General features: G+C 41.0%; 2 protein-coding genes across 4 annotated transcripts in view; both read left to right on the top strand.

Moving 5' to 3' along the window:
• SULT4A1 (sulfotransferase family 4A member 1) overlaps nucleotides 1-3,392 on the top strand; it is a 23,155-nt gene extending 19,763 nt beyond the window's left edge. Inside the window, exon 7 of one of the 2 annotated variants that reach the window (XM_063445050.1) lies at nucleotides 2,718-3,392. In XM_063445050.1, coding sequence (XP_063301120.1) covers nucleotides 2,718-2,830 — 113 coding nt within the window. In that variant the 3' untranslated portion in view covers nucleotides 2,831-3,392. The remainder of the gene's footprint in view (nucleotides 1-2,717) is intronic. The other variant, XM_063445051.1, reaches the window with a different exon arrangement.
• A 23,500-nt stretch (nucleotides 3,393-26,892) lies between these two features.
• Nucleotides 26,893-137,801, top strand: EFCAB6 (EF-hand calcium binding domain 6). 2 transcript variants are annotated; one of them, XM_063446717.1, is made up of 31 exons: nucleotides 26,893-26,957; nucleotides 34,274-34,426; nucleotides 37,911-38,131; nucleotides 38,668-38,762; nucleotides 41,540-41,600; nucleotides 61,452-61,588; nucleotides 65,073-65,191; nucleotides 67,996-68,114; nucleotides 73,139-73,287; nucleotides 76,777-76,887; nucleotides 77,930-78,050; nucleotides 81,260-81,430; nucleotides 82,622-82,693; nucleotides 83,981-84,141; nucleotides 85,671-85,841; nucleotides 86,016-86,187; nucleotides 90,928-91,042; nucleotides 95,601-95,731; nucleotides 97,796-98,031; nucleotides 98,244-98,340; nucleotides 99,053-99,171; nucleotides 101,171-101,398; nucleotides 102,550-102,705; nucleotides 109,046-109,241; nucleotides 111,716-111,907; nucleotides 113,564-113,791; nucleotides 115,237-115,464; nucleotides 117,171-117,345; nucleotides 130,559-130,743; nucleotides 131,884-132,033; nucleotides 137,259-137,801. In XM_063446717.1, the coding sequence occupies exons 2-31, from the start codon at nucleotides 34,282-34,284 to the stop codon at nucleotides 137,379-137,381; spliced, it is 4,584 nt and encodes a 1,527-aa protein (XP_063302787.1). In that variant the 5' UTR covers nucleotides 26,893-26,957; nucleotides 34,274-34,281; the 3' UTR covers nucleotides 137,382-137,801. The 2 variants fall into 2 exon arrangements, with proteins under 2 accessions (XP_063302787.1, XP_063302786.1); XM_063446716.1 differs by having other exon boundaries at nucleotides 41,534-41,600.
• Nucleotides 137,802-144,179: the final 6,378 nt, after the last annotated feature.

Genomic DNA, 144,179 nt, shown 5'->3' with positions numbered 1-144,179 from the left:
GATGGCAGTCTATCCATAGTGGAGATATTATGGAAGTTCTAGGTGATGGGTGAGGGGTGGATGGCAGTTTATCCATAGTGGAGATATTATGGAAGTTCTAGGTAATGGGTGAGGGGTGGATGGCAGTTTATCCATAGTGGAGATATTATGGAAGTTCTAGGTAATGGGTGAGGGGTGGATGGCAGTTTATCCATAGTGGAGATATTATGGAAGTTCTAGGTAATGGGTGAGGGGTGGATGGCAGTTTATCCGTAGTGGAGATATTATGGAAGTTCTAGGTAATGGGTGAGGGGTGGATGGCAGTATCCATATTGGAGATATTATGGAAGTTCTGGTTGATGGATGAGTAGGGGTGGATAGCAGTCTATCCAGAGTGGAGGTATTATGGAAGTTCGAGGTAATGGATGAGGAGGATAGCAGTCTATCCATACTGGAGATATTATGGAAGTTCTAGGTAATGGATGAGGATGGGTGGATGGCAGTCTATCCATACTGGAGATATTATGGAAGTTCTAGTTGATGGATGAGGATGGGTGGATTGCAGTCTATCCATATTGGAGATATTATGGAAGTTCTAGGTAATGGATGAGGAGGGGTGGATGACAGTTTATCCCTACTGGAGATATTATGGAAGTTCTAGGTAGTGGATGAGGAGGGGTGGATTGCAGTCTATCCATATTGGAGATATTATGGAAGTTCTAGGTAGTGGATGAGAAGGGGTGGAAGGCAGCCTATGCATACTGGAGATATTATGGAAGTTCTAGGTAGTGGATGAGGAGGGGTGGATGGCAGTTTATCCCTACTGGAGATATTATGGAAGTTCTAGGTAATGGATGAGGAGGGGTGGATGACAGTTTATCCCTACTGGAGATATTATGGAAGTTCTAGGTAATGGATGAGGAGGGGTGGATTGCAGTCTATCCATATTGGAGATATTATGGAAGTTCTAGGTAATGGATGAGGAGGGGTGGATGACAGTTTATCCATACTGGAGATATTATGGAAGTTCTAGGTAATGGATGAGGAGGGGTGGATGACAGTTTATCCATACTGGAGATATTATGGAAGTTCTAGGTAGTGGATGAGGAGAGGTGGATTGCAGTCTATCCATATTGGAGATATTATGGAAGTTCTAGGTAATGGAAATTTTACAGAAGTTGTAGCTGGGGTGTGAAAGGAGACTGGGCAGCATTATACATATTCCAGATATTATGGATGTTTTGCCAGCACTCTCACTGTGTTTGAGATATGGGAGTATAGTGAGGGTTGGGTGGCACTTTATGCCTATTACAGATATTCCAAGTTGTGGTTGGTGTGAGCAGATGGTCAAGGCAGCATTCTATCCTTATTTGGATTATTTCTATAGAAACGGAATTTAGTAGTGTATTTTCATGCGATAAAGTAGACTTTATTAGAAAAGCAATTGATGCTGCATTAAGGTAGGTCCCATAGTTTGTGCTCGAGCTTGCCCGATAGAATTTTTCAACTAAACATTACTATTTGTGTATCCCCATCATCCTCTCTCCATTCCATAGCGATCTGTGAGATTTGATACGTTTTTGCAATACAAAGTATCTTGTCCCTGTTTCGCACGTTGTTGGTTTTTCTAATCTGGGATTCGTTAGTAACTCTGTATGACACTCAAACCCCCTTCCCAGGTTCTGGCTTTCTGGGCACTGTAAGTACAAATTATGGGATTGCATTTTTCCCTTGTTTATATTTGTTATTCTCTTTACTTTGTTATTTATTTTTCTTGTATTCATTTGTTTTGAGTTGGAAATTATTTTGACTTAGTTTGACAGTTTTATATTTTTACTGCATGTTTTCTTTTTAACTTCAACCTGAATAACCAATAAGTAAAATATCAAGCAATAAAAAAAATTCAAGTATTACAAAACAATACTATATAAAAGTTGAGGCCTCGTTAGTTTTATAATACAGGCAGAGAGAGTTATTGTTATCATTGTCGGCTTACTCAAACCTTTAGCAAATCTATATGTTCCTCTAATGGAAAATGCCATACAGGTCATTACTGTTAGGTCCCTCCTTAAAATCAAGAAAAAGATTTTTACTTACCTGACGTCCAGTGCCAGGCTATGCTCCCGGCTCTGTTCTTCCACGCCCTTTCTCAATGTCATCTGGCAATTGTGCGGTCCAATCATAGGCTTCTCATAGAAAAAACTGTGATTGGACCGTTTCGCCGGATCAGAGTGCAAGTTATTTCCAGTATATTTAAAAATGCCTATTTAGGTAACATAGGAAGACAGGCGGGAGCGCTCACAGGTTGGTAGAGAGAGCTAGTTTCTCCTGGCATTCTCTCTGCCTCCAAGGAGAAGATAATTCCGTCTGCTGGCACTGTAATAGACTCTGTGTGTACTGAAGACAGACGCAAAATATGCACGGAATTCACATTAGGCAGCCCGGAACAGATTTTTGAGCTGTCTAAGTCATGTGTACTGGGGGTGCAACTTGCCCCCCAACACACAATCAAAAATGAGCCTGGATGTGCAAGCTGAAACACAGCACATAAATACTCCTATCACCATGACCACACTAAAGTGGTCATGGTAGTTGGAGTAACAATTTAAACTGAGAAATATGAATGATTTTGTCATTTTAAAATGATTTCTTGTTTAGTTAATGTCATTTGGTAGAAAAACATCCTTTACTTCTCAGCAATTGATCTTGTATTTTTATTATTCTGTATTTTTGTGCAGGAAGAGTTGGACTGTGGAAGGATATATTTACTGTCACGATGAATGAAAAATTCGACCTGGTGTACAAGCAGAGAATGGGAAAATCTGACCTCACTTTTGACTTCAGCTTATAAAGTGAAAATGCATGCAGAGAATTGGCCACATACCACTTGGTAGAGGATATCGCCTCTGTTCATACCTTGCTGCACAATATACTGTAATTATCCTGTGTAATATTCTCGCCCCGGGAACCATCTCGGGCAAACGCTTGTTTATCAGTATTTCATTTTTATTTGCAAATTACCCCGGCAGTGCTGCAGCAATTAAGGCACTGCTGGGCCCCCGTTTGGTGTAGACGGAATTCAGACCCATCAGCGCTGGCTAACTCTGGCCACAGTTAATGAAGGCACACAGATGTTTGGCGGATCTGTTGGAGAAAGGGTTAGCAATCCTAATGTATATGGTATGTGTGACGCAGTTTGTACACGCTGTCTTGGCGTAACGTTCGGTGTGTTTTATAGCGCTTCTAAACAGAGATTGAAAAAACTTTGATATATACTTAGTGACGGCATGGGAGGTCTGTGACCAGCCCGTGCGGAGTTCTACGTGTTAGATGAATCTCAGGGCTTTATTTTAATGTTGGTTGTATTGTTTGTGTCATAAATCAATGCAAATAAAATCCTAATGTTCTATATCCACTCTGGGCCATTATTAAAACAGTTACACCGTTTCTTAGTCATTTAGGTCGTACAAAAGACTCCTCGGTAAAATCTTTCACACATCTCTGTTGCTGCTGTTTATCCAAAACAAGATGAACACAATCAGATTCCAGTGTCACAAAAATAAGAAAAAAATCCTTTTTGAACCCAAAATGCACATTTTATTTCTTCTTGGACCAACAATTTGTCAACAGGAACCAAAACAACTTTGGCTTAATGAAGCAGTTTTGGTGTATAGATAATGTCCTTGCAGTCTCACTGCTCAATTATCTGCTATTTAGAAGTTAAATCACTATTTTATTTTTGTTAATGCAGCCCTAGCCACACCTCCCCTGACTGTTATTCGAACAGTCTGCATGAAACAAAATGGTTTCATTTTCATCATTATGTTTACATTAGAAGTGTTTACCCCCTGCTCTGTTAATTTAACTTTAATCACACAAAGGGCTCCTGTCGGCTCCAGCAAGCTATTAACAGTGCAGGAGATGATAAATTCTAAATTAAACACTTTGTGCAATAAAGGAAGTTTAAACTTAGATCTCTCTTTACAGGTAGTGTTTAGGAAGTCTGTGTGAGTCACATGCAGGGAGGTGTGCCTAGGACTGTATAAAAAAAAAGTGATTTAACTCCTAAACCTAAATGGCAGAGAATTGAGCAGTTAACTGTAGTGGCATGATCTATACACCAAAACCACTTAATTCAGCCAAAGTTGTTTTGGTGCTTAGAGTGTCCCTTTTATGTAATAGATCCCTGAATATAGCCTGCTTTGCAAAAAACATTCTGTGCTGTCCTGCAATTGCAAACATTGGAATCTCTCGAAAACAAGGGATAAAGGGTTCAGGTTTATTATGTTCGGTTCGAAGTAGCATCCAATAAATATTACATGTTTGGGTGTCATTGCTTTTCGTAAGTCAGTGCCAGAAGTTCTAAGATTATATTTTCTTCCATCTGGGATAAATTATAATTCACTTGTATAAACTCTATTCTAGACTGCCCTAATGTAATTTCTGTGCACTAGCATTACTGGGAGTATTATTACCGTGGAGTTCTGTTATACACTCGGACACATTACTGGGAGTATTATTACCGTGGAGTTCTGTTATACACTCAGACACATTACTGGGAGTATTATTGCTGTGGAGCTCTGTTATACACTCAGACACATTACTGGGATTATTATTGCTGTGGAGCTCTGTTATACACTCAGACACATTACTGGGAGTATTATTACTGTGGTGCTCTGTGATACACTCAGACACATTACTGGGAGTATTATTGCTGTGGGGCTCTGTTATACACTCAGACACATTACTGGGAGTATTATTGCTGTGGAGCTCTGTTATACACTCAGACAGGGCCGGCGCGTCCATAAGGCGGCACAGGCGGCCTAGGGCGCACCGGCTCCGGGGGCGCAAGATTTCAGTGACCGGCAGGAGGGAAGCTCTCCCTCCTGCCGGCCACCATCTCCGCCCCCGGCGCGGCAGTCCTGCGATCAGGCGCTGCGAGGGAGCTCTAACCTCTCTGCTCTGCTCCCTCGCGCGCTGTCTAGTGATGCCGCGGGAGCCGGAATATGACGTCATATTCCGGCTCCCGCGGTATCAGCAGACAGGCAGCGCGCGAGGGAGCGGAGCAGAGAGGTTAGAGCTCCCTCGCAGCGCCTGATCGCAGGACTGCCGCGCCGGGGGCGGAGATGGTGGCCGGCAGGAGGGAGAGCTTCCCTCCTGCCGGTCACTGAAATCTTGCGCCGCCCAGCAGCCCCACTGGACCCCAGGGAATGATCCACACCAGCTCTCCAGGTAGGGAGGCTGGGTGGATATTATTTATTTATTAAAATAATTTGTGAATGTATGTGATGTGTCTGTGTGTGAGAGTGTCTCTGTGTGTGTGAGTGTCTGTGTTAGAGTGTGTGTGTGTGAGTGTCTGTGTTAGAGTGTGTGTGTGTGTGTGTGTGAGTGTCTGTGTGTCTGTGAGTGAGTGTGTGAGTGTCTGTGTGAGTGTGTGTGAGTGAGTGTCTGTGTGTATGTGTCTGTGAGTGAGTATGTGTCTCTGTGTGAGAGTGTCTGTGTGTCTGTGAGTGAGTGTGTCTGTGTGTCTGTGAGTGTGTGTGTGTGTGTCTGTGTGTGTGAGTGTCTGTGTGTGTGAGTGTCTGTGTGTGAGTGTCTGTGTGTGTGAGTGTCTGTGTGTGAGTGAGTGTGTGAGTGAGTGTCTGTGTGTCTGTGAGTGTGTATGTGTCTCTGTGTGAGTGAGTGTCTGTGTGTCTGTCTGTGTGTGAGTGTCTGTGTGAGTGAGTGTGTGAGTGTATGTGTGTCTGTGAGTGTGTATGTGTCTGTGAGTATGTGTCTCTGTGTGAGTGAGTGTGTGCGTGAGTGAGTGTATGTGTGTCTGTGAGTGACTGTGTGTCTGTGAGTGACTGTGTGAGTGAGTGTATGTGTGTCTGTGAGTGACTGTGAGTGTGTGCGTGAGTGAGTGTATGTGTGTCTGTGAGTGACTGTGAGTGTGTGCGTGAGTGAGTGTATGTGTGTCTGTGAGTGATTGTATGAGTGTTGCATGTGAGTTTGTCAGTGTATGTGTGTGTCTGTCAGTGTGTGTTTGTGAGTGTCTGTCAAATCAGTGAGAGTATCTTTGTCATTGAGTCTGTGTGTGACTATCAGTGTGTCTGTCAATCAGTGTGTGTGTGTGTGTCAGATCAGTGAGTCTCTGTGTTTGTCATTGAGTGTGTGTGACTGTCAGAAGAACACTAAGGGACAAGGGAGGGGACCAATAATGGACGGGGAGAAGGGCTGGTTAAGAGGCACATAGGTGAAGATGTTATTTTTGAATGGGGGGGGGGGGGGGCGGAAAAATACATCTTCGCCTATGTACCCAAAAATCGTTGCACCGGCCCTGCACTCAGACACATTACTGGGAGTATTATTACTGTGGGGCTCTGTTATACACTCACACACATTACTGGGAGTATTATTGCTGTGGGGCTCTGTTATACACTCAGACACATTACTGGGAGTATTATTACTGTGCAGCTCTGTTATACACTCAGACACATTACTGGGAGTAGTATTGCTGTGGAGCTCTGTTATACACTCAGACACATTACTGGGAGTATTATTGCTGTGGAGCACTGTTATACACTCAGACACATTACTGGGAGTATTATTGCTGTGGAGCTCTGTTATACACGCAGACACATTACTGGGAGTATTATTGCTGTGGAGCTCTGTTATACACTCAGACACATTACTGGGAGTATTAATGCTGTGGAGCTCCAGCGTCGCAGATGCGCCTCTAGTGGCTGTCCGGAAGACAGCCACTAGCGGCTGGCTTAACCCTGCAATCAGGGCCGGACTGGCCCACCGGGATACCGGGAAATTTCCCGGTGGGCCGTCGGCACCTGGGGCCGGGCAGGCAGCTGGCTGACCTGCGGCCGCTGGCTGGAGGAGCTCTTTTGGCGGCCGCAGGGGGAGCAGGCTGTTCTGTCTCTGCTCCCCCGCCCCAGCGCGCCGCTTAATGAGACCGCGGCCGGAATATGACGTCATATTCCGGCCGCGGTCTCATTAAGCTGCGCGCGAGGGCGGGGGAGCAGAGACAGAACAGCCTGCTCCCCCTGCGGCCGCCAAAAGAGCTCCCCCAGCCAGCGGCCGCCAGAACGGCTCCCTCTGCGGCCGCCAAAAGAGCTCCCCCAGCCAGCGGCCGCCAGAACAGCTCCCCCAGCCAGCGGCCGCCAGAACGGCTCCCTCTGCGGCCGCCAAAAGAGCTCCCCCAGCCAGCGGCCGCCAGAACGGCTCCCTCTGCGGCCGCCAGAAGAGCCAGCTGAGCTCCCCCATGCAGCCACCATCAAACTGAGCTCCCCATGCAGCCGCCAGCACAAAGGTAAAAATTATGTGTGTCAGTGTGAGTGTATGTGTGTGTGTCATGGTGTGTGTGTGTGTGTCTGCCTGTGTCATTGTGTGTGTGTGTCTCTGTCTGTCATGGTGTGTGTGTCTGTCTGTGTCATGGTATGTGTGTGTCTGTCTGTGTCATTGTGTGTGTCTGTCTGTGTCATTGTGTGTGTCTGTCTCTGTCTGTCATGGTGTGTCTGTCGTGTGTGTGTGTCTCTCTGTGTCATGGGGTGTGTGTGTGTGTCTCTGTGTCATGGTGTGTGTGTCTGTCTGTGTCATGCAATGTGTGTCTGTGTCATTGTGTGTGTGTCTGTCATGTAATGTGTGTGTGTGTGTGTGTGTGTTTTAAGGTGTGTGTCTGTCATGGTATGTGTGTGTCTCTGTCATGTTGTGTGTGTCTGTGTCATAGTGTGTCTGTCTGTCATGGTGTGTGTGTGTGTTTCTGTCTGTCACGGTGTGTGTGTGTTTGTCATGGAATGTGTGTGTGTCTGTCTGTGTCATGTAATGTGTGTGTGTCTGTCTGTGCCGTGTATGTGTGTGTGTGTCTGTGTCACGGTCTCTCTGTGTCGTGGTGTGTGTGTGTGTGTCTGCATGTGTCATGTAATGTGTGTCTGTCATAGTGTGTGTGTGTTTGTGTCATGGTCTGTCTGTGTTATGGTGTGTGTGTGTGTCTTTTTTAAGGTGTGTGTCTGTCATGGTATGTGTGTATCTCTGTCATGGTGTGTGTGTCTGTGTCATGGTGTGTGTGTTTCTGTCTGTGTCACGGTGTGTGTGTGTCTGTGTCACGGTCTGTCTGTGTCATGGTGTGTGTGTATATGTGTGTTTTTACTCACCTTTTTTTCCCTCCACGTCGTGCTGGTCTCCCCTCAACTGGCCCTGCCCTGGAAAAAAATCTATGCCAGCCCCATAAGTCATTGCGCCATATATTGTTGCATGTAATATGTAAGGCTATGTCTTGCCACCTTAGATGATTGTATATATATATATATATATATATATATATAGCTTATTCCAATATAAAATATTGGTCCTTCTTGTGTCAGTGCGGATTGGCTGAGATCATCAAGCTTGATGATCTCAGCCAATCCGCACTGACACAGGAAGGACCAATATTTTATATTGGAATAAGCAAAATATATATATATATATATATATATATATAATCAATCATCTAAGGTGGCAAGACCTAGCCTTACATATTACATGCAACAATATATGGCGCAATGACTTATGGGGCTGGCATAGCTTTTTTTTCCAGGGCTGCTTTGGAATCCCCAGTCCGGCCCTGCCTGCAATGTAAACATAGCAGTTTCTCTGAAACTGCTATGTTTGCATCTGCAGGGTTAAAACCTGAGGGACCTGGCACCCAGACCACTTCATTGAACTGAAGTGGGCTGGCTGACTATAGTGTCCCTTTAAATAACTGGAGGTTTTTAGTGTCACTCCAATGGCCATTAGATTGCAAGCTCACATGCCACATCATGGCAAACCTCTTAGGGGAGTCCTACAACTAACAACTCTGAGACAGAGAGGGGCATTTTTTAAAACCTCTACATACCTATTAACCCGTTATAGGGAACACATGGGGTAGGCGGCAGCATTGTAACATGGCTGTGTGAAACAAAAGGTAAATAGAAATGCACAGGACTCCCACTACTGCTAGGCAGCAGCAATAAAGAAAGGTTAGTGTAGGACTCCCCTAAGAGGTTTGCCTTGACATGGCAGGTGAGCTTGCAATCTAATGGATATTGAAGTGATACTAAAAAGTAAAAACCTCCAGTTTATTACATATACATAGGGATTTGGGAGAGTGCACAAGTAATTCTGACTGATGTGTACTATGGTCATTGCTGCCGCCCAGGAGTAGTGGGAGTCTGTGTGGAGGACCTATTTTTGTGTAAGATTTTATTATTGACATTTATATAGCACCAATTTATTTCGCAGGGCTGTACAACATTATAAAGCTGGAAATGTAACAACAACAAAGATTTTGACAGGAACGAAATGTTGATGAGGACCTTGCTTAATAATCTTACAATCTATAGGAGGACAATGCAAAGGGACTCTGGCATGCCAGGAGTTAGAAAGATTTAATACAATGGTTTACGAGGAGCGTCCATTTAAAAAAATCCTAAAAAAGAGTGTAAACAATCAAACACTTGCTTTGTTTGTGAAATAACACGCAATCTCTATTGTATAATGTTTTTTGTTGTTGTTGCTAGCAATCACTACAGTCCACTCTCTTCTTAAAGGTATTAGTCTCCATCCCAAAAAAAAAAGAGAGAAAGACAATGCAAGAATTCAAAAGGAACAAGTGATCCACGTCAATATATTACAACATGAGATGAAAGTCCAATACAGCAAATAGTACAAAGAGGTTATCACAAGGGACAGCGTCAGCCCAGCGTTACAGAATATTCTTACTGACACTTGGAGTGGGACACTAAGAATGTAGTGGTCCTGGTGTAAGAAGCCTGTCTCTGCAGCTTGAGATGAGGCAGCGTTTACATTTGTCCCTAAGGACACCTCTAGTGACTGTCATAGAGAGCTCCCCATAGAGATGTATTGAACTAAATGCATCTCTCGAAAGAGATTCTGATTGTCGCAGTATGGCAATTCCCGCCCATCATTAAAGTTCTCCGTTACAATCCGCATATTCATATATTATTTATTTATTTATGAAATATTTTACCAGGAAGGATACATTGAAATTTTAGGCTTGGGGAAGATTTGAAAGTGTGCGGGAGGTTGTTCCATAATTGCGGTAGGAAAAGGAGGATCGGGCCACTTTCTTTTTGTATTAAGGTAGACTAAATAAAGTGCTGGTACTGGAACGGAGGTTATAGGAGGTGGGAACCACCGGGAGAGCATTCTGCTCAGGTGGGGTGGGAGCTTCCCAGAAATGTTCTTAAACACAAGGCTGGAAAGACAAAGAGTGCGTTTGGATTTAGAGGGGGGAAGGGCCTGGAGGGGGGGAGCGGGGGGGAACTACAATTAGATGGAAAACATTTATTATAGAAAATTAGGGAAAATGTATTCATACTTACCGTAATTTTCTTTTACTGGCTATTAATCATGGCAGCATTTAACATATGGGTTTAGCTCCTCCCTCTAACCCTCAGGACAGGAAACACAAACAATTAAACAATTAAGCATACCTTCCCCTGGTATAATAGGAACCCCATGAGCCATCACACCTCAGTCCAGTAACAAGAAGTAAATGCAAGAGAGGGTGGGAAACCAAATGCTGCCATGAATAATAGCCAGGAAAAGAAAATTACTGTAAGTATGAATACATTTTCCCTATTCCTGGCTAATCATGGCAGCATTTAACATATGGGATTCCCCCAGCAATAATAACACAGGGAGGGAAATGCATGTTACAAAAAATAGTTTAATATAGAAATCAGCTATGCAGATTAACCCCTTAAGGACCAAACTTCTGGAATAAAAGGGAATCATGACATGTCACACATGTCATGTGTCCTTAAGGGGTTAAAGGAGTCAGGACCGACAGGCCAAACTCCGAATCCGAACGAGAAGCAATATCCACTTTGTAGTGTTTCACAAAGGTCTTTAAAAATGACCAATTGGCAGCCTTACAGATGCTCTCTGCAGGAACTCCTGACTCTGCAGCCCATGAAGTAGCAATGGACCTTGTGGAATGAGCTCTGATGTCTTTGGGGACAGGAACATTTCTCGCTCTATAAGCCCTGGAAATAGCAGAAACTGTCCAGGAACGACTTCACCTTTGTGAGAACACCAAGGTATAATGAATAATTGTGAGTATTTCCTCCAAGCAGCAGAGCTCTCTATTTACATCAGTAAACATCTACGAAGATCCAGCATATGACACCTTGACTCTTCAGGGGTAGAAGGATGCTGAAAATAGGCAGGCAAGACAATTTCTTGATTGAGATGGAAAGATGTAACTACCTTGGGAAGAAAATCAGGTCTCGGGCGGAGAACGACCCTATCATCGAACAATGAAGTGTAAGGTTCCTCGGCTGATAAAGCCCTGATGTCAGACATTCTTCTGGCAGAGACTAGAGCCAGCAATAATAGTGTCTTCTGAGAAAGGATCTGCATATGTATGTCCCCAATAGGTTCGAAAAGAGGATCCGTTAGAGCCTGCAGCACCAGAGGCAAATTCCAAGGAGACGCCAGTTGTCTGATAGGAGGTCTAATACGTAAAATGGCTTTGAAAAAACGAACCACCATAGGATGAAGTGCCCATCGAATGCCAGAAAGAGCAGAGATAGCTGAGCAGTGAACTTTCAGGGTGTTAAGCCTAAGACCCTTCTCCAGGCCCGCTTGTAGGAAACCTAAGACTTGAGTGACAGTAGGAGGACTCATGTTCTGCACAGATGAGTTCAACCATACCGCAAAGGCTTCCCATATTCTGTGGTAATCTTCCTGGAATACAAAAGGGTAGAGACCACCTGGTCCGATAAGCCTTGTTTTATTAGGGATTGCCTTTCAGAAGCCATGCATGAAGCCTGAGCTTGTAAGGTTCTGGATGAACCACCGGGCCTTGTGTCAGTAGATCTTCCGAGACCGGAATCTCCCAAGGTTCATCCATCGCCAACCTCTTCATAAGAGGAAACCAAGGACGTCTTGGCCAGAAGGGGATTACTGCAATCACTTTGCAACGTTCTATGGAAATCTTACTCAGAACAGCCTGAATGAGAGGAACGGGGGGAAAGACATACGCAAGATGAAAGTGCCATTTCATTGACAGAGCATCTTGATCCAGTGCCTTTCGATGGAATCTCCTTGATACAAAACAAGGAACTTGAGCGTTCTGAGCCGCAGCCATGAGATCCACTTGGGGAAGACCCCACCTCTGGACCAATTGCTGAAAAAAACAGGTCTTGAAAGGTGCAATTCTGTGGCTTCCACCTGGTGTCTGCTGAGGATGTCTGCCAAGACATTCTCCTTTCCTGGAAGATAGACAGCACGTAGGCCTTCCACATGTATTTGTGCCCAGGTGCGACACTCCTGGTGCCCCCTTGATGGTTGTTATAGGCGGCAGCCGCCCTGTTGTCCACTCTCAATTTCACCCAGGCCCCTTTGATCAGGTGCTGAAAATGGAGAAGAGACAGAAACATTGCTCTCAACTCCCTTATATTCGAAGGCAGGTACTGAGCACTCTGAGTCCATTCTCCTTGGACGAAGGAATTTCCCAGATGTGCTCCCCATCCGAACTGACTGGCATCTGTCGTGATGACTACCCAGTCGACTTCCTTCAAAGGAAAACCTCAGGAAATGTTTTCCTCTTTCAGCCACCAACAAAACTTCCTTTTCAGGGCGAGAGGAATGTGGATCTGTCTTTCCCAGTCCTCTGAGCTGGTTCTGAAGTTTACTCCTAAGAACACCAGCTCCCTTGATGGTTGTAGATGACTCTTCTCGTGGTTGATGAGCCACCCAAACTGAGAGAGAGTCTCGAGGACCAGATGTCTGTGTTGGAGTATGATCTCGAAGTCTGAGGCCACTACCAGGATGTCATCGAGGTAGTGGTAAATGGCTACATCCATCTTCCTCAGGAAATCAATCACCGTGACCAGTATCTTCGAGAAGGTCCTTGGGGCTGTACTTATCCCGTAGGGAAGAGCCTGAAACTGGAAGTTGCTCCTTTTTTACACAGAATCGGATAAACTTCTGATGTCTGTCTGTGACAGGAACATGGAAGTAGGCATCTTTTAGATCTATTGAGATTAACCAGTCTCTGTGGTGTATCACTGGGATGATGGAATGGATGGATTCCATGCGAAACCTTCTTATCCTTAAGAAGAGATTGAGCTGGTGTAAGTCTATAATAGGCCTCCACTTTCCTCCTGGTTTCTTTACCAAGAACAGGGGAGAATATAACCCTTGGGACCTCTCTCTCACAGGTACAGGAACAATGACCCTTTCTAGTAATAGATTGGTAACATAAAGAGTCAAGGCGTCTCTCTTTTGTCTGTCGACAGGGAGGCTTGTTCTGATGAATCTTGGTGGAGGGGAAAAATCTTCGAACTCCAGAGAGTATCCTGCGGTGATTACGGAATTCACCCAAGCATCTGGAATTACACTCCAGGTCCTCCAGAAGAACGAAAGGCGTGCTCCTACATGAGGGACCTGGCGTAAGCCACCTTCAGAACTGTTTGGTGGGGCGAAAGGAGGAATTTTGAGCCTTTGGTCTGGAAGATTTTCCTGTTTGACCACTCTTTCAATTGGAGAGCCGAGTATATTCTCTGCCAGGTTGATAGGTTTTACTATCTCTATAGCCTCCCTGCACCCTGTAAGGACGATGGTCCTGTTGTGGTCTCTTCGGACGCCTGTCTTGTGGAAGCATGATTTGCTTGACCTCAGCTGCTTTTTTAATAGCTTCCTCAAGTGGTCTGCCAAAAAGCACCTCTCCCAGAAATGGTAGGGTACATAAGTTATTCTTGGAAGAGAGGTCAGCTCCCCAGGATCTCAACCATAGAGCCCTTCTGGCAGTAACAGAGTGTGCCATGACTTTAGAAAAAATCCTGATGAGGTCTGTGGAGGATTCCAACAGCCAATCACTGGCAAGTTTGATCTCCTTCAAGGAGTCCGTAATGCGACGTCTACTCACGCCTCTCTCTATATCCTCCTCCAAATCAAGGATCCATGAATGTAATGCTCTGGACAAAGCAGAGATAGAGACTGCTGGATGACAACCCAAGCCTGCTGTCATGAAAACTTTAGAAAGATCTGCATCAATTATTGTATCCATGGGTTCCTTGAGAGAAGCATTACTATCAATAGGCAGAGTTGAACTTTTTGCCACTTTAATAATCGGAGCATCAATCTTTGGGACCGCCAGAGTATTCCACTCTGAGCGAATCAGTTCCTTAATGGATCTGTGCACTGGAAAGGAAGGTTTCCTCTTATGGAGATCTCCGAAATGTATGTCAGAAGTTGAAACTTCCTTGACTTCTTCTGGCAAATCCAAAGTCTTTCTGACTGCCCTGATCAGATGCTCAATAGCCTTAGTGTCTAATGAGCGCGGTTGTTCCGTGAACTCTTCCACACTAGAAGAGATAAGCTCCAATTCCAAGGAACCAGCAGCGTGTCTGAAGTCTTCTTCAGATAGGTCGGATTCTTGGCCAAAGCTCTCACACCTGGGTCTTTTACCTCTATTGGATTCTGAAATCCCTTCCGCCACAGCTTGCTTAATCCAATAAGCTATGTCCTGAGCTGAGGACGTAGAGGCTTGAGGAGACCTGCGATGTTCCGACTCTCCTGCGATCATAGATAAACACTTGCTGCATAGCCTGCAGTTATCCAAAGGCCTTGCGCCACATCCAGGGCAGGCCGCCAGTTTATCCCTCCTCTTAGATGGAGATCTAGGGCCAGACCCGTCTTGAGTGCTATAAAATACAGAAGTCATATGACTGTACCCTCCATGCACTCTTTTTAAACGTAATAAATAGTAAAAAACATTAATGCTCACCTATGACCTATTGTAGATCTTGCCGACTTAGCAGATGGAGATGCTGGATCCATCATAGTAGAAGGGCTATATAACAAAGGTGTCACAATAAACTTCATGCAGCCAAACTGAACAGCCTTATGTATTATAGATGAAAACATAATACATACCTGCAGAGAATGAATGTGGCACTAGAGAGCACTGTATGACAGAGGGAAATGAAAACACTAGCTTATTTTGCAGAAATACCGCCATTTTCAAAATTCCCGCTCTGTGCCTTTAAGAAGGCGCGCATGCGCCGATTGGCCGCAAGTCTGCGGCTCCGCCATCTTGGATCAGGGCAAATATGCTGAAAATCCGGCCGTAGCCATTGCGCATGCGCGGGCGTCTTACCGGATGGATGATCGTCTGATCGAGGTCGGGAGGCTTAATCCTGGCGAACTCAGGCTCCAGATGCCAGGGGGACTACCCACCATGGCTCCCAGGGGTTCCTAACTCATACATAGAAAGGGCTACATGTGCCTGGGCTTCCTGTGGAGGGAGGCTGACCTCCACAGGGTGAAGATCATAGCAGCATGATCAGGTGAGCATAAAGAAAAACTTTAACCCTTAGAAAATCAGGGAGAAAAAAAAAAACTGTCCTAGGGCTATCAGGACAGGAAAAAAAGACTGAGGTGTGATGGCTGATGGGGTTCCTATTATACCAGGGGAAGGTAGGCTTAATTGTGTAATTGTTTGTGTTTCCTGTCCTGAGGGTTAGAGGGAGGAGCTAAACCCATATGTTAAATGCTGCCATGATTAGCCAGGAAAAATACAAATGTACTGATAAGAAAAAATGTGATTTGACAAACTGATTCTTGTTTATTTTAGCTTATTACGTTCCTATATCACCAACCAGTAAACACCAACAGTAATAATAGATTTTATAACATATTAATATTATTAATAATTACAAGCTACAAGTGAGATTTTATACATAAAACATAAAATGACCCTCAGGACAAGCTTGATACTTATAAAAGCAAAATATACAGTTATCCTCCTCGTTAAATTATTTGATGTCATATTATCAGGACTATTACATAGCGTGCATTGCTGGGAATTTAGAGGGAATTTAATATTTTAGACACAAAATAGACACACTGACAATTTGGTTACATTTTAAAAATAATTTCACTTTTGGCTATTGTGCTTCAAATTAGAAATGTATTTGGAATTCCTGAACATTTACATCTGACATGGTTTTTTACTTAAAGGGACTTTTATTTCATTACATTTTATTTTCCTTGTTTGGTAGATAAAACTACCCTGTAGTCACAGGGTAGACAGCCACTAGAGGGACTTCCGGGTTCTTAAAACCCAAAAAGTGTTTTAAACGACGCTGGATGTCCTCACGCTATACATGAGGACCTCCAGCGTCGCCGGAATCCACATAGGAAAGCATTGAATAAAATGTTATTCCATTTTGATAAAACCCTTGAGGTGAAACGCGTTAATGGATTTTATTGTATACTTTTAATAATAAATTACGTTTGGCTTTATCTCTGTGCCATTCATATTTTTATTATATACATTTTTATCACTCCAATTTTATATTATCTTTTCCTGGCATTTTATATATCCTAAGGTGGGGATTATACCACCCACGCCATATCTCAAGTGCAGTGTCATCTGCGCTGTATACTGTGAGTATATTTATTTTGTTTTGTATATACCACATCTTATCTTCAGAGAGCACTATCTGTTATATATTTTTCTCCCTTCTCCTGAGAATTGGACAGCACCAGTGGATCAGAATTTCCTGATATCCTACTAGCAGGGATTATACTGCAGAACGCCCATTCCACCTGAGCTGGTTATAGCTCATACAAATGTGAGTTTATTACATCTTTATTCTTCATTTTCCACGTACCCCACAATCTGCACCATTGGTCCTTTTCCCTTTTATATTTTACATATCACGGGAGGATCCAAAGCATCATAAGAAGAGAGAACACTAGCGCAACATAGACATTTATCCTCTTTTGATTTTTAGACTGTTTTTTATATTGACTTTTATATTTATATATATCCTTTTTATATTTTTATTGGGACTTATTTTATTGTATCTCTTGGCGCAGCCTTTTCTCCCCTTTTTTCCTTTTATTGAATAAAATGAGCTGAAATGTCTGGGTGCATACAGTGTCCCTTCAATCGAGAATTGACAGTAATTTAAACCGAATTCAAAATTAATTTAGCCCAAAATAGCTGAACTAGACTGGACTTTTCCCATTCAGCTACTTTGGTCTTTTAAATTCACTTTGTATTTCAGACAACTATATTAGACAGGACACGAGACAGTTCATGTCTATGAGCTACCACTAGGTGGGGTCATAATCCTATTTATACATCATATCGGCTCAGCTATAACCAAGTCTAGATTGCTAATTATGTCCCTGTTATTCGTTTATTTTAAAAGCACTAACATCCAGCATGTTCTCTAGCGCTGTACAAAAATCAGCAAACACCCATTGTACTACGGAATTCACTGACGCTATATAAATAATAAAATAATAATAATAACACAGTTACCTGTAAAATGAACATTATAGTGTTAGGAATACAAAGCTGTGCCAGTCTTGGCCTTGGGACGGGATCATAGATAAGTTTATTGTTTAAGTTTATAAGTTTATTTGGGGGGGGGGCATAGCGAGTGAGGTAATGCCTAAATCCCACAATCCTCAGTCATGATGGCTGCTGGGATTGGACAGAAGGCAGAGCCACGTCGTTTGCCAACCTCAGGCTTTACCATGAGATAACTATAGCGTGTGTTGATCATTCTTATAACCGTACAGTTAGTTTATAAAAAACGACTAATTCATTTGCAGCTAGCCTTGGCCATGTTGGGCACAGAGAATTAAAGAATGACTCCTTGCTTGCCTGTTGACTGGAATGCTGGGAGTTTTTCTGCAAATCGCAGACTCTGATTGGTTGCTGACATCACCTGATCTCTGCGTCCCCGTTTTTATTTTTATCAGTAATGGTCACCGAGGGACGGGAAGCGTAATAAAACACTACGTCCCCAAACTAACAGGCAGAGTTATCCCAGAGCTAGGTTTATTACAGCTTCCTTACTTACATAACATTAATCTATTTCCATAATGACTTTAAACTTTCCAGATGAGAGCAGCGCTTTCATTGCGTTACTTTATTAAAGGATCCCCCATCTTACATGGGTTGGTAAATCACAGGCATCTATAGTCCCCACACACGTTCAATTAAACATGAACTTTACAGGTACCATCAAGGGGGCACTCTAAGCACCATAACCACTGCAGTGCGCTGCATTTTAACAGCCCAACAGTTGCAGTTGTAGTTTCTGCATATTGCAGCTGCTGACGAGGTGGGATTTAGATTCCAGGGAAAGTATGGTTTTATGTTAAAGGACCACTCAGGGCACTATAACCACTTCATCTCAATGATGTGACCTGGGTGCTGCGGCCCTGTAAAACATTCCAGAAATGTTTCCATTACATAACATGCCTCGAGTGATCGTCTTCCTGACAGCCACTACAGGCAATTTCATTTTGAGAACGGAATCAAACTGAGTTCTTCATCAAATGCTGTTCATGGAGCAGTATTTGATTAGTGCAGCACAGCATTTTGCCGCGCATGCACATAAGCCTCTTAATATATTCTATGGGGAAACATTGGATTGGCTGAGATCTTTAGTCTCGCTGATCTCAGCCAAGAAGGTGGAGTAGCAGGACGCAGACCAGCGCGGAAAGGACCAAAAGGAAAGTAAGACTCACCTTTCAAGCCCTCACAAGTGCAGAGGGACCTAAATAGATAGATTAAACATGTTTGTATTCCTAACGACATAGAGCTCCTTTAAACAGCTCCAAAACAGTTAGACCAAAAACCAGGGACAGTCATAGCACCATAAACAGTACAATTAGCTGTAGACAGGATGGTGCCTTGAGTGTTTTTATTTTTAAAATAAAGAAAAAAGGGAATTTTCTCCTCCGTGAAATTCCTCTTGGGTACTAATAAGATAGGCTGATAAAAGACAAGTGCTACATATAACATTTAATGATGAAGTTAACACTTAATAGTGGAGTATAGGTGTATAAATTATCCAATTGGTAAACCAGCAGGCGTTATTTGTGTTGCCTAGAATGTATTACCCATAAATGATCCTATCCATTTAATATTAAAATATTGTAGTATTTTGGTCGGTAGCTTAGAGTCTTTCAATTGTCCAATGTAAACGAGTACATCAGTTTGAAAAGGTAGATTCCCAAGGTCTAATTAGACCTGAAGATAATAGTCCAATTTCAAACCGTGGTACTCCAGGGTTAATAGGGGAGAGTACAACTAAGCTGTTTACTGGTTTAAAACCACATCAGGGGGTGTACCGTTAGAATCCTGAAAAATTGGGTCAGCATTTGGAAATGGAGCAGCATAAAAAACGTAAATACTTGGGGCAAACAAATGAAAAAGTATCTGTGTATTTGGTGATCCATATATATCGGACTAAATATAGCAGTGGTATAGGATACATCAACTTATCCAGATTCCAGGGTTCATGCCCAGAGTGGGTGGGTACCACTCATACTGACCACCTCTGTTGGGAATATTTATCATACAGGAAATATTAGTCATTTATTCTATTGTGTTTTTAAAATACCTCTGGTGATAACGTAATGACCACATAAGACGATTGATGTCTGCCTCCTGAGGCTTTTGTGTCGTTCCCCCTTTCTTCTGCCGTACCCCATTGCCCCGTTCCAGCTGAATTATTGCCAAACAAAACAAAGTCTGGTTTAAAGAAGGCAAATTTCTTCTCCCAAACAGAATTTATTCCTCTCACTGCTGTCTAATTGCACTTGCCTTTCTTGAACAAAGTAAGATTTTATGACATTTATCATATTAAATTACAGTCCTCTCTATAGCTAGCGTCGGTGCTATTGTGACATCTGTTTCTTGTAAAGATTGAGAAGTTTAATTTGCCCGATCACCAGGACATCTGCGAGTCCTTGCCTGGTCCTCCTGTATTTTGCAGGCGATAATTTATGGAAATAGCTTTGCTACAGGGAGAAAGGGATTCTATAGAGGGAGGCGAGAACGAGGCAGTATAATGCAAACAGATTTCTTAAATTAACAAAAAAAAAATGAATATGAACACGTCTCATCCATAGATCTACTGTGAAGGCTTTACATGCAGTATTGGTGACATTTTACGATATAAAATCTTCATCTGTTGTTCTGCTCTTTGCAGGAAGCATATTCAATTTTTCGTGGGCAACAGAATTAGTCCTTTTACATTTAAAGAGAACTCTTCTGAAAAAGTTTTGTTTGTGTATTTCGAATGCTATCTATCTGATGGCAACTCAGTATTTTTTGGGAGGATAGAGGGGAGGGTGTTAGGGGGTTTGCATGAGGACAGCTATATAAATAATAACATAATAATAATAATAATAATATTAATCCAATGTCACTGAAATCCCCATAGGAAAGCAATTAAGGCAATGTTTTGCTTCGGGGAGGGCCTAATGTGCCTGTGGCTCTCGCTTGCCCTGCGCATTAGGCGCCCTCCTCCCCCCCCCCCCCTCCCCCCCTCCCCACTCCGTTGGATGATGTCGAGTAGCGCCAAATCAGTGCCGAAATAGGTAAGTGACTAAAGAGTTTAACCCTTTACATGCTGGGTTGGGGGGGCTGCAAAGGAGTGGGGGTAGGGCGTGCTAGCGATATAACTTTATATTATTAACACTATAGAATCACTTTAAATTGAAAGTGAATTTAACATTTATTTATTTGTCAATATTTTTTTTTAAGGCACATTTATAACATACACTGTTTATGCCATAGTGACATTGCAAAACATGTAGAAGCACTATGGTATAACATGCGCAGTGACATGTCTGAGCATGACTGAGCTAAGCCTAACACCATAGAACTAATGGGTAGGGCAATATGAAATTGTCCATATAGTGATGTACAGAGTATTCTGTGATAGAACCACAGTCTATTTAAGTCTGACTTTGAGGAGCTCTAAGAAACCTGTCTGCTCAGCAAAGCAGTCCGGCACCGTCCCTGAATTTCACATTTGAGTCCACAAACTGAATATATTCTCCAAACCAGCTAAACTTTCAGTTTGTTCTGATATCTGCTCCTCCCGTTCTTTGGAAGATTGTCCTCGATTTACCAGTATTTTCGATTGCATTCGTGTCTATTCGCTGTACCCGAAGGCTATCTCTGTTCGGCTGTTCTTGTCATGGTGTTTACTGTATTCTCTCATTATAAACGTTCAATACAAATTTAAACATTGAAATAAAAATCTTTCAGTTTGAATTCCTGATAATTCACAAGGAATTATTCAATAAACAGTGTATTCGCCAAACTACAAACTGCAGTAAATTGAAATCCAAATGTCAAAATTCAGGTTAAAAGAGCCGATCTGTGATTATATCCGAGATTGAGAATCAGTTAATTTACCTTTCAGATTTTAATTCGTTGCAGTTCAGAGTTTAGCTAATAAACCTTTGGATTTGGGAATTGAAAATTCAATAGCAAAATTTGGAGAGAAAAAAACATGGATTTTGAAGATGATTTTAGCCCCCATTTTCCAGTTTAGTTTTCATTTCACTACAATTCGGATATTAGTAAGTAACTGCTAATTACACAAAATGATTTAACAAGACACTACCAGTGCAGGACTCCCACCTTCACCCTGGGCAGATATGAGAGGTAAAGGGGGCAAACCAGCACTGGCTAAAGGGGCAGGATTTTATTATTTAAGGAAACAGGATTTTACTATTTAGGGGGGCAAGATTTTATTATTTAAAGGGGCAGCATTTTATTATTTAAAGGGACAGGATCTTATTATCACGCAGTTCTTCTGTAGCTTAGATACCCTCTGATATAGTTACCTGTTGTGAACATGTAGACAATAAAAGCATTAATCTCTGCTCCCTAAATATATATATACACACACTGATCAGCCACAACATTAAATCCAGAAGCCTATCCAGTAGCCAATATCACTGCCAAGACAACAGCAAAGCGTCTACTCGCAGATATTGTATGTAGATTTGGACTTCCAGAAGTTATTGAGAGTGACCAGGGCCCAGCTTTTACAGCAACAGTAACTAAAGAAATTTGGACTGCTCTGGGGGTGACCCTAGCTTTTCCCTTACCACCCACAAAGTAGTGGCAAAGTGGAATGCATGAATGGCACCCTAAAAGCTAGAATGTTAAAAATGTCACAAGAAACAAAGATGCCCTGGCCAGAAAGCTTGTCAATAGCTCTATTCAGCGTCAGACACACACCTAGAGGGAAGCACTCACTATCCCCATATGAGATTCTATTTGGGACTGCACCCAGACTAGGTTGTTATTACCCCCAACAGCTACAGCTACAACAAAATACATGCCCAAGTTTTCTCTTCAATTCCAGATCCCGATTTTGATACGGGTACCCACAGCCTGCTTCCCGGAGATTGGGTTCTGGTCAAGAGATTTCTGCGGAAACACACCCTGGAACCAAGATTTGATGGACCATTCCAAGTTCTCCTGATCACTTCAACCTCCGTCAAGTTGGCTGGCAGGCCACATTGGATCCACGCTTCCCATTGCAAGAAGACTCCTGCCCCAGAGGAAGCAAATACCGCAATACCATGTACCTCTGGTACATCATCTCCTTAATTAGCCTAATTAAGGCCCAACAAGTAGCCATTACTAAAGATGCCAGTGGGTATACCTTCTGGTACAATTCCTCATGTACCCGTGTGGCTACATACACTTTTGACTATTGTGACATTGTAGACTGCCCATTCCCTACGTCACAAATTCAAACCATCTATAGAGATATACCTCATGTAAAAGACCCCTATGTTTGTGTAGTTGACAAACAATGGGGGCATAACTGTAACCATTGGGGGGCTGCAGGGTGGAATGCTGGGCCTGCCTGGGGTTACAAACCCAAGAGTGCCTTATCTAAGGTAGATGACCATGGTAGATCCCTCCTCCAAAGAATGACTTTAAGGAAGCCTGGAGGAGGTACGCCCATAAAATTAATCCTAAACATAGAGCATCCCAGTCCAACGGATGCAGACCAGTATGTAATGGGAATGTATTGGAAGAAAGGTTCCTATAACAAATTGGGGCACTTCTACCTTAAAGATATGTGCCACTCCCCAGAGTGGCAAGGGGCCACCCATATGGTCTCAAATCCATTAAAACCACACATCCAGTCCTTTAAAGACATGATGGCCATTGCTAACCCCACTTTTGAAGATACTATGGCCGCTGAAACAGGTTTTAATGATGTTAATTTATGGTTGGAATGGATGAAGTATAATGCCAACAAACATAACAGAACTGCATGCTATGTGTGTGGTGGTGCCCGACCTCATCTCGGCACCGTACCTTTGACTTTGCCATTAGATATAGAAGAATGCATCTTAAGTCTATTTGCCTACCACTACAACTTTAATAGGTCCCTCTGCAAAGCATGGACAGTAGAATACCCTCTCCTAACCAAGGATGTCAAACCCCCAGATGGTGTTACGATTTATAAGGGAAACTACACCTGTTATGCCAATTATGATGGAATTGGTAAGTTCTTGGGTAACTTCTCCAAAGGATATTGTGCCACCAACAGAACTGTCCCTATGTACCTATTACAATTCCATACTAGGTCATTAGGAGATATTTACTGGTTGTGTGGGGATTTACAGCTAAGATCCAGAATGGACAAGGAATGGTGGGGGGAGTGAACTCTGGCTAAAGCCATCATTCCCATACATATTATCTCTGACACACACCCTGACATACATGAGTCCATACACACACCAGCCAAGGTTAAGCGTGAAGCCCCAGTAAGAGGCAGTTTTGACCCCCACATTTACATTGATGCCATTGGGGTGCCTAGGGGGGTGCCTAATGAATTTAAAGCAAGAGACGAAGTTGCTGCGGGGTTTGAATCACTTTTTACCATAGTTACTGCAAACAAGAATTTAAATTGGATAAATTACATTTATTATAACCAACAACGCTTTGTCAACTACACCAGAGATGCCCTCCAGGGTTTAGCTGAACAATTGCAGGCCACATCCCAGATGTCCTTTCAGAACAGAATGGCCTTAGACATGATTCTAGCTGAGAAGGGGGGCGTATGTAAAATACTGCCCGACACCATGACCTGTTGTACCTACATCCCAGAAAACACAGGTCCTAATGGTAAAGTCACCATGGCCATAGAGAAGTTAAATAAGCTCTCTGAAGAGTTAAAGAGGAATTCTGGGGTGAAAGATCCCTGGGAAAGGTGGTTTGGTTGGATGACAGGGTGGCAAAAAGCTTTAATTCACATTGGTATGGCATTACTAATTTTTCTTTTTATTCTCGCTCTTCTCGTTTGTTGTGTCCTCCCCTGTCTGAGAAAATTCCTACAGAAGACTGCAGACCAAGCGGCACCAACTTTTGCACATCTGACAGTTGATAACCAAGATTTCCAAGATTTCAACTCACCCTGTATACCGCTGCAAACTATCCCTTTTACTGATAAAGTGCAAGAGTTTTAGGTAGGGACCCAGCTTAGGGACAGCGTCCGTCTCTATGGATTGACTGCCGTGCGGAGATGTGGTGGGCAAGCCACCGCGGGATACCAGCGGAGTGAAGAAAGTTCCTGACCGTATTGACGGATGAGCTGCAGCCTATTAGGGACAGGAAGGGACAGAATTGCACTTTGCAATAACACCTAGCTAGCGGTCATGGGGTTTTTGTGCCTTTGGGCTAACACGTCTTCTGGTATTAACAAATAAAGTTTATCTTTTTAGTGCCTAACATTTCATAGGGGGGACTGATATAGAATTATTAAAACCTATATTACATTTCTCATTAACTCCATTAACTTCATTATATGACAGATTTTCCTAACAGCATTTAGAATATTAGAAAGAGAATGTATTTTCTAGAAGGATATGACTAACACCGGAATTGTCAAGTTCCTGTAATATGAAACAAAGTATACCATAGTTAGATCATGAGAAACTGCACTAATGAAATGTCCATTCACTAAAAAGCCTTGAACCTGACCTCGAATCTAACATCACTAACTACTCAAAATGGCGCCTAAAGCCCCCCTCCCATCGAGTAAAACCTCGTGCTAGCAAGATGGCGCCTGAACCATCGTGTCCACACCCGTGTCCAAGATGACGCCACCTCTCGGTGGGAGGATGCTTAGCCAGCCACTTAGTACTTAAGCCAATTAATAATATTGATGGGTGGATATTGACATAGCCACTTAACATCTAACCCAATTAATGATGTTTATTTGTTGTTATCTTGATACTCAATGATGATGTAATATTGCTCTTATAAGGGTCTGCGAGCCCGCTTTTTAACCAGATGCCATTAAATTTTCTCGAAGTTCTTTTAACCTGAACTCCATGTGTCAGTGTGAATTTACTTCTGCGTATACGCAATTTAATCATCTCAGATTTGGACAGGAACAGATAGTCCTTCAAACATATTTGTTTGCTTAAAATAATCTATATCAATAATGTTTATTACAGTATAAAGTGTAATAATATTATATATAGTATAAGGTGTAATAATAATATGTATTATAGTATAAGGTGTAATAATAATGTTTATTACAGTATAAGGTGTAATAATAATATAATAGTATAATAAGGTGTAATAATAATGTTCATTACAGTATAAGGTGCAATAATATTTATTATAGTATAAGGTGTAATAATAATATTTATTATAGTATAAGGTGTAATAATAATGTTTATTACAGTATAAGGTGTAATAATAATATTATATATAGTATAATGTGTAATAATATTTATTATAGTATAAGGTGTAATAATAATAGTTATTATAGTATAAGGGGTAATAACAATATTATATATAGTGTAAGGGGTAATAATGATGTTTATTATAGTATAAGGTGTAATAATGTTTAATATGGAATAAGGTGTAATAATAATAGTTATTATAGTATAAGGGGTAATAACAATATTATATATAGTGTAAGGGGTAATAATGATGTTTATTATAGTATAAGGTGTAATAACGTTTATTATAGTATAGGGTGTAATAATAATAGTTATTATAGTATAAGGTGTAATATTGTTTATTATAGTATAAGGGGTAATAATAATATTATATATAGCATATGGGGTAATAATGTTTATTATAGTATAAGGTGTAATATTGTTTATTATAGTATAAGGGGTAATAATAATATTATATATAGTATATGGGGTAATAATGTTTATTATGGTATAAGGTGTAATAATAATAGTTATTATAGTACAAGGTGTAATAATAATAGTTATGATATTATAAGGTGTAATAATGATGTTTATTATAGTATAAGGTGTAATAATGTTTATTATAGTATAGGGTGTAATAATAATAGTTATTATAGTATAAGGGGTAATATTGTTTATTATAGTATAAGGGGTAATAATAATATATATATTATAAGGTGTAATAATGATGTTTATTATAGTATAAGGTGTAATAATGTTTAATATAGTATAGGGTGTAATAATAATAGTTATTATAGTATAAGGGGTAATATTGTTTATTATAGTATAAGGGGTAATAATAATATATATATTATAAGGTGTAATAATGATGTTTATTATAGTATAAGGTGTAATAATGTTTATTATAGTATAGGGTGTAATAATAATAGTTATTATAGTATAAGGGGTAATATTGTTTATTATAGTATAAGGGGTAATAATAATATATATATTATAAGGTGTAATAATGATGTTTATTATAGTATAAGGTGTAATAATGTTTATTATAGTATAGGGTGTAATAATAATAGTTATTATAGTATAAGGTGTAATAATGTTTATTATAGTATAGGGTGTAATAATAATAGTTATTATAGTATAAGGGGTAATATTGTTTATTATAGTATAAGGGGTAATAATAATAGTTATTATATTATAAGGTGTAATAATGATGTTTATTATAGTATGAGGTGTAATATATTAGGATAGCACGTGGCTGTGGGCTCTAGCTGAGCTCAGACTCCTCCCCCAATGGGCGTGGTTGTTATTAGTCAGTGTAGCCGCTCGGCCAATCAGACGCGGAGCTGGTTGCTGTGGTTACAGCGTAATTGAAACAAAGTTTCCCCGGAAAGAACGCGCAGCCGGTGATCGAGGCCGCCCGGACCCTATATACCCCGAGCGGGGCAACTACCGGACAGGTAACCATGGCAACTACCCCTGACTGACAGGTAACCCTATATACCCCGAGCGGGCAACTACCGGACAGGTAACCATGGCAACTACCCCTGACTGACAGGTAACCATGGCAACTACCCCTGACTGACAGACAACCCTGGGCTCATTATATTCCCCCTCACCTCACAGGTAACCATGGATACTGCCCTGGGCTCATTATATACCCCCTCACCTCACAGGTAACCATGGATACTGCCCTGGGCTCAATATATACCCCTCACCTCACAGGTAGCCATGGATACTGCCCTGGGCTCATTATATTCCCCCTCACCTTACAGGTAACCATGGATACTGCCCTGGGCTCATTATATACCCCCTCACCTTACAGGTAACCATGGATACTGCCCTGGGCTCATTATATTCCTCCCTCACCTTACAGGTAACCATGGATACTGCCCTGGGATCATTATATACCCCTCATCTCACAGGTAACCATGGATACTGCCCTGGGCTCATTATATACCCCCTCACCTCACAGGTAACCATGGATACTGCCCTGGGCTCATTATATACCCCCTCACCTCACAGGTAACCATGGATACTGCCCTGGGCTCATTATATAACCCCTCACCTCACAGTTATTCATTGATACTGCCCTGTGCTCATTATATACCCCTCACCTCAAAGGTAACCATGGATACTGCCCTGGGCTCGTTACGTACCCCCTCACCTCACAGGTAACCATGGATACTGCCCTGGGATCATTATATACCCTCTCACCTCACAGGTAGCCATGGATACTGCCCTGTGCTCATTATATACCCCTCACCTCAAAGGTAACCATGGATACTGCCCTGGGCTCGTTACGTACCCCCTCACCTCACAGGTAACCATGGATACTGCCCTGGGATCATTATATACCCCTAAGCTCCCAGATAACCATGGATACTGCCCTGGGCTCATTATATACCCTCTCATCTCACAGGTAACCATGGATACTGCCCTGGGCTCCTTACATACCCCTCACAGGTAACCATAGATACTGCCCTGGGATCATTATATACCCCTAAGCTCACATTTAACCATGGATACTGCCCTGGGCTCCTTACATACCCCTCACCTCACAGGTAACCATGGATACTTCCCTGGGCTCATTATATACCCCCTCACCTCACAGGTAACCATGGATATTGCCCTGGGCTCATTATATACCCCTCACCTCACAGGTAAGCATGGATACTGCCCTGGGATCATTATATACCCCCTCACCTCACAGGTAAGCATGGATACTGCCCTGGGCTCATTATATTCCCCCTCACCTTACAGGTAATCATGGATACTGCCCTGGGCTCATTATATTCCCCCTCACCTTACAGGTAACCATGGATACTGCCCTGGGATCATTATATACCCCTCATCTCACAGGTAACCATGGATACTGCCCTGGGCTCATTATATACCCCCTCACCTCACAGGTAACCATGGATACTGCCCTGGGCTCATTATACCCCCCCTCACCTTACAGGTAACCATGGATACTGCCCTGGGCTCATTATATTCCCCCTCACCTTACAGGTAACCATTGATACTGCCCTGGGATCATTATATACCCCCTCACCTCACAGGTAACCATGGATATTGCCCTGGGCTCATTATATACCCCCTCACCTCACAGGTAACCATGGATATTGCCCTGGGCTCATTATATACCCTCTCACCTCACAGGTAGCCATGGATATTGCCCTGGGCTCATTATATAACCCCTCACCTCACAGGTAACCATGGATATTGCCCTGGGCTCATTATATACCCTCTCACCTCACAGGTAACCATGGATACTGCCTTGGGCTCATTATATACCCTCTCACCTCACAGGAAACCATGGATACTGCCCTGGGATCATTATATACCCCCTCACCTCACAGGTAACCATGGATACTGGCCATGGCTCATTATATACCCTCTCACCTCACAGGTAACCATGGATATTGCCCTGGGCTCATTATATACCCCTCACCTCACAGGTAACCATGGATACTGCCCTGGGCTCCTTACATACCCCTCACCTCACAGGTAACCCTGGATACTGCCCTGGGATCATTATATACCCCTAAGCTCACAGGTAACCATGGATACTGCCCTGGGCTCCTTACATACACCTCACAGGTAACCATGGATACTGCCCTGGGCTCATTATATACCCTCTCACCTTACAGGTAACCATGAATACTGCCTTGGGCTCATTATATACCCCCTCACCTCACAGGAAACCATGGATACTGCTCTGGGCTCATTATATTCCCCCTCACCTTACAGGTAGCCATGGATACTGCCCTGGGATCATTATATACCCCCTCACCTCACAGGTAACCATGGATACTGGCCATGGCTCATTATATACCCTCTCACCTCACAGGTAACCATGGATATTGCCCTGGGCTCATTATATACCCCTCACCTCACATGTAACCATGGATACTGCCCTGGGCTCCTTACATACCCCTCACCTCACAGGTAACCATGGATACTGCCCTGGGATCATTATATACCCCTAAGCTCACAGGTAACCATGGATACTGCCCTGGGCTCCTTACATACACCTCACAGGTAACCATGGATACTGCCCTGGGCTCATTATATACCCCCTCACCTCACAGGTAACCATGGATATTGCCCTGGGCTCATTAAATACCCCTCACATCACAGGTAAGCATGGATACTGCCTTGGGATCATTATATACCCCCTCACCTCACAGGTAACCATGGATACTGGCCATGGCTCATTATATACCCCCTCACCTTACAGGTAACCATGGATACTGCCCTGGGCTCATTATATACCCCCTCACCTCACAGGTAAACATGGATACTGCCCTGGGATCATTTTATACCCCTCACCTCACAGGTAACCATGGATACTGCCCTGGGCTCCTTATATACCCCCTCACCTCACAGGTAACCATGGATACGGCCCTTGGCTCATTATATTCCCCCTCACCTCACAGGTAACCATGGATACTGCCCTGGGCTCATTATATACCCCTCACCTCACAGGTAACCATGGATACTGCCCTGGGCTCATTATATACCCCTCACCTCACAGGTAACCATGGATACTGCCCTGGGCTTATTATATACCCCTCACCTCACAGGTAACCATGGATACTGCCCTGGGCTCGTTACATACCCCCTTTACAGGTAACCATTGATACTGCCCTGGGCTCATTATATACCCCTAATATCACAGGTAACCATGGATACTACCCTGGGCTCGTTACATACCCCCTCACAGTTATTCATTGATACTGCCCTGTGCTCATTATATACCCCTCACCTCAAAGGTAACCATGGATACTGCCCTGGGCTCGTTACATACCCCCTCACCTCACAGGTAACCATGGATACTGCCCTGGGATCATTATATACCCCTAAGTTCACAGGTAACCATGGATACTGCCCTGGGCTCATGATATACCCTCTCACCTCACAGGTAACCATGGATATTGCCCTGGGCTCATTATATACCCCTCACCTCACAGGTAACCATGGATACTGCCCTGGGCTCCTTACATACCCCTCACCTCACAGGTAACCATGGATACTGCCCTGGGATCATTATATACCCCCTCACCTCACAGGTAACCATGGATATTGCCCTGGGCTCATTATATACCCCTCACCTCACAGGTAAGCATGGATACTGCCCTGGGATCATTATATACCCCCTCACCTCACAGGTAACCATGGATACTGGCCATGGCTCATTATATACCCCCTCACCTTACAGGTAACCATGGATACTGCCCTGGGCTCATTATATACCCCCTCACCTCACAGGTAACCATGGATACTGCCCTGGGCTCCTTATATACCCCCTCACCTCACAGGTAACCATGGATACTGCCCTGGGCTCATTATATTCCCCCTCACCTCACAGGTAACCATGGATACTGCCCTGGGCTCATTATATACCCCTCACCTCACAGGTAACCATGGATACTGCCCTGGGCTCAATATATACCCCTCACCTCACAGGTAACCATGGATACTGCCCTGGGCTTATTATATACCCCTCACCTCACAGGTAACCATGGATACTGCCCTGGGCTCGTTACATACCCCCTTTACAGGTAACCATTGATACTGCCCTGGGCTCATTATATACCCCTAATATCACAAGTAACCATGGATACTGCCCTGGGCTCGTTACATACCCCCTCACAGTTATTCGTTGATACTGCCCTGGGCTCATTATATACCCCTCACCTCAAAGGTAACCATGGATACTGCCCTGGGCTTGTTACATACCCCCTCACCTCACAGGTAACCATGGATACTGCCCTGGGCTCGTTACATACCCCCTCACAGTTTTTCATTGATACTGCCCTGGGCTCATTATATACCCCTCACCTCAAAGGTAACCATGGATACTGCCCTGGGCTCGTTACATACCCCCTCACCTCACAGGTAACCATGGATACTGCCCTGGGCACGTTACATACCCCCTTTACAGGTAACCATTGATACTGCCCTGGGCTCATTATATACCCCTAATCTCACAGGTAACCATGGATACTGCCCTGGGCTCGTTACATACCCCCTCACAGTTATTCATTGATACTGCCCTGGGCTCATTATAAACCCCTCACCTCAAAGGTAACCATGGCTACTGCCCTGGGTTCGTTACATACCCCCTTACCTCACAGGTAACCATGGATACTGCCCTGGGCTCACTATATAAAGATGATGGGAGTGGGCATGTTGTTACAAATCAACATGGTGCAATAGTTCGTATTTTGATTTCATAAACTGTTTCACAGTTAATGTGTGTAACTAGAAAACACTCTCTAAAATTATCGTGGAGAGATAGAAACAAAATATCCAAATACGGTAATATTGGACTAGAATAGGCAGTGTTTTAAAAAGAAATGTTAATAAATCAATTCAGTCCGTATGGATCTTACTATAATGCATTACTCTGAGTAAAATCTGAAACTCCTGCATTTGTATTACTGGAACCTGAGTTCTTCATGGCGCCATGTGATAGTTTGCCAGGTTTATCTTATTTCATTATTGCAAACTAGGAAACATTTTCCTTTAGATTTATAAAACCAGTGGTTAAATACAATGCCAACACTTATTCAGTGTTAAATCATAATTCTGTAGAGAAGTGACTACACTGCAGAATATTCAATTATTTTTTCCTATTAAACATTACTCGTTCAGTGCTAAATGAGGGGTTTACTAAACAGTGCTTTGAAAGTAGAGGTGCGCAGCGATTGCCCGAGTAGCCTTCTTCGATTCTATACATTTTCTAATCGCCATCATATGTTAACTCTGTTCATTTCACTGTCTAGTAAACCCTATAATAGGAAAACATGTGAACTATTTATTATATGACAGCATCCTTCCACCATATCCACGCACCTTGGGTCGGGCAGTGTTTGAAAACCGACAGTTAGTCTCTATGGTCTTCCCAGCTTCACTCCCAGCACAGATACAGGAAAAACCATAGAGACTAACTGTCGGTTTTCAAACAATGTCTGAGCCAAGGTGTATAAATATGGCGGAAGCATCCCTTCATATACTAAAGGTAGGGATCAGTTTTCTCATTATTTTACATACACTTCATTTAAAATAATCTATTTCCTTTCAAAACTTGATGAAATGATTATACTAACGACCACACGACAGTGTCTATGCTGTCATGTAGAAAAGGTATCAGCAGGAGTTAAATCCCCGTTGGTACCAAGGAGCCCCAGGTACCTTTCGATATCTTAGGGTTCCCTCTGTCAGCTTGGGCCACAATTAGAGCTCCCAGTGTGACAAGTGAGCGGCTCACAAAGTGGGCACTGCACATAGCCCTTTAAATCCTTTTTAAAAATTCCTTTATATATCGCTCAGCCTTGCTATTTCTGACTTTGCCGCTCAGCCGCAGTAATTTTAAAAATGTCAAAAGACCCTAGTGAGGACTCTGTGTTTGCCCCCTACTCCTGCCCCTCTGCCATTTTGCCAGTTGTCCAGCGCCAATCTCTGTGTGATGAGCTGCAGCATGAGAGTTAGCTCTCGCTTCCACCCTGCAATCACACTACATAGACAAAGCCCTGTGCACTGTGTGAGCTGGGAAATCCCTCAGAGGTGGGATTAGGGTATGATTTTAGAGGCAGCATTAGGAGAAGGATTATGGGTTGGATAATGAGTAGGAAAGGGGGAAATTGTGGTAGAATGAACGCTTGGCAAAAGTCACAAACGCCCTGGTCTATAAGGGGTTAAAAATAGTTTGGAGATTACAGTTGTCCATTAAATGATATTTTGCATCAATATGTGCTGACTCTCACCATGTACAAATATGCCCTACTCTGTATATTTGTTATATATTTCACCTCTTTACTAGCACATGGTTCATTTCCATTAAAGGACCACTATGGGCACCCAGACCACTTCAGCTCAATTAAGTGGTCTGGGTGCCAGGAACCCAGGTTTTAACCCTGCAGCTAAAAACATAACAGTTTCAGAGAAATTACTCTGTTTACACTACAGGGTTAATCCAGCCTCTATTGGCTATCTACCTGAGTAATGCTTTCCTATGGGCGGGATTGAATGCTCGCGCACCTCTGGCCGCGCATTTGGCTCCACTCGGAAGCTGACGTCAATTGAAAAGGAGAGGTCACCAGCGCCGAGGGAGCCCGGCGCTGGATTAAGGTTAGCAAATAAATGGTTAATTAACCATTTATTCGCCGCGGATGACTAAATGGTGACTAGGGCTAGGGCTCGATAGCGATAGTGTTCCTTTAATGCTGTATTTGGTAACCAAGTGTTAGACATTAGGAGGTGAGTCCAATGTAATCCAATCTATATGCCAGTCTGCTGGCCTTAGCTATAAAGACAATGAAACCGTTTCTTTTCAAACAGCAGTAACTGTGACTGACTTAAATATGAGCAACTTGGTATGTGCTCAAAGCTACCAGGACATAAACACAAGCTTACTGTGACTTTAAACAGCAATTCTTATACCGAGAGGGACAGACACATTGCTAACACACGGCAAACATTGTAACTGAAAAATGCATATTGCTACCATTATCAGGTGTTTATAAACAGTTCTTTGTTATTGTAATGTTAACATACTGCTAGTTACGCCAGCTCTCACCTCAGGTTCAGCAGTTTATTCTAAAACGGAGGCCTGTACATAAATGAATGTTCTCTGCCTGTGTAGCCATTAATGTCACAGAGTCAGAGAGCCAGATAAGGACTGACAATCTGTTGCTGTATTTCCGTACTTTTCAGCTGTTGTTTTAAATTTAAGTACATTTGTATTTTTCTTTCATTCTTTGTCCAGGGCATATAATGAATTCCCAGATAATGAATTCTGGAAACTTTACTGGATTGCGCCCCCAAACACGGGGAATCAGCATTTCTGGCCGTCCACACTCATTTCCAAACAAATATCTATCACGGACTAGTAGCGCATCCTCCTTGAAGTCTTCCCTAGGTATGTTTATTTTGTATTATGGGATGTGGACACTCTTCTCTCTTTAATGAATGATTCTCCATGGCCTTTGATTCAACAAAAGAAAATGAACATCCACATAGATTTGTCCAGACAGGGTGTAAGGTCTAAGTATGGGGTTACATCCACAGCCAGGGCAAAGCACAAGGTCTGGGCTCCCCACCCCTCCCCCTCCCTCCCGGGCCCGCCCACGCCCTACCTAGTCCGCTGACAATGATGCGGGACTGAATGTGGTGTGTATAGTGGAAGTGAATTAGAATGTGTGTAATGGATGTAGTGTTTGTGTGCATTAGATACTGTTTGTGCAGTGAATGCAGAGTGTGTTAGTGTAGCGGATGCAGTGTGTATAGTGAACGCAGAGTGTGTTTGAGTAGTGGATGTAGTGTGTGTACAGTGATGTAGTGTGTGTTTGTGTAGTGGATGTAGTGTTTGTATGTACTAGATGAAATGTGTTTAGTGGATGCAGTGTCTGTAGTTGATGTAGTGTGTGTATTAGACGCAGTGTCTGTGTATAGTGAATGCAGAGTGTTTCAATTTGTGGTGGATGTAGTGTGTGTACTGTGAATACAGGATGTTTGTGTCGTGGATGCTGTGTGTACAGTTAATGCAGAGTGTGTGTCAGTATAGTGAATCCAGAGTGTGTGCATAGTTTAGTGAATGCAGAGTGTGTGTTAGTGTGTAATGAATGCATAGTGTGTGTTAATGTGTAATGAATGCAGAGTGTGTTAGTGTGTAGTGAATGCAGAGTTTGTCAGTGTAATGAATGTAGTGTGTGTGTTAGTGCAGTGAATGCAGAGTGTTTGTAAATGTGTAGTGAATGCAGAGTGTGTGTTAATGTGTAGTGAATGCAGAGGGTGTTTTAGTGTGTAGCGGATGCAGAGTGTGTGTTAGTGTAGTGAATGCAGAGTGTTTGAGTAGTGGATGTAGTGTGTGTACAGTGATGTAGTGTGTGTTTGTGTAGTGGATGTAGTGTTTGTATGTACTAGATGAAATGTGTTTAGTGGATGCAGTGTCTGTAGTGGATGAAGTGTGTGTATTAGACACTGTCTGTGTATAGTGAATGCAGAATGTTTCAATTTGTGGTGGATGTAGTGTGTGTACTGTGAATACAGGATGTTTGTGTAGTGGATGCTGTGTGTACAGTTTATGCAGAGTGTTTGTTAGTGTAGTGAATGCAGAGTGTGTGTCAGTATAGTGAATCCAGAGTGTGTGCATAGTTTAGTGAATGCAGAGTGTGTGTTAGTGTGTAATAAATGCAGAGTGTGTGTTAGGGTGTAGTGAATGCAGAGTGTGTCAGTGTAATGAATGTAGTGTGTGTGTGAATTTGTAGTGAATGCAGAGAGTGTGTTAGTGTAGTGAATGCAGAGAGTGTGTTAGTGTAGTGAATGCAGAGAGTGTGTTAGTGTAGTGAATGCAGAGTGTTAATGTGTAGTGAATGCAGAGAGTGTGTTAGTGTGTAGCGGATGCAGAGTGTGTGTTAGTGTAGTGAATGCAGAGTGTGTTAGTGTGTAGTGGATGCAGAGTGTGTGTTAGTGTAGTGAATGCAGAGTGTGGTAATTTGTAGCGAATGCAGAGTGTGTGTCAGTATAGGGGATGCAGTGAGTGTGTTAGTGTGTAGTGTATGCAGAGTGCATGTTGTATTAGTGAATGCAGTGTGTGTATTGTATTAGTGTATGCAGTGTGTGTTGTATTAGTGTATGCAGTGTGTGTGTTTGTGTATGCGGTGTGTGTTGTATTAGTGTATGCAGTGTGTTGTGTCAGTGTATGCAGTGTGTGCTGTGTTAGTCTATGCAGTGTGTGTGTGTTGTGTTAGTGTATGCAGTGTGTGTGTGTTGTGTTAGTGTATGTAGTGTGTGTGTTGTGTCAGTGTATGTAGTGTGTGTGTGTGTGTTAGTGTATGTAGTGTGTGTGTGTGTTAGTGTGTGTGTGTGTGTTAGTGTATGTAGTGTGTGTGTGTTAGTGTATGTAGTGTGTGTGTGTGTTGTGTCAGTGTATGTAGTGTGTGTGTGTGTTTGTTCTGTCAGTGTATGTAGTGTGTGTTGTGTCAGTGTATGTAGTGTGTGTGTGTGTTGTGTCAGTGTATGTAGTGTGTGTTGTGTCAGTGTATGTAGTGTGTGTGTGTGTGTGTGTGTGTGTCAGTGTGTGTGTGTGTGTGTGTGTTGTGTCAGTGTATGTAGTGTGTGTGTTGTGTCAGTGTATGTAGTGTGTGTGTGTGTGTGTTGTGTCAGTGTATGGTGTGTGTGTGTGTGTTGTGTCAGTGTATGTAGTGTGTGTGTGTGTGTGTGTGTGTGTGTGTGTGTTGTGTCAGTGTATGTAGTGTGTGTGTGTGTGTGTGTGTTGTGTCAGTGTATGTAGTGTGTGTGTGTGTATGTAGTGTGTGTGTGTGTGTGTTGTGTCAGTGTATGTAGTGTGTGTGTGTAAATGTCCAATGAGGAGGGGGAGGGGGGGCATTTTAACATTATTTAAAAAAAAAAAAAAATTATTAATTAATTAAATTGTTTCTCCCCCCTCCCTGCTTACCTGTGTCTAGGGAGGGGGGAGATTCCATCCCCGGTGGTCCGGTGGCATGGTGGGGCCCCCCGGCGTCCTGTTACCGCAGAGGGGGCCCAGGCAGCACACAGCTTCTCCTCTTCTCTCCTCCAATAACTCTCGCGAGACCCGCGGAGCGTTGCCATGGCAACCGGGTCTCGCGAGAGTTATTAGCAAAGAGGAGAAGAGAAGCTGTGTGCTGCCTGGGCCCCCTCTGCGGTAACAGGGAGCCGGGGGCCCGCGGCTGCACACATAGATAGCGATATTCGCTATCTATGTGTGCAGAGAAAGAAAGTGGGGCCCGAGCAGTCCGGGCCCCCCAGGGCCGCCGGGCCCATGACAACTGTCACGGTTGTCACCCCCTGATGGCGGCCCTGTCCACAGCTGCTCTTTTATCGCACTGACCATTAACCATAAGTACTGTTAAAGCCTCTTAATGAGTTGTGTGCATCATGGAATGGCCTAGCCACCAATAGCAGCATTCGTAGGAGCAATGGAATGGCTTGCCGGATAGCTGTGGAGAGCAAGTGCCCTCTTTTGTTACTTCACTGAAGGCAAGGGACTTGTAGTGTCTCCTGTTTATAGCAATATGTCTTGCTGAAATGTAGATATCATCATTCGGGATTGGCCTTAATTGGGACCTAAACAAAAATCAAAGGAGCCCTTTTTGAATGTATTTTTTCCCTGCCCCAGTCGGTGTCTGGTGACACTGATCTTCATGATCCATTGTTGGGTTTTAGATAGCTTCACGTGCCTTGCTCCCTGTAAGAATGAATGAAAGAGCTATGAATAAGACCATTTGTAACATTACCTTACAGATAGTGACTGCTGAGGGACCCGGAGGGACTTATCAAACACTTTGTGGACTCAATTCACAAAAAAAGTCCTTGTTATTCTTGTTAAGTGCTCATTCATTGTTTATCACGTTCTCTTCCAGGTTCCACGGTGATCTCTGTCCCAAATCCCCATCTGTCCTCAGCTGACATTGAACAGATAATATACCAAAGAGTTAATGAGCTTGGGGAAGATTTGAGAAATGCTTTTACTGCATTGGATGCTGATCAGAATTTCACTGTGACCAAAGGAGAGTTCTACAGGGTTCTTCAACATTTAATTTTACCCCTAACTCCACCCCAATTTGATGGTCTACTAGCAAGGGTAAGCTTCATCAGTGTTTGCATTGTAAGGGGGTAAATTAATTGTATCTCTAAATTGTGTCATTATTTTAGAATTTTCACTGGAGCATGTGTTATCAGCAGCAATCAGTCAATTTAAATAACTTTATTTGATATTTCAGTAGGCTGATCCTGTGGATTTAGACCCACAAGTTCAGTTGGAATGTTGGGCGATCACTGCATTCAGACTAACCTCGGCATCCCCTTTATATCACACAGTGCTTTGCACTGGGAGATAATTTGGTTTCAATAATGTGTTTTTTGAAGCAGTTTTAGTGGCATCTAACACTGGAATGGTTTCTATATTCTTGGTGAGTCCATAACTTCTGTCAAAGATTACAGTCATTATTTTTTAGATTTAACTTTCACTTTCAATGTATTCACTGTAAGGGATTTCACTTTTATATATTAAACTTACGTGTCATTTGTTGCCATAAATTGTTGTCAGGCAGACTCCATTTTGTTCATTCAGATTTGACAGCAAAATATCCTTTCTTTGATGTACACATCTTGAAATAGATTCCGATGTACGACAATGGAGCGATTCCATATCTTGCATTCCTAGAAAAATTCCACCGTGTTGGCACCAGCCACGGAAAGAACGTGAAGAGGAGGTAGGAATTAATGTGATGTTCATTTCAATGCAGCGTTGAAAAACGTGCGACGTCCCAATTTTACACATTTTTTGATGCTAAAGGTTTGCAATACATTTGAATTTCACCTTTTTATCCCAGAGCAAAATTTGGAGGGATCCCCAGAAAGCATAAAATAAACTTTTACAAGTACTTGTCGATGCCACGCCTGGTGTGATGTAATTGATGTTACTATTTAGAACCTGCATATAAATCAGGCATTTTATTTGCTTAAATCTTTATTTGCATTAATTACACCAGGGGTTTTTAACTTATAGGGATGACACCAAAATGTCTGCTAGCATCAACCCGTCACAATTCCAATTATTTATAGTACACTAACATATTCTGTAGTGCTGTACAATACATGAACCAAGACAAACAATTAATCTGACAGAACATGTTTGACATACAGGAACAGTAGGTAAGGAGAGTCCTCCCAAAACAAGCTTATAATCGAAAAGAATGAGGGGCATCATGTGACCCCAGCCACGTGCATTAGGTCCAGAAGAGAACACACTGAATTATTCAGGATAAAAAAGCAAGGAAACTCATTATATAGCGTGCAGATGCAAAAAATGCACTATATCAGGTAGGTTGTATTATATAGTCACCCTGAGTATTCCAATCTGTCATGCATTCAGCTGGCATCGCCGCTGCATTCGGCCAACACTGATTGCTAGTACATTTGTTCCCAGCTTTCAGCTGACACCACAAGCATGCGCACTGGTTCCCAGCATTCTGCCGACACGGAAAGCTTGCGTGCCGCTCCTCATTACATGCACACTCAGAGGCATGCACACTGACGTTGAACATTTCTATAACGCCAGTACTGATGCGGAACGCTGCCATTCTAATAAATTTATAGTGAAGCTTAAATATTAGTGATTAGTAATATAACACCTATCCCCCATTATGACACACATAGTACATAACTGTTCCCCAGCCAAGCCACTCAGTGTTTACCTGAGGCTATATTAGGTCGTCTCTGACCTCACATCCTTGCCCTCTCGTGGTCTTAGTTGCCTGAGTTTGCGTTCTAGTGTGTATTGTGTTTTTTGGCTTTGACTTGGCCCTGTAATATCATCTATTCTTTCCTCTGGAATCTTTCACCCCGGCTCAGTATACTCAGTTAATCTACTCTGTCTAATCCTTGACCCCTAGCTCAGTATACTCAATTATTCTACTCTGTCCAATCCTTAACCCCGGCTCAGTATACTCAATTATTCTACTCTGTCCAATTCTTGACCTTGGCTCAGTATACTTAATTACTCTGCTCTGTCCAATTCTTGACCTTGGCTCAGTATACTTAATTACTCTGCTCTGTCCAATTCTTGACCTTGGCTCAGTATATTTAATTACTCTGCTCTGTCCAATTCTTGACCTTGGCTCGGTATACTCAATTATTCTACTCTGTCCAATTCTTGACCTTGGCTCAGTATACTTAATTATTCTACTCTATCCAATTCTTGACCTTGGCCTGTTTCTCGTTATCCTTGTGTTCTTTCTGGACTGTATCTTATACTCTTTACGTTGGTCAGATAAGAGCAGAATCTGACCCAACATGGCTGCAGAGCGAGATAAAAAAATCAACATATATCATTTTAAAAATATATAATGAAGTTCCTTTAAATGTAATAAACGTTTAACAAATGAAAAGTGAATATTTGATGACAGTTGCCCTTTAAGGTGGCACGATGTTTGGCATGGTAGGGGGTGCTTATGGAAACAGTATGTAAGTATTACTGGTTGAATGAATAACTGATGTTTAACACTTCTAGTGTCAATTCAATGCCAAGTAAACACAAATTGTCTGCAATGTTTATTTGTGTGTATTATGTCAGGGTTACAGTGTATATTAGCACACACGCTGTGAAAGGCAAACAATATACTCCTGTGGATGAGGATTGGGAGCTTAGCAACTGAGACATTTCTGTCTGTTTAAAGTAACCTTTTATGTAGAGACCGTTTTATGCTTTGCACAACAAAAGCCTTCTGTTAATAAAGCCAAGAGAGAAGTAATACCTGTTTAATGAAACGTTTTACTCCTTTATTTAAACATGACCATTGAGCACTTACCGGTTATGTTTGGTTTCTAATTAAGAACAAAGTGTCATATACTGCACTCTCTCCCCATTATCAGCTGTCATGTCTCTCTTAGCGTTATTTAATGGAGACATTAGAAAGAAGTTAGGTGTCACCTACCTGCCTGCTGGCACAGCCCAGTAAATCTACCGGTATGCCGTGACTAAGGGATTTCACCAGGGCTGAAACGTTGTAGGTTGTGCCGGCTCTTAGTTTGTCATGTACTCTCTGTTTATATGTCATTGCTGATTCAATATACTTACCATGTACCCTCCTCACGTATGGCTGCAATCACAGAAAAACGACATGTAGATAACCCAAGACCTGTTTCTGGTGTACCATATATTACTCGTATCTGGTGCAATGTTCAAATAAATATGGAGTCAATCATACCCCCCTGGACACAGTTAATCTGGCATTAGATATTTCAGAGATATCACCCATATTTTATAAAATGATTGCAGGAAGTCCCATTTGTCGGTGATTATTACTGTGGACGATTGAGGGGGGGAATCAGACATTTTATGCAAAAATTGCAGAGATTTGACAATCTGGGAATGCAGTTACTTTTCCCTAAAATGTACAATTCCTTCAGCTATTCCCCACCGGTCCCAGGCTGGGGGGTATGCCATTAATTGGAACAAATATATGTTTTTGGTTTATTTCAGGTACAGCGCTTCACAAGTGACCCAGGCAATGACCCTGAGTGAATTGGAGACACAGCTGAAAACTGCGGTATGTTATCATCTTTTATATCCGTGCATGATGTCAAAGCTGAGATCATCTCATTGTAATTTCACACTACCGTGCTTTGTTGAATGTAAAAAGTCAGGTTTCTTAACCGAAGTGAGAATTGAACGTGAATTTCAAATTTAAAAGGACACTATAATCACCAAAACAACTTTAACTGTGTAGATCATGACCCTTAAGTTCCACTGCTCAATTGTCTGCCATTTAGGAGTTAAATCATGTTTCTGTTCATGCAGCCCTATCCACACCTCCCCTGGCTGTGACCCACACAGCCTGCATGAAATTTTTTTTTTTTTTTTTTCAAGCAATTGTAACTTACTTTAAAAGTTTTTATCTCCTGCTCTGTAAATTGAGCTTTATATTTAATTTCTTTTTTTTATTGAAATGATTTTACATTCATATATACATGAAATTACTTTAGTTGACATTAATATAAAAAAGCATTTATTTAACACCTAAACTTACTTAACATACATAACAAACATTTATCAATTATTAGTTGGTATCTTTGTATATAGAGAAAGGGAAAAAAAAAAAAAGTTTGAGAGAAACTTGTTTTATCTAGTAATTCAAGGAGAATACATGTTTATTAAGCTATATCTTTAATCTTTTCTAGCCAATTATCCAGATGATATATGTATTTACAATTATTATTTGAGTATGCAACTCCTCTCTCCATTTCAAGCTGAAATAACAGTTGAACTATAAACTGTTTCATATCTGGCGTTGTTAATTGTTTCCAATTTTTTGCAATTAATATTTTCCCCGCTATAAAGGAGTGAATAGTCAGAATTAATTGATCCCTTGAATGTTTGCCCCAATTAATATGGAGCAGACCTGCTTCTGGACATTTTTTAACATTGATTTTTAAACATGACAAAAAAAGTAAGTTGATTCCCATAAAGGACATATCCTTGAACAACCCCACCAGATATGCAACATATAAAATCTCCAACACAGGGGGGAATTAGACGGAGATATTTTGGTCATCCTTGTTGGAACTAGGTACCATCTGTGCAAAACTTTAAACATTTTTTGGTAAATTGAGCTTTATAAGCTATTAACAGAGCAAGAGATAAGAAATTATAAATTAAACAGACTGTGCAATAAAGGAAGTGTTAACATAAGATCTCTCTTTACAGGAAGTGTTAAGGAAGGCTGTGCTAGTCACATGCAGGGAGGTGTGGCTATGGCTTTATAAATAAAGTGGTTTAACTCTTAAATGGCAGAGAATTGAACAGAGAGACTGCAGGGGCATGATTTATACAACAACACTGCTTCATAAAACTAAAGTTGTTTTGGTGACTATAGTGCCCCTTTAAGGTCAAAATAACCAAACTGGACATTTTCTTAAAGTCAGCTATGCTTCAGTATGTCTACTGTGGCCTTATTTTAAATACTTTAAATTCTCACTATGTAAATAATTTTTTTAATTCCTTAAGGACACAGCTTCAGAAGCTTGTCTTACGCTTAATGAGACAAGCAATTTTTGCATTTTCTTGCTGTTTGCGTTCAACTGCAATTTGCATCTACAAAATATTGCACCGACAAAAATTATATACTGTCTTTTTTTTTTTTTTTTTTAATTCTTTATTTTTGTTGTGCAGTTAGGTACATTGTAAAGACACGTGCCACAACAGCGTACAATTACATAGAAACAAAGATAAACTCAACATTGGCATGTAGAACTCGCACTGTTATAGGCATAATAAAAGAGGCAGGTAGATCTGAGCTATAGACTAATAGTGAACTTACAGGTTGTCATCAGCCTGACTTCATTACGCCTCTGAGTTGCCCGTGCAATTTAAACACACAGACGAAAGGAAATTGAAAATAAAAAAAAAAGGAAAACAGAAAGAAATAATACCAAAACAGAGCAGCAGAATGTTGTCAACATTTGTGTTCCTCAATAAGGTTGTGTCATATGAATTAATGTGTTAGGTTGTGGGTATTTATTGTGAGACTATGCCCTGTGTTGCCCCTGATAGATAATGCTATCTCAAATGATGCTCGTCGGTGGTTATAGTGGTAACTGTGGGTTCATCTATCTGGGTTGCTCGTCAGGATGTTGATATTTCCTCTGGCTAATGTCAGGTGTGGCAGACTGCTATTTATAGATTGAAAACGCTTAATTGGTAAAAGGTACGACTACTAAGATTAAGTTTTACGCCCCTCTGGATCAGGTCATGTCGAGCTTATAAGATGTGGCTGTGTGTTGTAATGAGAGGCGGGGGGTTAGCGTTGGCCTTGTAGTCTATGCGCCTGGGTGAATGTAGGCCGCCTTAGGTTAGGTAAGTATGTTATAAGCTTTGTAGTGACTATCATTGCCTCAGAGACAGGTATCGGTTTACAATAACAAATTAAACAATAACAAATTAAACATGGGTAAGGAGTGGATCAAACAAACTGTGCAAGGATTTGCTGGGTTTGGCTGGTAAGAGTCCTGTTATACTTCGGATCAAGGGAAAGTCTTAAGTGACTGATGCCGCGCCGGCACTAGCTGTCGCACCCTGTGGGACAAATGGGGTGATTTTGGTGGGGTCCCATCTGCGCGTTACTGCTGGGGCCTTCTCCGGTTCAGGAGGGCGCAGACCATCTCGTGTGAGGCCGAGTGCCCCCAGCAGGGGATCCGCCTCAGACAGTTCTCGTATGGAGTAGGTAGTTTCATCATGCGTGACCAGGAGGGTTTGGGGTGTCCGCCAGGTGTATCGGATGTTGCGGTTCCTGAGGAGGGCGGTTAAGGGCTGGAGCGTTCTCCTCCACTCCATCGTGCTCCCAGATATATCAGCATAAAATGTAAGTCCCATGTTCTCAAAGGAGTATTGGTTGGTGCCCTGAAGGGCCGCCATCACTGCCGCTTTGTCTTTCCCTTGAGGCCTCCGCTGGGGCCTTCCTCGGCTTCGGTATGCGGAACACACCATCCAGGGTGACGGTCCTGGCGTGCTTGGGAGTCAACAGCGCTGCCAGCAGTCGCCTCACCACATGAGGTAGTTCAGCCTCCGGGGTTTCCTCTGGTATTCCCCGTACTTTAAGGTTTTTACGCCGTCTTCGGTCCTCCAGGGCGGCAAACCTTTTCTCGGTGTTAGCTTGCTGGTTCTGGAGATCTCTCACCATGCTTTCCAGAGTCGCAATTTTCTGCGTCTGAGCATCCGAGGTGGTCTCCAGCGCGCCCAGCCGTCCTACTAGGCCTGTGATATCCGTGCGGAGGGAGGCCACGTCGGCCTGGAGAGTCTTTTGGAGGCCTGTGAGTAGGTCTTTCAGTGCCCCCATCGTGACCGGTTGGGAGTCTGGGCTCTGTGAGGGTCGTGGGACGGGTTCCCGGTGTGGTGTGGCTGCGGGTACCCCATACATCAGGTCCTCATCCGAGGATTCTGAGATTTCGTCCAGATAGTCGGCCATCTTGGGCCTTGCCGCCTCGTGTACTTGGCGCAGCATATCACCGATATCCATCCCCATCCGAGGTTTGTCGGGTTTCTGCTTTTTAGTTTTCCGTCCCATGTTTGCTGTGGTCGGAATCAGGGTAATTGTTCCGTGAAATGTGCGTTGTAATTGCGGTTTTAGCTTCAGATTGCCGGAGCTCAAAGAAAGTACGTCTGCTCGCTTCTGGCATCAGGCCACGCCCCCATATACTGTGTTTTAAAGGACAGAAAGGGCTTTAATTTTATGTAATATATATATATATATAAATGCTTATTTATTATTAAAAAAAATACAGAAAAATGCAACAAAAAAAAGAGAACTTGTGGGGTTTTTTTTACACAGTTTTTGCAATAATAATGCGTGCCTAATTAGTGCAGGTTAAAGAAAGTAATTAAAAATAAATTAATTTAGTTGTTCTGATTTACAGAATATATAATGTGTCTGGGATTTTAAGTTTTTTTTTGGTAGTTACAGGTCACAAGGAGTAAAATAAAGCGATTTTAGAATTTGGTATGTTTTTCTTTTAAGCTTAATAGCCATAAAATAAAACTAAATTGCCACACAAAAGTTATATATTTATATAAAGTAGACATCACAGGCTATTGTCCTAAGGTTGTTTTGACACTTTCTACGTAGCCAGGGCCGTCTTTAACGCGGGGCAAACGGGGCAGCTGCCCCGGGCCCTTTTACCTGTGGGGGCCCAAGGCAGCTGCCACGTGGGCCCCACTGCCCTTAACAACTTTCTCCCTCCAGCCCTCCACCCATGGGCCCCCAGTGCATGCTGATCTTGGGAACGCACACAGGGGCCCACCGGGTGGCCCATGCAGTAAGGGCCACCTGGTGGGCGTTTGTAAGCAGGGGCCCGGTCGCACTCTGTGGCCCTTTAACAGCACGACCGGGCCCCTTTTCCTTTCGGCAGCATGAGAGGAAGTGACTGCGTGAGTCACTTCCTCCCAGAGAGAGCCGCGCGGGAGTGACCACACCAGGGAAGCAGAGAGGAGGAGGGCTGGTCCAGACTGCCAGTCTGCAACCCCCAACAGCCTCAGCCACCACTCTGGCCACCAGGGAAGCAATCCTTCAAGGTAGGAAACGGGGAGTAAACTTAAAAGTGTGAGAAGAGGTTCACATTTTTCTTGTCTGTAGTCATTCAGGTGTTTGTCATCTGCTGGTTCCCTTTCTTTTTTATATACACCCTCTCTGCTATATGTACGAGCTGTTCACCCCTGATAATTTTTCTTCTGGTTTGGATACTGTAACAGCTCTTTGAACCCAGTGATGTACACCATATTTAATCAGGATTTCATTTAAAAAGATTTTATGTAAAGGGTGAAAAGAGAAGGATTGTGTAGTGCTGGGGGAAGAACATTTGGACCATGTAAATGTATTTATTGTACCATGCAGTAAGACCAATATTCCTAATATAATCCTCCTATATTCAGTTTATAAACAAGTCACTATTAACCCTGTATGTACCAGGTGTCTGAGAAAAGCATTTCACACTCTCTGACACTCAAGTTAAGAGTTAAAACAAATATAAATGCTATTTTATTACTGAAGCAAAATTCTCTACTAGTTCTGGCAAGCATCTCATGATCATTCATATATATATATATATATATATATATATATATATATTGCTTAGAGCAAGTCCTTTATTTATTTTTAATAATATTGCCATTTTATTGCAGTGTTTGCAACCTATAAGCATCACAAATCACTTTGGGGTATTTTCACTAAACAGTGAATTTCACTGAAAAGCTAATTTGCAAATGTTCAGTCTGAAATCATTCTCTGTTTTTAATTCACTGCTTAGGATATAGATCACAATGTGTTTGTTCTTCCTTTAAGGTTCTACATACATTTTTATTTAATTTTTTGATTTTGAAAGTAGATATCCTTTTCTCCATACAAGCAAAGTATTTACTGATAGTGGCTTTAACCCTTCAAGTGTCAGTGTGCTCCCTGCACAATAACAAGCAGTGCACAAATAGTTAACATGTTTCTTTGTCACTTAGTGGTTAAGAGAACGCCTGGTGAAACATTGCCTGGCAGGAACTTTTAGGGTATGTAATGGGTAGACTTAGTTGCAGTGGCTTCCAGCACTGAACAGGTTAAAAAAATTTTGCAAAACAGCAGCAGTGATTTCAGTTCAGATAATAAAAAGTGCAGATTAAACCGCAAAACAACACATTGCCCACCCCTAGGCTTGGCATGGGAGTCTGCAATTCAAAGGGGAAATCTGGTGGCAACTAAACATTAGCCCTATGCATGTTTTGCAATACGTTGGGCATGCCTCTGGCACTCAAGGTGTTAACTCAGGTTTACAAAATGTCTCTCTAAGCATTTCCAGTATTAAATGCAGAGCTATATGTTGCACTTAAAGGGCCACATGCTGTAAGGGACTCTCACACAACCATAAGCATCCCAAAACCAGTTTGGATTGCAGCTTCCTTGATATTAAAGGGACACTATAGTCACCCAGAGCACTTCAGCTCAATGAAGTGTTCTGGGTGCCAGGTCCCTCAGGTTTTAACCCTTCAGAAGCAAACATAGTAGTTTCAGAGAATCTGCTATGTTTACATTTGGGGTTAAGCCTGCCTCCACTAGAGGCAACCACTAGAGGCGCATCTGCGACGCTGGAGGCAAATTTTGCCTCCATCGCACAGAGCGTCCATAGGAAAGCATTGAGAAATGCTTTCCTATGGACGCTTTGAATGCGTGCGCATTCAGCTCCAGTGACGTTGGACCGGAAAGCTGACGTTGGACGGAAGGAGAGGTCACCAGTGCCGAGGGAGCCCAGCGCTGGATTAAGGTAAGTGGCTGAAGGGGGTTTAACCCCTTCATCGCCACGGGAGGGAGATCCTGAGGGTGGGGGCACCCTCAGGGCACTATAGTGTCAGGAAAACCGCTTTGTTTTCCTGACACTATAGTGATCTTTTAAGTATCCACAGGATCTTGGGGACGCACATTAAGGAGGCCCACTGGGTTGCCCATGCAGTAAGGGCCACCCGGTGGGCGTTTGTAGGAAACAGGGAGTAGATTTAAAAGTGTGAATCTGTCAGTATGTCTGTGTTTCTGTCTGTCAGTATGTATGTGTGTCTGTCTGTGTGTCTCAGTATGTCTGACAGTGTATGTGTGTCAGTAGGTTGTATCTCAGTATGTCTGTCAGTGTATGTCTTTGTGTTTGTGTGTTAGGATGTCTGTCAGGTTGTGTGTTTGTGTCTGTGATGTCAGCATGCCTCTCAGTATATATGTGTGTGTGTCAGTATGTCTGTCCATGTGTATGTCTGTGTACGTATGTATGTGAAAAGTGCAATTGCATGCCAGGGAGTGGGGGTGCCCATGGGGCCCAAGAAAATGCCTTGCCCGTGGGGCCCAAGAAAATGTTTTGCCCAGGGTCCTAGTGATATTAAAGACGGCCCTGTACGTAGCCATTTCACCGCCAACCTCTGCTAAATATTGGAGTAAAATTTAGTATTTTGGGGGTTTTTGGCACACAAACTTATAACAAAGAACTTCTCATGTGTATTTTGTAAAGTTGGTGTGTGCTATTCCTGTATATTTATTTTGTGTTCAGTTACCTCTGCTGAGTACAACGATACCCCCATTGTATGTCTTTGGCACTATTTCGTGAAGCTACAGTGCCATATAGGAGACCTGTCCGTTTCAACATTTTGCAGTAGAATTTTTGAGAGGCAGATTTAATGGGCCTATGCTTCAATTTGGGGTATTATAGCAGTTTGACTGTTTAAAAAAACCCACAAGGCCTACCATTTGTAAAAGTAGACACTCCAGGGTATCTTATATGGTGCATATTGTGCCTTAACATGCCCCCATTTTTTCACCGATATATTCCAATTTATATGGTAAAAAATAATTTTGGGCATTTTTTTACATACGGATTACATTTTTGCTGGTACATTTCATATGTGCCACTAAGTTCAAACCCCCCAAATTATGCTCAGCTAAGTCTTCTGAGTAAAACAATATGCCCAATGTATGACCTAGACACTATTTTGTGAAGTTACAGTGCTGTAAAATAGACGTGACAAGTTAAGGTTTTTAAGTGTGAATTTTCATGGAGGGTTTTGATGCGTCCATGTCCCACTTTGGAGCACTTGAGCAGGCTACATATTACAACTACACCATAAAGGCATACCATTTCTTAAAGAACACATCCCAGGGTATTTCAAAAGGCATATTTTGAAGCTTAGCGTGGGATAATTTTTCCGCTAGCTTCTACCAAGCGTAGTGGTAATAAGCGTGCCTTTTTGACACACAAAGTGAGTTTGCACTGTATATTTTGCAAATCGTATGTAAGCTACGTCTGTATAATACTTCATATGTTGCTCAGCTATGTCGTCTGAGTACAGCAATACCCCGGTATGTACCTTTGCCAGGTATATGTGGACATTGAAGGGGCACATTTGAAACACAGCCATTCCAGTTTTTTTTCAAACTTTGAATTTTTACGCTGTGTCCATGTCCCATTTTAGAGTATTTTACAAGGCTATATAATCCAATTACACCATAAAGGCATACCATTTCTTAAAGAAGACATCCCAGGGCAATTCAAAAGGCATATTTTGAACCTTAGCGTGGGATCATTTTTCCGCTAGCTTGTACCAAGTGTAGTGGTAATGAGCATTTTTTTATGTATTTTTTTACTTTATAAAACCCGTTTTTAAACTTTTTTTTTACTTATTAAATGTTTTACACTTTCTTAACTCTTTTTACACTTTTACATTTTTTCTAAACTTTTCTTTTACCGTTAACCCCTAACTAGCAGTAAGCAGCACTAACAGTAAATTCCCACTCCCACACTCCAGCTAGCAAAAGATATAATTATAAAATATTTAAATTAATTTAATTAAATAAATTGAACCCCTGAGGGTTAAAAAAGAAATAAAAGTTAATCCTCAGGGGTTAAAAGAAATTAGATTACAGTATAATACTGTGATCTGTATTTTGATCACTGTAGGCAGTGATCAACTGGTAGGGAAGGGGTTAATTTTTATTTAGACTGGGTAAAGGGGGTGTTTTTTTTTTTTTTTTTTTTTTTTTTTTTACTTAAACGTTACTAAAACATTTTTTTTTTTAAACTTTTTTTTTTACCTTTTTAAAGCTTATTTTACTAACTTCCACCCATCCCAGCTAGTTAAATATATCATTTTTAAATATTTAAATTAATTAATAAAATAAATTTAAGCCCTGATGGTTAAAAAAAAAAAAAAAAAAATTAACCCTCAGGGTAGTCAGTGATCAGTTGGCAGGGAAGGGGTTAATTTTATTAAAGGGGGGTGGGATTTAACTTTATTTTATTTTTTTACACAGGGAGAAGAGAATCATCACTGATCCGTCTCCCTGCACTTCACAGTGAACCCGGAAGCGCAGGGAGGTGGATCGTGAGTCCCTGCAGCACATGTACTCGCTCTGACAGGCTGTCAGAGCGCTCACTGCTGCCGGGGCAGCGCGATTCGATGCTCCCAGTCTGCCTCGGATACTGAGGCAGATCGGGTGAGCGTTAACCCCACGATCGCCGCGATCTGGGGTTAACTTTAGTAAATGACGGAAATTTTCCGTCACCGGTCCTTAACTGAAGGACAAGGTTGACGGAAAATTTCCATCTGCGGTCGGGAAGGAGTTAAATAATAGATAACAGTAAATAGGTAGAGGCCTGGGTTACCATGGTTACCAAACACAAACAGCAGAAAAGGATATGACAAAGTAATGGTGCTGCTATCCCTCTCACTGTGGCTAATACAGTGAATATGTCAAGTAAAAACAGAGGGAAGCACACCTACAGGTAAGTGCAACAAGTTCTACCACATATTTATTGAAGAACAAGTACAGGCAAACGTTTCGAGCATAGACCTTTATCAATGCACCTTGTCCCATACCCGAAACGTTTGCCTGTACTAGTTCTTCAATAAATACGTGGTAGTACTTGTTGCACTTACCTGTAGTTGCGCTTCCCTCTGCTTTTGGTTTGCTTGAATAAAATATAACTTTTATTATCCACAGTTTCAAATAATATAAGAAAAGTCACAATCACACGCAAACATAAAGTGGAACGGACCTGCCATACACTTAAAGAGACAATCCAGTCACCTACAGCACTTTACAGTGCTCTATGTGTGAAGAATGTGCAGGGCCGTCTTTAACGCGGGGCAAACGGGGCAGCTGCCCCGGGCCCAGTTACTCCTGGGGGGCCCAAAGCAGCTGCCCTGTGGCCCCGCTGCCCATAGCCTGCATAAGAAAAATTCCCTCCCTACCCATGGGCCCGCGGTGCTTGTATTGCGGCTGCACCGGGGCCCATACTCTAAGGGTGCTCACCGGGTGGCCAATACACTTAGGGCCACCCGGTGAGCACTTTTCAGCACGGGCCCGGTCAGATGCTGTGGCCGTTTAACAGCACGACCGGGCCTCCTGCTTTACGGCAGCCTGGGAGGAAGTGACGTCCGGGAGTCACTTCCTCCCTCAGAGATGATGACCCGCGCGGGAGGGAGTCTGAGCCAGGAGGCAGCGAGGAGGGGGATTGAGCAAAGAGAGCCAGTCCCCAACTCCCAACCACCCAAGGCAGCAGACTGAACCCCAGGGAAGGTAGGAAACTGGAGGGGGGCTTTACAGTTTGCCCATGTGTATTTACAGTTTGCCCATCAGTATGTGTGTGTTTATGTCTGTCAGTAGGACTGTGTGTGTCAGTGTGTGTGTGTCAGTCTGTCTGTGTGTGTGTCAGTCTGTCTGTCACTAGGTCTGTGTTTGTGTCTGTCACTAGGTCTGTGTTTGTGTCTGTCACTAGGTCTGTGTTTGTGTCTGTCAATAGGTGTGTGTGTGTGTGTGTTTCTGTCTGTCACTAGGTCTGTGTTTCTGTCTGTCACTAGGTCTGTGTTTCTGTCTGTCACTAGGTCTGTGTTTCTGTCTGTCACTAGGTCTGTGTTTCTGCCTGTCACTAGGTCTGTGTTTCTGCCTGTCACTAGGTCTGTGTTTCTGCCTGTCACTAGGTCTGTGTTTCTGCCTGTCACTAGGTCTGTGTTTCTGCCTGTCACTAGGTCTGTGTTTCTGCCTGTCACTAGGTCTGTGTTTCTGCCTGTCACTAGGTCTGTGTTTGTGTCTGTCAATAGGTCTGTGTGTGTGTCAGTAGGTATGTGTATGTGTGTCAGTTTGTCTGTGTGCCTGTCAGTAGGTCTGTGTGTGTGTGTCTGTCAGTAGGTCTGCCTGTGTGTGTGTCAGTGTGCCAGTATGTCTGCCTGGGTATTAGTATGTCTGTGTGTGTGTGTGCCACTATGTCTGTCTGTGTGTGTGTCTGTCAGTAGGTCTGTGTGTGTGTCTGTGAATGTATGTCAGTATGTCTCAGTATGTGTCTGTGTGTGTGTCAGCATGTCTGTCAGTGTATGTGTCGGTATCCATATGTCAGTTTGTATGTGTCAGTTTGTCTGTCTATATGTGTCTGTATATCTGTGTGTCTGTATGTGTATCTGTATGCTGTCTTTGTGTGTTTCGGTGTATCTGTGTGTGTGTCTGTGTATCTGCATGTGTGTATATGTGTCTGTATATCTACATGTGTGTCTGCATGTTTTTCAGTGTGTGTGTGTGTGTGTATAAATATCTATGTGTGTGAATGCGGAGATGTATGCACATATACAAACACTACATACAAATGCACCCCGGCATTCAAACTCCAACACTACGTACAAACACACACCAAAATTATATGTAAACACACCCCTGCATTCAAAAACCAACACTACACATAAATACATGCATGCAAGTACGCCAACACCACATACATTCCATACAAAAACCTGTTTACATTCAAACACATAAAAACAGCTTAGTGCTAAATACAAACCTTCAAACATGGGTAAATGGTAGAGCCCCAGCTGTCAATGCATTGCTGGAGTTGCACGACAGATGGGGAACTACCTTTTAATCACCCGTGCGATAGGGAGGCTCAAAAAAATTCTTGCACCTCTCTACATTAGGACTGCCACTGCGTTGGGGTGGAGGACGGGATTGCACACCTGGGGAGAGGGTACCAGGGGGCCCAAGCAAATGCTTTGCCCAGGGTCCAATCAATATTAAAGACGGCCCTGAGAATGTGCCCTCTTTTTTTAATTCTTTATACAGAATGTGTAGATTTCAATAGAAATTGGCATTTTTTTAAATTAACCTGGTTACATCCCTGTTACTTCCTGGTTTGTCTAGCTCAGTGGAGATAAACTCAAGAGTCAGCGATTGCCCAGAGCACCTGCCTTGCAAAGACTGCTCATTGAGCTGCATTGGGAAGTCTGTGATTGGACAGCCACAAAAGGTCTGGGCGGGGTTAGAAAGGGAGGGCTTGCAAAGGCTGCAGAGAAGAGAAGCTGTTTTTAGATATACCACCATTATTATATATTTTTTAAAGAATCCCATTTTTATTTTAATTTAAAGATCCTGTCATGTTTTCTGAATTTGGTGCAAAACCTGAGCCTGTGAAATGATGGTCTGTGGGTGTGATTTTACACTCGTCGTCTGAGACAGGAGACATCTGTCACTGTCTTCACCTATAGCAGAGCACGTGGAGTGTTAAAGGTAACACTTTAAGTGTCTAATTGCCACAGTAACAATTTTTTTTTCTTATTAAATCATTTTTTAGGTGAGAATGAACATTAACTATTAATACACTTTTCTGACTTCGCATTACTCCATTTAACGTTTAAGCTATAAAGCTAGACATTGCTGGTTGAAATGACATTTTTACACAGCGAGAGACAAATTGCTATTTCACATTTTATTTTTAGATTACGATCGCAGATTATCTGTCTGTGCTGTTGGTATGGAGCTATATGATATATATTGGCACAGAATGATGATACATACAATACCTAGAACTGCAAAGTTTCTACACTAACAGCAAGGGTGGATCCAGAATGTTTAAGATTTGTGTGTGTGTGTATATATATATATATATATATATGTACATGTATATATTCTATAATGCACATCACTGTCAGAGTTACTCTGAATTAAAGCAAAGTATAAGGCAAACATAGCTTATTTGAAGAATTATTCAACTGCTCTATACACTGACCAGCCACAACATTAAAACCTCCTGCCTAATATCGTGTAGGTCCCCCTCATGCTGCCAAAAGTGTCCTTTAGGAAATGTATGCAATAAAAAAAAAAGGGAAAGCAAAAAGGACTGATAGTGTAGTAAGGTAACAACTTCTTCATAGAGTGAGGAAAAAATAAAAATTGTACACTCACACTTTCAGGGAGCTTAAATACAGCTCTGACTTTCACACCTGGGCGAAATGATCTCCGCCTATGGATATATTGTAGTACAGATTCTTCAAGATTTCGAAGGGTATCCTCAAAAAAAGATGAGACAAAAAAAATATCAAGAATATAGTGTAGTATGTTGAGCTAATAAGCCGGGATAGGTATGTAGAGAGGTGCACACTCACATATTATGGAGCCTAAGTATTTGCTCCAGAAGTAATGTGTGAAATGGTATGATCCCCACTCTAGGATATAGGTGATGTGGTTATTCCTCCATGTGTATATATAAACGAGAAATAAAAAGCCACAATAGTGCCTACCATAAAATAGAGTGTAAAGCACAGTAAACGTAATAAAAAGCTACTCATATGCTTCATTAAAAATAAGGTTTGCTCAATCCAATTGGATTGGGTGATATATAGCCAAGGATTCAGCAGCAGAAGATCAGGTTCAATAAAAAAGTACTTTTATTTTTTAAAAACAAGCAAATCAAAGATAACCACTAACCAGTGCATACAGAGACTTGCTGTTTTGTGGAAACTTGGACCCAGACATCTATAGATTACTATTTGTCCCTTGTCAAATTTGCTCAGGTCTTTTCACTTGCCCATTTTTCCTGCTTCCAATGCATGCAATTAAAAAATTGACTGTTCACTTGCTGCCTAATATATCCTACATTTGACAACACAATGATCCGTGTTATTCACGACTTCACGTCATCTGTCAGGGCTTTTAATGTGGATGATCAGTGTAGTTTTGCAATTCTGTTTTCAATTTGCTACTAATCGGACTTTAGTAAAGACCCTGTGTGTATTTCATTGCTGTGAGACTCCGTATAATATTCACTGTAAATTTACATAATAGAGTTCCACAGCAATAACACTCTCATATTGCATCATCGTTTACCTATTAGTGAACTTCTTCCCATCTAGTCTCTTTGTACAGTGGTGTCTCTCTTTCCATGATTCCTTACAGTCCATTTAACCATTTTATCTCCCCCACTGCCCTTCTGTACATATTTTACACCATTTTCTATACCTATTTTCATACCTTAACCTTTATTCCTATTCTAGTCCCTGTTCTCGTATTCTCTCCCACAAACATTCAGCTTTCTCCATATTTTCTTGCTGTCCCTTCCCCCCCCTGTCACGCCTTATGGTAATGTAGCCAAATACGACAAAAGGCCAATGAAAATGAAATATATATTATCATATTATAATGTTTTCTATTTGTCTTATTTATATGTCTAATAAAAAAAATTGTCAATTTAAAAATAATTCACTTATAACAATTTCACCAAATCCCATGCTAGCACTCATATGGTAAACCCGTATTTCCGCCTTATCAAATTCATAACCTACAAATGACGCTTTGCGTATGTCTGCATCTTTCCAGGCTAAGAAATACCTAGACAAATTACAGCTGGGTTAATTAGGATCAGCTAATTAAATGGTAATTAGACAAACCTTGTTACCGCTGTACAATCCTGTCATCTTGGGATACTTTTAGTGTTTTCATACATCTCTCAAACTGTGGATTTGTTTCCAAGGTCTGTCTGTCTGTCTGCCTGTCTGCCTGTCTGCCTGTCTGCCTGTCTGTCTGTCTGTCTGTCTGTCTGTCTGTCTGCCTGTCTGCCTGTCTGTCTGCCTGTCTGCCTGTCTGCCTGTCTGCCTGTCTGTCTGTCTGTCTGTCTGCATGTCTGTCTGCATGTCTGTCTGCCTGTCTGTCTGCCTGTCTGTCTGCCTGTCTGTCTGTCTGCATGTCTGTCTGTCTGCATGTCTGTCTGTCTGCATGTCTGTCTGTCTGCCTGTCTGTCTGTCTGCCTGTCTGCCTGTCTGTCTGCCTGTCTGTCTGTCTGCCTGTCTGTCTGCATGTCTGTCTGCCTGTCTGTCTGTCTGTCTGTCTGTTGTCAACAGATCCATCAACATATATTCTACTATTTAAAATGGAACTGCCACTTGTGGAGTATTTTTCTCTCGAGTTCACATGTCGGTAGCTTTCATTACCAATTTTGGTGCCCCGTCTGACTATCCCACTTTTAGTCTCTGTTTGATACACCAGGCATGATGAAGGTTAAATAACATTTTGATGGGGATAGGACACAACAGCAAGTGATTGAAATTCTAATGAATAGAATGTAGGACAATAGGACAAACTGACCATACATAGTTATGGTGCTTGAAGTGTGCTTTAAATAACAAATTCCAAGAAAATGCTACCCACTATTTTTTCTCCTTTTGACAAAAGCAGCAGATATGTACCCCACATGATGGACACACCCCAGTCAACAGATTGACCCCAAAAGAGTTAATATACATGTACATATCCCACTAACCAGCTGATCGTACCGTGCTTATTATTCCTTGCTAAACTGCAATGCAAATAGCGCACTAAGCATTAGCACAAACTCACTTCTTGTGGTTATGGTATCTCCAGAATCCCTCAATGGTGTTATTTTCCCATAATACAACATTAAATGCATTGCCATTTTATTGTGTGTGTATTTAGTTTTTTCACCTTTTTGCAGAAGATGCCCTAATCACGAAAAAAACACTTCTCTTTAAATGGGACAGAGATTTTACACCAGTCCTTGGTTTTAAAGAAAGGTTAAAATTTATTAGTGCATTAACAATACTGAGTTTAAATAAAAACCAATCTGTGTGTTTTGCTAATGTGAGGTTTTCTTACATTTATTGCCATATAGGCTCATATTTGCCCCTCGATGGGGCTGTAAAGTGCACTATCTCACAAGTAGCAGTTCATGTGTGCGTACGTCGGAGGAATAATAAAATAACCAATGGGTTATTGTTCGTTTGTTAATGCCTTTACTGTCACAGTGGCTGCTGTGTAATAAAAGTCTTTTGTAAATTATTGACTTTAATCATATCTGCTTGAAATTAGAGATATGTTTTTATTTTATAAAAGACAGATCGTAATCTGATTTATGCAGCAAAGGTCAAATGAAACTCAGAAATGTGTATAATATAAAAAGTCCACAAAATGCAAATATAGACAACATGTCCCAGGTTTTAAATGTGAAGAAAAAAAATAGTTCTGTAACGTAGAGTTTTAATAAAACAAAAAAGATGGATATGTTTGTATCTTGTTTATATTAAAGAAATATGGCATCGCTGATCTCGGTCATCTTTTGTGTGATACACGTGTCAGGTCCAACCCACACAGGTGTAAATAAGGGGTCAGCATTGAGTGGTCACATTTATTACCATAAACAGGTAGCTTTATATGAAGTATTCGTCCAAGCAGCATCTTTGGAAGGTGACCCCACGCCCCCACCACCCTCCCCATTGCCTCTGGATTTACATAATGTAAACTGTAATCGGCTAAAAACTAAGTAGGAAACATTGATTTACTTCAGAATGTTGAGCCTCATTATAGCGATAATATAATATTGCTATATTCCTAAAGTGAGCACCATATTATTACAGCTATTATTATTATATTGTTATTACTATTATTATTATTATTATTACACTAGATTGGTGAGTGGAAATTCAGTACCTCCACACTGTAAAGTTCCTCAGTGCGTATCCTCGGCCATGGCATATCTTATTATGAATGTGGTCATCAGAAGTACTGACTGAGAAGGGCTCCAGTCTCTGGGAGTCACATTCCAACAGTTATACCGTTATGGTTGATGATATAATGACGTTGCACTGTTATGGTTGGTGATGTAATGACGTTGCACCGTTATGGTTGGTGATGTAATGACGTTGCACCGTTATGGTTGGTGATGTAATGACGTTGCACCGTTATGGTTGGTGATGTAATGACGTTGCACTGTTATGGTTGGTGATGTAATGGCGTTGCACTATTATGGTTGGTGATGTAATGATGTTGCACTGTTATGGTTGATGATATAATGACGTTGCACTGTTATGGTTGGTGATGAAATGACGTTGCACTGTTATGGTTGATGATGTAATGACGTTACACTGTTATGGTTGGTGATGTAATGACGTTTCACTGTTATGGTTGGTGATGTAATGACGTTACACAGTTGTGGTTGGTGATGTCATGACGTTACACTGTTATGGTTGATGATGTAATGACGTTGCACTGTTATGGTTGGTGATGTAATGACGTTGCACTGTTATGGTTGGTGATGTAATGACGTTGCACTGTTATGGTTGGTGATGTAATGACGTTGCACCGTTATGGTTGGTGATGTAATGACGTTGCACCGTTATGGTTGGTGATGTAATGACGTTGCACCGTTATGGTTGGTGATGTAATGACGTTGCACCGTTATGGTTGGTGATGTAATGACGTTGCACTGTTATGGTTGGTGATGTAATGACGTTGCACCGTTATGGTTGGTGATGTAATGGCGTTGCACTATTATGGTTGGTGATGTAATGATGTTGCACTGTTATGGTTGATGATATAATGACGTTGCACTGTTATGGTTGGTGATGAAATGACGTTGCACTGTTATGGTTGATGATGTAATGACGTTACACTGTTATGGTTGGTGATGTAATGACGTTTCACTGTTATGGTTGGTGATGTAATGACGTTACACTGTTATGGTTGGTGATGTAATGACGTTACACTGTTATGGTTGATGATGTAATGACGTTGCACTGTTATGGTTGATGATGTAATGATGTTGCACTGTTATGGTTGGTGATGTAATGACGTTACACAGTTGTGGTTGGTGATGTCATGACGTTACACTGTTATGGTTGATGATGTAATGACGTTGCACTGTTATGGTTGGTGATGTAATGACGTTGCAATGTTATGGTTGGTGATGTAATGACGTTGCACTGTTATGGTTGGTGATGTAATGACGTTGCACCATTATGGTTGGTGATGTAATGACGTTGCACCGTTATGGTTGGTGATGTAATGACGTTGCACCGTTATGGTTGGTGATGTAATGACGTTGCACCGTTATGGTTGGTGATGTAATGACGTTGCACCGTTATGGTTGATGATGTAATGACGTTACACTGTTATGGTTGATGATGTAATGACGTTGCACTGTTATGGTTGATGATGTAATGATGTTGCACTGTTATGGTTGGTGATGTAATGATGTTACACAGTTGTGGTTGGTGATGTCATGACGTTACACTGTTATGGTTGATGATGTAATGACGTTGCACTGTTATGGTTGGTGATGTAATGACGTTGCACTGTTATGGTTGGTGATGTAATGACGTTGCACTGTTATGGTTGGTGATGTAATGACGTTGCACCGTTATGGTTGGTGATGTAATGACGTTGCACCGTTATGGTTGGTGATGTAATGACGTTGCACCGTTATGGTTGGTGATGTAATGACGTTGCACCGTTATGGTTGGTGATGTAATGACGTTGCACCGTTATGGTTGGTGATGTAATGACGTTGCACCGTTATGGTTGGTGATGTAATGACGTTGCACCGTTATGGTTGGTGATGTAATGACGTTGCACTGTTATGGTTGATGATGTAATGATGTTGCACTGTTATGGTTGATGATGTAATGATGTTGCACTGTTATGGTTGGTGATGTAATGACGTTGCACTGTTATGGCTGGTGATGTAATGACGTTGCACCGTTATGGTTGGTGATGTAATGACGTTGCACCGTTATGGTTGGTGATATAATGACGTTGCACCGTTATGGTTGGTGATGTAATGACGTTGCACCGTTATGGTTGGTGATGTAATGACGTTGCACCGTTATGGTTGGTGATGTAATGACGTTGCACTGTTATGGTTGATGATGTAATGACGTTGCACCGTTATGGTTGGTGATGTAATGACGTTGCACTGTTTTGATCTCAGAATGTAAAACATGCTTTTTTTTTTTTTTTTATTAAATGGATTCTGAAAAGAAACCATATCTCTTTGGGGATCGCCTAGGCTACACACGTCTTCAAACGGAACGTTGCAAATGTAACAAATGGGCAAATTAGAACGTTATCTAAGTGTCCTTTATTATACTCTCTATTCATATACTTGTCCAAATTACCAAAAGGTGGCACAAATATTATGTAAAGGTTCTATTGGTAGATTGTCAGACTAATTTAATCACAATAAGAAAATGACATGTGTTCTTACTGAGATTGGCGTTTTTACCGTGTTGATTTAGGAGCGCAGTTTGCTTCTCACTAAAATAATCCTCATACTAATGTGTTTTGATATAATATAATAGACAAGGGCAACTGTTCTGCCAGCGGCGTACAAAACAGGACATTCCAGCCAAACACCTTCAGATTTTATGTAAATGTTAAACCAGCTCCCCATACTGGACACAACAGTTAATTAAAAATATAAGACGAACAAAGTATTAAGCTCCAGTTGTGCTTCCAGGCAAAGTGCCAATGCTGGAGATGTTCCAGAGCTTCCAGCTGGTAAATAGGAAATGTGCGCAGCAGGGCGCCAATACTCTGTAGAGTGTAAACAGATGGAATCAATAGAAAAAGACAAGTTAGACTGCGCTGCCGCAGGAACGCAGCCAATACCAGGAGCCTCACCGTCTACATACTTATTTTGTTCCAGTTCATTTAGTACTGAATGTCTCTTGATATCTGCTCATCTGTGTCTTTTCATCTCTCGCTCTTCCTTGAGGAAGACAATTTCCCGAGACAAACACAAACAAAAAAAAGTAATACTTAATACAAGGACGCGCACAGCGACGGACAGGCTCCCATTCGGGGGGTTTGGGTAATGCTGTGTGGAGGTGCCGATTGCATGGCACAATCTAAGTAGCCAAATTAATTTAATAAATACATTTGTCCAGTTCGTTAGACACATTAAGGGAAAAACTACTAATGTATGTATGTGTGTATCACAGAGCTCTGTAGCAATAAAACTCCCAGTAACATGGAGCATGCATGATTGTATCACAGAGCTCCACAGCAATACATCTCAAATGTGGGCTTTTTATTTATGAAATAGATATAAATATAAGATTGTATTGTGTATAATTTAAAATAATGAGAGATTTGTAATAATACATTATGGTATAATTGGTACATTTGTATACTTTATATAGAAGCAGCTAATATTGGCCAATAGCTGGCAGTGCATGATGTGAATTGTAGTCCACCAACATTTAGTGCCACGGATAGTTAGCTTTAGTCCCTTGATATAAGATTGGTCACTGCACCTAATTCTGAGAACTTCCTTATTCACAGATTTCAAAGAATCTTAAAGCTGTAGTCCGGGTCTGTCGAATCTTTGATTACAATCAAAATGGTCAAATACAGAAACATGAACTGCGCCGAATCCTTGAGAACTACTGCTTCAAAATGAAGAACATAGAGTATGAAAAGTAAGTAGACTTGCAGCCACTTCTAGAGACATTGTTTACATATTTGTTGCTAGGATTAATATATTTTATAATTCTTAAAGGGACACTATAGTCACCACAACAACTACAGCTTATTGTATTTGTTCCGGTGAGTATATAATAATTTCCTTCAAGCTTTTTGCTGTAAACACGGTCTTTTCAGAGAAAATGCAATGTTTATATTACAGCCTAGTGATAATTCCACTGGCCACTTCTCAGATGGCTGCTAGAGGTGCTTCCTGGGGCAGTGCTGCACAGTGTGACTGACATTCAGTATCTCCTCTCTCTGCATGCAGACACTGAACTTTCCTCATAGAGATGCATTGATTCAATGTATCTCTATGATGATATGCTGATTGGTCAGGGTTGTGGTTGGCTTGTGCTGGCTCTGCCCCTGATCTGTCTCCTTAACAAGCTCAACCAAACCAAGTTGCTGACCTCGCTGGAAGTAAGAGGCCAGAAAATGGCAACTTCACCTGCCAGTGCCAGGTAAGCTTCAGTCTATGAAAGTGATTTTGTGTGTGTGTTTGCCTGCTAGTGAGTGAGCTTGTATATGTCTGTGTCAGTGAGCTTGTCTGTGCCAGGCATGTTATAATATTGAGGGTTTTTCTATTCCAGGCATGCAATGATATAAAGGGTATCCTGTGCCAGGGATGTCATGATATAAAGGGATTTGCTTAACGCATGTTTAAGGGTATAAATGGACAAATACAACTTTTCAGAAAGCTTCAAGTCCGAAGGGGGGGTAACATATGACATAATTTGTGCCCCTTCAATCTGACCAGGGCAAAGCTGGGAGCTGGAGAGACACTACCCACCAGCGATGTGGACAGGCACAGATTAGTGTGCCAAGTTAGGATGGGACAATGCTACCAGTGTTTGTAGGGAGCCATGAAGATACTTCTCAAAGCACTCTCCCACTCTGTCTAGGTACAGTTTGTAAAGATACTGGCCTGTTATTACACCAAATTCACATTTCTTTTTAATATGTAAGAATAGGAATCTTTATCTCCTGCTTCGAATAAAGCACAGTTGGGACCAAATAAAATACTGTAGGTTAATTTAATAAAAAAACATGTGCATGTATGAGAACCTTACATTCCCTGGCCAAAATCCCTCCGGCACAGTGAAATTAGGAAGGCAATTACCCAGCGCAGTGTTTTATTTGACAGTAAACGTAACATTTTTCACTGCAGTTTCAGAATGGCTTAGATCCCTAAATTGAATTTGTATCTATTCCAAATTCACACAGGCTGTAAATTTTAAAACGGCTGCACGGTTTTCAATTAAAGTACTAAAAAACACGGCAGACAGTTTTAAAAATGGAAGAATGCAATTGAGAGCTCAGCAGCTGCCCACTCCCTACATTGAGCACCGGCACTGTTGAGCAGTCCGTACGCTCTACACAGAAATAAAACAGGCACCAACACTGCTTCATTTCATGGCGGTAATAAAATCGTGTTTCCATGCTGAGAAAGAGATGTGTGTATCGGAAATCAAGAAGTAAAATTACAAATATTCTTAAAATTCGAAAAGACACATTTCCCCACATTTTGACATGTGACACAATGTAGCTAGATAAAACCTCACATTCAAGACATAGCCACCATTTGTTTTTATTATTTATCTTACCGCCTTTATTTAAAAAAGAGGAAAAGTTATTGCATAAATATCAGTGCAGCTCATTGAACAAAGTAGCAAAACAGAAGACTATAGATAATCAAACAAAGAAAATAAGTAAGACAAGTCTCAAAGTACCAGGTGCATTTCTAGAAACAAAGGTCCATCAAGAAAACGAAATACCATGTTGCTACATAAAACTGGCAGTAACAAGAGGCAGTTGTCCACATCAGATAGCCCAGGTACGACACTGCAAACTGAGAGCATTTAGTATAGGAAATGAGAAAAGCAAGGTGCAGGATTAAGGGGAGGAGAGGCAGTGTATGGAGTAGATAGGACTGGGAGGTAGGAAATACAGAAGAATTAGGCAAAGGAGATCAGATCCAGAAAGAGTCCAACCATCTACAGGGGCAGGCCGTACATATACAAACAAAGGGAAGGGGTTCCCAGGCCACCCGCTTCCCCAGAGGTGCAGACTGATCGGAGTGCCATTGTATCCAAGCCAGTCTAGCATTGGTTGTCACCAGTCGTGAGAATAAGCTCTTCACAAGAACAGATCTCCTCGACCCTGAGTGTCCAATCCCACAAGGAGGGCACCTCTCTGCTACCAGTACGTTTGTAGAAAACTGATTTCCAGTAAGATTTTATGACAAGTGAGGTGAGGTGTGAAATGGCCATCAATCTATCTCTGTTTCTAAATAAAGCAGGTAGCAATGAAGTTATCAGTTATTTCATTACTTAATGGCCTATTCATGTAATTAATCACTTTTCCTTTCTTATAGTTTTTGTCACACATTGCCATACATTCTCACCACCTGGCAAACATTTTTACCCTATTCGCTGTGTATATGCTTTTTTGTCTTTTGAGTAATAGAAAAAAACTTTTTGTAACTGATTTTAAAATATTTCATTTATATTATCTCATGGCTCAGATATATTTTTGGAAATTATAAACGCTGTTAATTTTTTTAATTTGGGTACACTTAGTAAAGGATGATCGGTTACAAAAGAGCAAAACCGGGGTGTTTGGTATTGTGGAAGGTATGTAATAATTGTTAAATCGTATATCACAATCCAACACAAAGTGAAAGATCTTAGGTAGCTATTTATCATTTTTAAAGCAGACATATAGCTTCTCCTGTAGTGCAGGTAACCAGGAATTTATCGAGTGTAGATAGTGTAAGGGAAGTAGTAATGAGGAGGAAGCACAGGTGTACCTGAATGATCAGTGTAGAATTTAAGATGACTGGGTTGGGAAGATGACCAGGTTGGGAAGATGGGGGAATGGTAAATAAGTAGGGGTAGTCAACTTGTGGGTTTGGTAGTAGGGTCACCAAAATGTCCCAACTAGGAAGGGTGGCAACTCAGTCACATCTGCAGTATGCCCAAATTGAGGTCCATGTGATCCAAACTGAGGTATAGAGTTGCAAGCAGACTGTTATTCTGAAACTCATTTCTTTAGTAGAGTGAAATTCTACTTGTCCATCTAGACCTCTAGAGGTGGGATCATGCCTTGTCCCTAGAACAAGGGACATATTTATTTTATGGACTTTCCCCTTAAGAAGTTGTGTATTAAGGTGCAGATCTTGGACCAGTGAGGCTCAGACAAGGATGTCCATAAAGCAACTTCACACCGTGTAAACTTCTTGTGTGATGACAAAAGCTTTTCCGGCTCATTCCCTTTTGAATGTTTATGTTATATAATTATTTAAAAAAGTATTCTGAATATATATTATTTTTAGATATATTATTTATATATATATATATATATTTTTTTAATATGCAGTGTTTTAAATTTGTACTATTTACATATATTCCTTGATTTTCTGTTTTTTGTGCTGGGCAGGTTGTGGAATCGTTACTGTATCGGCACAAAGAACACGCTGGACTTCAAGGAGATGCTGACACATCTTGGTCTGAATGCAGAGATCCACAGCCAGCCCGAGAGAGAGACTGTTGCAAAAGGCAAGAGATTTTTATTTCCACAACACGATGGGGATATTTGTCAAAGTGTTCTGAAAAGAGACAGTTAGATTTTGTCATTATTTTGATTGTATTTATTAAAGTGTCCAATAGTAATCTAAAAAGTGACTGTTTTCTTCAAAAGAAATGTTGCAGAGATTTGCATTTTAGAAATTCGCCAAAATGTGAGACATGATACAAAACGTGGTGGAAAAATGTATGTTACATATATGCAAAACTTGTAGGGTGCAAAGAAAGCAACAGATGAAAAAAAATGTAATAGATATAATAAGTTGGCCAAAAACTAAATGTAAACGTGTCTGCAACATTTTGTTAAATATCCTTCAATTATTGTCAGGATCAGAGTAAAAGGAGAAATTTGATCATTACCTATATTAAAGGGACACTATCGGCACCCAGACCACTTCATCTCATTGAAATAATCTGAGTGCAATGTCCTGTCCCACTTAGTAAGGGACTCTAAGGAAACTGCAATAATTACCTTGCAGGCCTAAGCCTGTCTCCAGTGGCTGTCTAAGGGACTCTAAGGAAACTGCAATAATTACCTTGCAGGCCTAAGCCTGTCTCCAGTGGCTGTCTAAGGGACTCTAAGGAAACTGCAATAATTACCTTGCAGGCCTTAGCCTGTCTCCAGTGGCTGTCTAAGGGACTCTAAGGAAACTGCAATAATTACCCTGCAGGCCTAAGCCTGTCTCCAGTTGCTGTCTAAGGGACTCTAAGGAAACTGCAATAATTACCTTGCAGGCCTTAGCCTGTCTCCAGTGGCTGTCTAAGGGACTCTAAGGAAACTGCAATAATTACCTTGCAGGCCTAAGCCTGTCTCCAGTAGCTGTCTAAGGGACTCTAAGGAAACTGCAATAATTACTTTACAGGCCTAAGCCTGTCTCCAGTAGCTGTCTAAGGGACTCTAAGGAAACTGCAATAATTACTTTACAGGCCTAAGCCTGTCTCCAGTGGCTGTCTAAGGAAACTGCAATAATTACCTTGCAGGCCTAAGCCTGTCTCCAGTGGCTGTCTAAGGGACTCTAAGGAAACTGCAATAATTACCCTGCAGGCCTAAGCCTGTCTCCAGTTGCTGTCTAAGGGACTCTAAGGAAACTGCAATAATTACTTTACAGGCCTAAGCCTGTCTCCAGTAGCTGTCTAAGGGACTCTAAGGAAACTGCAATAATTACCTTGCAGGCCTTAGCCTGTCTCCAGTGGCTGTCTAAGGGACTCTAAGGAAACTGCAATAATTACCTTGCAGGCCTAAGCCTGTCTCCAGTGGCTGTCTAAGGGACTATAATGGGGACTCAATAGACTTACACTGTTATTCACTAAACTCCTATTTGTAGTGAACTAAAATCCAAATGGAAACTTTTGGCAAAAATAGCTTAAAAAGCTTACGTAGGGCAATCCCCAAACTCATCAGTAGTCACAACTAGGCTATTACAGGCTAAATTCTGCCATCCAAGTATGTAGAAATGGAGCTACATATTAACAATACAGGACAGGAGGGCCAGACCGTGGGTGACTAGGGGACTCTCGGTTTTAGTCAAACCACTCAAAAATGGTTTTATCCAGAGGTGGGCAATGGCATCTGCAGAATGATAGCACCATAACCACTACATTCTTTTCAACATCGAAGAAGTTGTACATACTTCGTTCAATTCTTCAGTGCTTTGTGTCTGCAAGAGCTCCCTCACAGTACACATGCCCACAGCCCCCCCCCCCCCCACATTCTGATTACCATCCATATCCCATAGAGTATATGGTGCCCATTACCCATCTATCACCATGAAGTGGCTGGCAAGCAGGAATGCTGTTAAAATGCTTTATAGGTTCCCTAGAACCCATCCCGCAGTGCTACGCTGGATCATCTAGTAGAAACATTCTATAATATTTCTGGACTTATTTCTTTCTCTTTTGCTGCATTGACTGGATTGATGACTTTATACAGAATAAAGTAAGTGATAAAGCAGTGTGGATTGGCTTTCATTCTCTTTCCCGCTAATAACTGCATGCTTTACATATATATTTAAGCTTATGATTTTTGCATGTATTATTATATTACCTTTCTGATTGTCTCAGTTATAGCTGTGGCTTTTTTTAATGTATCCTTTATTATAATTTGTGTTAGAAATATATTCTCCTATGATTTCCTGTAATGTTGTTATAATTGTGCAAAAATGATGTCATATCTCGGCTGTAATAACCTTGAAGAAATGCCACTTTTCTAGCAGACAATGCACTGTTTAGAAATATTTAATGTAGAATGTTGTATAATAGCATTTAAATTATATTAATCTTCCAGTACATGAAATTGTGTAAAAAAAAAAAAGGCAAACTACTTTATAATGAAAACAATTCGAATCTGGGTAATGTTTAACAATAACCATGTTTATAAAGTGTACCGATATATATTGTTTATCACCTTTTATTTTGTGTTTCATTTTATTGTTTCCGTTTAAAAAAAATAAAAATGTATTAACGCTATGTTTTGTCCTGTGTTTGAAGTGTTGGGGATACCGTATTTGTTTTAATATGTTTTATTTAGCTACGAGTCAGACATTCAAATTATTGGAAACTCTACATTTTTGTGGGCTGCTCCTTGCAGACTTTTGTTCACGCATTTATTTATCCATGAATGTAATTAAACCTGTGAAATGTTAAAAAACCCGATAGGAGGAAATACTAGAACCACTTTACATTTCATTAAGGGCAGTCAGTTTTTGTGTTTACGTCCACATGTCCTTTACACCATATTATTCAAAACTTTTCCTGAAAATGCTTGTTTGTTTTTGCAGCATTAATCTGGGACACATCACCCCTGGAACGAGCACAGCAGACACCACCTTGTTCGCCTAAGATACATTCTACAAAGGATTGTTCTCTGGATGAACTGGAGACAGCATTTAGGAGAGTGGTGAGTGAATTTGATTTTTTTAAATGTTATTTTTTTTCTGTACTGCTACACTATTACACTTCTGCACAACACCGCCTTTTAATGACTTGGAAGACATGATGTGAGAATCTTAAAACTAGTCACTGGATCTTCTCAATCATGAGTGGGTGCACTGGCTCAGTGATGTGAGTGTGTATGGGGTGACAACATGTCGAGGAAGTTTTCACCGAGAGTGAATATAACAAAGTAGTGACACAGAGTTGGCATTGTTAGGGTTAGAAAGTCTTTATGGAGGAGAAGTGTGGGAGATAAAATACTTCTTTGATGTTGGCATAACGTTTCTCCCCCTCCAGGATTTCATGCTGCTACAATAAAAAGTAACAGTTTGTAATCCCTATGAAAGTGCAGGTCCTGGGACAGGCTCCCCCTCCCTAAGGACAGCATGAGAGTGAACGAATGACCCAGACATCAAACATGCTCATATGCGTGTGCGTGCCCCTATAATAAAGCGGTCAAGTGACATGCCACCACCTCTTATAGGGCTTGATGGTAGACACTTTTTCTTTTACTCACCCCACCAGAATACCATCATTATAAATATTCCCCTAAACAATTGTATCTGATGAAGCTGAATATCTTTTCATTTTCTTGTAGACCCTGGAGAAAGCGCAGCTTAGGAAGTAGGGCCCTTACAGGGCTGGGAGGCGGGCAAGGCGGGTGTGTGGGCTTGGTGGGGCTAGTGTTTGGGGGGCTAGCTGATATAAATAATCAGCCATTTTAGAATCTCTTTGCTCTAATTTCTTACCTGGCAGAGTTGGTCCCTCCCTTCCTATTTAGTGAGGTGTTGTTTTTCCGTTTGGTCACAGCGGCAGGGTGGGGTAAGGAAGGTTAAGGGGAAAACGACCTTCTTAGTAAATATAGGAGTAATGGCAGTTAGTTGGTTGGTTCAAATGATACACTGTTCGTACAAGTTTTGAGGATTCGAGCCCGTCGGTGACTCACAACCTCGGTAGTGTAGGGGTATCTGGGTATACCCCTACGAGGAGTAAATTGAGAAAATGTTGGCACTTTACATGTTCATATTTATGTGGTTGTTATATATTGTTAAGTTGTGTTTATGTTATGGGTCATTGCCTTTTAACATGGGGCAGATGTTATAACAATGGTGGTTGGGGCGGGCAATGACCCTGGTATTTTTTGTATAAAATAAGTTATTAACTTTATTATTATTAAAGCTGTGGACGTTTTTGACCCATACACAAGAGTGTCAATGTCTAATTGGGTGCGTTGGGTTTAGGTTCTAATATCCCTCCCCTGCCTATAAGGCAACTATGCACCTGTCATGTTTTCTGTCTGAACAGCCTGTGTGTATATCTTTAAATTGCGGCTTATATTCTTCCAAATCAAAGTTTTATTACTATGTAGGAAATTCATTGTTTTTAGAAAATGCCTATATTTAGCAATATAGTATAAAAATAAAGAAATTAGACTAGATAAATGGAGTACCCCCAAATACATACACATTACAGCATAAACAGCAATGAATGAACACAAACATTTTAAATACAAAATACAGAAAAACAAGATTCCATAGGGAGCCAGAAGTGCTGTAGTATTATAATATAAAATCCCACCGTGCAGTCCACCTTATGGTAAAGGTCCTTAGAGTCCCTCTTTCTTGCCTCCAGACAGCTCAGGTACCCTCCTCCAACTTTGAGGGTCCGATGAAAAGATGCACTGCGGTAGATCGAGGAAGTTTCCATAGATGCTAAACGCGTTCCGCCGGTACACACCGCTATTTATATAGTTTGTTTACAATGCAGGGATTAACACAACTCTAGTTCTGTCTTCAAGACAGCCGCTATGGTTACTTACTCTACAACAGCCAAATAAACCAGTCAGGCATTTGGCCATTGTATCCTATGGTAAGTGTACATTGAATACAATGAGTACCCATTGTTACACATGTAATAAGTCATGTGTTGTTGTTCATCTGAGGTTGTATTCCCCTAATTTTAAGACCTGCTAAGGAACAGATGATTATTAGTATGTCCTGATATGTAAAACAGTAGACTTCAAATAGGGTGTACTTTCTTTTTCCCATGACTGTATATAAATAAATGTCTCCCTTTCTCCTTTCCATTTCTTCTTGAAATGTTTTTATTCTCTTTATGTAAAAGATGCTTGGGTGGCGGGCCAAGACAGCGGTTCAGTCATCCACGGCTGCTCTGAAAACAAAGCTTTGTTATTCAGTGACAGATTGTCTTGCAAGATGTGTTTTTTTTATCATGTAGAACAATACGTTTTCTTGCCATTACCATGACAACGGCTGATTGTACCCAATATCGCGAGTAGGAAAATGGTGAAAACACTTTGTGTACCCGTGTCGCTAAGAGAACAAAACAAAAAGAAAAAAAAGAATCTTTTTGTGTAGATGACAATAATAATATATACATGATTTTATCAAAGAATATGTGTTCAAACCATCTGCCAAGCTCCACCAGATTCACAGTATTTAACAAAAATATCTGTCTTATTTTTCATTGCTCTTTGTAAAATGAATGTCTGGTCTTTAAAGGCAAAGGGAGATATTTACTAAACGGGGAAGTTTTCATTGAAATTTATTTGCACAATTTGAGCCAAAATAGACCAGTTGGGATTAAAGAGGGAGATTTACTTTTTCCAAAGTGAGTGTTTGGCCCGGTCAGCATTCGGTAATAACAGAGACTTTAGAATAATTAGTTTAGGTAAGCAAGCAGTTTAACATTTGAATCTGCCTATCCCTTTGCATTTGGTGTCCAGTGATGCGTTCTGACACCTATAACCATTGCAATCAATACACACATTGCAGTGATGTCACACAAGTCATTCTGTTTCCATGTAACATATTATAACTTAGTGTCCTTTTTGTAGAGACTTATAGTACATACTACTTTTGTCTCTCTGTTAGTTAGAAAGTACTGACTTCCACGTCACACTTATAACCTGCGTTCCCCTAATAACATTTCTGTGTGTGGCACTGGTGCTAAGCAGTTAAGGAATTGTACCGCTCAGCTTTGTACTGAAGGAAAAACGTGTTTGGAGTGTGTTTCAGTTTGGTGCGCTGCACACATAAATAGTTTTACACCATGTACAGAATGAGATGTTTTGGCACAGAGAATTATTGATATATCATTCATGGCACAGAGCAGGACCAATGTCATTTATAGCACAGAGGAGGACCAACGTGGGATTTATGGCGCAGAGCAGAACCGATGTGGGATTTATGATTGCAGAGCAGAACCAATGTGGGATTTATGATTGCAGAGCAGAACCAATGTGGGATTTATGGCACAGAGCATAACCGATGTCATTTATAGCACAGAGCAGGACCAATGTCATTTATAGCGCAGAGCAGAACCGATGTGAGATTTATGGTGCAGAGCATAACCGATGTCATTTATAGCACAGAGCAGGACCAATGTGGAATTTATGGCGCAGAGCAGAACCAATGTGGGATTTATGGCACAGAGCATAACCGATGTCATTTATAGCACAGAGCAGGACCAATGTGGGATTTATGGCGCAGAGCAGAACCAATGTGGGATTTATGGCGCAGAGCAGAACCAATGTGGGATTTATGGCGCAGAGCAGAACCAATGTGGTATTTATGGTGCAGAGCAGAACCAATGTAGGATTTATGGCACAGAGCATAACCGATGTCATTTATAGCACAGAGCAGGACCAATGTGGGATTTATGGCGCAGAGCAGAACCGATGTGGGATTTATGGTGCAGAGCAGAACCAATGTAGGATTTATGGCACAGAGCATAACCGATGTCATTTATAGCACAGAGCAGGACCAATGTGGGATTTATGATTGCAGAGCAGGACCAATGTGGGATTTATGGTACAGAGCATAACCGATGTAATTTATAGCACAGAGCAGAACAAATGTGGGATTTATGGCGCAAAGCAGAACCGATGTAGGATTTATGGCGCAGAGCAGAACAAATGTGGGATTTATGGCGCAAAGCAGAACCGATGTAGGATTTATGGCGCAGAGCAGAACCGATGTAGGATTTATGGCGCAGAGCAGAACAAATGTGGGATTTATGGTGCAGGGCAGAACCGATGTAGGATTTATAGCATAGAGCAGAACCGATGTAGGATTTATGGCGCAGAGCAGAACCGATGTGGGATTTATGGCGCAGAGCAGAACCGATGTGGGATTTATGGTGCAGAGCAGAACAAATGTGGGATTTATGGCGCAGAGCAGAACCAATGTAGGATTTATAGCATAGAACAGAACCGATGTAGGATTTATGGTGCAGAGCAGAACCGATGTGGGATTTATGGTGCAGAGCATTATCGATGTGGGATTTATGGTGCAGAGCATTATCGATGTGGGATTTATGGTGCAGAGCATTATCGATGTGTGATGTGTTGTGCAGAGCAGTATAGAGATGTTTGGTGCAGAGCTTTATTGCTGTGTAATTTATGGTGCAGTAGTTTGATGTGTGATTCATGGTGCACAGCGTTACTGATCTGTAATTTGTGCAGAGAATTGCTGATGTGGGCCATGTGCCAGTACTGTCACTACTTCACACCAATAGGCATGTGTCTGTTCGCCTCCATTTTAATACTCCTAAAGTTTGGAATTCCATTTCTAAGTAATCTGCATACATTGCTTGTGTTAGACAGCCAATGTTTCCCATTTGTACATGTCTTACTGTTCATTTTTACATCACACCTTAACAAAGAATAAATAAATAATTGTAAAGGTGAAAAAAAAATACTGTGTATCCACACTGTCCCAAACACCCCCAGATATTTTATATCCATTACATTTCTGTAATAATAATTCTATAATTATAGCAAAGGCTCAGACCTGTCACATTATCTAATTATTCACATTTCTTGGGCTTTCAGACCTAGCAATGAAACATCTGAAAATATCTGTATATTGCGACCAATCAGTTCTCAGGTGTCATTTTTGGGGGAGGAGTTGGGGGCTGCACTTAAAGATCTTCTAAACATAGTTATTTGTAATGTGTTTCACACAGATCTCTGGATCGCGTGCACGGATCGTAAATGCCTTTGCTTCATATGATGCAGCTCAGACCGGGTTTATATCTCTGGTTGACTTCAAAACGATCCTAAATAACTTAATTTTTCCGTTATCCAAGAAAGCATTTGAAGAGTTAATGACCAGGTAAGAAAATGATTGGCTCTTTACACCAAATCATGAAAAACAGAGTAAAAAAATCTAATCGTAAACTTTTCTGGTACCACCACATAACTGTCTACTCTACACCATGGAAAGGAACTCCACGAATAACACATCAAAAATCAGCTACATTGCATTAACCTTTTTATCATATGATGCTGTGTTTTTTTTGATGATTTAGCAACTGACATCACAATCAAGTTAAGTACACACACTGCATTGGGGGATATTTATCAAATTATTTTGTCCATATTTATGTTCTAAAAGTGGGAGGTTTTTTTAGAGTAAATTCCACCAGTTTTCACAGAAATGTTCATTTTAGAAGACCATCAAATTAAGTGCTGTGGAATGAAGCGATGCTGAACAATTATCTGTCAGTAAAATATGGCAACGGATTTAAATACAGCAATGTTGATTTCTACATTTGTTTCGCAAAGGGAAAGATTAATCCGTACTTAGCAGTATTTTCGTTACCCAGTAATATGCCATGCAGCACTACACAGGGGCAGCTATTTTTCGTAACTCTTGTCAAACCCGAAACCCCCCCAAATTAAATAAAGGGGTCCACATCCCATTGCAACACTGGTCTTTGAACAAAGCCACAAACAAAATATTGGGTGGACATAGTGCGTCAGGTGACTGACACGAAGTCATGGATCCACTGAGCTGGTGGGCACACATAGCAACGAGAGGTTCTATAATCCTACTTGTCTGTAGTTTGTAGCCCCTCTATAAGGTGACCCTTAGGCACCATGCCTAATTCTTTGTTAAACACCTAATTTACTGAACAGATGACTGGAATGTGGTTTTAATTCAGACAGAATCACACAGCTTTCATCTAAATGTTTTCCAAATTTTAATTAACTGCCTAATTGCTGCTGAGTTATCTATTCTAAATTAGTTTCCAAAAGCTTTAATAATTACACCATAGCGCATGACTGTCATGTAATTTTATATAAAATGAAACATTGAAATTTAATTTAGATGCACTAAAATCCCTTATAATTATTTTATTTCTGGGACACATTGGTATCATGATCAGAAGTGGGTCGTTTTCTTGGTATCTGACCACATAGCAAATGGATGGGTCTAGAGTGGGAATAGCACCCACACACATTGACACACAGTGAGGCTTGTTCACTGAACAGGAAATTATAATGTATTACAACCCAAATTGCAAAATTTATGCTGCAAAAACGGGACTATAGCTAACTAGAAGAATTATTTGACAGCACTGAGATGTTCATCTAAATCACTGCAATGTGATGTCTCTGCACTGCACTGCAGTGTCCAGGTCCTGCACTGCAGCATGCAACATTTTCACTGCAGAGCAAAGAACCTTAACATTTGCTGTACCTGTGCCATAGTATCCAGTCCTTGACCTGTAATGCATTGTCCAGAATCTGCACTGCAATATTCAACTCCTACACTGCATTGTCCAGGCTCTGAACTGCAATATTCAACTCCTACACTGCATTGTCCAGGCTCTGCACTGCAATATTCAACTCCTACACTGCATTGTCCAGGCTCTGCACTGCAATATTCAAATCCTACACTTCATTGTCCAGGTTCTGGATGGCAATATCTATCACCTACACTGCATTGTCCAGGCTCTGCACTGTAACATCCATATCCTACACTGCATTGTCCAGGCTCTGCACTGCAATATTTAACTCCTACACTGCATTGTCCAGGCTCTGCATTGCAATATCCATCACCTACACTGCAATGTCCAGGCTCTGCACTACGATATCCATCACCTACACTGCATCGTCCAGGCTCTGCACTGTAATATCCATCACCTACACTGCATTGTCCAGGCTCTGCACTGCGATATCCATCACCTACACTGCATTGTCCAGGCTCTGCACTGTAATATCCATATCCTACACTGCATTGTCCAGGCTCTGCACTGTAATATCCATATCATACACTGCATTGTCCAGGCTCTGCACTGTAATATCCATATCCTACACTGCATTGTCCAGGCTCTGCACTGTAATATCCATATCCTACACTGCATTGTCCAGGCTCTGCACTGTAATATCCATATCCTACACTGCATTGTCCAGGCTCTGCACTGTAATATCCATATCCTACACTGCATTGTCCAGGCGCTGCACTGCATTATCCATCACCTACACTGCATTGTCCAGGCTCTGCACTGTAATATCCATATCCTACACTGCATTGTCTGACCCTGCACTGCGATATCCATCACCTACACTGCAATGTCCAGGCTCTGCACTGCAATATCCATCACCTACACTGCAATATCCAGGCTCTGCACTGCAATATCCATCACCTACACTGCATTGTCCAGGCTCTGCACTGCGATATCCATCACCTACACTGCATTGTCTGGCCCCATATACTGTAGCTGAACTTTGCAATGTCCGTTAATGCACTGCAATATCCATCCCCTGCACTGGATATGACAAAATGTTTATGAAGAAAAGCTCATTATGGGCATTAAGCAAATGGAAAATCATTTTCCTCTTCTGTAAGTGAACATGTATTGATTTGTAAGCCTCCGGCTTTGGTGATATTTCAGTGGTGGCTGCAGGGGCAGAGATTAAATGAATTACAGCTGCAGTCACACAGCGAGAGCTATGACACGGTGTAACAGTTAGAATCCAGGCAACTAATTACATTCTCAATGGAAGCTAAGTGTTAGAGCAAGTGATGCTCCTCTTATAGTAATTGACATTAATTATAGTCCCAAAACGAGCAGCAAACACCAGCACTTATTGCAGCATATTCTTTCATAATATAATGGAACGAGAGATAACAAGAAGCACTAAATCATGGTAAATAGTCTCAGACCACATGAAAACTAGATTCAAATAGCACGTATCGAATCCATTATTAGTAATGGCTGAGGATTATTATTATTAAACTGATTGCTCTAGTCTACTAGAATTCTGAGTCGTGAAGGCAGGAGTGAGAATGACTAGCAATAGTGGGGAAAGGGAATGTATATTGTGTAAATCCCACTGTCCCATCCTGCAGGTGAATCGAGTTTCAGTACTATGGATTGATGTCACTGCTCAGACATTTCCATAACAATAAGCTCCGTTAGTGCCAGTTGTTTCAATAGAATACAGACCTGTTCTGCTCATAATTTGCATCTATTTTCCTGAACTCCAATAAAACACCAAAAATGTACAGGTGAAACAATCTGCATGATAAGATATTAAAAGATATCGTGCAACCCTTGCTACATTTAAAGGAACGAGACAAAGAAAGGCTGTGTTTGCAGCATTGTCAGAGACCGATACTGATTGGGATCATTATGATCTGCATATATACCCCCATGATAATAATTTCCATATGAAACAAGTAAAACTGTGCTTTATGATAAACACAATATACACATTGCATGTCAGAGACTGGGGACGGGCCTGGAAAGCCATGGCAGGGGCAGTAATAATATGACTTGTATTGAATGGCATCCCGCTGTGTTATTTCTAGGTATGGATGTACAGCTTCAAACCGTGTTGCTTGGAAGCTGTTTGTGAGTGCTTATCAGGACCAGGAACCTCCAGAAAATGGACAAACTATACCCATTAGACCCAACCACAGGTAAGTAACCAACCTGTGTAAAATCCATTAATGATAATGAAACAATAATATGTAAAGATACCATTAGATCGAATGGATACAATTATGCAATGAGCTGCAGTGGTACAATAAGCTGTAGTGGTTATGGTGATGGATGAGTCCCTTTAACTTCTGGGGCATAACCTGAAACCATGTACCCCTGCTACTTTCTTTGTGTTGTTATGCCAGCAACGGGTCATCAGATCTGTCTGCTCTCAAGGCAATTGAGAGCTCACTGGGAAAAGTCTAAAGTGTGCATAATTTATTTTGAGTACATTTGTTACACTTTTGAGTGATGTTAGATGCATGATTTCGAGTGATGTTAGATGCATGATTTCGAGTGATGTTAGATGCATGGTTTCGAGTGATGTTAGATGCATGATTTCGAGTTATGTTAGATGCATGATTTCGAGTGATGTTAGATGCATGGTTTTGAGTGATGTTAGATGCATGGTTTTGAGTGATGTTAGATGCATGATTTCGAGTTATGTTAGATGCATGATTTCGAGTGATGTTAGATGCATGATTTCGAGTGATGTTAGATGCATGGTTTCGAGTGATGTTAGATGCATGATTTCGAGTGATGTTAGATGCATGGTTTTGAGTGATGTTAGATGCATGGTTTCGAGTGATGTTAGATGCATGATTTCGAGTGATGTTAGATGCATGATTTCGAGTGATGTTAGATGCATGATTTCGAGTGATGTTAGATGCATGATTTCGAGTGATGTTAGATGCATGATTTCGAGTGATGTTAGCTGCATGATTTCGAGTGATGTTAGCTGCATGATTTTGATTAATGTTAGACTCATGCTTATTTTAATAAAACATTGAAAAACGCTTACTGCTTCCAATAGGGAGCGAGAGATCCGATGGCATGAGATTTGTTTTGAACGGAAGTCCTGAAGTATGTGGTACAGAGCCAGTCGCAGTGTTTCATTCGATGTCATTGTGTCTGTCTTTGTTAATTAAAGCAATACAACATTATTAGCAAACTCTGAACTAAACATTGACTTCATTTTAGGGTCAACCCAGCAAGAAGTGCAATTAAACTGTTTTCAAATGACCATATTATTCACAAACTCCAGAAGCATTTCCAGGAGTCTTACCACTCCCTGAAGGATGCTTTCCTCATGCTGGATCAGGTGAGTACACGCTACTGGCGATGATGTCTGCAAGTAAAGGACACAACTTAAGGTTTATGTTGTATTGTTCTCTACATTCAAATCTCTTTTTTTTTTTTTTTAATTCTTTATTTTTGAGCAGACGATTTTGAAATTGACCGTATAAGCTTTTACATTTATGCATTTGATATCACAGTTACTTGTATAGTTTTACAGAGTGTCAGCGGTAAAAGTTACATTATACATTTTATATACGTTGCTTTTCCTGTATACATTTTCGTCTGTTATTTTCTATTTTGTTGGCAAGCAAAATTAACTATGTACAATAGCATGTAACTAGAGGGTTGGGTTGGGAAGTAGTATTTCGGTCTCTGGCCCCGGAGGGTGTGTGACCGTTTACCCACTTCCCGTTAGTTGCTACTGCTAGTAAATGTTGTGATTTATTCCCTCGTTTGTCAGTTTATGAGTCACTAGAGCTTGCATTCAATAAAATAAAGTTAAGAGGAAAGTAAAAAGTAAGAGACAAGTACATAAGTATCCGTAGTTGCTGAGGTTGCGTTTCCTTTGTGTTTTTCGAGTTTGATCCCTCACTCGTCCGGCGGTGGTGCCGCTGCCACCCGTCCGGGTGATGGGGTGATAATTGATAATACTCGTGTTTTTAGGTTTCCGCTTTTGGAGCTGCGTGGATGCTGCCCTGCTCCCCGGGTTGCTCCCTTAGATGTCGTATTGTTCCCATAGGTCCCATACTTTTTGGAACTTAGGCATTGTGTTTCGTACCTGGGCGGTTAATTTATCCATTATGTAGTTATCTCGCATTTTTGTTTTGACCAGGGATATACTCGGGAGGTCTGGACAAGACCACTTTTGTGCCAAGGCCCTGCGGGCCGCCAGATAAAGCATATTGAGTAGCCTTTGTTCGTGCCTGGGGAGGCCTTCAGTGGGTCTCGAGAGTAGGCACGCCCAAGGATCCACTCCCAGTCGTCGTTGTAGGATTTGGGAGCTAAGTTCTACTATATTGCGCCAGTAGTTTGCTACCTCTGGGATTCAAATCTCTTTTTACAGCAAAAACTAAAGATATTTGAATGGAAGAGAAACACAACATGAATGTAAGCCCACAATGTATCAAATACAGTTAAGTTGTGTTGGTTCCCAAAATATTTCTTTAACAGCTCTTCTAATTACTGGCATCTATTTGAAAGAGAAATGTCTATTGTAACAATGTAAACTGTTATCTCTGGAACCTTCAGCTTCAGAATCACGCAATTTTTAATTTTTGTAAAATATATTCTTTATTTAATATTGGCAAGACAAGGCATAACAACCGGCACAGTGTTACCTACGCCACAGTGTACAAGCTCGTTGTCAATGCTATAGATAAAAGAGTAGGTGTCGCAGCACCCATACAATAACAAGCAAAGCATAACAGAGCAGCATTGTAGGTGAATCCTCTGGACCAATCTTTTATGTTGTAGGTAGGTCATACCATGTGGCTATTGGTGTTTTGCTAGTAGGGATTGGCTACGTTGCTTGGGTCGTCCTAATTTTCATTTTCGTTAAATGTTCATAATAAAGAAGTAGCACTGAATAAGTGTAAAAGGTGAAAATAAAAGAGAAGTGGAAGAAAAGCACGGCGAGGGTGAGGAGAGGGGGATGGAAGAGGTAGAAGGAGGGGTAGGGAGAGGGTGGAGAAGAGGCGCCATCTGCCCCCACCCCAGAAAGGGACTGGGGGGAGAGGAAGAAAGCACCTGGTTTCACCAGCGAGGGGGAGAGGTCCTTTAGGGCAGAGATGAGGCTCTGTGTGCCCACCCGGTCCTCCACTCAGTCGCGTTTGTGTCACTTTGCATCCCAGATTTTTTCAAACTTTTTTGGGGAACCTCGGGTAATAGCAGTCAGTTTATGCATTTGACATGTCTCTTTTATTGTTTGGATTACTAGGTACATAGGGGGAAAGTCTTGTTTGAGCCAGTGTTGCGCTAAGGATCGCCAGGCAGCCATAGTCAGTTTGTGCAGCAGCTTTTGTAGAATCATGCTAATTTTAGTACGAAGTAAGCAAATATTAGTAGACCACCTCATACTCTAATTTTTCTATGTGCACCAAGTGTGGTTAGGTGTTCTCAGAGTAGGACATGCTCTGTGTTTTCTTCTCTTAATGGTCAAGAACTCGACACTAGGGATCAAGTAGGTACCTTAAACTACTTCCCCTGGGGAATGTGTGTTACCGGTAATTACACTTATCATGGAGTAGGAGTTATGGGGAGTCTATGAAGGAAAGGATGGCTGGAACAAAGTTGGGAAGGAAAAAACAAAAAATAAAAATGCACACAGTATTTTGGGTGTTTTTAATGTTTAAAACAAATTCTCAAGATATTTGGTGGTCCAACTAATGCAGGGGTAGCCTCTAAATAAATGTTGTGCTATCTGGAAATGAAATGAGTGATAGCTGGATCCTGTAAGTTGAATACAAACAATGAATATGTATGTTTATACTAAAAATAGGCATTGATTCAACCCACTAGGGCCATGAGTGGATGGAGCTAAAACAAACCCAACTGCCCCGAGAGCAGGACACCTCCCTGAGCCAACTGCCCTGAGAGTAGGACACTTCCCTGAGCCAACTGCCCTGAGATTAGGAAACTTCCTTGAGCCAACTGCCCTGAGATTAAGAAACTTCCCTGAGCCAACTGCCCTGAGATTAGGACACCTTCCTTGAGCCAACTGCCCTGAGATTAAGAAACTTCCTTGAGCCAACTGCCCTGAGATTAGGACACCTTCCTGAGCCAACTGCCCTGAGATTAGGACACCTTCCTGAGCCAACTGCCCTGAGATTAAGAAACTTCCTTGAGCCATCTGCCCTGAGATTAGGAAACGTCCCGGAGATTAGGACACCTCCCTGAGCCAATTGCCCTGAGATTAAGACATCTTCTTAATTAAAATGCCCTGAGAATAATTATCCTCTCTGAGCCAACTGCCCTGAGATTAAGACATCTTCTTAATCAAAATGCCCTGAGAATAATTATCCTCTCTGAGCCAACTGCCCTGAGATTAAGACATCTTCTTAATCAAAATGCCCTGAGAATAATTATCCTTTTTGAGCCAACTGCCCTGAGATTAGGTCCCCTTTCCAGAGAACCAGTAATCAGCTACCATAGAAAGAATCCGCAGGACAAGTTGCAGAATATCCAAGGATTGATTTTATAATTTTATAACATTTTGATTTATGCTTCTATCAGGAACGTAAAGGAAAAATCAGCAGGAAAGAACTGCGTAGAATCGTGGACTCCATGATATGCCGGATCACAGATGAGCAGTTCAAAGAGTTAATGATCATTCTGGACTCGGAGCACACAGGATTTATCAGCTATCACCAGTTCTTAGACTTGTTTGAAGAGAAGGAGTCTGTGGTATGTGCGAATTCGCAGCTCAGATCCTTGCGTATTTACCCTCAGGGCATCGCTACTCGGGTGGGGAGATTTGTGTAAATCAATAAATGGCACTATTTTAAAACGGTATCTATCTGAGAATTTTTATTTATGTAGAAAGTTTAATAAGAAGGATACATTAAACATACAATGATGGCATAAACTCCTAGTTACCCTGTCACTTTGTAATATTCTCTAATTTCTCTATTGTTCTTATTGGTATATATTATAAAGGGATTACATATCTTCCAGACTGTGTTTGGGCCCAAATCTCTCTTTCACTCGTTTCTATCCTTATGTCCATTTATTCTATATTGTTGATGTGTCTGACAGGTTATTCACTAAGTGAGAATTGCCATGAATTCAAAATTGATTCAAAATGATTTTCAAATTTAGGGTTAAAAAGCAACAGTGAAAACATGATAAACCGACTCTAAATATTGATTTTAGTGAATAGCTCTGTGACAGCAATACAATAAATGTCTATAGATGAGATACTTTGATGTTAATATAAAGTCCATTTTTAGTTCTGCTATCAGTACGTCTTGAATTCTGAATATTCTGACACAGGATCGATTCTTCGCAGCCTTCTTACTGTGAGTCCGCTTGTTGAGCCGTTACAGGAAGAAGGTGGCAGGTTTTAAACCTTTACCCCAGTGAGGAATTTGGATTTATTCAGAAATTGCAGTTTAGGGGCATCTAGCCAGCACAGAAAGATACATGTTTTCTAATCTGACACTGTTTAGTGTCTAAAAGTTATAATATTAAAAATGATGATGGCTGCAATGGGGTTTATTTGCAAACCTTTGAACTGTCGTAATTTGAAAAACAGATTTTGAAACTTTAAATTGCAATACTGTAGTTGAATTGGAAAAATCCACCATGAGTGCTGTGATTGTTCAATGGCTCCATAACCTTTACCTAGTGATAGCATCACTCAGCTTTGGGTCCCAAGCATTAATATTGGGAGGCTGTTTATCCCTCTTGATTTCTCTGCCTGTCTTTTACCTGGACAATTCTCCGGTCTCCGGTTATCTGTTGTCATTAGATTACCTCCTAAAACAACGAACTCTCTCCAATCTCTATCTTCGTTGTTAAAACTATCTGGATTTGACATCAATTTAAATTGTAAAAATTGTAATAACTGAATTGTATTATTATCTTTTTAATCAGACAGGTCATAAATGGTTAAACAATAAAAGAGAGACGAAAAAGGAAGCTTCAGTTCCTGTGACGTGGGACACAGTAAGTATTTTAACTCCACACAGTTTAATTACACAGAGATTGGTGACGGTGGTGAACTCTGTTCAAACATAAGGCTTGCAGGTTTGACTCCACTTATTGCCGTAGCAGATCCAGGGGCAAATGTTCCCCCCGAGAAGTCAGGGGAATTCATGATGCAGCAGGGAATAAGTGAGGGGTCACACCCACTCTGTACCTAAATACCTGCATCCAAGTTGTTACAAAAAAATGTCAGGGACTACACTCAGTAAGTACTGAGGATAGGGGGCACTTAACTAAATTCTCAGACTGGAGGCAGGTAATTAGTGTAGATGTGATATGCCTAAATGTGTCTAGGTATTTGTCACTGTGTGTATATTTGTACGTTTGTGTATCTGTATTTGTGGGGATAAATGTGTCCACCACACAGTCCTGTAGTGCCCCTGTTCTCTGGATCCGTCCCTGACCATTGTAAGTTTGAAATAATAAATACTGCAGAGTTGGGCAAAACTTGGATCTATACTCCTGAAATGTATCCCTCCTGGCTAAATAATGGGATGAGGTTATTAATTTTGGATTGAAACAGATATATGTGTTTAAACTCTACATCATCTACAACTGCAATTAACTTCTAATACAAGCATCCCATAATCAACCTTAATCTATTAAGTTTTAATATATTAACCTTGTTTGGAAAACTCAGAAGTGCAATAAAACTTAGAAACATAGAATGTGACGGCAGATAAGAACCATTCGGCCCATCTTTCTAAATACTTTCATTAGTCCCTGGCCTAATCTTATAGTTAGGATAGCCTTATGGCTATCCCACGCATGCTTAAACTCCTTTACTGTGTTAACCTCTACCACTTCAGCTGGAAGGCTATTCCATGCATCCACTACCCTCTCAGTACAGTAATACTTCCTGATAATATTTTTAAGCCTTTGCCCCTCTAATTTAAGACTATGTCCTCTTGTTGTGGTAGTTTTTCTTCTTTTAAATATAGTCTCCTCTTTTAAAACTTGTTCCTTCCATTGTGGATACATGTCCTTGTGTGGTTTTTAAATTGCAGATCAAATTTGCCAAATTGGAATCATTATTTCACTGGACTTTCAGTTGAGCCACTGTGGCATTGAATTTGAAATTCACTTTGAATACTCACTTTAGTTATAAAAAAAACCTCTGTTTATGTCCATTCCTGCTACGTCACAGTATGGGTTAGTTCTATAGCTTTATTATAGATATGTCTTACATTTCACATTTTCTTTATACTGTTTATTCTACACTGACTGGGTATATATTTTTACTATTAGATGCAGAACATCCTTTGTGAAAAGATCACACGCAACTGGCAAGGGTTTGTGAAAGCTATCAAATCCTACGACAGTAAAGGAATTGGCATCGTCGCTAAACACGATTTTAAAAACATTTTGAAATCACACTGTCCGTCATTGTCCGAGGAGCACTTTCAAATGTACGTTGGTTCACAGCAAAACTTGTAAATGTCCACTTCTATTCCCCTTTACCCAACGTTCTAATATAGACAATATTTAAACCGAGTTTTACAGGAAATGAACACTGATGTTTTAAGTGAAATCGTATCGAGTGCACCTCCTAAACATATGAACGGCATTTTGACATATTCCTTATTCAGCTGGTATAATGATAATCTTATCTCTTTAGTAATATTTGAACTGCATCACAAGCTGGCTTCAGAGATTCGAGTACTTGTGTACATGCAGTACATATATGTCACACCACAGGTATACTCTGCACTGGAAGCCGGTTACCTTCATGAGAGTGGAAATATAATATAGAACACTGAGCACTTACATAAGCTCTATCAGCTTGTGTGCTGCTTGTCCCTGCTCGTGCCATTACACAGGGATTGATTGATGGTACTCAGAACAGGTCATGCCAGTATCTCCTCTCCAAAAACAGAATGTGCAGGCTCCTGATCTCAGGGTAGTAATACATGTCAAAGATTAGTGGGGGTTACACTCTTGGACATTAACGTAGTCACTTTTCTGTAACTAATACTCTAGGACAGATGATGGTGAGACAAATTCAATGTGATTTTCTCTTTCCGACTCCTCTCCTGGCATACCAATAACAGAGTGGGTACTGAATTAAGTACACAGGCTGCCAATAGAAGCTGCTCCCCAGTAGTGTAACTCCCACCAATCTCAGGCAGACTGAGATATTGTATGTACCAGTTCTATTTTAAGACTAAAGGAACCCACACCTACCAGTATCTCTAACCCTAACACTAACTCTAATAAAGTAAATAATGAAAGATACGTAATGCTGAACCATACATTATGTCTTCTCTCTTGTTATTTATTGTGAAGTCTGCAGATACCCTTGGTGGCAATCTATTCACATAAGCAGTGGTGTAGTTAGGTTTTGTGCTGCCCTAGGCAAGACGATGCTCGGGCACCCCCCTAATTAAAATTTTCCCCACTCCTTTCTGTCAAGGCCGCACTTTAACTGCTGGGCAGGAAGGCGGCCAGATGCTCTAAGTTTTCAGCGAGGGAACACTTTCCCCTGAGCTCTCTGCTCAGCTCCCTCACGCGCTGCAGATTGATGCCGGGAGCCGGAATATGACATCATATTCCGGCTCCCGGCATCATTGTGAGTCGTACGAGGGTTCTGAGCAGAGAGCTCAGGGGAAAGTGCTCCCTCGCTGCCCCCCCGGGAAACAACTGCCCGCCTGCCCCGTGGAAGCCTAAAGGTGGCCAGCCGGCCAGCTCTTGGGCTCCCATAAAACGAGGCAAACAAGGTAAATTGCCGCCCAAGGCAAATGCCTTGTTTGCCTCGTTGTAGAGTCATCCCTGCACATAACACATGCTTCACCCTGTATTATCTCTGTATTGGCCTCTTTAAAGTATAGACTTGATGTGCTTTCATTTATTTCCTAATGTCTGTCATCTGGACATGTTGTGGTTTCAAATAAAAAGTCGTATTGGGTAAATATCATGTAGAATCTTGTTTCTTCCCCAGAATTTGTGAGCAATACAGTGATTCCTCTTCGGATTTTATCACATACATGGAATTTCTGCAGAATTTGGGAGTAATTATGTCGCATGCAGGAGATCTGGAGGGAGTGAGCACCAACATCTTCGATGGAAGCCAGTGTCGAGAGGAATTACGTCAGACAGAGCTCTCCGACAGGTAAATAACTAAATTAGGGTTTAAAACCAGTGTTCATAATTAGTTATTTTTATTATTATTATTATTAATATTGTAAGTATATAGTTATGTTGAAAAGTCAATATTCCAACATAAATCTGATCTGCATTTACCTATTTAAATTCTGTTTAATGTTCCGATGACCCCTTTTGGAAGAATGAGAGAGATTGATCAACAAGCCAGTAACCTGACCAGGACAATGTCCACTGACCAAGTCATTGAGAAACTGAAAGCCTGTGTGACCAGGCACAGCCTCACCACCAAGGATAGCTTCCTCACATGCAAAGCGCAGGCCGGTGGGAAGGTATCAAAGAAAGATTTCAGAAAGGTACATAACTGGAGTTTGATTTTACTCACAGATTAAAGAGTCAGTAAACCTTAAACGTTTATGTATTTATTTTTATAATGTGCAAAGGAAAATTCTTTCCTTTTTACTCCTTCATTCATTCAGCATTGTATACCAAATGTAAACTGTATTATGTAACAGGTGTATGCTGCATTATACACCAGATGTAAACTGTATTATGTAACAGGTGTACGCTGCATTATACACCAGATGTAAACTGTATTATATACCAGGTATGCACTGCATTATACACCAGATGTAAACTGTATTATGTAGCAGGTATGCGCTGCATTATACACCAGATGTAACCTGTATTATATACCACGTATGTAGTGCGTTATATACCACGTATGCAGTACGTTATATACCACGTGTGCAGTGCGTTATGTATCAGGTGTGAAGAGCATTATATACCAGGTGTGAAGTGCATTATATACCAGGTGTGAAGTGCATTATATACCAGGTGTGCAGTGCGTTATATACCAGGTGTGCAGTGTGCTACATGCCAGTTGCGCACTGCATTATATAGCAGATGTGCTATATAATATAATATATATAGCAGGTGTGCAGTGCATTATGTGCCGGATGCACAATATTGTTTGCTGGCTGAATACCATAGGGCCTTAATCTTTTTTTGCACCAGTATAATTTCAATTGTTTGTTACATGAATGTTTGTTAAATCCTTTGAAAGTATTAAGGACGATCTACACATTCAGCGAATGACAAATCCCGAGTCACATCTCATTTGTCAGATCCAATGAATCCTGAAATGTAACCGTAATGATATGAGTAAGTTTAGTATTAATTATGTATTAGTAATGCGAGAATGTCATTGTTTCTCGAGTCTTCCTAACAGAACGAGCCCAGTGTCAAGTTGTTAATGAGATCTCTCAGCCTGTTAACACGTTTCCCAATCCGTGAGCCGTAAAGCTTTATTTTTACACACCGAGTAATTAACAGTTCCAGTGTAGCGGAGGAACACAATGCATACATCGGCCAGGGTGTTTTAACTCTTCTTGGGACGGAAGCATTACTGTGTAACCACTACCTTTCATTATGTGTAAAGTGCAGGCCTCGTTTGATACAGATTTTGGCTGGTTAGAATATTGTGATTGGGAGATGGGTACCTAAAAAACATACTGCCAACAAAGGTTTCAATTTAATATTGTCGGATAAGCTTTTCAAATTATTTTATATTTATGGATAAACTATTAAAAACGGTTTTTCAACATATTAAAATATCAAAAATATATACCGGTAATATACAAAACATATATCAATATACCACAAATGATCAAAAAATTACAAAATTCAAATATTATTATTTTTTTTTTTGCAGTGCATATTATGGATACAAACTGGCTTGAGGTACCCCAAAGGCAATCCTCTAGCTGCTTAGCATAAGTAACAAGTAGGGTAATCGCTAGACAATGCACAATTGTATATTATATAGTAGCAGTAACGTTAATGAAACATAAGAGTATTAAAAGTAATGAACAAGCATGGCATGACATATCCCCTTACTGATAAGAGATAGGTACTATGTGTAGATAGTCATGGTAAGGTAAGGGATACAGTAGAGTTTACCACCCCAGATAGCCCCAGCCCCCCAGCAGAATAGATTATAGGAATAGCAGCAGAATAGGTTGCATTACCCTCTGGACCTGGCAAAGTAAAAGAAGTGTGAGGTGCATCACTAGTAAGTTACACGTGTATGGCAATTAAGAGGTCCAGTACGGCCCAGGTACCCCATACTGGGTAGGCGCTGGGTTCAGAGGCCCATCTTGGTGGTCAGCCTATCCCCCTTATAGGGAATTTAGTGTCCCAGGGTGCTTGGCTTCTCAGGCTGTCAGCCAGGGGAGACTCCTGCATTTTTTTGTGCTGCACTTGCATTCTACTCCTCTCCCGGACCCTGTGCGTTTCCTTCTGCATGTTGCTGGGGTTAAGAAGCTTTGCGGTTTGCCAGCCGGCTAATTTTACCGCCTTACGCCGCTTAGGCCGTCGTCGCTGTCTCCGGTATGTCGGGCTCGTGGTGTGTGCAGTAGGTTGCTTCGGTGAGTAGCGGGATGGTTGTGGAGGTGCCTCAGTGGTCTCAGTGGGTGTCAGCCTGCTTTCCAGCTTTTTCCAAAAGGCGTCGAAGATTGCCTCTAGGCGCCGGTGTGTATCAGGAATCTCCCCTCCAGGAGTATAAGGACGCGTGTCGTCGGCCATCTTAGCTGATGCTCCACCTTGCTTGCGGGTGTTTGCGGCTCTGCTGCGGCTCAACAGTAGGGTTTGGGAGCCATCAGGGTAGGGACTGGGATAACCCCCGCCGGTCCAAAGGGGGGGGGGGGGGGTAGCAGGGCTCCAGGTACATGTTCAGCACTTCGGTCGCGCCAGTCTGGGAGAGCGGCCGCCTCTCCCCTCCTCAGCGCTCACTAGGCCTCAGTGAAGCTCGGCGTCTGGAGTGCTTGAAAAGGCTGATGGAAGCATTCGCAAGTCGGGTCTTCTCTGTGTACAGTTAGGGGTAAGTCGCTTGATGCCCGGTTTTGGCTATTTCAGGCAAAATAGCCGGTTTGCTTAGTGTGTTCCTGGGAGCTCACAAGAAACACAACCAGTCGCCATGCTTGTCAGGCCCCCATACCCCAAATATTTTTTATACTATTTTAAAAGTTTATATAAAAATATTAAATCATTTGGAAAGCTTACCCCCAAAAAGGCCTTTGTGTCCTATTCTAGCGTGTGTCTGGGGAAGGTGACATTTGTAGGGATGATTATTAAGATGCCAAAGCGTCCTTGCATAAAAGATCCATTTGAGAAGTATCCGTTTTTCATGGCGTAAACCTATTTAAAGAATAACCAAAGGCATATTGGATTGCTTTTACTTCCTGTACCACCTGTCTAGATTTTCCCAGCATTTTGAGTGCAACCTTCATTTTTTTTCCTGTTGGAAGGATCCCAGTTAGAACCTTTACACAGAGATTTGGAATCCCACATTCAACCGTGGAAACCCCCTGTCTCTATAGACAGCCTTGACAACAATGTATTACGGGATATAAATGAATTGATACCCCCTGTCTCTGTAGACAGCCTTGACAATAATGTATTACGGGATGAAAATGAATTGATACCCCCTGTCTCTGTAGACAGCCTTGACAACAATGTATTACGGGATGTAAATGAATTGATACCCCCTGTCTCTATAGACAGCCTTGACAATAATGTATTACGGGATGAAAATGAATTGATACCCCCTGTCTCTGTAGACAGCCTTGACAATAATGTATTACGGGATATAAATGAATTGATACCCCCTGTCTCTGTAGACAGCCTTGACAATAATGTATTACGGGATGTAAATGAATTGATAGAAATCAATAGGTTCCAGCAGAGAAAATGCTCTGGAAATAAAAACCAAAATGCACATTACATTATTTTATTCATTCGCCTTTTAAATATCATACTGCTGTTTCCTAAATTCAAACAATCCCCTCGGTTTAAAAGGCTTTTCAAATTATTCAATAGTTAGAAAAGGTTTCCAAGTGATTTATCTACAAAAATTCCCATAAACTTTAATGGTGATTTCTATAAAAGTTTTTCTAACAACATTGAATCACTTGGAAAGCTTATTAAATCAAAGCCAATATGTGGTAGTAAACTAATTTTCCAATTCTCATGTTTAAGGACCATCGCCATCTAGCCATCTTTGTGTTTCCTTAATGTATTCTTAAAATAACACTATACCATTTAACAAACCTGTTTTCCTGCCGCTATAGTGTCCCTATCCCCCACCCCCTGTTCAGCATACATTGGCTTAAACTAATGATTTTCTTCCATTTTCCAGTGTCAAGCCTCCCTCAGCGCTGGCTAGGTCTCCTCCTCCTATGACATCATGGCGACGGTGGCCGTAATGCTCATGCGCTGCAAAGCATGAGGATGTCCAACGTCAGATAGGGACCTTCAGAAGCCCCTCTAGTGGCTGTCTGGTGTTAACATCGCAGATTCTCAGAAACTGATGTCTTACATTGCAGGGTTAAACAGGCACTGCATCCAGACCACTTAAATGGAATGAAGTGGTCTGGGTTCATATAGTGTCCCTTTACGGTGTGAACTTTGGTTTCCCAGTTGAGTCATGTTTTTTTCATTAAATGTGCTCAAAATCAAAGTTCATACCTCTTCATTACACAGTGGCCTTTCTGATGGACTTGGACTATATATGCCTTGATGCTCATCAAGAAAAGATGGGTTGACCATCATAGGAAGCTGAGAACACGTACACATGCAGTTCCAGTGCCAGCCATTAGAATAATGAGCAGATAGTATACAAAAAAAATAAAAAATTTTATAAAAGCTGCTTGCGATTAAGTATTTTTTTGTGATGCAGCTGTCAGTTTTCTATTTAAAGCTACTGAAATAATTCATCACATCTCATCTGTCACTTCTGAGTCTTGAAGGTAATTTCCACCCCAGAGACCCAGCATAAAGCCAGATTTTACCCATGGGACCAAACTGAAACTTTTTTGAAAGAAGCACAACGTTTCCAAGTTTCCCGGTTCCCCGCGGCATCCTTTCTTTGACAGAACGTCTTAGCAGAGAGCTTTCTCCATGTATTAACACATTTGTGGTTTCCAGAAACTCTTTAAAGGGGAGATTGTTTGCTGTTAATCAGTTATTTTACATCTTTAAACATGGCACATATATACATGCTTTCTTTCATAATTTCAGGATTTTATATTTCACAGGTTTTAGAGGATCACGAACTGCATTTAGATGATGATCAGTTTCATGCACTGACTGAGAAGCTGGGATTTACGAAAGAAGGACTCGATTATTTAGATTTTGTGTCATTATTTGAAGGTACTGTGCAACCGTGCAAAGATATATACCTCTTTTATTTTACTTCTCTTTCAATTAGGATAGCAGCAGGCGAGAAGGTATGAGGAGGGAGGATTTACAGAGGGGTATATGTCCCAGGGCTCCTAGGGGCCAAACAGCAGGTAGAACTGTTAATATAGTATCATTAAAGAAACACTATAGTCACCTAAACCACTTTAGCTAAATAAAGCAGTTTTAGTGTATAGATCATTCCCCTGCAATTTCACTGCTCAATTCACTGTCATTTAGGAGTTAAATCACTTTGTTTATGTTTATGCAGCCCTAGCCACACCTCCCCTGGCTATGATTGACAGAGCCTGCATGAAAAAAAAACTGGTTTCACTTTCAATCAGATGTAATTTACCTTAAACAATTGTATATCTTTCTTTAATCACACCCAGGAGGCTCCTGCAGGGTCTAGAAAGCTATTAACATATTTATTTATTTATTTATAAAATATTTTACCAGGGTGGATACATTGAGATTTCTTTTGTTTACAAGTGTGTCCTGGGTCCACAAAACATTGCATTGTTACAATAGGATACAATATTACAAAAGTACAATATACAAACTATATATGTATATATACACACACATATATAAATGTAATACATAACAGGTAATAAATATATTCAACCATGACAGGTGCATTCTGTGCTGATGTATATTGCCATAGATCTCTTAAAAGATTTTAGATTGAATGAAGATTTGATTTGTCCCTGAGGTTATTCCATAATTATGGGGATATTGATTGACATAGCATGGGATAAGAAAATATAAATTAAACAGAACTTGCAATAAAGGAAGGATAAACTGTAGATGACTCTTTACAGGAAGTGTTTAGGAAGGCTGTGCAAGTCACATACAGGGAGGTGTGACTAGGGTTCATAAACAAAGTGATTTAAGCTAAATGGCAGAGAATTAAGCAGTGAGACTGTAGGGGCATGATCTATACACCGAAACTGCTTCATTAAGCTAAAGTTGTTTTGGTGACTATAATTTCCCTTTAAATATACCACAGGCATTGCTAGAGGGGAACTTGGGGAGCTGAACCCCTGAAATACACCACATCTGCAAGTGAACATTCTGTGGTAATTTTAAGTAAAAGGCTATCTTTAACAGTATGGCTGTTACATTGACCTTGAGCCAACAAGGGAATTGCAGGTTTTGGGCCACAAAATACAAACTGGTGAAATAACAACTGAGTTGGATTTATATTTTTCTTCAATTTAACCATTTTGAAAAAATACCCATTTCCTCATAAATACCTGTTTGTGTTTAAAACCAATCAACCTTCTTAAATGTATTTTAATTTTAAGTCCCACTTGCCTGCCTTACATATATATATATATTATAATGTACCAATCCATCCTACATCACGCTAATTCATTTCTGATTGTTCATTCTGTGTGTTTTAATCACTGTAATCTTTTGTAGCTATTGCTGGCTTTAAGATGACTCACATTCGTTTTTTTCAGCGGTGGAGAGTGTTAATTTGATGTGTGCCATGAATAAAGGCAATTTCAAAACACAATTCTAAGACCATTTTATTCACATAGAACTGTTTTAGCTATTTAGGGATATTCACTAAACCAAAAACAGAGAATATGAGAACTGTGAGAATGGGCACATAGCTTGCACTTCCGATTAGTCCCCACTCAGGTCTCAATCATGTTCTTGCTCACTTTTGCTATTACAGAGATAATCTGTACCACTTGCATATCAGACTGATCCCACCTAGAAGGGCACAAGAGATACAATCGTTTTGGCCTTCTTCTGGCCTGGCCAGCGGGGTGTTACTGATACCCCTCTAGGCACAATCAGCACGGGGTCTACGTCTGGATTACCCTTTTGATTTAGGCAGAGCCTAATAAATACATTGCAACAAAGAGAGAGAAAGAGAATGGTAATTGATATGTGCCATAAATAAAGGCAATTTCCAAACCTTCTTGTTTTTAGCTATTTAGGGCTATTCACAAAACCAAGAATTGTGCAAAATTAACATGGGAATTTGGACCAGCTGGAAAATTACTGAACTGTCCAATTCAGATGAATTTTCACATTGTGCAGCACTGGCACAGGAAGCACTTCTAGTGGCCACCTGAGTGACTGTACCTAGAGGTGTTCCCAGGGAGTAATGTAAACACTGACATTGCTCAGCCTGCAGAACTGTAATGGCTCTGGTGACTACAGGCATAACCCGCTTTACATACACTCACTTTAAGTACACTCGCGAGTACAGACATTCCCGCATCTCTTCTGTCCGCGAGTGAACAGGAAATGGAAGGTTCTATTCTCGCCTGAAGCAACTCAGTTCAGTGTCATTGGGGCAAGAACTTTTCACACCTTCTGCCATGGCACAGGTTAATCATCTCAAATTTATAATACCTACTCCTAGCTGAATATATATTTTTTTCTGCCCATATATTGTCCATATTCTGCAATCGGCTGCTATCCAGTGACAGGGTTTACCCTGCCATTTTCTATAACTATGACTTAGCAGCTTAGCTGCATTAGCCACAATTCTGAGGATTCAAAGTTAAACCATAAATGCTTAAAGTGATGAAGAGATGTTTCTAAACAAAGTGTGCAACTAAGCTGCTAATAAATACAAATTGGCACTGTATTGATAGAAAATGGCCCAGTGGGCAGGTTTATTTTACGTTTCCTCCCAGTTTAATGATGTCAGATGAGTAAAACATTAAAGATAAATGGTACAATCTGGAATGAGATTTGTTTTTTTTTTACTGTTTGTTTTAACTGAATAAAAGCCCACTGGAAATCATTTAATAAATCACTGGAGATAAGATCACTGGAAATCTGCAGTTGCAGTATCAGTTATGCCTGTAAATGACTATTGTAATGCAGTACATGCATTGGGAAGTGAAAAAAGGTATTGCTTCACTTTAAGTACATTTTGCACTTTAAGTACATGTGCAATTCGTTTCGGACCGAATATGAATTCGGACGAATTTCGGGCAATTCGGACATTCAAGTACTTCCGAAGTTCCGAAATTACAGAATTACCGAATTTCCGAAGTGTCAAAGTGCTGAAGTGCCGAAGTTGCTGAAGTGCCGTAGTGTCAAAGTGCCGAAGTTCCGAAGCACAGTATTGCCTAAGTACTAATATACTTACCCAGTGAAAGAAGAAGAATGTTACATTCTATATATACAAAAGTATACAAACATAGCGAGGATTCAGCTGTAAGTATTTGCAACACTTACAACAATCAAGTAACATACATTCGTATACAAATGTAAGTTACTTGGCCAGTCAATGTAATGACAGGAATGAATAAGTAGATAACTCCCTAATTCCCACGGTATTAGGGAGCTATCTACTAAAAGGCTGAAAGTCCTAAATTGGTCTTTCAGCCAAATGTACTAATACTAAGTAAAGATTACTAAGTATTAGTAAATTATGCCCCTATTAAACAGTGAACAGTGCTCACTGTTAAAAAAAAAAAAAAAGGCCCCCACCCGTGCTTTTAAACTAAAGGGGGGACCAATTGCCCCCCCCCCCGGCCCCGACCCCTGAGCGGCGGGTGGGGGCCCTAATGTAAAATAATGAGGGGGGGGGACCTATTGTCCTGCCCCCGGGCCCCCACCCCTGAGCGGTGGGTGGGGGCGCTAAATACTAATAAGGGGGTGGGGACCTAATGGCCTCCCTCCCTGAGCGGGTGGGGCCCTAAATTTTTTTTACCCCTCCCAGGTGACTAGGGGTCCCCAAAACCCTAGTCACCCCCTCCCCCCCCCAAAAAAATTATCCCCCTACCTACCCTCCTCACCCTAAAAATAATGAGGGGGGGACCTTTAACTAAGTACCTGTAAAAAAAAAAAAAAAAACTTACCATTCAATGTTTTCTTTCTTCTAAAATCTTATTTTTTCATCCCCAAAAAGGCCAAATAAAAAACCATAATAACTAACGCACTTAAAAAAATCCAGCGCAAAAAAAATAATCCTTCTTTACCCGGCGAGGGCTCCGCGCAGACTGACCTCTGCAGGGCGGGGGAAGCCTTGCCCCGCCCTGCAATTAGGCTCAGAGCACTCTGATTGGTGGGTTTAAGCCATCCAATCAGAGTGCTCTGACAGGTAAATGAAGAGACTAACAGGTAAGTGTCTACATTTACCTGTCACCGCACTCTGATTGGTTGGTTTGAAATCCACCAATCAGAGTGCTCTGTGTCATTTTACACAGCGTGGGAAAGTTATTTGGAATTTTTCCACGCTGCATAATTTGACTCATAACTCTCTGATTGGTGGATTAAGTAACAATTTTTTTGAATGGTTTTATGTTTGGGGGTGGGTCAGGTTGGGAAGGGCTACTCTAACCAAAAAGAGTGTTTTTAGTAAAATACAGTTTTTTGGTTGTAGTAACCCTTTAGGACAGAAGATATAAAATAGTGATATAAGTGTCTGAAATACCATAAAATGGACAATACACAGGTTTATGGAAATGACTGCTCTCCTGCTAAGAATGTGTGTATATATAATTATCTTGGGTCGTGACTAATGTGAAATGTGCATTTAATGTTTCAGCCCCTGGAAGCAGAGAGGGGAATGTTTTACAAATTCGCACAAACCACCGCGTCAATCAGGCAAGATTTAACTTCATGTCGGCAGAAGAATGTCTCAGCAAATTATTAGATAAATTGCGGGAAGGTTACGAGGTAAGCATGAGTTTGCGAGAAGGTGCTCTATTCAGATATGAATTAAAAATGTTAATTTAAAGTGATGAGCATTATACCAATGACTTTCTAATGGCATTCCTACGAATGTCGATAATATTGGAATACATCACTACAATGTGTCATATTGCAGTGTCACAGCTGTAGGGTTCATTAGATGTTATGAACATAGACTGTAACTCCCATCACAATGAGTGGCATGCTTCTGATCAGGCCTAGCTAGGTGTAAAATGATAATGGACTGTTCCTCACAGCACAGTGAGTTTTTACATTTACAACGTTACATAGCTGAAAAGAGACATGCGCTCATCAAGTGTAACCTTTCTTACATCTGTTTTTGCTGTTGATCCAAAAGAAGGCAAAACACTCAATTGCTTTCCAATTTTTCAACAAATTAGGATAAAATTCCTTGTCGACCCCAGAATGGCAGTCAGATATCTCCTTGGATCTTGAAGCAATAACCCCACAAATTAAAAATGATATTACTGTATATTTAGTTTTTGCAACTATTCATCCGATTGCTGTTTAAACATCAGTACAGACTCTGATTAAATCACCTCTTCTGGCAAGAAGTATAGTTCTTACTGTAAAAAAAAAAACATTTCCTTTGCCTTATACTAAATCTCCTTTCTTCCAGTCTAAATGTGTGACCTCCTATCCTATATATAGTTCTGTTTATGAATAGATTTCCAGACAATGGTTTTTATTGGCCCCGAATATATTTGTATAATGCGTTTATTGGGGAATCCATCATAATGATTCAAAATATGGTAACAGCTAATTTGTGAATAATTAACATAAGTCACATTTAATGTTTATGGTGGTTTATTAGGTACCGAGATCAGAGCTCAGCAGTTTCATTCTCGCCTGCACAGCAATTTAAACACACTCATAGACTATGACACACAGATTGTGAATGGACTGACTGATCCATAAATGCTGCAGATATCATTTCAAATTCCACCCTGAATCTGAGTTAATAGATCTCTGCCTTTACCTATATATCTAATACAAGTTAAATATAAAACCCTCTGTACATACCTCTATCTGCACAGACTTACATTTAATGTGAATCCCAACATAACATGATTTCAAAAGTTTTGTGTGATTGTATCAGATTACAATTTCTTTCAGATTTTACTGTACATTTATACTATATATATAGAAACCTCATTGGTAGAAATGAGAAAAAACAAGACCATTTTTTTTTTTAACAGCTTCAGCTAAATCATCATTGTGTTACCATAAAACGGATAGCACTGCTTACCGTTAATACAGCCCGTTACAATGATAATAATTTAATAGTTTTGACTGTACCCATACATATAGTATATGTATATAGTATGTCTATATATTGCTCCACCTGTTGGTTTTGTTGGAGCAGTCTGTTACAATCATAGCCAGGGGAGGTGTGGCTAGGGCTGCATAAACAGAAACAAAGTGATTTAACTCCTAAATGACTGTGAATTGAGCAGTGAAATTGCAGGGGAATGATCTATACACTAAAACTGCTTCATTTAGCTAAAGTAATTTAGGTGACTGTAGTGTTCCTTTAAATGTACTTCATTGCAAAATACAATTCCCTCCTTACAATAAATAAAAAAATAAAGTTTGGTTAATTTTAGCTCAAATATAACACCCAATCCTCTTGTTTTGTGACACACCACTTTACCACGTTATCCATCATCCTACATTACTGTTAAAGTGAAAGCCTGATAACCCAGCCCCCTCAGAATGTCTTAATAGGGTGTCCCCCTAAAAGACCCACGCTATTTGGTGGTATTTATGCAACTGGGGTAAAACAGCAACAGACCTACGTGGCCTTAAAGGTACCTTCTGTCATCAGTGGTGGCATTGCCCTGGCGTTGTTTGATTGGATACTATATATACTCATCTTTAAAACATTTATTATACCCATGGGTACATATTGTGTTAATTCTTCCATCTGAGCGTAGTACGAGAGCTGTGTAATTTCTGTATTGTACATATTGTGTTTCCTTTCTTTTATTTTCATTATTTTACATTATATTTTGTTTGTTTTTGTAGGATACATACACTGCCTTTTATAAAATAGACAGCAACCGCGATGGTATAGTTACAATGCATGATTTCCGGAACCTCCTGGATGGATTCATGTTTATCATGACACAGAAAGAGTATGAGCGCCTATTGAATCTCTTAGGACTAAATTTAAATTCGACTTTAAACTATGTCGAGTTTCTTAAATTGATTCAAAAACAGGAGAAAGATGACAGCCCCCCGTGGCTAAATTCCGTGTACAGGTACGTTTACATCTTTTACTTCCAACACTTTAACATTTCTTTTGCATTAGTATCTGACTTTAAATAACTGGAGAACTTGAATTTTTTTTTTTTTACTGAATTTTGGAAATGGTTTTCATTGCAAAGCAGAATTATTTCTATAAATATGTGTATGTTTAATAGTTTTATTCACTTCCTACCATTTAACAGCAATGCTTATTGTTTCTTCAAAGGCCAAAGCAGAGCAACGAATGTGCTGATCTGGCATGTGAACAGGCTCATTACTACCTCGTCAACAAAGCACAGGTCAGGTGGCATGACCTAGCCAAGGTAATAGCAGTGACCGGTACTCAATTCTGTCATCACTACTTCCCATTGTGCAGTGCCAGCGATTGGGCATTGAGTGCTATCTACCTGGGACATTAATCCTTCTTCATGCCGCAAACAAGAGAATGGGGAGATCACTTATCGAGCCTTCAAGGAACTCCATTAATGGTTGTTTCATTAACTAACTAAAATAAAACAGGAATTGCTCAGCTCCCAGTCCTATGTTCCTCGATGTCCTAGTTTCAGACTCCAGTGCATGGAGTAGGTCCAGGAGAATTTATTTTGGTATTTTAGGATGAGAAGGACATTTGGGTGCCAATAGCTTAGAGTTTTATCCCACTGGCACTGGTGTGGTTCCCCTAAATGTTAAGGCGATTGCACACAATGCACAGTAGTAACTGGTAAACTACCATTAATGGAATCAGTATTCAATAAAACTTTTATTCATGGATGTGGAGGAGAATAAAACAGGGGCCGAGATAATCTCAATTCACAGTTTTTTCAGCCCTGTTTAAACCCTGTGTCTCAGCTACATTTAATAAAAAATATGTCTCATCCAGAAGGAATTGAGTGAAGATGCTTTGTATGAATTTCAGACAAGCCTAGAGGTTCGGACTCCCTGTTCATCCTGTAGTACAGTTCTCCTACAACATGAAACATGTGCTGCTGTTCTCTAAGTTATTGTCCATGTTTAGCTTGATTTGTTCTTTTACAGACATTCTGTGAATTTGATAGTGAGGGGAATGGCATTGTACAGAAGAAAGATTTAAAGAATGTCTTGTTCAGGTTTTCAATTCCCATTACTGCTAAAGAATTTGAAAAACTCTGGGACAGGTGAGTTAACCCATAAGGTACTGTGATGTGAGAAATCTGATTATTTCCTATGATGTTCCTTAAATTACAAGTACAGTGATTCAGCCAAATAATTAAACATTAATAAGACTAATTAAACCAGGCCATAGAGGACTCTTCCATAGTGCTTACTCCCTCTATCTCATTTGCATTATATCTTATTCCTTCTTATGTCTCCTACGGAGATGATTGAACATAAAACTCTGAAGACTTTATTGCTATTTTTATTTTTGGATAGGCCTTTCTGCCACTGGACAGTCCCAGAATACTGGACAAATAAGACTTTTAGGGGAACCCCTGTTGGACAGGGCAAATACTACTTATGGGAACCCCTGTTCTGTTAAGTTGACATCAGTCATTCCAGACATACTAGAATTTTTTTTTTCTGTATTAGTTGTGTCTGTCTAGCTGATGATTCCCAATAGTTTATTTTTTTTAGGTCAATTTTAAATCTTATATACCTCTAATCACAAAACGACAGCTCAGGTGTTCCTACTGTCCTCCACAAAAATATACAGCTTGTTTCTATTGTGGTCAGAAATTTTTATTGACAAATTGCTAATTGATAAATTGTCTGTTACTAGTAATTGGTAATTGGGAAATGGTAAATGGTAGCTCCAAAAATGTTCACATTACCCTTTGGGATTAATAAGGACCACTTTGCATTATTTACCACCTGGTTGAAAATAACTCTCTTGATACCAAGCCAAGGTCAGGTAGACCAAGACAAATTTCAGCCACAACTGACAGAAGGATTGTTCGGGATACAAAGAAAAACCCACAGGCAACCTCAGGAGAAATACAGGCTGGTTTGGAAAAAAACAGTGTGGTTGTGTCAAGGACGATACTTGAACAAAAATGAGCTGCATGGTCAAGTTGCCAGAAAGAACCCTTTACTACACCAATGCCACAAAAAAGCCTGGTTACATTATGCCCGACAACACCTTGACATGCCTCTCAGCTTGTGGCACACTGTAATTTGGAGTGATGAGACCAAAATAGAGCTTTATGGTCACAACCATAAGCGCTATGTTTGGAGAGGGGTCAACAAGGCCTAGTGAAAACAATACCATCCCCACTGTGCAGCAGGGTGGTGGCTCACTGGTGTTTTTTGGGGGGGGGGGGGGGGGTCTAAAGGCACAGGGGATCTTGTGAAAATTAATGGCAAAATGAATGCAGCATTTTATCCTGAAATTACTGGCAGACTTTTTGCATTCTTCTGCATGAAGGCTGCGCACGGGACGTTCTAGGACTTTCCAGCATGACAATGACCCTAAGCACAATGCCAAGTTGACCCTCCAGTGAGTACAGCAGAAAAAAGTGAAGGTTCTGGAGTCGCCATCACAGTCTCCTGACCTTATTATCATCGAGCCACTCTGGGGAGATCTCAAAAGTGCTGTTCATGCAAGATGGATAAGGTTAGGTTGTCCCATTCTGTCACGGCGGCGGGATAGGGAGCTGAAGGAGAGGAAAAAGGCTCCCCATTAGGATGGCTATGGAAATGTGAATATGGTTCTTGGTAGGTTTCGAGCCCTGTCGGTGGCTCAGAACCTGGTGGGGTAGGGGTATCCGGGTATACCCTACCATGGTTAATTAAAATGTTGGCACTTTAAGTTATGTTCATGTTGGAATACTGTTATATGTTATTTATATATAGGGGTCATCCTGAAGGATGTGATGGCAGAGTGTGGGACAATGACCTTTTTCTATACTAATTTATTATTACTATTTAATAAAAGCTGTGGACAGGTTTGACCCATATACCCTAGTGTCCGTGTTTTATTGTGTTAGGTATGTGGGGGACTTTGTCCTGATTCCGCCTGCCCATATGGTGACTATGCACCTGTCATGTAAATATTCCAGAAGTTATATTGCTTCTAAACAGGATAAACCGTATATTTCCTCATTGCTGCCTCACATCCTCTGCTGGTTTTCAGTAGTTCTCATGCTAAACATTTATTCATTTAAATCATTTTTCCAGATATGATCCAGAAGGAAAGGGCTACCTCACACATCAGGAGTTCCTCCACAAACTGGGGGTGGACTCTGTGTCCATGGACAGTGGTCCAAGCGCTCGCATTGCAGATGAAAACCATGAGTGTCTGGAGAAACATTGGAGTACGCAGCATAAACTCCATGAGGAGATGGATTCCTTCCACAAACACCAGACTAAAGCTCTGAACATCAAAACCATTGAACAGCAGGTCAAGTAAGGGTTAATGCAATCTTTGCTGCGTTCTGCGGTTCATTTTTATCATTTTGTGCCTTTACGTCATTACACATGCAGAGTATTTACAGAATTACACTATATTCAGGAGTTTGTTACAGTGAAATGCTGCGATCTAGATGGTGTAACATGGAAACCAAATTTGGGTGGCCAGATGTTCTCCATATTGTTATATTAAAAAAAATTTGAAAGATTTACATTAACGTGGTGCATTTACCTCAAGCTTACCTTTCTCCTAATGTTTCCTCTTCTTTTCTTTTTTATATCTTTAAAACATGAGACAAAGTATGGACTACTTTGTCTGACGTCATTTTCCTACACTTGACAACCTTGACAAAGGGTGGAGCTTGCGGCAAGCTGCCCTTTATTTGTCAGGTTTGTCAAGCTAACAAAGCTTACCTTGAGCTCCGCCCTTTGTCGCCACTGTCAAGTGTAGGAAAAATACTTTAGGCCAATATGTCCCGATCCAATCCAGGTTCTGTCAGTATGAGCACTGGAATAAAACAGGGAAATACAGAAATCCTGGATTGTAAGTGGGGCATGAGGACAGGTTCGGGAACCACCAAAGAGGAAACATTAGGAGAAAGGTACGTTAGAGGTGACAGAGACACTTTAACCAGTTCTATTCATACAGGTTATTTATTAAAGTGAGAATTCAAAGTGAATTTCAAATTTAAGGTCAAAATAACTGGAAAAATCTCAGCTATGATTTCAGTTTGGTTATTCTGGACTGAATTTGAAATTCATTTTGAATTCTCACTTCAATAAATAATAAAAAAAAAAAAAAAAAAAAAAAGAATAATCCTTGCTCCCAGCTGAGTGAGGCGAATATTCAAAGTGGGGGTGAGCGGACAAGGTATTAAACATTGTGACATCACCGCGTGATTAACACTGTGTTTTCTATGGCCGGCTGCAATCTGGGATATTGTGCTTTGATTTGGGGTATAGGATAATGGGTTCAACTGTTTGTGTATCAATAATTCTCACAGTAATTAATAAATGGACAATATGGTAAGACGCACTGAATTCCCCCTGTAAGCTCAGTGCCCGTTTCTCACTTTCTCCTTTTCTTCCCCATAAAATGGTGTGTTCTGGATCACTTTATATGCATTGATTTCTTTTTGGTTCTGCAGGGATAAATTCAGGGAATATTACCAAGACTTTGGCGCAGCGTTTGCTAAGATGGATAGAAACAAAGATGGATTGATAACGCTGCAGGATTTCCGAACCATGCTCCAAGACATGAATTTTTATTTGGAGGATGATCAGTTTCTCGATCTCCTGTGCAGGTACAGACCACTCATTCTTAAAGGCACAGTACAGACTTTATAACAAAATTCATAAAAAAACAAAACCCAAAGTATAGCATCATTTAAAACACGAAAAAAATAAGTACTTTCCTCTGAATGTCCATCTCGTGTCCCATTTCCCCTGGAACAGAGTCACCTTTACATCAATTAGGGAAACTGGCATGTGTTATAGATTGCGCACATGCTCCTTGTATGAATGCCACACAGTGCATGCACAGCACACAGAAATATCCTTAATGAAGTCAGTCAGAGCCCGGGTCTGAAATAACGAGACAAGAGAATTAATGAATGATGGTATTATCATCACTCAGTCACCCAGCAGCTTACGAACACTCTCATAGAAAGCGATGAGAGGCTCACAGTGTCTTAGAATGGTATAGCTATATATGATGATGTCTTAGAATGGTATAGCTATATATGATGATGTCTTAGAATGGTATAGCTATATATGATGATGTCTTAGAATGGTATCGCTATATACGATGATGTCTTAGAATGGTATAGCTATATATGATGATGTCTTAGAATGGTATCGCTATATAAGATGATGTCTTAGAATGGTATAGCTGTATAAGATGATGTCTTAGAATGGTATAGCTCTATATGATGATGTCTTAGAATGGTATAGCTATATATGATGATGTCTTAGAATGGTATAGCTATATATGATGATGTCTTAGAATGGTATAGCTATATATGATGATGTCTTAGAATGGTATAGCTATATAAGATGATGTCTTAGAATGGTATAGCTATATATGATGATGTCTTAGAATGGTATAGCTATATATGATGATGTCTTAGAATGGTATAGCTATATATGATGATGTCTTAGAATGGTATAGCTATGTATGATGATGTCTTAGAATGCTATAGCTATATATGATGATGTCTTAGAATGCTATAGCTATATATGATGATGTCTTAGAATGGTATAGCTATATATGATGATGTCTTAGAATGGTATAGCTATATATGATGATGTCTTAGAATGGTATAGCTATATATGATGATGTCTTAGAATGGTATAGCTCTATATGATGAGGTCTTAGAATGGTATAGCTATATATGATGATGTCTTAGAATGCTATAGCTATATATGATGATGTCTTAGAATGGTATAGCTATATATGATGATGTCTTAGAATGGTATAGCTATATAAGATGATGTCTTAGAATGGTATAGCTATATATGATGATGTCTTAGAATGGTATAGCTATATATGATGATGTCTTAGAATGGTATAGCTATATATGATGATGTCTTAGAATGGTATAGCTATGTATGATGATGTCTTAGAATGCTATAGCTATATATGATGATGTCTTAGAATGCTATAGCTATATATGATGATGTCTTAGAATGGTATAGCTATATATGATGTCTTAGAATGGTATAGCTATATATGATGATGTCTTAGAATGGTATAGCTATATATGATGATGTCTTAGAATGGTATAGCTCTATATGATGAGGTCTTAGAATGGTATAGCTATATATGATGATGTCTTAGAATGGTATAGCTATGTATGATGATGTCTTAGAATGGTATAGCTATATATGATGATGTCTTAGAATGGTATAGCTATATATGATGATGTCTTAGAATGGTATAGCTATATATGATGATGTCTTAGAATGGTATAGCTCTATATGATGAGGTCTTAGAATGGTATAGCTATATATGATGATGTCTTAGAATGGTATAGCTATATACGATGATGTCTTAGAATGGTATAGCTGTATATGATGATGTCTTAGAATGGTATAGCTATATATGATGATGTCTTAGAATGGTATAGCTATATATGATGATGTCTTAGAATGGTATAGCTATATAAGATGATGTCTTAGAATGGTATAGCTATATATGATGATGTCTTACAATGGTATAGCTATATATGATGATGTCTTACAATGGTATAGCTATATATGATGATGTCTTAGAATGGTATAGCTATATATGATGATGTCTTAGAATGGTATAGCTATATGTGATGATGTCTTAGAATGGTATAGCTATATATGATGATGTCTTAGAATGGTATAGCTATATATGATGATGTCTTAGAATTGTATAGCTATATATGATGATGTCTTAGAATGCTATAGCTATATATGATGATGTCTTAGAATGGTATAGCTATATATGATGATGTCTTAGAATGGTATAGCTATATATGATGATGTCTTAGAATGGTATAGCTATATAAGATGATGTCTTAGAATGGTATAGCTATATATGATGATGTCTTACAATGGTATAGCTATATATGATGATGTCTTAGAATGGTATAGCTATATATGATGATGTCTTAGAATGGTATAGCTATATATGATGATGTCTTAGAATGGTATAGCTATATATGATGATGTCTTAGAATGGTATAGCTATATGTGATGATGTCTTAGAATGGTATAGCTATATGTGATGATGTCTTAGAATGGTATAGCTATATATGATGATGTCTTAGAATGGTATAGCTATATATGATGATGTCTTAGAATGCTATAGCTATATAAGATGATGTCTTAGAATGGTATAGCTATATATGATGTCTTAGAATGGTATAGCTATATATGATGATGTCTTAGAATGGTATAGCTATATAAGATGATGTCTTAGAATGGTATAGCTATATATGATGATGTCTTAGAATGGTATAGCTATATATGATGATGTCTTAGAATGGTATAGCTATATATGATGATGTCTTAGAATGGTATAGCTATATATGATGATGTCTTAGAATGGTATAGCTATATATGATGATGTCTTAGAATGGTATAGCTATATACGATGATGTCTTAGAATGGTATAGCTGTATATGATGATGTCTTAGAATGGTATAGCTATATATGATGATGTCTTAGAATGGTATAGCTATATATGATGATGTCTTAGAATGGTATAGCTATATAAGATGATGTCTTAGAATGGTATAGCTATATATGATGATGTCTTACAATGGTATAGCTATATATGATGATGTCTTAGAATGGTATAGCTATATATGATGATGTCTTAGAATGGTATAGCTATATATGATGATGTCTTAGAATGGTATAGCTATATATGATGATGTCTTAGAATGGTATAGCTATATATGATGATGTCTTAGAATGGTATAGCTATATGTGATGATGTCTTAGAATGGTATAGCTATATATGATGATGTCTTAGAATGGTATAGCTATATATGATGATGTCTTAGAATGCTATAGCTATATAAGATGATGTCTTAGAATGGTATAGCTATATATGATGTCTTAGAATGGTATAGCTATATATGATGATGTCTTAGAATGGTATAGCTATATAAGATGATGTCTTAGAATGGTATAGCTCTATATGATGATGTCTTAGAATGGTATAGCTATATATGATGATGTCTTAGAATGGTATAGCTATATATGATGATGTCTTAGAATGGTATAGCTATATATGATGATGTCTTAGAATGGTATAGCTATATATGATGATGTCTTAGAATGGTATAGCTATATATGATGATGTCTTAGAATGGTATAGCTATATATGATGATGTCTTAGAATGGTATAGCTATATATGATGATGTCTTAGAATGGTATAGCTATATATGATGATGTCTTAGAATGGTATAGCTATATATGATGATGTCTTAGAATGGTATAGCTATATATGATGATGTCTTAGAATGGTATAGCTGTATATGATGATGTCTTAGAATGGTATAGCTATATATGATGATGTCTTAGAATGGTATAGCTATATATGATGATGTCTTAGAATGGTATAGCTATATATGATGATGTCTTAGAATGGTATAGCTCTATATGATGATGTCTTAGAATGGTATAGCTATATATGATGCTGTCTTAGAATGGTATAGCTATATATGATGATGTCTTAGAATGGTATAGCTATATATGATGATGTCTTAGAATGGTATAGCTATATATGATGATGTCTTAGAATGGTATAGCTCTATATGATGCTGTCTTAGAATGGTATAGCTATATATGATGATGTCTTAGAATGGTATAGCTATATATGATGATGTCTTAGAATGGTATAGCTATATAAGATGATGTCTTAGAATGGTATAGCTATATATGATGATGTCTTAGAATGGTATAGCTATATATGATGATGTCTTAGAATGGTATAGCTATATATGATGTCTTAGAATGGTATAGCTATATATGATGATGTCTTAGAATGGTATAGCTATATATGATGATGTCTTAGAATGGTATAGCTATATATGATGATGTCTTAGAATGGTATAGCTATATATAATATATAATGATGTCAGGAATAACTGGACTGTTGTCACTAATATTGCTGCAGCAGGAACGAAGAGAACATTAACCTACACATAGCACATGACGTGTTACATGCACAGAGTGCCTCTTTAAGGGGTGCATTTGCTTGTCTTCTCCTTTTACAAATCATCTCTCTTGCCTCCTTTGTAGGGAGATTTTAGGCTGGAGTGTCTCATTAACCCATTGCTGCTATTTGGCAGACAGGTGAAACCAGATTAAATACAGTGAAATTACATCAGAAGGGTTTTTGACTTCTATTGTCAGGGACAAAGCAGTGCTAATTTGTGAGGTTCTTCATGAAAAGGTTTAAATGCCAAGATCGCTGTTGAGTGGAAACATCTGATCTTTACCCGTCACTCGAGCCTTATTAACATACTTTTGTCAGATTACTGTTTCATGAGCCATATAGTTAGGGTAAATTGGGGCACGTAGCGCCTGTGAAAGCTATTTAAAGGATCTATTCTGCTAGTAAAGAGCTCTCATTGTCCATGCCCACTTTCCAAGCGCCTGCGATCATGATTTAACATAAAGGAGAGAAGCATCAACTGATGGGAGCATGGCACAGATTAGCAGCTGCTAGATAGTGATGCCAAGTCCTTTATGGAACTCCCCAGCACCAGAGGATACAGCAACCCAAGTTTAATGGCGCCCTGTTACAGGTTACCCCACCAGGCATTATGTCATGGTAAAACACACAAAATGCCAATGTGTCAAATGTGTAAAACCACTTCAGTTAATTAACAGTAACCGAACTTCCAACAGAAATTTTCTGCGGACTAAGGAAACGAACACAGGGTTATTTACTGAACGAGGGATTCAAAATGAATTTCACATTTAAAGGAACACTATAGTATTCTTGTCAGTGTAGTGCCTGTGTGGCTGTTTAGGTCACCAGACCCCCATCAGAGCAGTAAGAAGGTTATTGTACTCACCTTTTTTCCCACGCTGCACTGGTCTTGCCGCGGCTGGCTTCGAATGATTCCACCTTCATGGCTGAGCACAACTCTAGTTCTAAAATAACAGCTTAGTCCCCTTACCTCCATTTAAAATAGTGAGTTTTCTCACCTTTTTCCACGTCGTGCGGGTCCGTTGCAGCTGGCTCTGCCCACACTCGGCCACCTTGGCTGAGATAAAAAAACTTGACGATCTAAGGCAATTTAATGCTTTTCAATAGGAAAGTATTGGGAGGCTATTGCGTATACACCAATCCGCACCTCTTCATAGAGATGCATTGAATCAATTAATCTCTATGGGGAACTTCAGCGTCTCCACGCAGAGCATGGAGACACTGGATGCAAGTGCTGCACACTGTGCTGCACTGCACCAGGAAGCACCTCTTGTGGACGTCTGAGCAATTGCCACTAGAGGGAGCAATGTAAACACAGCCTTTTCTCTGAAAGACTGCAGGAACAGACCAAAGACACCAGAACCACAACATTAAGATGTAGTTTTCTGGTGACTATAGTGTCCCTTTAAGGCCAAAATAGCTGAATTGGAAAAATTCTCCAAGTTGGGCATGCTATTTTAGTCTAAAAATTTAAATTCACTTCCTGACAATTCTCACTTTAGTGATTAAGCCTTTCAGATTTCATAGACATGGTGGGCATCTAAGAGCCATTTTAAATCCAGTACACTTTTCTTCAAGCCAAAGATTAAATACAACTGCAGCGTAGGTCAGCCATAATGAAGTATTTCACAAGATTACATTGTGATTTCATGGAGTATCTTGGAGATGTGTTATCACCCAACTCAATGATAATTATTTTATCAAATATGTGAAGCATAAACGGCTGAGTTAACCCAGTTAGGAATCAATCTGCAACTGTGGCATTTGAAGTGGTATTACAGTTGACACATTAACCTACTGAGCTATTTCACTGGCCTAATAATTGCAGACACAGCTGGGTGAACTTACTTTAGAGCTCAGTTTTTAATATTTTTTCTTTATTGAGAGGAATTGTGATGAATAAACATTTTATATCTCTCATATTCTGATGTTTTAATTTCAGGCTAAAAATGAAAGTGTGTGGCAGCAAGCTCTCGTACTTTGATTTTCTCAAAGTTGTGGATGACGGCAGAGCTTCCAAGTATGGCCGGCAACAGGAATCTAGCGCGCGCTCAGACAATTTCTATACACTCAGCCCACAGAGGGCACTAACCAAGCTAAAAGAATCCGTGGCTGCTTCGTATGACCAGCTGTACACGGTAAGAATGGACTCTTGCTGAACATTAAGTACCCTCAAATGTAGCTCATGGTCTAACTCATATGGACTCCTATCATTCTAAACATCATGCTTCCCTATGGGAATTTCGCTGATGCTGTAAAGTTCCAGCGTCATTTAGGCAACCAAAAGTCCATTAGCAATAAGGAAATACCTCCAGTGACTGTCTGATTGACAGACACTGAAGCAATCTTAGTCCTGCAATGTGAACATTGTAATATCTCAAAATCTGCAATTATTTACATTGCATGACTAAGGGGGGCAGGGGCACTGCACCCAGACCACTACAATGAGATGAAGTAGTCTGGGTGCCTACAGTGTCCCTTGAATAACCTTTGGCTACAACAGCTAACATGCTCTTTGCATTGAGTGCAGCTATGTTTGGGAGCAGGAGGAGCTAACACCTGTCATGTGATCACCTGCAGTCCAGAGCTGCCTTAATAGCTTCTGGCAAAAATGTAAGAAAAAATATATGTTTTAATATACACGATGCTTACAATGCACGTGAATGATTGGTTAACCTAAAAAAGGTCTGTTTGTTTTCTTTTTCATTTTTTTAAAGAAAATTTGAATTTTGAATGAACTCCATTATTTTTAATGATACTCCAAACATTTCTAAAAGAAAACCAACAATGTTCCTATGTACAACCTGTTCTCTGTTGTAACTAGCCGAGCTCGGTACTGATCCAGTTTTCAATTCACTACAATTTGGAGTTTAGTGACTAAATCCCTAACTGTATATAGATATCTCTCCCTTAAAAGTAATTCACTCCACCTCCACCACTATTATACCGCAGCTCAAGTAGCCCAAATAGCCCACTGGCACTGCCCCATAAATCAACACCGATGGGTTGACATAGAATCCCTCATGATGGGTGCGGACCTCCCACAGTTCCACATCTGGACACCAAGAGAACATCGAGTACTCTTACGGACCGATTGCCCAGCCATTCTAAACTCCATCAGCTTATGGGACCAAATCGTACAAAAATGTAAACTTACGGACATACCGTCCTCAATGACCCCACTACTGCGCAACAGGGCATTACCACCGAGACTTAGGGCACGAGACTTTAAAGGCATATAAGCCACAGGCCTACAACGCTACACACACATGTATATAGACAACCAACTAGTACCATACCAACACTTACAAACCCTTGCCCCGCTAAAAACCCGCAACTTCTTCCGATACGTCCAATTAAGATATTTTGCACAAACCAAAGAGGTTAAAACTGCAAATGCCAAACCCATTACGTTCTTTAAACAAATCTGCCTAAAAGAAAAAATGCCAGCGAAATTAATCTCACTGCTATACAGCCACATCTGCTTAGAATCAGGAACATGGGGAACACAGACATACACAGACAAATGGGAAGCAGATCTGGGTGAAACGCTGGAGGGAACAGATTGGCAAGATATATGGGAGGCAAACGCAAAAGTGTCTATATGCACGACCCTACAGGAACAAGCATACAAAATAATGCTACGGTGGTACACAACCCCAGTCAAACAATGCCACATGCAACTAAGTCCCAAAGACACCTGCTGGAGGCTATGCGGGGAAAAAGGCACATACATCCACATGTGGTGGCACTGCACCAGAGTTAAAGAGTTTTGGGGAAAAATAGTAGACTTAAACACCAGAATCTTACAACGACGAATAACACTGGACCCTTGGGCATGTCTCCTATCACGACCAACTGAAGGGCTAGACAAACATGACCAAAGGCTATTGAATATGCTTAACTTGGCATAATACTGGATAAAACCCGAGGTACCCCCAATCACTCTAGTAATCTCCAAAATCAGGGACAATTACTTAATGTACAAGATGACAGCACAGGTCCGCAACACCACCACCACATTCCAAAAAGTATGGACCCTCTGGGAACAATATGATGTATAAATACAAGACAAATTAGCGCTCACCCACAGACAAATATTCACTCGTGCAATTCAGAGTAATACTTCTGAATTTACCCATATTTTCATTCTATATTCTATTCTATTTTGTTCTTCTTTTGTACATATTTTCCTGTTTACATAAAGTAAAAGAAAAACCTTGACAGACAAAACGGAACACTACACAACAACAGCTTCTGCGCAAGCCACACGAATTGTACCAACAATATATACTATGTACGCTGCTCACCTAACCTTCCTTTGTGTAACATAATCGAAGCAAAAACTGGTGACTAGGCCTCTGCGTGAGCCAACATTAATGTCGCACTGAATGTCTGTCGAAGCATAAAGAAAGAATTGAAAAAAAAATAAATAAAAGTAATTCACTTATAATATTCCTGAACAATCCCAAGAAGAACATGTGTACTGCTCCTTTAATACTGGGGGATGTTCCCTTTAAATGTGAACTTGTGGATGTGATATCTAACCTCAGTAAAGTTGTAGCTCCGCCTTAAACCTATCCAATCCTTATGGCACTTTCTCTTTTTACAGGCTTGTTCGTTATTTGATAAGGATGACACAGGCACAATAACAGTCTTTGAATTGCGACGTATACTTGACAGTTTTTGTTTTAAACTAACAGAGAAGCAATTCAAGTACCTTGTGAGTAAATTAATGCCGGGCGATGATCACACAATAGACTGGCAAGCCTTCCTACATCATTTCCCGGCGTCGAGTGACGAGGTATGAAAGTGTTTGTTGGCACATCAAGAATTTCACGGAAAACTAGTAATTTTGCTGCAACCATCTATTATCGACATGACTGATGACAACTTTATATCTGTATTGTTTTTTGATATAGGCTATTTTTATCAAAGTGCCAGTCGCATACGGTACATCCTTTTCAGTTCTCTGTCTTTTGTTCTTTTTTTTTTCATGTTTTTAATACAATAAATGCGAAGACAGTTTAATAATCAAAACGTGCTTTATTAAATATGTATTATTTGCGGTAGAATGGACAGACAGACATAACAGGCAGCCTCACGTCTATAAACATGAGTTTCGTTAGACTTTGACTAATGCCACGGTGTGAGGATCAGCCATGATTTCAGTACAACTTAAATAGTTATTAACAGGGAAAGCATCGCGAATTGGGAAAACAGTGAATTGTGAAAAAACTTAAAACTACGTTTCTAGGCCCAAAAACCAGTTGTAGCAAATTAACATCCAAGTGGCAAATGTGGCTAAAAGTCCATCTGCAAAATTTATCCAACCTAGGTATTGTCACAGCCTGGATATATTAGCCTGATTTTATACCATTCAGAGTTTAGCAAATGACCCTGTTACTGCTTTTTAAACTTTACCTTCTCAAATATGGATTATTGTTCGGCTTTGAAAATGCTTTTTTTTATGGAAAATAGTGTTCTGCTTTGCTCAGTAGTATGTAGTGGTATGTAATGTAGTAGTTGAGAGCCGTTCGAAGTACAGCTGTGATGTTCTCCTACTCACCATGCACCCATTACTTCCCTGCCTGAATGTGTGCAAGTGGAGAGAGAGAGAGAGAGATGGATTAATGAGACTTTAGACAGGGAAAGTCAGTGACCCTAAAATATACATTGATTTTAGAAAATAAGTACAAACTAGGAGATACAGTGTAATCAATATCAAATTCAGGGATCGTCAGCAGCGAACGGGGCATTTTTAATCAGTCTTCTAATCTCCAGCTTTTTCTTCCTAAATTCCTAGATTTTCTTCCCTGGTCACTACACTCAGATTGTGTTTTCATTTTTTAATTCTTTTATTTTTTCTTAAAATGCTGTGTCTTGTTCACCTTTACCGGTTAAGCCATTGCCTGTCTGAAAAACAAGAAAAGGGACATAGTGTCACCACAATAAGTGTATACAAAGAAAAAGAGAGATTAAGAAATGCCATGGCGAGAAGGGAATTAGAAGAATAGCAGGGCGGGATAAGGGGAGGACCGGGGTTAAACCCATAAATAGCCAACTTATCAGGCAGTTAAATGGGCCGAATGGCTGGAAGATATTCCCGTAGGACAGCACGTCTGTTATATCTAGGGCTGATGTTCTAGGAGAGGAATTCTTTCCAGGGAGTCATGTGTATATATACATTTAATATCTCTTCATTTTACTGTATGTACCATGAAAAACCATCTAATAAACTATAAACTGCAAAAAAAACAAAAACCTAATAGTTAAATTTTTAACACAATGTCTGTTAAGTTTTATCTACAAGATGATTATCAGACGTATTGGTGTGTGAATAGGTGTAAACGGCAGATCAGCTGTGCTAGAAATAGACTGTATTTACAAAATGTCCATCCCTAAAGGTATAAATAGGAACAAGTTCTTACTAGTTGTTTTTTTTTCTGATTTCTCCTAGTCCAACTCCACGTGGGCTGAGCGAGTGCAGAAAGCCACCCGCACAAAATCTGTCCCAAAGTTATCAATGAAGGACATCCTGACCCATGTCCAGGAGGTAGTCACGGCTCGCTTCCAAACCATTGTGCAGGCGTTTGTAGACCTCGATTGTGCAAACAGTAATATCATCTCTAAGGACGGCTTCCAGGAACTTTTCAGCAGGCACTTTATGCTGGTGACAGATGAGCAGGTATCATTTTCTGTGATCATTCATCCCTACTGTTTATGTATTTTACCGTGCACTTCGAATCCTTCTCTGTGATCATTTATCCCTACTGTTTATGTATTTTACCGTGCACTTCGAATCCTTCTCTGTGATCATTCATCCCTACTGTTTATGTATTTTACCGTGCACTTCGAATCCTTCTCTGTGATCATTCATCCCTACTGTTTATGTATTTTACCGTGCACTTCGAATCCTTCTCTGTGATCATTCATCCCTACTGTTTATGTATTTTACCGTGCACTTCGAATCCTTCTCTGTGATCATTCATCCCTACTGTTTATGTATTTTACCGTGCACTTCGAATCCTTCTCTGTGATCATTCATCCCTACTGTTTATGTATTTTACCGTGCACTTCGAATCCTTCTCTGTGATCATTCATCCCTACTGTTTATGTATTTTACCGTGCACTTCGAATCCTTCTCTGTGATCATTCATCCCTACTGTTTATGTATTTTACCGTGCACTTCGAATCCTTCTCTGTGATCATTCATCCCTACTGTTTATGTATTTTACCGTGCACTTCGAATCCTTCTCTGTGATCATTCATCCCTACTGTTTATGTATTTTACCGTGCACTTCGAATCCTTCTCTGTGATCATTCATCCCTACTGTTTGTGTATTTTACCGTGCACTTCGAATCCTTCTCTGTGATCATTCATCCCTACTGTTTATGTATTTTACCGTGCACTTCGAATCCTTCTCTGTGATCATTCATCCCTACTGTTTATGTATTTTACCGTGCACTTCGAATCCTTCTCTGTGATCATTCATCCCTACTGTTTATGTATTTTACCGTGCACTTCGAATCCTTCTCTGTGATCATTCATCCCTACTGTTTGTGTATTTTACCGTGCACTTCGAATCCTTCTCTGTGATCATTCATCCCTACTGTTTATGTATTTTACCGTGCACTTCGAATCCTTCTCTGTGATCATTCATCCCTACTGTTTAGGTATTTTACCGTGCACTTCGAATCCTTCTCTGTGATCATTTATCCCTACTGTTTATGTATTTTACCGTGCACTTCGAATCCTTCTCTGTGATCATTCATCCCTACTGTTTATGTATTTTACCGTGCACTTTGAATCCTTCTCTGTGATCATTCATCCCTACTGTTTATGTATTTTACCGTGCACTTCGAATCCTTCTCAGTGATCATTCATCCCTACTGTTTATGTATTTTACCGTGCACTTCGAATCCTTCTCTGTGATCATTCATCCCTACTGTTTATGTATTTTACCGTGCACTTCGAATCCTTCTCTGTGATCATTCATCCCTACTGTTTATGTATTTTACCGTGCACTTCGAATCCTTCTCTGTGATGTGGTCAGGCAGAAGTAGCTCTTTATCTGCAAACAGATGACGGTAATTTCTGCTGCCAAAATGTTTTCTCTGTTTTCCCTGCAGTTTGAGAACCTGTGGAATGTGTTACCTTTGAATTCTAATGGAAATCTAAACTACCATGAATTTTTGAAGAAATTCAGCAGTGCACATCCATCAGAGAAACCGTTATCACGAGACCTAGATGGCAGTCCCAAGCCGGATTCCTCATTTAAACGCAATCAGACTTTCTCTGGTTCTTTCTCTGGCATCAGACGCCCCAAAACTGCACCCCCTGTTTTAAATAAATCTCATGTAAGTGTCTTTTAACATTACGGTCTGTCAGTTTCATAAGAATGTTCCCTTCAGACACCTCTAAAGGGATACCCCAAGCATATCACAATGCATTTACTTTAACATACTTCCCCCCCAAAATGCATTGAATACATCATATATCCCAGAGATACAGGATGCATTAAATGTAAAAGTTCGAGATATTAACTCACTTTACCTCCGATACAGTGTCGACATGTTATGTTTCTGTAACACCAGCCATTGGTTCATCTGCACTGTGCCCACTCTCTTGTTTGAATTGTTCCCAAGCAGGGGAAATCTGCTCCACGACGCTAACATGCTGTCTTTATCGTCTGAAAGGTGTAACAAGAGTCATTGCTCTCTTATACTCCCAGTGCTAACATCATTTAGGGAATAACAATAGAAAGCACAATGCGTGTGCTATGTGTGGAGAGCAGGAGGACTGCATGTCAGGGGTCTTTCCCGCTTTCCCTGTCAAGCAATTCTTCAGCACAAATGTCCATGCCAAAGAATTTATTTTCTCCCTTCCTGTACAATTCTACCTGCACAATGTATAGATAGAATTGTACTGTGGTAGTGGGTATGATGCCAGGAGAACCCTGTAATGGGGCAGACTGTTTTCCTGGCTGGCTAATGATATACTAATTACCATACGGGAGGTGGAGCATCATTAAATCATTAAATATCTGTGTGTGTGCAGCGTTTTATACAGAAGGCCTGCGTATACAGACTCCAAGCACCATGACAACTTCAGATCACTCAATGGTCATGAGGTTTGGAGTAGCCCTTTAAGATGATTGCAGCTGTGTGAGATTGGGCAGCAGTTTAATTTGTGTTACAGCCAGGAAATGATAGACTGTGTTCAGCACATTGAAGACGACTCCAGTTTAAGATTATCCCTTTAAATATTGCTGTGAATAGATTACTCTATGGCTGTGATGTTACTTTGTATTGCATCTCTAGAACTCTCAGTCACGGTGTGAAATCTATTCAAACAGACACTCTAAGCACCAAAATCACGTCATCCAATGAATATTCTGCCTCTGCAGCCTTGCAGTTTCTGAAAGCCTTGTGGTGCCAACACCTACTAGTGACTGTCAATCTGATCCAATACAAATACATTCATAATGAAATCTATTCTATGTCTGGCATTGGCATGTGATGATGTGTGTGTTCAGTGCTTCTCAGGGAGAAGCTGTGGATAGACTTATTCTCATAGGGAAACATTGATCGGCAGATCGGCCAATAGCCTCGTCCTTACTGCTATTATGGCTTTTTACATTTAGTAATCTATTAAAAGGATCACATCTAATAATATATATATATATATGGATCTTGGATCTATTTCAATGTAATCTTATGGAAACAGTCCATTAATTCCAAAATGCTATATTTGGTTTAATCCCTTAAGGACAGATGACGGATATATTCCGTCATGATTCCCTTTTATTCCAGAAGTTGTGTCCTTAAGGGGTTAAGGATGGGGGGATATCAGGCCAGCAGGTGGAAAGGTGCCGGTAATTATAAGTTCTCAAGGTAATTTATGGCAATAAATGTTAATATTCACTAATTAAATCTTTATTTATTTAGGCTAATGAGCTAAGCCTTGGAGGTAGGAAGAAGTGGCAGCAGGATATGGGTCTGGGGTTAATGACTTATACAGATCATCTTCAGAAATCATTTTTCATAAATATTTTCATTTACAGATCTGCAGTCAGAGACCTCACACAGCTGTTCCACACTCCAGGCCAATTACAAACTGTGAGCTAGTTGAAAATAAATTTCGGACCAATCTCCAAAAAGTCTGGCAAGAGGTTTATAAAGCCTGCAGAGCTAAAGATCCTGAAAGCTTTGGAGAAATCCCCATCTCTGACCTTTTAGGTATGTATAGAGCGGGTTATACATGCAGTACCCTTTGTTTTTCATAAAATTGCTAAAAGTCGGGCACTAACCTTGGAAACCAATGAAATATTCAATGCAGATTGCATCACTTCTAACTCACTGCTCCAGAGTTACTCTTTATACATTAACTCTGTAATATGTATCGTTAGTATGGGTAGGTTAACTCTGTAATATGTATCATTAGTATGGGAAGACTCTGTAATATGTATCGTTAGTATGGGTAGATTAACTCTGTAATATGTATCGTTAGTATGGGTAGATTAACTCTGTAATATGTATCGTTAGTATGGGTAGGTTAACTCTGTAATATGTATCGTTAGTATGGGTAGGTTAACTCTGTAATATGTATCATTAGTATGGGAAGATTAACTCTGTAATATGTATCGTTAGTATGGGTAGATTAACTCTGTAATATGTATCGTTAGTATGGGTAGGTTAACTCTGTAATATGTATCGTTAGTATGGGTAGATTAACTCTGTAATATGTATCGTTAGTATGGGTAGGTTAACTCTGTAATATGTATCGTTAGTATGGGTAGATTAACTCTGTAATATGTATCGTTAGTATGGGTAGGTTAACTCTGTAATATGTATCGTTAGTATGGGTAGATTAACTCTGTAATATGTATCGTTAGTATGGGTAGATTAACTCTGTAATATGTATCGTTAGTATGGGTAGATTAACTCTGTAATATGTATCGTTAGTATGGGTGGATTAACTCTGTAATATGTATCGTTAGTATGGGTAGATTAACTCTGTAATATGTATCGTTAGTATGGGTAGATTAACTCTGTAATATGTATCGTTAGTATGGGTAGGTTAACTCTGTAATATGTAGCGTTAGTATGGGTAGGTTAACTCTGTAATATGTATCGTTAGTATGGGTAGGTTAACTCTGTAATATGTATCGTTAGTATGGGTAGATTAACTCTGTAATATGTATCGTTAGTATGGGTAGATTAACTCTGTAATATGTATCGTTAGTATGGGTAGGTTAACTCTGTAATATGTATCGTTAGTATGGGTGGATTAACTCTGTAATATGTATCGTTAGTATGGGTAGGTTAACTCTGTAATATGTATCGTTAGTATGGGTAGATTAACTCTGTAATATGTATCGTTAGTATGGGTAGGTTAACTCTGTAATATGTATCGTTAGTATGGGTAGATTAACTCTGTAATATGTATCGTTAGTATGGGTAGGTTAACTCTGTAATATGTATCGTTAGTATGGGTGGATTAACTCTGTAATATGTATCGTTAGTATGGGTAGGTTAACTCTGTAATATGTATCGTTAGTATGGGTAGATTAACTCTGTAATATGTATCGTTAGTATGGGTAGGTTAACTCTGTAATATGTATCGTTAGTATGGGTAGGTTAACTCTGTAATATGTATCGTTAGTATGGGTAGATTAACTCTGTAATATGTATCGTTAGTATGGGTAGGTTAACTCTCTGTAATATGTATCGTTAGTATGGGTGGATTAACTCTGTAATATGTATCGTTAGTATGGGTAGGTTAACTCTGTAATATGTTGGTATGGATCAGATTAACTCTGTATTATAGCTCTTGACAAAGGCGTATTGAAACGCCGAAACGCGCGTCGAGCGATTTTTTGAGCCGATGCTAATTTCTAATTTCTACCTTTATACTTTGGTTCCTATCTGGTTGGGCAAACATTTTGATTAATTGATTTTTTGTATGTGCTGTGTCTACTAAGGGGTGGGAGAGGCTTCGGCATAACATTTGGCATGCTGTATTTTTCGGGGAGTCAGGGACATTGTGAGGCTGCCTTGAAGTAGCAGTTAGCTCTGACACTCACAGATGTGAGTTAGACAGCTAGCCCAGGGCAAGTTTAAAACGTTTATGTAATGTGTGGGAGAGGTGTGGATACTAGCTGCACTTTTTAGCAGCAATTTTCCTCCTGTATTTGGAGTATTATCCTCGTTTTTGTGCAGAGGTATATTTATACACTATATACTATTTGAATTTGTATGTAATCCTACCCTCTATACACTCACTTCGATATATCTGCTATTTGACAGTAACCACAGCCCTTTGACCTCCTGTGATAAATTAACCCTGTCAAGCAACGTACCTCTATGTATATAGTGCTCTATATACAATCTTTGTGTTAACACTTTGGATGCATGTGTTCACAGTACTTATATGAACATTTCCTCTCCCCCTCTCCTGCCCCTCCCTACCTACTAATTTATCCAGGTACCTATATCCTGGAGATACTTTTTGACTGTTTATCAGCATTAATTCTACGATACTCCATTTGCCCACCATTTAGGTCCTATCCTCTATTGGTACATATATTTGCCAATTTTTAGCATACATTAATTATACTCTTTTCCTTAATAAAGGTTTAACCCCTCCCCCCCCCCCCCTTTTTTATGTGACTTTCACATTTTGAGGTATATATTTGAAAACGAATTTGGTCCACACCATTTGGAGTGTGTAGGAGCTGGTTAGTCCAACTCCATCCACTCTCCTTCTTTGATTCAACTCTGTATTATACATCGCTGGTATAGATAGATTAAATCTGTATTATGTATTGATGGTATGGATCAGATTGGCTCTGTATTATGTATCGCTGGTGTGGATCAGATTGGCTCTGTATTATGCATCGCTGGTGTGGATCAGATTGGCTCTGTATTATGCATCGCTGGTGTGGATCAGATTGGCTCTGTATTATGCATCTCTGGTGTGGATCAGATTAGCTCTGTATTATATATCGCTAGTAGGATCAGATTAGCTCTGTATTATATATCGCTAGTAGGATCAGATTAGCTCTGTATTATGCATCGCTGGTGTGGATCAGATTAGCTCTGTATTATGTATCGCTGGTGTGGATCAGATTAGCTCTGTATTATGCATCGCTGGTGTGGATCAGATTAGCTCTGTATTATGCATCGCTGGTGTGGATCAGATTGGCTCTGTATTATGCATCGCTGGTGTGGATCAGATTAGCTCTGTATTATGCATCGATGGTGTGGATCAGATTAGCTCTGTATTATGCATCGATGGTGTGGATCAGATTAGCTCTGTATTATGCATCGCTGGTGTGAATCAGATTGGCTCTGTATTATGCATCGCTGGTGTGGATCAGATTGGCTCTGTATTATGCATCGCTGGTGTGGATCAGATTGGCTCTGTATTATATATCGCTAGTAGGATCAGATTAGCTCTGTATTATGCATCGCTGGTGTGGATCAGATTAGCTCTGTATTATGCATCGATGGTGTGGATCAGATTAGCTCTGTATTATGCATCGCTGGTGTGGATCAGATTAGCTCTGTATTATATATCGCTAGTAGGATCAGATTGGCTCTGTATTATGCATCGCTGGTGTGGATCAGATTAGCTCTGTATTATGCATCGCTGGTGTGGATCAGATTAGCTCTGTATTGTGCATCGCTGGTGTGGATCAGATTGGCTCTGTATTATATATCGCTAGTAGGATCAGATTGGCTCTGTATTATGCATCGCTGGTGTGGATCAGATTAGCTCTGTATTATGCATCGCTGGTGTGGATCAGATTAGCTCTGTATTGTGCATCGCTGGTGTGGATCAGATTAGCTCTGTATTATGTATCGCTGGTGTGGATCATATTAGCTCTGTATTATGTATCGCTGGTGTGGATCATATTAGCTCTGTATTGTGCATCGCTGGTGTGGATCAGATTAGCTCTGTATTATGTATCGCTGGTGTGGATCAGATTAGCTCTGTATTATGTATCGCTGGTGTGGATCAGATTAGCTCTGTATTGTGCATCGCTGGTGTGGATCAGATTAGCTCTGTATTATGCATCGCTGGTGTGGATCAGATTAGCTCTGTATTGTGCATCGCTGGTGTGGATCAGATTAGCTCTGTATTATGCATCGCTGGTGTGGATCATATTAGCTCTGTATTATGCATCGCTGGTGTGGATCAGATTAGCTCTGTATTATGCATCGCTGGTGTGGATCAGATTAGCTCTGTATTGTGCATCGCTGGTGTGGATCAGATTAGCTCTGTATTATGTATCGCTGATGTGGATCAGATTAGCTCTGTATTATGTATCGCTGGTGTGGATCAGATTAGCTCTGTATTATGTATAGCTGGTGTGGATCAGATTAGCTCTGTATTGTGCATCGCTGGTGTGGATCAGATTAGCTCTGTATTGTGCATCGCTGGTGTGGATCAGATTAGCTCTGTATTATGCATCGCTGGTGTGGATCAGATTAGCTCTGTATTATGCATCGCTGGTGTGGATCAGATTAGCTCTGTATTATGTATCGCTGATGTGGATCAGATTAGCTCTGTATTATGTATCGCTGATGTGGATCAGATTAGCTCTGTATTATGCATCGATGGTGTGGATCAGATTAGCTCTGTATTATGCATCGCTGGTGTGGATCAGATTAGCTCTGTATTATGCATCGCTGGTGTGGATCAGATTAGCTCTGTATTATGTATCGCTGATGTGGATCAGATTAGCTCTGTATTATGTATCGCTGGTGTGGATCAGATTAGCTCTGTATTATGTATCGCTGGTGTGGATCAGATTAGCTCTGTATTGTGCATCGCTGGTGTGGATCAGATTAGCTCTGTATTGTGCATCGCTGGTGTGGATTAGATTAGCTCTGTATTATGCATCGCTGGTGTGGATCAGATTAGCTCTGTATTATGCATCGCTGGTGTGGATCAGATTAGCTCTGTATTATGCATCGCTGATGTGGATCAGATTAGCTCTGTATTATGTATCGCTGATGTGGATCAGATTAGCTCTGTAATATGTATCGCTGGTGTGGATCAGATTAGCTCTGTATTATGTATCGCTGGTGTGGATCAGATTAGCTCTGTATTATGCATCGCTGGTGTGGATCAGATTAGCTCTGTATTATGTATCGCTGATGTGGATCAGATTAGCTCTGTATTATGTATCGCTGATGTGGATCAGATTAGCTCTGTATTATGCATCGCTGGTGTGGATCAGATTAGCTCTGTATTATGTATCGCTGATGTGGATCAGATTAGCTCTGTATTATGTATCGCTGATGTGGATCAGATTAGCTCTGTATTATGTATCGCTGATGTGGATCAGATTAGCTCTGTATTATGCATCGCTGGTGTGGATCAGATTAGCTCTGTATTATGTATCGCTGGTGTGGATCAGATTAGCTCTGTATTATGTATCGCTGATGTGGATCAGATTAGCTCTGTATTATGTATCGCTGGTGTGGATCAGATTAGCTCTGTATTATGTATCGCTGGTGTGGATCAGATTAGCTCTGTATTATGCATCGCTGGTGTGGATCAGATTAGCTCTGTATTATGCATCGCTGGTGTGGATCAGATTAGCTCTGTATTATGCATCGCTGGTGTGGATCAGATGCCATGAAAATATTTCCTGTCTAGCCGTAGTTGGAGATGGTTTGTTAAATCGGTAGCTGTCCTGTCCTTTTATTTCTCCAATAGATCGAAAAGGGATTGATTAAAATCTGAGGTTAGTTTGCCACCACACTGAAAAATATAAACCAAAAATTGAAGATTATATTAGCTTTAGTGTACTAATAATCTTAATTTTAGTAATGACAGGAGGCGAATATTTGCATATCTTTCTTTACTGAAAACTCCAGCAGCATAGAAACAGTAACAACCAATCAGAGAAAAGATATGCTGCCCATAAAAGGGCCTGTCTATGACATCATTTCCTCTTTCTTTGAGGCGAAAAAAGGTAACAGTTAATACATAAAATATCAATACAGATTAACAATTCAAATATATAACGATAAAGAACTTAGGCAAATCCATGATATGACTCAGTGGAAAACGATTCTTCATCCCATGAACTGGATATTCACGCTGAAAGAAAAAGAAAAAAGGTGAAAGGTTTCTGGCGTGGAAACGTGTCCGCATATCACAACCATTGTATAACTGAACAATAATATATATTAAGAGTAGAAATTTAAACCTAGGGCATCAAAGTATTATACTTAAACTAGGTTATCAAAAACGGAACGTGAGCAACATGACCACAAAATCAAATGAAAAAATGATGATATAAATAATCCATACATAACAAGAACAATGCAAGACAACATATGCTAACATATACAGTAATAACCTGCATGCTTACCTGAGCACTAGGCCTTAAACCTGAAGAAAACAAAGTATCTGGGGGGGAAGAAAAAAACCCTCGGGCGGGAAATATTCGCCTCCTGTCATTACTAAAATTAAGATTATTAGTACACTAAAGCTAATATAATCTTCAATTTTACCACATGACAGGAGGCTTCATATTTGCATTTTTAAAGCTTAGGCCTAACCAGTGTGAAGGAAGCATGCGAAACCTGGCGGAAATAGAATGTCCGAAAAGTACTTTCCCTAGACCAGTCCGCGCAACGCATAATGTCGGTTAGGGAGGCGCCTGCCAAGAACGCTTGGGATGCCGCCGCCCCCCTAACTGAATGTGCCCCAAAGCTAGATTCGATTCCCACCAGTTGTAGTAACCAGCGAACCCATCTGGCCAGGGTGGTCGTAGACACTGGTCCGTGAGGTTTCACGTAGGAAATTAACAGTTGACCCGTCGGAAAATGCCGGAGAGAGGCTGTGCATTCTACGTATCTCCTGAGTGTCTTGACAACACACAGTTTGGGGTCCGATTCAAAGTATGGATAGGATACAGAGGGCGTATCTGATTTAGTCCGTCTCGCAATGGAAAAGGTGACTCCCTCTGGAGTGAGAGAGAAACCGTCCACGTCAAAGGCCCTAATGTCAGACACCCGTCGGAAAGAGACCAGGCACAACAAAAGGGCCAATTTTGCTGAGAGTTGTTTCAGAGATAGAAACGGGTTGTCCGGCCACCCTCTCAGAAAGTCCAGTACTCTACTTACCTGCCAAAGGTTGGAATATTTGGGCGCTGGGGGTCTCGTCATTCTAGCGCCTCGCAGTAGGCGACACACCAGCGGGTCTTGACCCACCGGTCTGCCTTGTACTGGGATGTGTGCCGCTGAAATGGCCGATCTGATCACGTTAAGGGATCTGAATGATCTACCAGTCGAGAAGAGATGGGCAAGATAGTTAAGTATCAGCGGAATAGGGGCAGTAAAGGGATCGGAATCCCTTTCCACGCACCAATCACTCCAGGCTGACCAAGCGGAAATGTAACATCTCCTGGTGCCCGGGGCCCACGAATCCCAAAGGAGGTCTTTAGTAGACTGCGATAGGCCGTGGACTGACCAGGATCCCCTGAAATCGCCCAAGCCACCAGTTCCAACTGGTCTTCCAGGACGAGGGGGTGAGGTTCCCCTCGAGGTCCCGACAGAAGGAGTGGGAAGGTCGGGAGTCGCACGGGAGTGTCGTGGGACATCTCCAGGAGGTCCGGAAACCACGGCTGACTCTGCCAGAGGGGCGTTATGAGTAGAGCCGAAGTCCTGTGGGTGCGTAAGTATCGAAGCACTCGTGGGATCATCGAGAATGGAGGGAAAGCGTAGGCTCCGTGTGAGGGCCAGTCCTGCAGGAAAGCGTCCGCCGCTTCGCTCATCGGATCCGGAAGCCAGCTGTAGTATCTCCGCAGTTGGTGGTTGGTCCTCGATGCGAACAGATCTATTGATAGCGGACCCATCCGTTGTCGCAGTGACTGAAATATCTCTCTGTTGAGCGTCCAGTCGCTGGTGTCTCTCCAGTGCCGGGAGAACCAGTCCGCCGTCAGGTTGGCGACCCCTGGGAGGTATTCCGCCTGTAACGTGATGTTCCTCTGCATGCAGAAGCTGTAGATGTCCTTTGTAGCTTCGGTCAGATCTTTGGACCTTGCTCCGCCCAGGCGGTTGATGTATTGCACCGCCGAAATGTTGTCCATGCGGAGCAGGATACAGCAGTTCGATTTGTCCTTGGCCAGGCTGCGTAAGGCGAAGGAGCCCGCGATCAACTCCAGGCAGTTGATATGCAGGCCGGTCTCCTCCCCTTGCCAAGGTCCCCCTGTGGAGGCCTCTGAGCAGTTGGCGCCCCATCCCCATAAACTGGCGTCCGATTCCACAACGAAATCCGGGGAGGGGCCGAAGATCGCCTTGCCGTTCCAGGCTTGTATGTGTAGCAACCACCATCGCAGTTCTGATCTCACCTCCCGAGTGAGTGGGATCCAGTGGTCGTAGGAATGTCCGGTGCGTAAGTATCCCGCTTTCAGCCGTTGCATGGCCCTGTAGTGTAGGGGGCCCGGGAATATCGCTTGAATGGATGAGGACAGGAGTCCTACAATCCGGGCGAGCATCCTGAGCGGCATTGAGTCCATCTTCAAGACTCGCATGATCTCCTTCCTTATTGAGGCAATCTTTTTCGAGGGGAGGCGTAATACGCATTCCCTCGAATCGATGTCGAACCCCAGGAACTGCACTGACTGGGATGGAGTGAGAGACGATTTTTGCATGTTCACCACGAATCCCAGGGACTCTAGTAAGTGAACTGCAAAGTTCGTCTGCGATCGTAGCCTGGACGCGGACTCGCAAAAAATCAGTAAATCGTCCAAGTATACGAGACAGCGTATGCCCCTTGTCCGGATGTGAGCCATCACCGGTCTCAACAGCTTCGTGAAGCACCACGGAGCCGAGCTGAGGCCGAATGGCAGGCAAGTAAATTGGCATACCCGTCCCCTCCATCTGAAGCGGAGAAACTGACGGTAATCTTTGTCTACGGGGACCGTGAGATACGCGTCTTTGAGGTCCAGGCGCGTGAACCAATCGTTCTCGGCGAGAAGGTCTTGCAGAAGATGGATGCCTTCCATCTTGAAGTGTCTGTAGGCCACGAAGGCGTTTAGTTGTCGGAGGTTGATAACCGGTCGATACTCGCCTGTTTTCTTCTTCACCAAGAAGATATTGCTTATAAAGCCTCCCCCGTCTGGCGCGTACTGAACCGCGCCCTTCTCGAAGAGCGAGTGGATCTCCTCGTCCACCAGTCGGTTTTGTTCTGCCGACATGTGTATCGGGAGGGGGAGAGCGGTTTGGACAGGTTGTGCGGTGATGTCTATCACGAAACCGCGTACCGTCTGGAGGACCCAGGCGTCTCTGGTGACCCGTGTCCAATTCTGGAAAAAAGAAGACAGGTTGCCTGCAATAAACTTTGGGGCAAAAGTACGTATGGAGGGACTCACCATTATTGAAGCGGCCGCGTCCGCGGCTCCTGAAACCCCTGGACCTTCCTGCGCCTCGAAATGTAGAGGGCTTTTGTGAGGAGGACGGGAAGAAGGTTGGCGTCTGTGGGAACGCCCTGGAACCTGAGGTCCAAAATCGGCTGGCGGCACGGCTCCGCTGTCGGCCAGCCCTTCCAAAAACACCTCTAGCTGGAGGGGTGTGGAACACTTGTCTGAGTGAGGTCTGGGCCTTGTTCAAAGTCGTGAACAAGTTCACATGACGTTTCAGTTCAGAAATGAAGGCATCGCCAAATAACAGACCTTTGGCCTTAGGCCCGAATTCCTTGGCTCCCAGTTCCAGGAGCTTGCTGTCAATCCTGATCAGAGCCGATCTGCGTCTCTCGACACACAGCGCTGCGTTGGCGTTGCCCAGCAGACAGATTGCGCGTTGGGCCCATTCGCGCATGATATGGGGGTCCAGTAGCGATCCTTGGTTGAGTGCCATGTCAGCGTGATACAACATCTTGGCTATGGGACCCAGCAGGTCCAGCACTTTGTCCTGTGCTGCCTTGATGCCCTTTTCAACCCCTTTGCGCGGGTCTCTGCCCGAGCGTGACATAAAGGCTACCATAGTATCATCAAATTCTGGTGTTAGCGCCACCTTGTCGGGGATCAGGGGCCTGGGGCATTCGGCCCGGAGGCGCGTCCGCACCTCCTTCTCCAATGGCTTGCGTAGCCAGTAATGAATAAATTTTGCCAGATGTTCTGGCAGTGTCCACTCGGAGGAGCGAGGGTGTCGGATGGTACGTGGGTCAAACAGCGGCAAGCCCTGCTCGTCCATAAAGACGCCATCCCCGGACGGACCGGCGGTGTGGCTGTCATCGGCCTCTCTGTCCAAGAAGGTCTCCTTGACATAAGTCGAAGAAGTGGGTGGCAGGTCCTGCCAGTCCTCGTCGTCCGAGGGTGAACCCTCCCGTTGCCATTCATCCACCACATTTAGGTCACGTGGGTCGTAGGCGTCGTCCTCGTCCGAGGACAGGGGTGCGCAGGGTGCGGGTTGTTGGTCCGCGCCCTTGACCCGTTTGGCGGGCACCTTGCCCTTCGCCTTGGCGGAGGGGGGGCTCAAAGGTTTCTTGAGTCGCCTGGTCTTGGACGTCTCAGAGCCCGACGCTTCCATGCGTCCCGGAGGGCTAGTATCACCATGGCTGTGGGGGAGGGCTCGCAAGAGGGCCTTTTCCACGGAAGCCGCCACGGCGGCATTGATCATGGCTTGAAAATCTGAGCTTTGCGTATCTTCCATGACCAAAAGTAGCGTCAAACCTGTGGGGCGAGAACAAGGTTCAGTGGGGAGAACCGTGGTGGTTTTTCGTATGCAACATAGACAATATAGTCGTGTATAGAAGGCTTTTATGCACGTATTTTATCCAAAGGGCTAAGTGTCAGACTTAGGTACGCCCTAGTGCATATTCTCGGGGTTCACCCCGGGTGGCGTGCCGTGGTAACCAGAGGACACCCACATCAACCAAAAAAGGGGGGGGGGGCTGTATCGCCCTGCATGCGTGACTGGGGGGTCACCCCAGGTGGTGTGCCATGAAAAAGTACCCAGAGGACACCAACATAAATTTCACCCTTGGGTGCAGTAATATAACAGGACCCTATGAGGGGTACCCAATGATATACCCTGGAGGGTTGGTAATGCCAGTAAATTCCCCTGAGGGGTGATAACATATATATGTGTATATGTATGTATGTCCCTTTAATAGTAGTCACATTGAGGGGACGGTAGCCTTATGAGCCTTCAAATGCTTGCATGCAAACCCCTGCCTTACAGTGAGGCAGATGTACTTATAGGAAAACAAAAAGTGTTGTGGAGAATTTTGCACCCTCAGTGAAAAAAGTGCATTAACATATAAAAGCAAAAGGAACTATCCCTGCATGTGGTGCAGGAGTTGGGAGCGAAAAGAGACCGGGGAGACACACTGATGGTGGTCCCCGGTGTCGATACGGCGGTCGGTGAGTACCGAACCGCAGAGAGAGGCCGCCGCGGATCTCGCGATAACCGCGAGATCCAAGATGGCCGCCGGCCGCGTGGGGAAGGGGTTCCCGCTCGCGGCCGCGGTCTGCAAGGAAAAAACGCGGCGAAAATCTCAAATAAGCCCTGGCTACCCTCCACCCGTCACCCCACAATAACCCTGCGCTAGATAGAGGCAGGTCCGTGCGGCGAGCGTGGCACAGACAGCCGCGCCGCCCGCGGATCGCCGGAAAATGAAGTGAGAAAAATGAATAAAACGAGCACAGAGCAGAGAGAGGGGAGCAGGTACAGGCAGTCAGGGCAAGAATAAACACAAGTATACAAAAAATATACAGTACACAAATAAAAACAGGTATACAGTAAAAATCTTTGCACAAGGCAAAATACTCTGACCTGTTAATGGCTGGAGCCAGGGGTGTATTTGCCGCGAGGCAAACAAGGCATTTGCCTTGGGCGGCATTTTCCAGGGGGCGGCAAAAAAAGCCGCCCCCAAACGCCCAGGGCAAATGCCTTGTTAGCCTTGCGGCTAACAGACACCCTGGGCTGGTGGCTGCTGGGCTGGTTGCTGGGCGGGCGGGCGGCTGGCGAGGGAGCACTTCCTCTGAGCTGTCTGCTCAGCTCCCTCGCGCGCCGCACAGTGAGGCTGGGAGCCGGAATATGACGTCATATTCCGGCTCCGCCTCCCAGCCTCACTCTGCGGCGCGCGAGGGAGCTGAGCAGACAGCTCAGAGGAAGTGCTCCCTCGCCAGCAACCAGCCCAGCAGCCCGACCGGCAGCCCCACTAGACCCCAGGGAGAGGGAGAACCCCCCCCAGCATTCCCAAAGGTAAGGAGGCTGGGGGGGTAAATTAAAAAAAAAAAAAATGAGTTAATGTGAGTGAGTGTGTCTGTTAGTGTGTGTGTGTCTGACTGTGTGTGTCTGTTAGTGTGTGAGTGTGTCTGTTAGTGTGTGTGTGTGTGTGTGTGTGTGTGTCTGACTGTGTGTGTCTGTTAGTGTGTGAGTGTGTCTGTTAGTGTGTGTGTGTGTGTGTGTGTCTGTTAGTGTGTGTGAGTGTGTCTGTTAGTGTGTGTCTGTTAGTGAGTGTGAGTGTGTCTGTTTGTCTGTTAGAGTGTGTGTGTGTGAGAGTGTGTCTGTTAGAGTGTGTGTGTGTCTGACTGTGTGTGTCTGTTAGTGTGTGTATGTCAGTGTGTGTGAGTGTGTCTGTTAGTGAGTGTGTGAGTGTGTCTGTTAGCAGCTAACAGACACACTCACACACTCACTAACAGACACACTCACTAACAGACACACTCACACTCACTAACAGACACACTCATACACTCACACACACACACTGACAGATACGCATCCATTAGCTAACAGTTAGCTAATGGATGCGTATCTGTCAGTGTGTGTGTATTTAGAAGGCGGGGGAAGGGTTGGGTGGCGGGGGGGGGTGGGGGTGAGGGGGGCGCCTGAGTTTTGTCCTGCCTAGGGCAGCACAAAACCAGGATACACCCCTGGCTGGAGCAGCAAAGAAAGAGGAAATGATGTCATAGACAGGCCCTTTTATGGGCAGCATATCTTTTCTCTGATTGGTTGTTACTGTTTCTATGCTGCTGGAGTTTTCAGTAAAGAAAGATATGCAAATATGAAGCCTCCTGTCATGTGGTAAAATTAGCATTTTACTTTAAAATGTGCATTCTAAGCCCTTCCCTTTAGATGTGGTATTTGATGATGGATGATAATTCATGTTTTGGGATCAGTCTGCTGTGTGAACGGTATAGATATTTTTGATGCATGAATGACATTTACTTTACTTTGCAATGTGCATGTGTGCCTCGTGTGTCCCTGTGTTTTATTTTATGACCCCTCTTAAAGCAATCGCCATTAGCTTTTCATGTATGAATCTTCTGCCCTGTCTATTGCTTATTTCTAAATCCATTTTAATTCTTATTATATTCATTATTAATCAGGAAAATGTGCATTAAGTAGTTATTTCACTTCCTAGTTTCTTTTTATGGAAAGGTTTGTACATTGTGAACATTGTGTCCTGTCCCCCCAGGTGTCCTGAAACAGTTTAATTTGGAGGTTACTGAGAAGGAACTTGATCAGTTAACAACAAAATATGACTTAAGGAAAAATGGGAAGTTCTCCTATTCTGATTTCCTCCGAAATATCATGCTTGTGCCAAAGACACAAGAAAAGGCTACTTTACGAAGGATGAAATTACAGAAGCCGCAGGTCCCGGTATGTACAGCGCACAGAGGGGGTTCTGGGTTCAGGATTTGATTTGTTATGTCAGAGTGAAAATTCAGTGAAATCCTGGCACAACCAGACTACTCCTGGCTCTATCTCTGCTTCAAAACACTCTGCAATTGACTGTCCGTCAATACGTGTTAACTGTTCTCCTAAGGTCCCAGAGCAGGTTGTCCATTCATGTCATTGGATTCTTGGTTCAGAAGATTATCTGAACGTAATCATTCCAAAAATCTCAAATAGCCTTAGAGAGATGGTTTGTTATGGGGGGTGTGACCAAAGGGAATATTATGTATTATAAATAGCTTCATAAAATTCTTAGATAGCCATTTATATATTTTTTTTATAATACACACTGCATATTACTATGAGGTTTATTGCTGTGGAGCTCTGTGCTAGTCATACACACTGCATGTTACTGTGAGTTGTATTGTTGTGGAGCTCTGTGCTAGTCATACACACTTTGTGTTACTGTGAGTTTTACTGCTATGGAGCTCTGTGATACACACTGCATGTTACTGTGAGTTGTATTGTTGTGGAGCTCTGTGCTAGTCATACACACTTCGTGTTACTGTGAGTTTTACTGCTATGGAGCTCTGTGATACACACTGCATGTTACTGTGAGTTGTATTGTTGTAGAGCTCTGTGCTAGTCATACACACTGCATATTACTGTAAGTTTTATTTCTGTGGAGCTCTGGGTTACACTCATGCACTCTGCATTAGTACTGTTCGTGGGAGTAGAATGACAGTGACATATGAATCCCATAAAGGAACTGTCCTTCCTAAACAGGGATAGTTATTCGTTAATCAGATTGCACAAGGCACTCAATGCTCTACGATGGCAGCTTGTTTCCTACAAACTGTGCTCCTCGTGGGAGGTGGTCACCATTTCCATTGGTTTGTACTGGCTACCTGCTGAAGAGCCACCTAGTTTAACACCTATCACACGTCAGTGCAATAATTTAAAGGAGGAGTCGCAGAAAGCTTGACCATGGGTGATAAATCTCCTATTTATAAGGGTAAATTATCACAATTCATTGAATCTGTTACTGATTATATAAAAGGTGCTATTAAAAAGTTTATAACCAGATGGGTCATCAATGGGATGAATTTTCTCTTTGCTTTGTAGATTAGCTCAGGGATGCACAATCCATTGTTCCTAGACGCACTTTTGAGAATTGAGCCAAAAATTCTGAGCTGCTGGAGACCAATGAGAAGATCGTTCCTGTCCTGCGATGACACGAGATCTGGATATATAAGTATTCAAGATTTCAAACAGGTAAATCCGCGGCTCCTGGAGATGTTTGGAAGACAATGTTCAATCAGAGTACAGCTTGAATAGCTTTATTTGCATGTCATTAGAAGGCTTTTACATTTAATTGTACTTCTCTGTCTTAATGGAAAAGCAGAGCGTGCCATGAGATAGGGTATGTTCATTTCAGAAAACATTATACCACAAGAGAGAGATTATATTGCTTCATTTTCCATTGCATCCTGAGCATTAACCCTTTCATGTCTTGATCAGTCATGAAGTGGTTAAGGTACACCATACTTGTTAGCAGGTCTGGATCCAGCACAGCAATGCCCACCCACCTCCGGACGGGAGACACCGTAGGTAGGCCAGTGCTTCTTAACACTTCATCCTATAGAGTCTCCTCACTGGCTGAAACACTCACATCAGGTCTCTGACAACTACTCGTAATATTAAGGGAACTGTAAGCATAAAAGTAGGTTAGTCCATCCCGATAGCTAATTAAGGAAAGGAAATTTGCATTTTGTTATGTATAGGTTCCAGTCTTAGCTAGAAAACTATAACACTCAAAGGCACTGGATGGAAACCAATGCTGCCATGGGTAATAGCCAGGAAGGATTTTATGGTAAGTATGATTACATTTTCCTTATCCCTGGTTAGCCATGGTAGCAAACAGCAGAATAAACTGCCAGAATTCTGTCCCCAGATCTCAGTAACCAAGAACAGAGCTTAACATGATCGAGACCACAAACAAAATAAAACCCTTTCAGAACGTGGGACAGAGCCACCCCCAGGGGGGTGTGCCCCGGATTATCCCAAGATGGAATAATCTGACGACCATAGTCTAGGGATTCCTTTACATAAAGGTAGAGCTAACCTTTGTAATTAGTGAAAACAATGTTTACCAGAGCAGCACCGCTTCTAAAAAGGCAAAGGAGTGAGACGAGTCAAACTTAGGTGTTATAATAAATATAAATAATATAATATACTTTCTATTACAAGTGAAGTAAACAAACCAAATTCAATGCTGAAAGAGGATCGCCAAGCTAATGCCATGTACTTCATTTAGGTTCCCGTCTTAAAGGGTTAAAACCCACTGAAGTAAACCGATCATATTATGTGCGTTTCAATGATAACAGAAAAACCTCCGCTTCCAGCTTCCATGGCACACCCAATCACTGACAAACGAGCATTTAACCCTTTCACTACCAAAAAATAAAAACTGGATTCATCGTACAGATAGCTGTTCAGAAATACCTACATTTATATTTGAAATAACATGACATTCGGGCATTCTGCATAGCCTTCATTGTGTGATATTTATAGGAATCCAGTGTTAGTCTATTGAGAGATCCGGGGCTCAGTGTTAGTCTATAGAGGGATCCAAGTTTCAGTGTTAGTCTATAGAGGGATCCAGGATTCAGTGTTAGTCTATAGAGAGATCGGGGGCTCAGTGTAAGTCTATAGAGAGATCCGGGGCTCAGTGTTAGTCTATGGAGGGATCCAGGATTCAGTGTTAGTCTATAGAGAGATCGGGGGCTCAGTGTAAGTCTATAGAGAGATCCGGGGCTCAGTGTTAGTCTATGGAGGGATCCGGGGCTCAGTGTTAGTCTATAGAGAGATCTGGGGCTCAGTGTTAGTCTATGGAGGGATCCGGGGCTCAGTGTTAGTCTATAGAGAGATCCGGGGCTCAGTGTAAGTCTCTAGAGAGATCCGGGGCTCAGTGTTAGTCTATAGAGAGATCCGGGGCTCAGTGTTAGTCTATGGAGGGATCCAGGGCTGGGTGGTAGTCTAACGAGAGATCCAGGGTTCAGTGGTAGTCTAAAGAGAGATCCAGGGTTCAGTGGTAGTCTATAGAGATCCAGGTTTCAGTGTTAGTCTATAGAGGGATCCGGGGCTCAGTGTTAGTCTATAGAGGGATCCGGGGCTCAGTGTAAGTCTGTAGAGGGATCCAGGGCTGGGTGTTTGACTAACACTGAACCCTGGATATTTTGATAGACTATCGAGAGATCCGGGGCTCAGTGTTAGTGTATAGTGAGATCCGAGGCTCAGTGTTAGTCTATAGATAGGTCCGGGGCTCAGTGTTAGTCTATGGAGAGATCCAGGGCTCAGTGTTTTTTTTCTATAGATTTTTTTTAAGTTTTAGTTTTAACCAGGATACATAGAAACATAGAAACATAGAATGTGACGGCAGATAAGAACCATTCGGCCCATCTAGTCTGCCCAGTTTTCTAAATACTTTCATTAGTCCCTGGCCTTATCTTATAGTTAGGATAGCCTTATGCCTATCCCACGCATGCTTAAACTCCTTTACTGTGTTAACCTCTACCACTTCAGCTGGAAGGCTATTCCATGCATCCACTACCCTCTCAGTAAAGTAATACTTCCTGATATTATTTTTAAACCTTTGTCCCTCTAATTTAAGACTATGTCCTCTTGTTGTGGTAGTTTTTCTTCTTTTAAATATAGTCTCCTCCTTTACTGTGTTGATTCCCTTTATGTATTTAAATGTTTCTATCATATCCCCCCTGTCTCGTCTTTCCTCCATGCTATACATGTTAAGATCCTTTAACCTTTCCTGGTAAGTTTTATCCTGCAATCCATGAACCAGTTTAGTAGCCCTTCTTTGAACTCTCTCTAAGGTATCAATATCCTTCTGAAGATAGGGTCTCCAGTACTGTGTACAGTACTCCAAGTGAGGTCTCACCAGTGTTCTGTACAATGGCATGAGCACTTCCCTCTTTCTACTGCTAATACCTCTCCCTATACAACCAAGCATTCTGCTAGCATTTCCTGCTGCTCTATTACATTGTCTGCCTACCTTTAAGTCATCAGAAATAATCACCCCTAAATCCCTTTCCTCAGATGTTGAGGTTAGGACTCTATCAAATATTCTGTACTCTGCCCTTGGGTTTTTACGTCCAAGATGCATTATCTTGCACTTATCCACATTAAATGTCAGTTGCCACAACTCTGACCATTTTTCTAGTTTATCTAAATCATTTTCCATTTGGCTTATCCCTCCTGGAACATCAACCCTGTTACATATCTTAGTATCATCCGCAAAAAGACACACCTTACCATCAAGACCTTCTGCAATATCACTAATAAAAATATTAAAGAGAATGGGTCCAAGTACAGATCCCTGAGGTACCCCACTGGTGACAAGCCCAAGCTTCGAATATACTCCATTGACTACAACCCTCTGTTGCCTGTCACTCAGCCACTGCCTTACCCATTCAACAATATTGGAATCCAAACTCAAAGATTGTAGTTTGTTGATAAGCCTTCTATGTGCAACAGTGTCAAAAGCCTTACTGAAATCGAGGTAAGCAATGTCTACTGCACCACCCTGATCTATAATTTTAGTTACCCAATCAAAAAAATCAATAAGATTAGTTTGGCATGATCTCCCTGAAGTAAACCCATGTTGTCTCTGATCTTGAAATCCATGTGTTTTTAGATGTTCAACAATCCTATCCTTTAACATGGTTTCCATCACTTTCCCCACTACTGAAGTTAGGCTTACTGGCCTATAGTTGCCCGACTCCTCCCTATTACCTTTCTTGTGAATGGGCACAACATTCGCTAACTTCCAATCTTCTGGGACTACTCCTGTTATCAATGATTGGTTAAATAAATCTGTTAATGGTTTTGCTAGTACACCACTAAGCTCTTTTAATAGCTTTGGGTGTATTCCATCAGGTCCCATTGACTTATTTGTCTTTACTTTTGACAGTTGAAATAGAACCTCTTCCTCTGTAAACTCACGTGTAATAAATGACTCATTTATCCTTTTTCTTAACTGAGGTCCCTTTCCTTCATTTTCATCTGTAAATACCGAACAAAAATATTCATTGAGGCAGTCAGCTAGACCTTTATCCTCATCTACATACCTTCCTTCTTTTGTTTTTAATCTAACTAATCCTTGTTTTACTTTTCTTTTCTCATTTATGTATCTAAAAAAGGTTTTGTCCCCCTTTTTTACTGACTGTGCTATTTTCTCTTCTGTGTGTGATTTGGACGCTCTTATAACTTGCTTAGCCTCTTTCTGCCTAATCTTATAGGTCATTCTGTCTTCGTCACTCTGGGTTTTTTTTATAATTACTAAATGCTAACTTTTTGTTTTTTACTATTTTGGCTACATCTGTGGAGTACCACAGTGGTTTCTTGAATTTTTTGCTTTTACTGACAAGCCTAATGCAATTTTCTGTTGCCTTCAGTAGTGCAACTTTTAAATAATCCCATTTCTTTTGGACTCCATTTAAATTGCTCCAGTCTGATAATGACTCCTTTACACATATTCTAATTTTGGAAAAGTCTGTTTTTCTAAAGTCTAAAACTTTTGTTTTTGTGTGGTGTGACTCAGTCACTGTTCTTATATTAAACCACACTGACTGATGATCACTGGATCCTAAACTTTCACCTACAGTAATATCTGATACCAAATCTCCATTTGTTAACACTAAATCTAGTATGGCCTCTTTACGAGTTGGCTCCTCAACGACTTGTTTTAGAGACAATCCCAGTAGGGAGTTTAGAATATGTGTGCTCCTGGCACAAGTAGCTATTTTTGTTTTCCAATTTACATCAGGAAGATTAAAGTCACCCATGATGATAACTTCCCCCTTCATTGTCATTTTGGCTATTTCTTCAACTAGTAGATTATCTAACTCTTCAATTTGTCCTGGGGGCCTATAAATCACACCTACACGAGTTACTGTGTGATTACCAAATTCTAACGTAACCCAAGCTGACTCTATGTTCGCCTCACTAACCTTTATTAGGCTAGATTTTATGCTATTCTTTACATACAGGGCCACCCCTCCCCCTTTCTTGCCTTCCCTGTCTTTTCTATATAAAGAGTACCCTGGTATTGCTATGTCCCAGTCATTTTTCTCATTATACCATGTCTCAGTAACAGCGACGTAGAGGGTCTATGAAAACCTCTAGAAATCAGTCTGACACATGCTTTGTGAGATGACAGACCTCAAAAGGCCGCACTTCCCAGAGGAAGCTCCACATTTGGCCACATTGTGCCAAGAATCTGGATCTATATAGAATTACTAGTGCTGACTTTATGTCGGGTATATCTATATCTTGCAGTCATTACCTGTTTTTCAAGATGAAAAAGTCAAACGTGACAGGATTGCTTTAATCATGTATCCAAGAGAAAAACTACTGAATTTACAAATATCACCTACCCCCATGGCCTCCGACGATTTGTGTTAAATATCCTCTCTTTATTTCAGGTCCTACAGAAATATGGTATAAATCTCTCCGAAGATGAATTCTTCCATATTGTCGGATACTTTGACAAAGATCTAACATCAAAAATCTCTTACAATGACTTTCTGAGGGAATTCCTCAGATAGAACTTTTTTATAGCATTAGATTTTGTGTGCATTTTGTATATTGTGGTTTGTTTGTAACTTGCAAGCTGGTTTTATTTTTGATTGAATTAAGAAATAAATTATTATAACTCCAGGATTGTATTAAGATTGGCCACAGCTCATAAACTGCAGACAGATAAATAACATCAGCAACTGAGCCGAGCGTCCCGGCTATTCCATTAGATGCTAATGGAGATCGTCTGCCTCCATTCTCCTAATTAGTTTAACAAGACACAAATAATGAGCTCTAGTTCACCACGAATGAAGTCCGAGAAGAATGTACGTAAACTTATCAGAATGAATTTCACAGACTGTAACAATGTAACACACTAACTGGAAAAAAATCAATCTTAATGACATGTGATATGATCCTCATTTTCCTGTATTGTCCTCAGCTTACAATATGTAACGTACTTAATGATTGTAATTACAACATAAAATGTACTGTGTAAAGAGTGAAGGTTCCAGGTGTGTTTACTGTATTTCATGTGAAGAAGTTTATTTTTTCTTTCCTTTGAAATGCCATTGGTTGAAGCCGCAGACAGCGCAATGATGTCATCTAGCATATATAGCATGACTGGGCAGTGATGTCATATACGGTAGGCAGGAATTATTTCCAGCCGGACGCTGAGATTGGCTGAGCGTCTGATAGTAAATACTCCCTATATAGACACCGCTCATGCTCAGGAGAAACTTCACGCATACTGAATAAGAAGCATAAATAGTTATTACTAATCACGTACACTGGTCGTCTTAACTAATTTACACATTCTTTATGAAGGTAAAACCAGCTAAAGCAGTGACTGGCTACCCCTCGAAACATGGGGGTTTATTCTCTAAAGTCCGAATCTCACCTCATCTGATTTATGAAAAATAATTCACTACAATATGGTGACATTCAGACACCAAAATCTGAAAAATGTTCTCAAAATGTATTAGTCCATATTTTGAAAGACATCTTATAAACTCGATTGTAGTCTTGTTTACAAATAAATGGCTGAACTCCAAAACCAACTGATAACATTCTTCTATCAACAGCTCATAATCTATAATAATTAATCAGATTTGTCTACTATCTGTTCGCAAATGCGACATTACAAACATATTGCAAAAAATCCGTCATCAGCACCATTTAGATAACTCTTAGGGAGCCCTAGATCAAACACAGAATATGTCTATCTATCTATCTATCAATTTATCTATCTATCAATCTATCTATCGCTTTGATAGAAAAATCAGTCTAATCCGTAAATACATTAGAAATCAATGATATTTCCTTTAACCTCCAATTTCTTAAAATGTAATTTTTACTTTTTATGAATTAACATTATCTTTGCTCCATAAATTTGAAAAAATTGTAATGAAATCCAGAATTCCCGGTACTGTATTTACTGCTCTCCTGGAACTGGGATCCTCCATATTGCCTCGCTGTCAATCCTTGTTAGAATCTCTGTTCTGTCATTTAACTAATAAACAGCCTCTGTGCCTGTCAGTCAGCCTGGAAACCCCACCCACAACGTGCATCAAGATCATAATGGGAGACAATTTAATCAATGACCACAATACTGTTCCTATGTCTCCTCCTCTAATGCATTTTGCCAGGACTGGAGTAGATTCTGTTGTAATTTACTAAATCTTTACTATATCGTATTTAAGAAGACTCCTGAGAAGGGCCAGCCTGTTCTTTAAAAACATCTATTATGTTGACAAAGCAACAACCCCACGCAGCTACCTTTACTAGAGACACAATTGGGAAGGCTGTGATTGGACAGCCACAGAAAGTCTGGGCGGGGTTAGAAGGGGAGGGTTTGCAAAGGCTGCAGACAAGAGAACTGCAGGTTTTGCAAACTGTTTTTAGATACAACCACAATGAAAAAATGCTGATTTAAATGCATGTACGTTTTTATAGGAGATATATCTATATATCTGATTTTTGGGGGGGGCAGTGGAGTGTCCCTTTAAGCCACAGAACAGATGCATTAGATTTCTATATAAACGCTAGATTGCATGATTGTGATAGTTCCTTCCAGTTTAATAAGCAGTTGTGTTTTTTTTATATCGGAATGTATCATTTAAATATAATGGAATCTAAACCAGTTCATGCATTACACAATAAGATGAGCTTCAGATATGTCTGGATTCAGGGGAAAAAGAATGTTTCTGTGCATAAGAGAAAGTAATAGACTTGAAATTGAACTTGTTGAAGCATTAAATGGTTGTACGGCGTATCGTATAATCATTAAGTTGCCTAAATACAGGTATCTGCACTATCCCAAACCAGAACATAGCGAGCTCTTCGTTTCTGTGGAGAACGAAACAACATTTTTCTTACAGATCATTTTGTGTGTGTTTGGAGGGGGGAGGGGGGGTGGTAGCAGAAATTTCTAGCCTGCCACTTGGTGTATTTTTTATCACTTTTTAACTCATAGAAGAGCATTGCAGAGAAAGCGAGATTGACTATAAAACAATTCTTTCAATGATAGAATTGATTCCATTCCTTGAAACACTGTTTGAATATTAATTTAACGTATATGATTTCTTGTACTGATGTTGCATGTTGACATCCCTTTCCCACATAACACATGGAAATGCAAAATATGTTTAATGAAAGTAGAGGATGTTAAGAACAATGTGTGTTTGTGTATTTTATTAAAAAAGTTAAACCCGTTGAATTTAAATCATGTTTCAATCAAGCTGTAAGCAATGTTGCTCACAACGTCCCAGCTATTGGGAATATGGGATTAAAGAGAGCTTGTGGAGGGACCTGAAATGGGTAGAATGAACTGGAGGGGAGTGAAGAAGGCAAGGGTTTGAATTGGTCAGTTTTCTAAGTGGAAAATACAAAACTACAGTGTACAGAGAGAGATCTAAAGCTGATAGGTCTGAGATGGACACTGGGTTCTGGAGAGGTCTGAGATGGACAGTGGGTTCTGGAGAGGTCTGAAATGGGCAGTGGAATATGGGGAAGTCTGAGATGCACAGTGAAATTTGGGGAAGACTGAGATGGATGGAGAGGTCTGAGATGGACAGTGAAATCTGGGGAAGTCTGTGATGGATGGAGAGGTCTGAGATGGACAGTGGGTTTGGAGAGGTCTGAGATGGACAGGGGTTCCTGAGAGGTCTGAGATGGATAATGGGATCTGGAGAGGTCTGTGATGAACAGTGGAATCTGGGGATGTGTGAAATGCACAGCAGGATCAGGAGAGGTATGAGATGGACAGTGAGTTCTGGAGAGGTCTGAGATGAACTGTGGAATCTGGGGAAGTCTGAAATGGACAGCAGGATCAGGAGAGGTACGAGGTTGACAGTGGGATCTGGAGAGGTCTGGAATGGGCAGATGGATATTGAGAGATTTGAACTGGGCTGAGAGTTCTAAGGTGGTCTAAAGCGGACAGAGACATCATCTATGAAGATCTGACCTGGTCACATTGATCTGGAAAGGTTTAAATTGGGCACAGAGACCTGGAGAGGTCTGAAGTAAGCAGAGGCATCTAAAGAAAAGTCAAAATGTTGGCAATTCTTGCAGTATATGGCCCCAAGGAATATGCATTATAATGTAATATAATAAACACTTATTCCTTTATAATATAATATATTAAATACATACAGCCCTTGGACTTTGTGGACCTGTTTTTTAATATTACTAGATCCCACCCATTAACATTTTTAAAATGACAGACATAATTATGCAGTCATTGCAATTTGCAGAACTCTCTGCATCAATAAATTTTTTCGGGGGGAGGGAGAGGGGGAGGTTTAGAAAAATATATTTTAAAAATTCTGATGAAACATTTTCTGTCACTCTTAGCAGAGAGAAGCTTTGGCTGCCGGTAAGAGCTCATCAGCAGTTATTTCAGCAATCCATTTAGCACTCAATCTAACAAAAACATCAATTTTAAATGGACTTTATCACCAAGCATCTGTTCTACCCATCTGATTGTTACAAACAACTCAAAGGAACATCCCTTTCTTCGTGTTTGAGTCATTAATGTTGTTCTCACTGCGATAGGCTTCTATTATATCTATAAAGAAATACATTTCATGGCTGACGTCTTGATTTTTATCTTAGCGTGCGTTGAATAATGATAGACCTCACGTAGGGCATCCAAAACTATAATTAAATGAGCATTTCATGTTTCTGTCTTATCCGGGCCATGAAAACACAAATCTCAGATTAAATACCAAACAAACTCCCCGTAAAATATCTCCAATAGTGTTTCAGTGAAAACCAAAAGGCGACGTATATCACGCTAGACACAGCATGCAGAAAATTCATCGGCACTCAAAGGATACAAGATAATAAATGTCTAGTGTTCATTCTATTATTGTTACTGCTGTGAATTTCTGTTAGTGTATCAACACGTCCATACATTGGAACTGTCAGAAAGAGAACACAACCCGGGGGTTTATACACTAAACATTAAATTGTATCCAACAGAAAATACAAACTGCAACATTCAGGCTAAAGGGACCAAGCTGGGGCTACTGGGAGTTGGAGAATTTGACCAAATCAGATATTTTTGCATGAATAATTCAATCTGCTTTTCAGTTAAGTGCAATGTTTATTGAATAAAAGCCCCTTAAAGTTCTTTTTGCACCTTCTTTCTGGATGGGTTTTATAAAATGCAGGAACGTTTGCAATGGACCGTGTTTCCAGAAGTACCTGTGAGCTTTAATTAGCAAAAATGTGATAGAAATTCAAGATTTAGCCAAAATGGGTTTATTCAATTTAAAAAAAAAAAAAACATCCATTAAATTTCCAACTCTCTAAAAGTGGAAACCGGTTTCCAGTTTGGGCTATTTTGTGGTAGAATTTGAAACGTGGCTTTTATCTCCCCCATAAAACACGGCTTAGTGAATAAATCCCTTGCAGGTATTTTTTATGTTCCAACTCGTTCCTGCTGCATTAAATAAGTTCTAGTATATACTTAGAAGGTGTGTTAAACATTCTTAATTTTCGTGTTACATTTGCATTTTAATTGCCTGGTTCCATCTGGATTGAGTTTGGTGGCTAGAAAACTATTTTTATATAAATATGTCACTGCTTTTATTCAGAACAGTTTGCAGATACGCACAGCACGGTGCATGCGATTTGGAGGCTCCGAGTTTAACTATTTCACTCCCTCTGCATAGAATACAGGCTAATGTTAAAGCGGTGTACAATTCGTGTATGGATATAGAACTATTACGTCTTTGGAAGCAGACTTGCTGGTTTCCTTGTCTCATATTAAAAAAGAAAAAAATGTTTAGCCCACCACTATGTCACAGTACCCCAATATCGGTGGGTCCTACACTCATTTTAACATTCCAGAGACTCCTCAATGTATGCTTTTCTGTGGTCACCTTCTATAGTGGGTGGGAGGGATGCTCACCAAACTCTGAAATGTAATGAACTGAAATGCATTTGGCAACATTAAGGCTAAAACAGCCAAACTGAGTGTGACTAAAAAATAATAATTTTTAAATCACCATTTAGTAGATTTACACTATGCATTTAATAAAGAGTTTTTTTCACTGAGGGCATATCTAAAAACAGCTTTGCAAGCCCTCCCCTTCTAACCCCGCACAGACTTTCTGTGTCTGTCCAATCACAGTCTTCCCAATGCAGCTCAATGAGAAGTCTTTGCAAGGCAGGTGCTCTGGGCAACGGTTGATCTTGCGTTTATCACCACTGAGCTAAACAAACCAGGACGTAACAGGACAGGTTACCTGATTGAAAGCCAGGGGAGTGTAACAAAATACATTTGTAAAAGTGTCAAATTCTATTAAAATCTGCACTGTATGCAAAGTGAAAAAATACACATTATTCACAGCAAGCTGAAATGGTTTAGGGGTCTGAAACGTCTCCCCAATACCAACTGTACTGGTTTGACCTATTAATCTTCTGCTGGCGATGATCCTTCCCAGCTGTGACAACAACAAATAAGACACCATGTAGGTAAGTCTCCATTTAAACCCTAAATGTATGGATATACCCCGGTGAAGCCCAATCCTTTAACACATGATCCAAACTGTCTTCCAATAGAAATCACCTAACCCTGCATTCCCCACTTCCAGTTCAGCATTAACGCACCCCCTCGTCCCCAGGAACAGAGACTTTATACGTCATTTCAATTAACTGGATATTGCTGCTCACCTAATTAAAATGTCAAATAGTTGTAGATGTTTTAAGGAAAGACAGATTACTTTCCAAGTCAACTGACCCCCCCCTGTTTATATCCCCACACACCCCTTTTCTAGGAATTCAATGTAGTAGAAGGGGTCGATAAAACCCGCACTATGTCTTTAAAGCACAATAAATGTGTCTAGAAATCAGTGTGTAGATAACATATTCTGGTCTTGTTTTAAATGATCATTTCAGTTTTGTAAATGGTTACCAGTAATTAATGAAATCACCAAATATTATCAGAATAAACGTGTTCCTGGCCACACAGATTCAAATGAAAGTGTGTCTTTTGTTTGTTTGATGTATGTTTATGCTCTCATTTACTGTGATATAAATATTTTTATATTACTATTTTTATTTAAGGCGGCACTGGGCAATGCAGCCAGAAGCAGGACAAGATTGTACCATGTTTATTACTATTTTGGGGGGAAAATGGTTCAATTCAAGACTATGTGTTCAACCGCAGCTCTTACCCAGAATCCTCTGCGACTGACCATATTCTGACTAAAGCATCAATTATTCATCAAGCTGAGAAGAGGTCAGCCAAAGCGATATAATACAAACATTTTTATTATAACGACTAGTATTTATATAGTGCACGCTCTCGGAATTAA

This window comes from Pelobates fuscus, chromosome 3 (genome assembly GCF_036172605.1).
Source record: "Pelobates fuscus isolate aPelFus1 chromosome 3, aPelFus1.pri, whole genome shotgun sequence".
Classification (NCBI taxonomy): domain Eukaryota; kingdom Metazoa; phylum Chordata; class Amphibia; order Anura; family Pelobatidae; genus Pelobates; species Pelobates fuscus.
The sequence above is the reverse complement of the archived record's forward strand: the minus strand, read 5'-3'. Positions and strand labels throughout refer to the sequence as shown.

Bases quoted from the DNA above. Each gene is read 5' to 3' on its own strand.
- EFCAB6 (XM_063446716.1), top strand. From the start codon at position 34,282: ATGAATTCCCAGATAATGAATTCTGGAAACTTTACTGGATTGCGCCCC. The intron at 61,589-65,072 runs GTAAGTAGACTT...TGTGCTGGGCAG, and splicing joins AAGAACATAGAGTATGAAAA to GTTGTGGAATCGTTACTGTA. The intron at 115,465-117,170 runs GTAAGTGTCTTT...TTTCATTTACAG, and splicing joins CTGTTTTAAATAAATCTCAT to ATCTGCAGTCAGAGACCTCA.